At 42.4% G+C, this 144,179-nt stretch overlaps 1 protein-coding gene across 10 annotated transcripts; it reads left to right on the plus strand.

Annotated features, from left to right (window-relative positions):
- Positions 1–13,168: 13,168 nt before the first annotated feature.
- PAX3 (paired box 3) lies at positions 13,169–90,925 on the plus strand. Of its 10 annotated transcripts, none has more exons than XM_079315666.1 (9): positions 14,204–14,571; positions 15,479–15,714; positions 17,114–17,243; positions 17,900–18,034; positions 66,182–66,381; positions 76,407–76,572; positions 77,639–77,853; positions 88,513–88,759; positions 89,275–90,925. In XM_079315666.1, exons 1-9 carry the CDS (start codon positions 14,487–14,489, stop codon positions 89,307–89,309), a joined length of 1,449 nt encoding a protein of 482 aa, XP_079171792.1. In that variant the 5' UTR covers positions 14,204–14,486; the 3' UTR covers positions 89,310–90,925. The 10 variants fall into 10 exon arrangements, with proteins under 10 accessions (XP_079171794.1, XP_079171793.1, XP_079171796.1 ...); XM_079315664.1 differs by having other exon boundaries at positions 17,117–17,243; positions 89,275–90,862; XM_079315665.1 differs by having other exon boundaries at positions 14,205–14,571; positions 17,117–17,243; positions 66,176–66,381.
- The last annotated feature ends 53,254 nt before the right edge of the window (positions 90,926–144,179 follow it).

The raw sequence follows: 144,179 nt of genomic DNA on the forward strand, positions 1-144,179 counted from the left end.
GCAGAGGTGGCTCCCTGGGGAGCTGGAGCTCGGGATGTGCGCGGTCCCCGCCTCTGCGGGAGCGCATCCCGGGTGCTGAGCTCCTGATGCAGAAGGACACAATCGCGATTAAAGAAAACTGGCTTACTGTTGCCCCCACCTGGAAGATAATTGGAGAGGTTCGCTGTGGTTAGGAGCAGGACAGGAACACGATGCTAAATGCGCTTTGTTTTTTCCCTTTTATGACGTTAACAAGTTAACATATAGAAGAAGCTGTAACAGAAGTGTATTATCTTAAAAGAGACTGAGCCAAAGTTTCCTACAGTGTACTGAGTATGGTTTCATTATAATTTTATTAGAAGGCTGTTGAGCCCTCTGATGGTTGCTTAAAATAAGCTGTATTAATTAATTCTTTGAAATTCTAATTTAATGTGGGAGACTGAACCACTACATTAAACACTTAAAACAATTTATGGACGATTATTTAATTAATGGAGCTCTAAAATAGAGCTAAGAGACTCCTGTCATAGAGATTAATATTTCACTGGCCACCGATTTCAATTTTTACGCAGTGAGAGGAGCCCACATTAAAGTATGGACTTTCAGCATCACTGTAAAAGTGGAATGCGGTAGTGTAATTTGTGATTCAAAATTCGGTCCAGGTAGCTGTAGTAAGATGGTGGTTTTCCCTCTTGGTAAGTTTATCTTCTGTGTTGGGATTTTCTGTAACAGACAGTAGAAAACTGTTTTGTTCTGTGAGGCTGAAATATCAAAGGTGTCTTTGAAATGTGACAAGATGTTCATGATATGAAATGGAAAAACATTGCCATACAGCTGGTTTTGTAGTATATTAAGGAGAGCACTCTATATAGATACTGTTCTATGTTGCAGGATAATTCATTTGGTGCCTGAATTTTTTAAACTTAATTAGTTGTTATAATCTATTCTATTTGGAATAAGATAATGCTGCTTATTCCATGTTTCTACACAGTACTGTAATGGAATGAGGTAATTATTTTCGTGCTTAACAATTCAAGAATTTTAAAAGTGATCTTTTAGTATGTGTATTTTGCAAGCTGTCTGCATGATATTCTGACAAGTATCCTCTTAATAGACCTTTACTTGACCACTTCTGTTTATCACAAGTGCAAAGAAATTGACTCTGTAGAAATGTAAAGACAGCAGGTGAAGATGTGTGATGTGTTTTATGACTGCACAAGTGATGTGTGCTGTGCAATGTCTTGATTATCACAAATGTGTGAAAAACAAGCCCCTGACACCCAAGAAACCCCACAAACCGAGCGGTGTTTGTATAGACTCCAATGATGGACGCAGTTTGTGGAAACAGTAGATGATTTTTGTGTCACTTATGTCTATTGAAAAAAGATCTGCACCAGCCTTTTAAAGTTGTATATCATGATATAAAGGCCCTGAGGTGATAAATTACTGGGATCAACTCTGGTGGCTCTGACCGAGATTTGTGTATTTAGGCCAGTGTTTTCCAGCTTGGAGTTGCTTGTTAGCTGTCTAAAAGATTATGCCTCCTAAAATCAGGCCTGATCGTTAGCCCCTGTTGACTTCAGCAGTAGTTGTAGATGTTCTGCACCAAAGAAAATCACGAGACTTTTATTTAAGCATCTAAATGAGAATTTAGGTGCTTGACTTCAGGTACAAATATATGAAAATTTGGGCCTTAACCTCTCTGTTCTTCAGTTAATGCATCTGTAAAGTTTGATAATAGCATTGACCTACCTCACAGGCAAGATGTGAGGCTTTATTTATTAATGTTTTTAAGCAATTGGAGATCCTTGAAGAGGAGGTGCTATAGAAGTGAAAGTATTATTGTAAATGATACTGTAGTAGGAATAAATATATGTAAATTAATGGACATAAACAGCAGCAATGTTTTCTAAGAAAAATAAATATATAAAATATGTACATGTGTACATCATATGCACCAATACATGATTTACCTTTCTGTGCTTCTCCTGCAAATGCAGTGTGTGTATCTGCATTTCTGTTCAGCCAGGTGAGCTCCAGCACTGTGCAGTCCAGGTGAGCCCAGCCAGCTGTCACTGCTCCAGCTCCGTCTCATAGACATCCAGAGGTAGCTCTGAGTGCTCCTGGAGCTCAGCTGGAGCTCCCTGCACAGTTCTTTCCTTTACTTTGCCTTAGTCCTGCAGGCTTTGGCTGCAGGGAGCTGCTGAGGTGTGCCAGGGGTGCTGCCAGCCCTCTGGGCACACCAGTGAGCTCCTTCCCAGTTGGGAATGTGTGTAGGAGCTGCTGTCCCATGGAGCTGAAACACTGATTACAGTAAGAAGTGTATATTCCATCTTTTTTTACTTTCCACATCCAAGTTTTATTCTTGCCTTTTCTCTGTAAGCAGTATTTGCCATTTTGTCTAAACCAATGGTTTCAACTGGGATCCATGGACTACTAAAAGAGCTGCAAAAGGTAAGTAAGAAAAGCAAATCAATCATCAGAAACTTAAATCTGTTGCATGAGGGCCAAGTTTAAAGCATTTAGAGGTTGGCACATTACAAAATGTTGAAGATCACAGGCCTAAACAGCATTTTTCAGGCTTATTCACATTGAATTATCATGTTACATATCAGGTTCTTACCCATATATTTGAAAATATCAGAGCCAAATTAAATGGGCAGTCTGATCTTCTGCCAAGTCCTTCTCTCTGCTTACACAAATTTTGGGAAACTCCACTGGTTTCAGGAGTGTTAGTCTGGATCCACATCACAGTATCAGTCAGAAGAAATCATACATTGTATACATCTCTGACTACTGTAGAATCCCAGTATTATATTTGTATTTTGGGTTCCTTTGAGTGTACAGATTGCTTGTCCAAAGCCAAACTTTGCTCAAGTTTCAGTAAAAAAAAAATTTAAGTAAAAATACAGAAAGATAAAATCTATATGGCTGGTGGTGTTTTATTATTGTAGCTATTTCAGTCACAGCACTTGTGTGTTATGGTTGTTTAAAACCACACAGATATGCAGCAGAAGGGGTGTGTGTCACTCTCACAATCCACACATCTTGCACAAGAAGTGTCACTTTGGGGCACTCTGTGGGAAAGCAGGGAAGACAGGGTAATCCACAACACTGGGGGGGAATTAATGGGAAATATGAGCTGCTGGCTGGGGTTTTTTCTTGCACTCAGTTTTTTGGGTTTGGTGGGTTTTTTTTTTTTCTGCTGTGCAATATTTTCCTGTGTTAGCCAGTCTGGGACACAAGAAATGGAAACACCAAGAAAAGAAGCAAAGGCCTGATGCTTTATTAGAAATGTTTTCATCTCTCCATGATCACAGTCTGGGTGAGCTCTGAAACATCCGTAGTTCCCTGTTGTGCCTAAAGATCTTAACATTTTTGTGGCAATAATCCCCAGTTCCTCTGCCTAACTGGGGCATACTGGACTCCAAATGGGAAGATCAAATGTGGAGTTTGAGATTTCAAACAGGCTGCCAGATGTCAGTGATTCTAGACCAAGAGAAGGAAAGACAAACAGGAGGGCAGAACCCAGATAATCAACACACAACCTGGGTGAGTAGTGCTGCAAACTATCTTTTCTATCTCACCTGGCAGTGGGGCAACTTCTGCTGGAGGAAAGTTCTCACTGGACCAAACAGCTGCAGGAGAAAGATCAATATGTGCTATTTGTGGGCAGCTTTTGCCTTTGACACTATCTGGAGATGCATTAGGGCAATCACTGCCACAGCTTTCATGTTGCTCTTCTGTATAATTTTTGCTCAAGAATTCAATTTTTAAAAACAATTATGTTTTTAATATCAATTCCATGCCTTCAGTGACACTTCTGCTCTTTCCAATGAAACTGTCTCTAATAAATCCTGCAGTTGCAGAGAGGAAATTATGTTTCTTTTTTTCCCACTAGCCTACAAGTAGTGAAGGATCATACAGTGATCATTTATATAATGCAGGTTTGATAGAAATACATTTAAGTGTTTTATAAATGCATAGAAGGAATATTATCTAGCTGGTTTGTTAAAAGGCCTGCTTATGGATAGAATTTTATATTTTGTCAGAAAAAAAATAACATAGCAGTAACTCTCATGTTTATGATAATTTGAAATTTAGCACAAAGCCAAATAATAAAAAAGTAGCTAACAGCAGTGAGTACTGGGTTGTACATCCCTCCAGTTACAGCAATGACCTGCATTTCTTGAAGTGACTGGTAGTTTGCCTTTCATCTAATTTTTTCTGTGTTGAGACAGCATTTTAGAAGAATATTTTGACAATCATGATTAATCATAGTACTTTGGGCTGAGAACCTCCACTATCTTGCTCAAGTGAGTTTCTGTCTGCATTTGTGCTTCAAAGAACAGAAAAGAATAAATTTCTATTATTTTTTCCTTGTACTGTGAAAAGATATTTTTTTAAATGTGGTGAAGGAAAAGTGCAATGGAAGTATCGTTGCTTCTTACCTTATTGCTCTTTCTTTATATCTCAGATCATTCACAGGGTTTGTTTTCAAGGCTTGCATCCTAGGGTAGCTCACTGTCTAACACTTTATATAAAACTCCTTTTATGTATGGTGGGAGAGAGTTTCTGCACAGTTACTGCGGGCTGAGAGGTACTGCTATAATTACAGGGTTAATGTGGATTCCCTGTTTAAATCCTACCTTGCTGAACAATTTCACTGAAGTGGGAGAACTCATCCAGCTGGCTGTCCTGGTTGTGCAAACAGACAAAACCCCACCGAGTGGGCATTTGAAGTGTGTGTGAAGTGGTTTCTCTGTAGGTGAGCTGTGTGTTCACACCTGGGGCTGAACAGCTTTGCTTAGGGCAGTGGTCCTGGTGAATCCCACGGGAATGTGCTTTTGCAGTGGCCCTGCTCATGTTCACAAGTACAATCCCATCTCTCTCCCATATCAGTGTATTTTCTGCATCACCAAAAATTGTTACAGCTGCTTGAGAAGCCAATATTTGAACATGAATGTCTCCAGAGGAATAGTTTTTAACCATCTCTGACCTGCCAGCTTAAGCACAAGCACTGCAGGTGTTATTAATACAGTGTGGGATATGTTTATAGGCACAAAATTGAGAGCCTAAAATTCATTGAAACTAAATGTGTCTGAATTTGTCAGAGCTCCTTGTGTGGACTTAAACCCTCCTGAGCTCAATGGCCCTTTTCCCTGGGTTGTTTTGTAGCTATTCTGTCCTTGTCTGTTCTACCAGTCTAGAGAAGATTTTCTAAGTGGAGGTTAGTTGATTTTTTTATTATGTTATATTGCCGAAGAATCTAAAAACTAAAGTTTAAAGAAAAAAATGTAAGAAAAATATGAATGTTTACATTTGCTTGTGATCATCTCTTCTCATTTAAACCACATCAGAGGCAGCTCCCTGTCAGTTGTTCATTGGTGCAAAATCTTCACACAAACAGTACAAGTGTTCCCTTCGTGTTACAAATGAGTCAAGAAAACATTGGGTTTTTCATGGTAATAATTCCTAATGTTTCTGAAGGGTATTTAAATTTGGTGGCTCGCTTTTATTAAAGCTGGAAAACCCTGCAACTTAGCCTGTTTCACATTTTATCCAGGTGCATGTAGAAATGGAGATAGCTGGAAGAAATGCCTCAACTGCATTAACAAAATATGGTTTGTGTCGTGGGGGAGGCACACATTCATACTAGACACACTCAACTACGTTGATCTTTGATCAATGCAGCATAAAATACAAGTGTTGTGCTTGTGCTTGTGTTCAGGGAAGGAGCAGTGCTGGCCTTCTGCCTGTATCTGGCCTTAGTGAAAACACCTGGGTCTGAAACCGCCTTCACAGCTCAGCATCTGAGCTGTCCTGGGCGTGCTGTCCACATGTCATGCAGATTGAGAGATTTGGCATCAAGGTGGTCATAATCTCTTACAAGTCGTTTCAAATGAGAAATATTTCAGCTGCTTTAAGAAGATTTTTACAGTAATTAAATACCATGAGGTTGATTAGTCTCATTGGATTATGAAATTTGAGGGAAATAGCTGGAATTATTCTTACTGTTTTTTTCTCCCCCAAACCTTCTTCTGATTCGTCAGAAAATCTAAATTTTAGACTTCAGCACATTACAAGTCTAGATGTAAGCTGTGTTTCTCCATCCTACCTCTAAGTTGTTTAATCATTTAGTGGAATCTAACATATCTATTTTAGTTATTATTTTGTGATATTTGTATTAGTAATAAATAGCAACAACAGCATTTGGGTTTTGGTTGAGGTTGAGATTTTGTTTGTTTAACTGTGTTTTCATGAGTGAAATTTGAGGAATGAAGAGAGAGATAAAGATCAAAATTTGCTTTCCTTTAAAATGGGAAGAATGAAACTTTATGACTTAGGAAAAGTGATGGTGAACAATATTGCCAGCTTGGTTTCCATGTGGAAAGTAAGGACTTGTTAGTTGGACAGTTAATAGTAGGAAAAAGTGTTCCTCTGTGAAAAAAATAATAAAATCTGAAGCTGCTGAAAATTCTGAAGTATATTAAATAAAACCGTAAAATAGAAAACACACTTTCTTCTAGTTAGGTGGCAAACCTTTCTATGTGAGAATAAACTTAGGTCTCCCTGAATTACTTAAGTATTGCTTGGGAAAAGAGGTGGCATTCTAGTCTGGAATTTTCTTCTGCTTTCCTTCTGAAGGGGAAGGAAAAGTCTGTCTGTAATGATCACTAATACTATTAGTCGAGATAGTAATTGGGTCTGCAGCCCCACACCCCCAACCCCCAGAAAAACAAAACAAAACAAAACAAAACACAAAAAAAAAAAAAACCCAGCCAAGTCAAACCGACAAACGAACATTGTGGACAGTTGTTTAATTTTGGCCCGAGGCCGAGCACCAGCTCTCCCCTCGCTCGGGAGCTGTGACCGGGGAGCTGCCCCCGGAGGGTGCCCGCAGGCGGGCGCTGAGAGCGCCCCGAGCCCCCCATCTGTCCCGCTGGGTGTTGCTTAACCAGTGATGCTGTGGAGCGGGATCCCTGTATTCCAGCGTGGGATGGGTGGCGGGGAAGGAGACGGCAAAACAGCGGAATCAGCCGGCTCCCGGCCCCGCTCGGGGATGGCAGTGCCAGCTGCGGGGAGCGGGGATGGAGCCGGGGATGGAGCCGGGGATGGAGTCGGGGATGGAGATGGGGATGGAGCAGGGGATGGAGCAGGGGATAGAGCCGGGGATGAAGCCGGGGATGGAGCCAGGGGATGGAGCCAGGGGATGGAGCAGGGGATAGAGCCAGGGGATGGAGCCGGGGATGGAGCAGGGGATGGAGCCAGGGGATGGAGCTGGCCGCCTTCTGCCCGCTGCCGCAGCTCCGGGATTTGCCCGCTTGTGCGGCGGAGGGCACAGCCGCAGCCCCAGCACTAGCAAGACCCTTCTCCGGTCCTTTCCTCCTTCATGCTTTCTTTCTCTTTCCTCCTTTCCTCCTTTCCTCCTTTCCTTCTTTCCTTCTTTCCTTCTTCTTTCTTTTGCTCTTTCTCATTTTCTCTCTTTTTTCACTCCCTCTCTGCTTATCGTTCCTCAATTTTTAATTCAGTTCATCTTTAAAAGAATAAGCGATGAAATCATATAGCTGTGGGCGAAATACCGATTAATGAATTCAATGTCTGTGCTAGAAGGGCCGCTTCTCCCTTAGTATCGTTAATTCCAGGCTCCATCGTATAGGAGGGAGGGCGAAGAAGCGGGGAGGAAAGTAAGAGTGTTCCAGGAGACATTTGGGAGGTTGGATCGACTTCTGCATGCCTGACGGTGTCTACCTGTTGACAGATAGACCCGGAGTGGGACGCGCAGGGCCATGGGTGTTCCTCCAGGCGCCGTGCAAACCTCTTGTTCCTCAGCCAAATCTATCCGATGGTCCGAGCTTCGGGTTCCTAAAGCCTCACGATCTCTGCTGCAGTAAAACTCCTGGTGGAAGTCCATTGAGACACTGCTGGAATTAATAATCTCTGGTGTTTTTACTAGTAATTAAGGAGGATTAGTCGCTTCGTTTTGAAATGGGGCAGTTAACCACGGAGGAGGGGGGAAGGCGGACGCGCGTTTCTGGTCGGTGATCGCCGGTGTGCGGGGGGGACACGGCGGGGCATTGCCGCTGCTCCCTGACACGCACCCGAAACTCCATGGGAGTCTTTAAAGCCATAAAAAAGTGGGTAACGCCGCCTTTTCGTCCCGTCTCTTCGCAGTGAAGGACCATCCCTTCCCAGCCCCCGGGCTCTGGGTGCGGGGCCGGCAGCCCGCAGCCGCTGCAGCCCCAGCAGTGCGGATGTACCCTGCCCTGGCTCGGAGGGCACATGTCAGCGCGGAGTGGCAGATGTAGGATCGCTTACTGCAGGATCTGGTAGTAATCAGAAAGGTGAGGAGTTAGCGAAATACATGCTGTATTTATTGCCAGCTCGCAGCGAGGCAGAGGGCGGCCGGTGCCGCAAAGTGAGCCATTTGTAGGGTTAAGTGTTTCAGCTTTCGCCCACGGGCAGCCTCGCCGGTTACGGGGAGATGGATTTCGGCCCTTCCCGGGATCATCTCCCACCCCTGGATATTTGTTTGCCTCCTCTCTCGGCTCCCTTCGGGGCTCTACCTCGGATCTTCCCACCACGGAAATGCTTTGCGGTAACTCTCCAAATTTCTCTTCCGTCCGTGGTGCTGGCCCAGGCGATCCCCGAGGGTGCAACCCTCGGAGGGAACTCTTCCTCAGGAGTGGCAGAGGCAGGGTGCCCTCCTTTCCCCTCAGCCTGCTCAGCGGAGCTCGGGGGATCCCGGGACTCGGCTCGGGGGATCCGGGGTGTTCTGTCCCCTATTCCCGGCCTTCTGCAGAGCCTCCTCCCGTACTGAGCTGCCCCTTCTCCTACTGCCAGGCGCACTGTGGCTGTAAATTAATGAAAACGTAACAATTCAAAGAGGAAACAAAAAAAAGAGATGGTGCTGAAACGTGCGGATAGGACATAAAAGCGATGGAAAAAGGTTCAAAGCTTTCAGTGATGACTTTTCAACCTTTATTTATGTGCCTATTAATGCAGTATCCATCATGGAGATACACATCTTTATCCTTTCAACTGATATGCTGGGAATCAATTGGATATGCAGATTACATTTCATAAGTTTCCAAATGTTAATCTCCCCGGCCCTTTGCTGGTAATTTCTTTTTTTTTTTTTTTTTGCCAAATAGTATTATGTTTCTGCCACAAAAAAAAAAAAAAAAAAAAAAAAAAAAAAAAAAAAAAAAAAAAAAACGGCGGGGGGGGAACCGCACTAAAAATAATTAATCTTTAGGCTACTTTTCTCGATTTATTGCTAAGGCTAGGGCCCAGGTGCCAGCCCAGGAGCCAGCCCCTCCTGCTCGCTCCACCGCCAGCTCGGGCCTTCCACAGGCATCGGCCCCCGCTCCGGGCTTCTCCGGGGCGGAGGCGTCTGCGGGCTCGGGGCTCGCTGGCCCCCAGCGCGGTGCTCTGTGCGCCGGGGAAGGTGTCCGAGCAGGGACAGCACCATTCCCAACTCAGGCTGGTTCCCTCCCACCCTTACAGCCAGCGTCCCGCTGATCCCACTGCTACATCCCGCTGATCCTACTGCTACATCCCGCTGATCCCACGGCCGGGTCCCGCTGATCCCACTGCCAACATCCCGCTGATCCCACGGCCGGGTCCCGCTGATCCCACTGCCAACATCCCGCTGATCCCATGGCCGCGTCCCGCTGATCCCATGGCCGCGTCCCACTGATCCCACTGCCACATCCCGCTGATCCCACGGCCGGGTCCCGCTGATCCCACTGCCAACATTCCGCTGATCCCACGGCCGGGTCCCGCTGATCCCACTGCCACATCCTGCTGATCCCATTGCCATATCCCGCTGATCCCACTGCCACATCCCGCTGATCCCATTGCTACATCCCGCTGATCCCACTGCACATCCCACTGATCCCATGGCCACGTCCCGCTGATCCCACTGCCGCATCCCGCCGCTCTCCCCGGGTGGCTGCCGCAGAGCGCGGCGGCGGGGCTCCCTCCCTCACAGCCCCGGCTCGACAAGTAATGTCCCCGAACACCCCTGGGTCCATAAACAGGGAGGGGGTGTGCGAACATCGGGTGCGGAGCGGCTTTCCCCGGAGGGCTCTGTAGCGGAGCTGGTTTCTGAGAGTGGGGCTGGGCTGTACGGAGCTGCCTGTCGCTGTGGCCGCCGGCGGGGTGCCGCGGGATGCCACCACCTGCTGCCTCCCTACCTGCCCCGCTTTCACTCCCATCACCCCCGACACTCCCCATCGCGTCTCCTCTCTAGGCAGGGGATTCAATAACCGTTCCTACTACACTGGCGCCAAATTACCTTTTTATAAAATTACAAATCACAAAAGAGCATTGAAGTTTCTCTTCTGTGGCCTTTTACAGCTCACCGTCCTACACGGGTCACTCTCGCCCGAACTCTTCGATACCGGTCTGGCTTAGCGCGCCTCTGGTCCGTGGCATCCCCCCACGCGTGGCTTGTGGTGGGGAAGGATCCTCCTAACGCGGAGCATAGGCTCGGGCCGGCCAGCGGCTCCTGGGCGCCCGCAAGCCCAGCTCCCCCTCCCGCCAGGCGCACGCTCCTCTGCCCTCAGCTGCAGGCGGCGGCTCCCGGGCTCTGCCCTGTCCGGGACAGGGTCCCCCAAACGCACACAGGGAGGAAACAAACGTGTCACAAACGTGACAGGGGAGGAAAGAGGAAAACCTGTGCCAAAGGAAAGCCATGAGGCAGGGGATGGAGCTGAACTGGGCAGCCCCGAGGGTCTCCTCGGCCGGAGACCCAAACCCAGAGGTTTCTTTTTGAGATGTTTATGGTGAGGGCAGCGTGAAGTACGAAACAGCAGTTACAGACGTCCACATTTAATAGTTATGCCAGTCTTGACTTCCTTCGCTCTTTCTTAGGGTTTTTAGTGTCGGTGGCTTTCGTTTTTCTTTCTCTCCTAATCCCTCCTCCGCTTTCTGTCTTTTTCTCTCTCATCTGCCTTTCCTTTCCTTTCCTTTCCTTTCCTTTCCTTTCCTTTCCTTTCCTTTCCTTTCCTTTCCTTTCCTTTCCTTTCCTTTCCTTTCCTTTCCTTTCCTTTCCTTTCCTTTCCTTTCCTTTCCTTTCCTTTCCTTTCCTTCCTTTCCTTTCCTTTCCTTTCCTTTCCTTTCCTTTCCTTTCCTTTCCTTTCCTTTCCTTTCCTTTCCTTTCCTTTCCTTTCCTTTCCTTTCCTTTCCTTTCCTTTCCTTTCCTTTCCTTTCCTTTCCTTTCCTTTCCTTTCCTTTCCTCAAGCTGTACTCTCCTCTCCACGTCCCTTGGAAATAGCCGGTAACGTCTCTTCTAAACCAGTACAAGAAATAAATTTGTGAGCGCAAAACCGGAAACAGTGTAATTGATTTATTTCTAATAGAGGGGAGACCAACACTGTTTATCGTTCAGAAATGATTGCCTGTGTTCTTAATAGCTCTAATTTTCACTGTCCATTTGATGTGTTGCAGGTTTAATATAGAGCACTTACTAATCCAATTAAAAGTGCACCTGGCCTGGAAGAGCTCTGTAATTAGCAGGAACGTTTTTAGCTATTTCCACTGGAAAACCGTGAAATCATCTCTGCTGGCCTAAAGGACTGTAATATGGGGGTGGGGGCGAGGAGGGGAGGGAGGAGCGGGGCCAGGCATTCGTGCCTAATCTTTTTGCTCTGAATTTTTCACAGTTCCCGTGCGGGAAGATGAGGCTGTTTCATCGCGGGGCACTCGGTGTCTGGTAGCGCAGGACCACGAGGGCGAGACTAGGTGGGTTTCACACCGCTTTCCCCTGCTCGGTCCAAGCGAGCCCGGCCCGGGAGCTGTCCTGGGGAAGCGCGGCTCGGCTCTGGGGATGCGGGGAGGCGCTGGGGTGGAGGGGCCACGGCAGCCCCAGGGGGCCGGGCGCAGAACGGGGACCTGGAGCTGCGGGAGCCGCCAGCCCTGTCGGGGAAGCGTCCAGGCCCCGACCCCCGCCCCCGGCCGGCAGCGATCGCCGGGAGCAGCGAGCCGGGATCGTTCCAGAGCTCCCGAGATGGTTTCTGGCAGGGCCGGCACGGGCTCCACGCAAAACCACGGGGCGCGCACACGAAGGCGCATCGTTACAGGAGGGGGGGAAGCAGCTGGAAAACACCGTCCAGGCTGGCTCTCCTGTCGGGATGAAGGGCTCCGCTCCTCCTCCTTCGGGGGTGAGCGGTCGAGACAGTCCCAATTCGCAGCCCTCCTCGCGTGGACGGGGATTACTGCCCGCAGCATCACCGTGGCACCCGTCGCGATGGGCAGGAAGGGTTTCTGCTCCTATGCTCGGATCCTCAGTGGTACAGTGGGGAGCGAGGTGGCCACGGGGATGCTGTTAGCGCCGGGCGCGCTTCGTGCGGCCCTGCTCCCCGCCGCGGGGTTCCCGAGCGAGAATTAAATCCTAGGGAGTTACGTCTCTTTTCTAAATAACATATCTACGGAGTTCCTCTCTCCAGTAAAAGGCGCGTGGCGAGTGGCGCTGCGCGGTTTGTGGAGGGACAGCTCGGCCCGCACGGCTCCTGCCGCCCCGATCGGCCGGACCACGGGCCGGGCGCTCCTCGGCTGCCCCACGGCCCGGCTCGGCCCGGCTCTCTGGGGACTGGGTTACACAGGGCTTGCTAATGGGTTTCCCGAGCTCCGGCCACCGCGGGGATTGGTAGAACACAAACGCTTTGTGAAATACACGCTGACTTTCACTGAGTGAGAACTTTTTGTGACAGGCTTTTCGTTGGGGTACGGGAGTGTTCCCGGGAAGCACCCGGTATTTGGATCTAGTTGTGTGCGTTTGAAAGCGAGGGAAACCCCTCGGTTTGGTGGCCGGTGCGTGGGGCTAGAGAGAGAGGGACAACAGGTTAGAGCCACTCCGGCTGCAGTGGGTGCCGTTCTGCGGACCCCTCACTCCCCATTGCCGAGCGGAGCCCGACGCAAAGCCAGAGTTTTCCCGGGGCCGTGCCGTGCTGCTGCCGGTCCCTTGGCGGCCGGTTCGGTTGTACTTAAGGCTCCGGGTTTCTGCCTAAATAACGAGAACCCCCGCCCACCCTGAGGCCGGCCCCGCAACCATCGTCCGGCTCGTAAAGGGAACGCGGACCGGGAGCCCAGAAAACATTTTCCCCTTCATTTCAAAGGAGGAAACCTGAGCGATTCTCATCCTTTTGATTGATTAAGGTCTTGAATAACTTGAAGCTCGGGAGTGACAGTTCCTGAATAGACGATTGCAAATAAAGAGCCCTGTGGAAAGCCGGGCTGGCACTTCGGAGTGTAAAGGAGGCGAGTTTGCTGGCACTTACCAAGTTATAAATAAAAGGCCGTGCACAATGGTACCTTCTCTAAGGACAGACAGTCTTTACAACACTCCTGGCGTCATATCCTGCTGTGGGCACTCCAGCTCCGAGGCAGACTTTACCTCTTTTATTTTTCCAGCAGTTTAGTTTGAATACTACAATAAATTCCTGGGAACAAATGCTTGTTAGTAAGACTTTAACACGCACCGCCTCGCACCCATGCACATATAAACGCTCACGCACACGCGTGAAACGCAAGGACGCCCTTGTCCCATCGGCTTTTAAAAGCAGACATCCCCACGCAGATCTCACTCCAGCTCTTGCTTTCAAAGCCGTGAGAACCATTGGTTCCAGAGGTGTTTCTTCTGGACGGAGAGAGATTTCAGTTCAAAGTAAATAAGCAAAAGGAAAGAATGAAGGAAGAAGCATTTTTTCCTTAAAATAAAAAAGTTTTCTGCCCCCTCCCCACTGCTGGTGCTCGGGGAGCGAGCCAGGACAAAAAGCGCTTCATGGCAGCCGGGCGGGGGCTGTCCCGCGGAGTCCCGCAGTGACACGGGGTCCAGAGGGGTGCGATGTCCAAGCCGGCCCGGTCCGTGCTTCCCTCCCGGGATGGGCCGGCCGTCGGGGTACCGAGTAGATCCCCGTCGCCGGCCGCCCTCTGCTTGCGGGGCAAGGGCTCGGCACGGCTCTGTCGCGGGGTCAGTGCCGAGCCGAGCCGAGCCGAGCCGAGCCGAGCCGAGCCGAGCCGAGCCGAGCCGAGCCGAGCCGCTCGGTGCCGGTCCGGTCGCGCCGCCGTCGCGCGGGCCGGGGCGATGCGCGAGAGCCGCCCGCTCGCCCAATCAGCGGGGGCGGCGCGGCCGGGCCGGCCGGCGGTGGCCAATCGCGGCGGCGCCGCCGCCGAGCCGCGCCGGGCACGGAGCCGATAAATGCTCCCGGCCCCGCGGCCGCCGCTCCCCGCCGCACCGGGCACAGCGCCGCCGCCCCCCGCCCTCCCCGCGCCCCGCCGCGCCGCCCGCCGCGGCTCCGGCCCGGCCCCTGCCCTCCCGGTGCGGGGCAGCGCGGGTCACTGACAAAGGGGCAGCGGCGGAGCTGCCTCCTCCCCGCCCCTCGGCGGCATCCCCCACCCCCTCCGGGACCGCTCCTGATTCGGCGGGGCGCGCTGACAGCGCGGGTCTCCCCTAGATCAGCCCTCACCTGGATATAACCCTGCCGGCCGCTGCCGCCGCGATGACAACTCTGGCCGGAGCTGTCCCCAGGATGATGCGCCCCGGGGCCGGGCAGAACTATCCCCGCAGCGGGTTCCCGCTGGAAGGTAAGGCCGCGCCTGTGCTGCTCCCGGTCGGGGAAGGGATAATCATTCCGTGCCGGGACCCGAAACAAAGCGGCACCCCCGGGCCGCCAGAACTGGCGCACGGAGCAGTCCGGGACAGCCGCCCGGCTCCCCCCTGGGCTGTCAGAGCAGGTTCTGTCCCAGGACGGGCTCGGCTCGGACCACTGCAGCCGCTGGCTCCGGCTCGCACCCTGCGAGCGGGAGAACCGGCCGGGAAGTCGGCAACGCAGCCGAGCCCCGTTCTCTTAGCGGAGTGAAGGGTGGAGATTTCGGGGGCACAAAGTTCGGGGAAAAGTTAGGGAAAAAAAAATTAAACTCGAATAAAAGCTATGCGAATCGAAAGGAAGTTTAGAGCCCTGTGTCGGCACCGGGCCGCTGCGAGCGGCCGCTGTTAATCGAGGTAGCGGCGGTGCGAGGGCCCCGCAGGGCCGGGACTGCCGGGCCCTGCCCGAGGGAGCGCGGGCGGCTGCGGCCGCTCCCGCCCGCCGGGGCCACTGCGGCCTTCCCGCACCGCTTGCCCTCTCCCCGCAGCCAGGCGGGCTCTGAGAGCCGGCTCCGGCTGGGAGCAACAGGTGAAGCCCCGGCCGCCTCCCTGCCCTGCCCTGCCCGCCGCGCCGGCCGGGTCTCCGCGGGAGCTGCGGGCCACGGGAGCGCGGTGGGGCGGGCGGGGGCGAGTTACCTTATTGAAAAGCAACGACAAAAAGCCAGTAACAACAATAACAACAGTAAAACAGAAACAAAAAAATCCAAAACAAACAAAACAAAAAAAAAAAAAAAAAAAAAAAAAAAAAAAAAAAAAAAAAAAAAAAAGAAAGAAAAAAGACGCAGCAGGATCCGAAGGAGACGTTAACGCCATTTACCCCCCTGCCTCCCTTCCCTCCTTTTCTAGTCTCTACCCCTCTAGGCCAGGGCAGAGTCAATCAGCTCGGAGGAGTGTTTATCAATGGCAGGCCTTTACCCAACCATATCCGGCACAAGATAGTGGAGATGGCCCACCATGGCATAAGGCCCTGTGTCATCTCCCGCCAGCTGCGAGTGTCCCACGGCTGCGTCTCCAAAATTCTCTGCAGGTACCAGGAGACGGGCTCCATCAGGCCGGGGGCCATCGGCGGCAGCAAACCCAAGGTGAGCCCCTCCCGCCCGCCCGAAACAGGGCAAACTCCGGTGGCGGTGGCGGAGAGCGAGTTCCGACCGGGACACGGCCCAGGCTGGTCGGCAGTGGGGTTTAAAGTCGGGACGGGGGGACCGTGCGAGGCCGAGGGTGGGCGCAGACACTAATGGGGCACAGCACCACTGCCGTGTCCCCGCCTGTTGCTCTCAAACTTCCTGAGGTTTTATAAAATGTTGTTGGAGTTCTGGGCAATAATATTCTTTAAATTAAGGAAATGCTGTTAAAACTAAACAAAACAAACCTCAAACGAAAATAGGGAGAAAAGGGCGGTTTTTTGAGCGCTTGGCTTCCCAGAGCCCCGCATGCCCCACACTCATTTTTCCCGCAGGAGCGCAGGCGGGCTCAGGGCTGGGGACGGACCGGGACGCGATCGGTCCGGTGTGGAGCTGACCCAGCACGGCTGGATCGGGCCCTCCCCGATTTTGTTAAAAGCGTAACAAAACAACCTGTATTTCTGTCTCTTACTGCTCCTTCTCTTGCTCTGTTTACTTTTTCTCTCCGCTCTAGAGCTGCTTGTATTTATAGCTACGCCACCGAAAAGTTCGCGCTAACAATAACGGAGACGAAATTTGTCCCCAAGATTAGGCTTCTCCTTCTCTAGCTTATCTTTCCCACTAAAACGAAGTAATGGCTTGAGTTTTTATTGGAAGTTGTTGCTAGATTTCCCCCCACCCCCTCTTTGATTCTTCTAAAGTAGCGAAGCGAAGCCCGAACTTTTCCTTTCTGTGTTAGAAGGAGAGGTAATTTTTTGTAAGCGTGCTACTCAAACGAAAGTCTACTGCCAGCGTGGAAAACGTGTTTGTTTTTTGTTTTTTTGGTTTTTTTTTTGGGGGGGGGTTGTTTAATTTTTAGATTTATTTTAAAATCACGAGGCTACCGAAGAAAAATGCCAGTACTCGAACCTCTCCGCGTTTTTGTTACGCGGGTTTTTGTTCGGAGCTGCAAACTTTGTTCAGCCGAAACTTTACTGACCTGGAGCTTCGTTGCCCGGAGTCCTCCGCTGGTCGCGACCTGGTGTTTTCTTGGCCGCACAGAAGCCGGTGCTGCCTAATTCGGGTTTTTCCGTGCCGAGGGCTCTGTCCCACCTTCCCGCTAACCCCGGAGGATTTTCTGGGACGTTTCGTTTAACGCGGAGTGTGTTCGTCTTTTGTGGCCCTTTATTACCTTCTGTGTCCCCTCTTACTTTACCCTGGCCGCACTCGGGTGTTTTCCATCGGTGTTTCCAAGCGGGGCCGGTGTCGGCTCTCGCTGACCGCGGCGCGGGCGGCTCCGAGCGCCCCGGGGCTGTGGCGGCGGCAGTCCCGGCTCCCCCGGCCCTACAGACTGTGCCCGCTCGCCTTGTCTTTACTGAAGCAGGTGACGACGCCGGATGTTGAGAAGAAAATCGAGGAATACAAGCGGGAAAACGCGGGCATGTTCAGCTGGGAGATCCGGGACAAGCTGCTGAAGGACGGGGTGTGTGACCGCAACTCGGTGCCGTCAGGTACGGAGCAGGGGGTTCGGAGGGTCCCGGAGGGTCGGCGGCGGCCCGGGGAGGGCAGCGCGGTGCCCGGGTGAGCCTGGTCCCCTCGGGATAGGAGCCTCGGGCCGGACGGGTGTCCACGGAGCGACCGGCGTTAGCCCGCGGTGCCTCTGGCGCGTCCCGGGAGGGTTCCTGCTCTCGGCGGGATGTTTTCAATTAAATTGCAACTGCATCCCCCTCCCCTCCTCGTGCCGACGCTTCCCCTCCGGGCTGCTGCCGCAGGAGGGCTCGGGGCTTGCCGGGGAGCAGGAGCCGGGGAGCAGGAGGTGGGAGCATTTCCCTGCGCCGGTGGGTTGTTTGCGGGATGGGGCGGGGGACAATGGACATGGAGCAGTGTTTGTGAGATTTCCGAGGATCTTTATCACCCGCCGTACCGGCTCGGGGCAAAGAAAGATTCTCGGGAGCCGCCGTGCCCGTGCTGGAGTCCGGTGCGGGACGGTGCCCGTGAAGCCCCGCGGGGACGGGAGACGGCGGCTGCCTTCCCCATGTCCCGACCGGCAGCCGCCGAGGGACACAGGCAATAGCACTGATGGGGGACTCGGCTCCCCGGGCCGGCCCCAGAGCCGTGGGGGGCTGCTGGGGACCGCCGCTCACAGCTCTGCACTCCCTCCCTGAAGTGAGCTCCATCAGTCGCATCCTGCGGAGCAAGTTTGGGAAAGGCGAGGAAGAGGAGGCTGAGCTGGAAAGAAAAGAGGCGGAGGAAGGCGACAAGAAGGCCAAGCACAGCATTGATGGCATCCTCAGCGAAAGAGGTAAAGTCCCGTTTTCCCCTGCTCTCCGCGGAGCCCTGTGACGGGCCAGTGCCAGTCCCAGGTGCTGGTGGCGATCACTCCTCGTCCCCCAGAGGAGTCCTGGGGCCAGCACAGCGGGAGGTGTAGGGCAGGGAGTGAGCCCTGATAGCCCGGCTACCACATCCCATCGGGTCCCATTCCCCCGCTGGAACGACCCTGCAGTGTGCAGGAATGGTGCAGAGGTTGGAACAAAGATGGGAGTCACTGCTGGTTCAATAATCAGGGAGCAGGGACGGTAGGAGCCACCACAGAGCCCCCGATCACAGCCGTGCAGGGGCTCCTTCCCCGAGCCAAGTGACAGGCTGCAGCTGCATAGAAGGGGTAGTTGCAGCAAAACACTGCGGAGCCTCAAATCTCCGCAGTCTGAACAGGGCAGGGAGACACATGTTTTGTTTTTTCTGCTCTTAAAACTGCTGGGAAGAGCATGTGCTGGTGTTTGGCCCGGGACTGCGGGGAGGTTGCAACCTGAACAAGGCGGAGGTGAGGGGCTGTGCCGGGGCACAGCTGCTGCTCCCGTGGAAGCCGAGCCTGGCTCCCGGCTGGGCCAGGGTGCAGGGCAGGCGAGGGCCCGGCCAGGCTGCCTCTGTGTGCAAGTCGCTGCCCAGCACATGCACAGGCACTGGAGAAGGCGAGACAAAAGTACCAAATGAGCTGGTCAAACATTTGTACAACTTTTCCAGCTTTTACAAAGAAGGCCTTCTATACACAATCTACACTTGGAGATGAACTTGGAAAACAAAGAGGGGGGAGTCCATTGAAACTCACACTTTGGCTTTGCACAGACAAAGCTTCAGCTAGCAGCAGCTTGATGTGAACAAAAGAAGGCAACCTTTTTATAATTCAAGGAGAAAAGAAGAGAAAACAGCCCCACAAAAGACTGAGAAAAGACATTATGGGCTTGCAATGAGGGATGAATTATTCAATGAGCCCCTAATAGCTGATGCTCCACGAAGTTTTATGGACTCTCCATCGTGGAAAAAAATAGCTGTTTTTAGAAAGAAAATGTTTATAGCATTTCTAGGCATCAAGGAATGCTGGTGCCTTGCAAAGACAACAGAAATCCATTCTTTAACAGTAGGACTTGTTCTTGTTATGTTGAAACAAACCCCTAAACCCTCCTAAAATTTAGTTTTCAACTGTTATTAAAACTTTCAAGGAACCCTCATCTTCTGTCTGTTTGTGTTTCCAAGGAGATGTGTAATACAGACATACAGAAGATGCCAACAAAATTAGACATTTTAAGGCCAGAAGGCACAGTTTGATCACCTAGTCTAGTTGTCCCATATGATGGGTCGAGAGTTTTCTCCAGCATCTCCTTCAGCAGAGTGTTCTTCTGAGAGGGATGTGCACCAAGGGAAAATAGATAAATTCAGTGCCCTAGTTGTTCAATAACTAGCATTGCTTCCTTCTTGAATTTCTTGACAGAGATTAGAAACAGAAGATAGTAAGCCTTGATAATATCACTGCTTTATGGAACAAAGAGTGGTTAATAGAGACTGCAAGAGAAAAAATACTGTTATCAATATAGCTCATCCTTTTCAAAGAGAAACGGTCTTCGTGCCCTTTAACTGTCTGCCCTTTAAAGTGGAGGTCCTGATTTTATTATAAATAAGTGCCTGGGTGCGTGGCTGTCTCTCCAGACCTAGGGGAGCCCCAAAACACTTGCAGGAAAACCACTGGAGCTGGTGATGCCTTGCTGCAAGAGGGACACACTCGTGCCTCCCAGCACAGTTGTAGGAGGAGGCTGCATTCCACCTCCTGACGACGTTCCCTCTCTTTCACTTTCTGTGGATATGAGTGTCTAATTTTATTTGGTTTTAGTTCAATCAGTAGCAATTTCCCCTTGATTACATGGGGTAGTGTAGTCCTCTCCTGCCCTAGGCATGCAGGTTTTTGCTGGGTGAATGTGACTGGACAGTTCTGTGGAAACAGCAACTTTGGTAATCCCATCTGTTGTGTGGCAGTGGCTGGGAAGGCTTGGCAGTGTGAGGGAGAGTGTGCTCTTCCCACAGCAACGCCTGCTCCCCCTCCCTGACTAGCAAGCTGTTGCTTAATCTCATTACTAGAGTGGCTGAGATGCTGCAGTGTGAGTGTGCTGCTGTTCAGAAAACATTTGTTGCCATACTCCTGCCCTGCATGTGCAGGACTGTGATGCTGTAGGGGCAACACACCAGTGAGAACAGTACAAGAAAAGAATAACCATATAATAAGCCCACCACTACTTTCTGTATCTGGCCAACAAAAAAAAAAGTTCTGCTTCAACTCCCCTTGCCAGCCGAGGAGCTTTGATTTCACTCCATCTATAAAAACAATCCTGTTCTGTTACTAAAATAACTGGCAGTGCTTCTAAGGAGTTTGATGCCACAGGATCATGTTTGCCAGTACCCACCAGCTTGGCTCCAAGGCCTGGTGTGGCAGAGGGTGCCCGCTGGCAGTGCATCTCAGATGCCCCTTCTGACACTCGGGTTGCTTGTGGAATGTCCGAAGGGAGTCAGCAGCACCCTCGGGTGCCAGCTCAGCGCTGAGTGCTCTGTTACAGGGGGAAAGAAGTAGGGGGTTTTGTGCAAGATGAGGAGCTGTTGTAGCTCTTTTCTTGGGGGCTTGAGGTATCCTGGAGCGTGGGTGCCAGAGAAGGCTGTGGGATAGGTCAGAAAGCGACTGCAGAGGCTGATAATGAAGCAAAGTCTGGTTTTTCTGCTCGGGAGCACAGATTAGTGCTGGACATTCGTTGGCGCTGCTGAAATCCACCCCTCGCCATGGGCCTTTCAGTGCCTCAAGGAGTGGCATTTTTTACAAGGGCAAGGACAAGAGTTGTCATTTTAATGGTAGCTAATTCAGGATTTAGGGAGTATTTACAGCAGAGTGGGATTAGAGAGAATGGAAACATGATATTTTTAAAAAATGTGTGATAAAACCAGTGTATTATTGTGATCTCTCCCACCACATATATGGGTGTAGGTAAACTTTTGTATGCCTGGTGTGATTCTGTTTCAGCCTCTCTTCTGGGACACTTACACGTGATTCTCACACTGTTTACAGATGCCACATGTGCAGCCCTGTACGTGCTGTATTTCAGTGTTTCTGCCAGCATCGCCCTCAACTCTGATTGTGGGTATATATTTAAAGAAAACTTGGTTGTCCGAGTGTGTATCAGGAGGCTGACAGCTCTATAACAGCAAATCTGTACTTCTGCATGCGCGATAATTTCTTCTTAAAGGCACAAGCCATAAATAAAGAACACAAGAAAGTTTTGTGCCTTTATGTGGCACATCAGGGCTTATTTTTAGCATAGCCACTACAGAAGAGGGAGCTGCTTGTACCTTTGGTGGGAGTTATGTGTGGCATGGTTTGCTGACTAATCTGATAACTCCCCCTCCATCAAATAGCTGTTGTTTCCTGGCAGGAACCAGTGGCTTTCAGCACTGCAGTGCTGGGGCAGAGCTGCTCCCCGGGCTGGGCGGGGGCTGGGGCCGGGACCCCCCCGCTGGCCTCAAAGGGGGCTCTGTTCCCAGCCAGGGGAGTTGGGAATTGGCCCCCGGGCTCTGTCCCGGCCGATCCTCCCCCAGTCATGCGCACCCGTCCAAAAAGGGCCCTACTCATCCCAAGCCTCTACCCTTGGCTGTACTGAGAGCAATTCAGGCTACAGCAGACTAAATTGCCTCCTTTATTTTCTTCTTACTTTCATCTTGGACCAAACCCTTCCCCCTTTCCCTCCCCTTCCTCTTTTTTTTTTCTTCTGTGCGCCTGAGGCTCACATTAATACATTTTCAGCACCACCCCTATTTTAGTGTGTGTATGTGGGGAGTTTGAAGGGGTAGGAAAAAAAGGACCTTAGCACAAAAGCCCTGCTCAGCAGCTCGAAAGTTCAAGCTGCTGCTGCCTCTCTAGCTGTGTGATGCTTTTCCTGTTTGTGAGTTTTGGGAAACATTTTTGCTTTGTACTGTAATGGAATTAGAGGACAGATGCTGACTGTAAATGGGACACGCGACTACCAGCCCCTAGCTTAAATATTTAGATGCAATGTTACAATTACTGACTTGATGCAGGAGGCTTTGAAGTGATGGCACATGATCTAAAGGGTAGCTCGAGCTGGATGGGCTGGCAGATGTTTTGATTAGGGTTGGTCAGTATCATGCAGCCAGTTATTTTTAGATTGCTGAACTAATAAAGACACTTTATTAAGGGAGAAGATTAACAAGGAGGCACCAGATATCAGTTTGAGTCATTCATTTCTGCATAGTAGACTGTTGGATTAGTGGCTGGAGCATGGGATGAGTCAGATGCTGAGTTAGATTTTGGTTGCAGGGGTTGTCCTGGTTTTCCTCCAGTTTCCTGTCCCAAGGCACAGTGGTAGGATGACTTAGGTGCTGTGTGAAATGCTGAGAAGCACAGTTGTGGGCTGAGAAGCAAAGTTTATTCCCCTGCTCAGTGCTCATGGTAGAGATTCACTTATTGTGGCTGCAGGCAGTAATCTCCTTGAGCCTAAAATTTCATGCAGTACTCTGTATGTTTGGTCACTAAGAAATCAGCTTGTGTCACTTGAACAGTGTAGTTTCTGAGGCTCTTAGAGCTGACAAGAAACGGTACTTAATTAAGAAAAACTCCCTAGTGAGTCCAGAATTTGGCTCAAGGGAGACAGTGCCAACTATATTTTCTATCTGTCTTTTTCCCTTTCTCTTTCCTCATACCTTAGTAGTGAGAGTCCAAGCCTGGGTAGAAAAGCCAGGTGTTGCACTAATGCAAATTGGTGCAGGTGATTCCATGCAAACCCAGCACAGATTTGTTTCTTCTGCCTGACCATCATCACTGTGGGGCTTCTGCTTCCAAATCATTATTCTGATATAATAATAATAATAATAGTAGTAGCTGATGACCTCAGCAATGAATAATGACCTCACCATCAAGCGAGATGTGATATCTCAGCATGCTGAGCATTTTTAGAAAGGTGCTAAATGTTTGACTTTAGGGTGACTTCAAAGTGGAGTTTGCTCTTCCAGAGCTGCTGGGGGCAGCCAGTTCCCTCCTGTCTTGAAGTTGGGGATTTTGAGGAGAGTGCTAATTGTCAGTCTAACTGCAGGCTAATCGTCTGACAAAAGCACCAGTAATATTTCCAGCTGTGGGAAGAAAGGGTGTTAATCTAGCTGCGACTCTCTGAAGTAATATATATACACATCATACCCTTGGCTTGAAATCATGATTTTATTAATGGCTTTGAATGTTTTGCCATCTTAGGGACGCTTTCTTCAGCTTAAGAGACAGCGCCTGTTCAAGCAGAATTGCTGTGGGCATCCTTTCCAGTTTTTCTAATTAAATATGTCTAGAACAAAGATGAATGTTATTTTAGCAAATGTCAGGATTGTTTCACACACAGCAGTCGATTAACTTGATTTGTACCCAAGTCAGCACCTTATTTGGTTGCTTTGAAAATCTTCATCTATTAGACTTAGAGGGTGTCATTCTGGAAAAACAGAAGCAAGAAGCATTGGTTGATTTCGGTATGCTAGGACTTCCCTGAGAATGTGATTTATGTATTTGGCTTTCCAGATTCTCCTGTGATTACAGAATCTGTGATGTCAGTAGGAATTTACCATAATAGACATCAGGCTTTTCTTGGAACGAGCTCTGTAATGTGCTGGGGAACTTCATCCCTGGGGAGCATCCTGAGGTTTAGCGGGGCTTGCTCGGTTGAGCATCAGACCTGCAGCCCTGCAGATGTGGGACACGGTGACAAATCCCGAGGAGCCCCACTCAAAGAGCCTATTCATGTGTGCAGTGCTGCTCACGTGGGCTGGGGCACGCAGGAATGGTGCCCAAATTTGTTCTATTCTGTCTGCAAAAAGTACCCACAGCGCGAGAGTGTGACTTCAATCCCGAGCGCTGCTCCGGCAAAACTCTCACTGAGAGCAAGGATCCATATGTCTCAGTTCAAACGGAGCTAGCAGTGGAATCAGAAGGCAGACAGGGGTTTTAATTAGATAAAAAGCTAATTAGCAATTAGTGCTGTAAGTAAGAGCCAATACCTATACAATTTTTAAAACAAATAATTTTGCGTGTCTGATTTTGAATAGTGATTCTCTGCTATAATATGCAAAGACAACACTTTTATCTAACACTTATTTGGGGAACGTTTAGTTTGATTTGAGTCTGGGTTTACTTATTGATAAGGGTTGGAACAGGGTTTAGGAGAGGGAAGCCAATAAAGCTGATAGTGATAAATTATCATGAGTCCCCAGAGCTGTGTAATAAAACTGCATTGGGAAATGAAGCAGAACTACAAAGTGCTCTCTGGTTAATTTAAGAAGAAATTGAGTGAAACACAAAGCAATAAATCAGAGCGAGCCAGTCAATGTGAATTTCTCCACGTAAATGTCACTTTAAATCCTATGTAGCAAACATATGTGGCCAGAGAAACAACAAAATATAAAAATAAAAATGCAGGATACTTCCAAGTGGTCCCTGAACATGGAGTTCTCTGGCTAATAAAAATGATGTACAGTAATGTAATTCACCACAAGCCCTTGTTTCGCCTAGTGTGAGTGCAGCATTTCACTTTGCTTGCCCTGGAGTGCTCCTGCCCCATGCTGTTAAACTAATTGTTTAAATCACTCCGCCTAGAAAAAAAAAAGTGAAACGTAATGAAATTAAAACTCACTGAGGACACATTAGAGTTAAAGTGTGTCATGTGCTGAGATTATTTAGTTAGGGGAGTTTGATGCAATTGTTGACAGGTTGTTTATTCATCCTAGTAAATAAAGATTCACGAACTATTAAGAAGATGCATATATAACTAGTAAGACAGTAAAAGGCAATTAAGCAGTCAGTTTAATGTCTTATCTTGCTGGTTGCCCTACAGTTGTTTTACAACTAGGAATTAAAATTTGAAAAGAAAGTTTTCAGTGTCCCTGGCCAAATATTGATTAAGTAGTTGTTTGCTGATGCCATTGTGGCACATAAAAAGGCCAGTGGTTCTGCCCCTTGTTGTTCATCTTCCATTGTTGTTGATTCTTAACCTCGGAGATCAAAGGAGGATCATTTCAGTTTATCTGTCTTGGAAAATCCTTCTTTGCTCCTAAACCCGTTTGGATTAATGGCCAAATTGTCCTTAATAAGATGTGAAATTTGAATGGAATCCTTATTTTGCATGGTCTGTTGAATGTATACACTGTATTCTCTTACAGTTTTGTGTTTTTTTTTTTTTTTCTTTAGCATTACTGGAATTGATTTTATTTTAATAATTTTTATTTTTATTTTTATTATATAGTGCATTGAAATATTACTATTGTAGCAGGTAATATACAATGTATTTAACTGAATTTTACTAAAGTTGATTTTGTTTCATGCAACCTTTTTATGAGTGTAGCCTAAAGGGGGGGAAAAAAAAGTTGTTTCTGTAAAGCAAATCATACAAGAGATAAATAGTCCAAGGCTGCCAATAAAAGAAAGGGAGCTTGAGAAACCAGCCCATTTTTCAGACTGGGCTCTCAAAATATAGGGGAGACAAACAAGCTTTTTTGGTCATTTTCTTCAGTTTAAATTTTATAGATTCTACTTGCCACAGCTAGGATAGTTGTGCTGTCCCTTCTCCCAAGAAAAGGGAAGTTGGATCGACAAGGCTGTGCAGAAAAACAAGCAGGAGCCCTTGAGAACAATCAGTTCCTTGTTGCACAGCAGAAGGCTATATTTATTTCAGAGATAGTAGAATGTATCCCACCACATCCTCAGTAGAAGAGGCTGTGCAATCTGGATGTGTTTTCTTGTCATTATGATAGGAGTTTTCATCTGAGCTGGGAGGTATGGGAGTGTTAGCTCCAGGTCTCACTGCATCCACTGGACAGGGAAATTTACCTTCACAAACTGTAGTAAAACTGTTTGAAATCAGAAAGCCTCTCCTAGTGTTGCATGGATTTTTAGGTAGGTGGGTAGGTGGGTCTTCTCTGCTGTTGTGAAAAACAGCACAGTAAAGGATAAGAAAAAATGTTTGAATTGTCATTTTCTAATTCCCTTTCTTAAATACCCTTTGCTTCCTTTCTGTCTTGTTATTGCTGGTTAAAATATCAGTCTGTGTATGCTTTGCAAGTACTCAGCTACTTTTGGAGACATTTTGTCCCAGAGTAAAAGCTATCACTCTTTGAAAGCATTTTAGATACAAATTTCCTCAAAGTCCCTGAACTCAACCTTTTTTATCTACATAGAGCACGATATCCAGGATACCTTTTGATTTTATTTTTTTTTTTAATAGATATTTGGCTGGTTGAAGAATTTCTGCCAAACATGGTCAATGTTTATAGCATGCATGAGCCCATATAAGGACCAGTCTTAAGGATTTTTATATTTATGATATGCCTCACGTTGGATGTCTGATCTAAAAGTGACTGTCGTAATTTCTTTATCAGATATATTGTCACATAGATCGCTGTGGTTTGAATAGTATGAGGAATAAACTGTCTGTGGCTGACAATTCTGCAAGTAGACAGCTTATTCAACCCCTGTCAAATCTTATTCACCTTACTTAAATGAGCAGGACTGTTCATGCCAATATAATCACAGTCTCTTCCTTGTACTAGCCCAGAAAAGCAATAGCAACCACAGTTCTTTGGCAAAATTTGTTAAAAATGTAACCCATCTACCCCCTGCGAGGCAGTAGCACCAACCATACTCAGTGTAACCAAATTGTACTTAAACTGTTTTCCATCTCTGTTTTTAACTGTCCCAGCGAGTATGGAGATGAGTATGGACAGGCTTTATGGAAACCAGGCTAGCAGAGTAGCAGGGAATGCTCCCACAGAAAATCCGTTTTCACTGAAGATGGTGTGGCAGGACTTCCTTTTCATTTTGACCTCAGGGCTGGCTGTTTGATCTGGTGTGAAGTGCTGAAGGGTCAGAGTGTGAGGTGGGGGGATCTGTGCCCCAGTAAATACTCTGACACCTACCCAGCCCCTCCTGTCAGGCTGAGAAAGAAAAAACTTGCACAAACTAGCTGGAAGTTAGGACTCAGCTGGTTTCATGAACAGCAAAATAAGTTATTTTCAGAAGGAAGGTGTTCTAAAAGAAAAAAAAAAGGAATGGAAATGATTCAGCTAAAGAAAATGGGAAGTGAAATACACTGTTTCACAATGAAATCCTGAAAAGTACAGATTTTGAAAAAAACCCAAAAAATCTCTGGAATTCCATTTAGCCAGGGAAAAATCAAGTAACTCCACTGCAGATGGTGAACTGATGCTGTTGTGTGAGTGAACGCTGAATTAAATTATCAGTACTTATACAGAAGAAGAGAGACTTCTATACATCTATATATCTATTTTCTACAACTACTTTTAAGTGAGCAGTCATCAAATCTTAATGGTGGGATGTCTTAGATGGAGATCTACAGAAATTTTCTGTAGAATTTTAACACACGTGGCGCAGAGAAAGGCATCGTGTGTACCTCCCTTGCTGTGTGTGGTGGCTATTCCCTGTATGGTATATGACTTCACTGGGTTCTTTGTCTGTGGAACTGGAAAATAATAGAAGAAAACATTCAGGAATCTAATTAGAAGATTATACAATAGATGTCACAGTTAGGAAAAAGCCCTGTGGGTTCATCCCTACTTTAGCACAGTTGATTTGACCTGCTCTCTTTTAAATCAACAGGCTCAAGCAAAAATGCTCAAATATTTGGCAGCTACATAGAAAACCACACAAACCCCTGTTGCTTTAGTACCCACAACTTGTTTTCCAACAAATACAGTGTTGTCTTTTGAAAACCCCTTAAAACTAACTGCTTGTCCACCTCTTCTGAACAGCAGTGGGACTGGCTGGAGCTGCATGTTGTGTGCAGTGGGGCAGGGCTGGAAGCAGCCAGAAGCATTGCAGGGTCTCAGCATGCTCACATGTCCTGGTGAAAATGCAAAATGGCTGCATACAGCAGACATATTTTAAATCTTTTTTGTTATTGCAATCTCTATGTTTAAAAGTTTCTTGAGACTAAATTGTATTGGTATTTACATCAGAACTGTGCTCTCAGTAGGGCTGTGCAGGTTACTCAGCACTGAATTTGGTCCTGCAGGAAAGTTTAATTATATTCCAGATTTGAGGGAAAAACTCCTCTTTTTCATACTTAGCAAGACCTTATTGTGCTAAACATCTATTTTTGCTGGTAAAGAAGAGACCTGACATAGCCAGTGAGCATAGTTAAAATGCTGCAAGCAGAGCAAATTAAAAAAAGCTGCTTTAGAGAACGGCACTTAATTTTTCTAACATATGATTTAGGAAAAAAAAAAAAAAAAGCAAACAACCCCCCCAGCTCTCTGCTGTGAGGAGCTCTGTAACCAATCTGCTCCATCAGTCCTGGCAGGATGGGAGGCAGTGCTGCTCGTTCCCTCTGATTTCTGGCTCCTCCCTGGCTGAGGGGTATCAGGAGGGGAGGCACACTCTGTCCCCATATACAACATTGCTGTCCTCAACCTTTGGTCCTACAACGCAGCAAATGAAATTTTTGGAAGGACACCATGTAATTTGAATGGTTGTCAAAACTTATACCATGATGGGTGTAAAGGGAGTTTGTCCCCAGGCTGTAAGAGGTCACTTGGCCAAGGAAGAACTTAAATCAGAATTCAGTGTTTCTCCTGTATTGGCAGTCGAAAAGATGGAGTGATGATTGATGACATAAATATTTCTGTTAATCGGACATCAGAGACAGACTTGTCAGCCCTGGTAGAGTAAACCAGAGACAGAAATTTAAAGTGAATATTTAAAAAATTCCAACTCTAGCTAGTAGCTGAAAAAAAAGATCCTCCCAGTGGCCAAAAAGTGTAGGAGGGACTCACCTGCTCCTATTCTTGCAGGAAAGTGACCGCTATCAAAGCAATAGGCACCTGGAGCCGGGTGTTTGGCTGCTGGTTGGCACAGGGACCTGCGGAGCCGCGGGTTTGCAGGATGGCAAAGGGGGAACCCCTTTGGAGGCGCTTCTGTGCGGCTCCTCCTGCTTTAGCCCGGCGGTTTTTGTGGAGTGCCGTGCCCTCGGGGCGCCTCGGGCCCCTTCGAGGGCCGGATCCTTTGGGTGAAAGCCGCATTGTGCCGCTGTGAGTGCGGGCCGGGTGCGGGCAGCGCTGCTGCCGGCGCAGCCCGCTCCTCTCGCTGCCTGTCCTCTGCCAGCCCCGCAAGCGCTTTCTCGATGGTTGTGGTGAGCTTTGAGGCTCCCACGGAGCGCTGTGCTCTCGGGCTGCACACAGATGTGCCGTGTAGGTGGTGCTTGGCACCGGGTGACATTCAGCACTGCGGTGGGTGCCTCAGGTCCCGCTGATTTGGGCTTTCTGCCCCTCTTGCACAGACGGGGAAAAGGGGCTGCCCAGGGCATCTTTCCACAGGCTTTAATTTCCTTCTCACTGGGCTGTGGTGAGTGTGGTTCTGCATCTTTGAATTGGGCTAAGGGGTCTTTTTTAATTCCTCTTTCAGGTAGGAAAGAGGAGGGATCTTGGTGACTAATATGTTTATAAGTAAGTGATACCCCTATACAAACAAACAAGAAAAAAGTGGTTATGGCAAAATTGGTGCTGGAAGAGTTGGCTTTAGTTAGAAGGGGAACTGGTTGGAGTAGGTACAATTTGCTCTGTATTTCTTGCAGTGATTTCTGCATTGCTTGTGCCTGGAGCCAGCTGAGATAGGACTGCTTGCTCCTCCTTCCCAGTTACTGGTCTCTGCTGCTCCTCTGTGGTTAGATTTTCTCCTTGTTTCTGTGGCAGGGTTTTTTTTTTTTTTTTTTTTTATTTTTTTTTTATTTTTTTTTTTTTATTTTTTTCTGTGGCATTTTTTGTGTTTTGGTTTGCTTTTCTTTCTTTCTTTTTTTTTTTTTTTTTTAAAGAAATGGGACCAATGATATTTTCCTCCCTCAGTGGTATTTCTAAATGTCTGGTGTCCAGGAATCAAAAGTGTTCCATAGGTTCAGCTGTCATTGTTCATCTGCTGAAACTGCAAATCCAGATGGATTGATACTTCAGAATGAATGTTTGTGGCTAGATAGGATTGCAGCCTGTCCCTGGAAGAATACTTGGGCTTTCAGCTTTTGGGTTTGCAGAGCTGGGGAACACCAGGGTTGTTTGCAGAGGGGTCAGTGGGTACCCTCATGGTATGGACCATTTAACTGACCAGGTGCAGCAAGCCCTGACACAGAACAGCAGGGGTGTGCTGTGCTGAAGTGATAAAGACTCTGCACTTTTATTTTTCAGTAGTTTTACTAGTATTTTATTAAAGCTAAAGCAGATCAGTAGCTAGTGTGGTCTGGGATTAAGTCTGTGAATCTAGAGGCGTTACCTCAATTTACACTGAAGCTCTGAGCCACCATGTATTTACTGGAGTACAGCAGTAATTGATGCATATTTTTTGCTGGTTTTGCTGAGCCTCCTATGAATACCCTCCAATTCTCTCAAATATGTGGTGTGAAAAATCTATTCAACAATATATGCAAATAGTCATTGGTTCCAAGAAATTATTTAGTGTTTGAAATTTATGTGGTTGTGACTGGGCACCCAGGTCTTGCACTGGTTTATCTTCTACAGCTACTCTTATATTCACTAAAAATGTGTATTTCCTGGATAACTTTTAAAATATTTTTTCTTCTTTTAAAATTATATTTATTTTTTACTATTGTACTTATTAAAACAGAAACATGTACTGAGCAGGAAAAGAAGGCAAAAATCATGCTTTAAATATTCTTTTGTTGTACATTGCTAATGTTTATAGTTCAAAACTGTAGCTTTCCATACTTATGCAAAAGAATGCATTTCTCAGTGGTGGGATTTTGTTACACAGACTGACTAGAGATGAGCTACTTTGGTTTGATTTTAAACTTCTATTAAATGAAATCTGTAATTTATTTTATAAGCATTCTTCTTGACAAAGAGAAATAATCCAGCAACTTGGACATGAAGTTATAAGTTAAAAAACCGGGGAGGCAGTTGCAATTATTAGACTGGCTTAAACTTGTCAACAAGTCTTAAAAAAAAAAAAAGTTTTTAGATTTGAAACTGCAGTACAACTATTAGTAAGGCAAGTTTTGATTTTTAGAGTTGGCAAAACAAGTATTTTTCACTGATTTCTAAAATTTCAAGGAAAATTATATTGTTATTCCTTGAACAGTAAATTTATAGGTTTGGTTTTGTGTGTTTTTCTTCCTTCTTAGCACCACTAATTCCTCTAATTAATAGTGTCAAGCATGTGAGATTGCCCATAAATCTGAAAAAAGGCCTATTGAATTTAATAGTAAGACTTGCATTGTCTTTAATGAAATTTGGTCAGACCCTAAACAGAAAGGTTTTCTTCTCGTCTCTCTCTTTGTTTTTTCTTTTTTTTTTTCTTCCCCCCTCCTCTCTTTTCCTTGAGGCAGAAAAAGTTTTGAGTTTTTCTGAGGAAACTGAGGAATTCTAGCATTCCTGGGCATGAGAGGAGAATACTGATTAGAATCAGGCAGAGAGCAAGCAGGTGCTGAGCATGTTCATTGCTTAACCCCCTGCCCTGCTCCTGCATCCCTGCCTGACCCAGCGCTCAGACCCTGCAAATAGCAGCGAGTTGCCAGATGTTGGAGATGTTTTCAGCAGGGTGATTATTCACCAGGTCTCGTCTAAAATCAGGGAGCTCCTACAATGGCTGTGTTTCATGTTTAAATCTGGGCTGGTAAGCCATTGGAGACAGTACTGAGGGAAAATACTGTATTTCTGGGAATGAGGGCTGGCTGCTCTACACAAAAAGTAATGCAAAAAACTAACCAGCAGAGTAGATTGCTTGAGTGACAGAAAGCTGCTTTTTTTTTTTTTTTTTTTTTTAATGAACAAAAAAAAAAAAAGATTTTATGGGTTAGAAACATTGCACCCTAAAAGAGGTGTGTTTAAAAGTGAAGACTCGAAAGCTTTTGTCTGGAGAATAATGCACTTGGGGTAAAGAGCAGCACAATGGAAGCCTTTTCTTCCAGTTATGTATGGACGAGCATCAGTCAGCCAAGGAAGAACTTCAAAGGCCAATGTGAAAACTTGCTAGGCTCTTTCATTCCTGACAGGTTCTTCTTGAGGTAAGATGGGGAGAGTTGTTTGTGCTGGGAGCTGGAGCTTTCCTCCTGTAGCAGGGGATGTAAAAAATCATGTGCAAACTGAGGTATCCAGCCTCAACTATCTCTGTCTCCAGTTGATTTGCCTTTTTGGAAGTTACAAAACCATCCCACTTCATGAGTCTTTTATTGCTTATTCATAAAGAAGTCTCAAATTCCACCTCTGCCTTGCTGGAATGGCACCGTGCCAGATGGAGGAGGAAGATGATCCATTTCTCTGCCTCCAAAAAATGCTCATTATTCATAAGCTGTAACTTGCCTTTAAGGTGGAAAAACAGCCCCAGTGTGTTTTAATATGAGTGGTCCAAGTGTATAGCTGCTATGTATTGAAGCAGCAAGAGAACTTCATGCCTGCAAGTATGTATGGAGAGTGTCAGTGTCAGGGCTGGTAAAGGAGATGCTTCTCTGGTATAGGAATGAGAAATTCCAAATAGCATTCAGAGAAATCTCTTCAACTTGACCTTATATAATAATTTCATTTTATGAATTTTAAAATACTTTCTTTTGGTGACAAATTTACTTATGTTAAATACTAGTCTAGAGTAATATATTTAATTTTAAAAAGGAGTTTAAGGAGCAATTTTAGTGTTACCTGTGAGGCTGTGCTCTGGAGGCACTCCTGAGGTTCAGAGAATGGACACGTAGGATGTACTGAAAGTGTTTGTGGTGCAAGCCTGGATTTGGCACTTCACTGCTGCAAAGATGAGGCTGTGGGATCTGTGTGTGCTTTCTCTGTGTTCCTGCCCTGATCATCCAGCTCTGCCAGACTTAACATTTGAGTCCCTTTCCATGACAGCCCTCATTCATTTAGCTATGCATTAGGCAGGGAAGAAGAACCAGTAATTATGAGCAAGCTGGCAATGCTGTGTTCCAGTAACTGTTTCATGGTGTGTTTGAGCTGATGGCTGCAAGAATGGAAAATAAGTCTTTGGGATGATGTGGAAGATCCCTGTTTGCATGCTCTGTCTCTTGGCTCAAGCCTGCTGTACGTGCTCAGGCACCCTGGGCTTCAGTCAGTCAGGCAGTTTGAAGGAAATGGGGTTTCTCTGAGGGTTAGGTTCAAAATAAATGATTTGCCCACAGCAGCAGCAGCAGTTGTGATATTCACTGGGAGTGCATTGCATGACTTATCTAGACACAGTCTATGGGGCTGCTTTGAAGCTATCAGTGGAAGATGACAAAAAAAGCCAGATTAGTGTGGGCTGGCTTAAATTTTCTGACTGAGTGTTTGTACACATATCAAGGAAAAATTCTGTGAGTGAAAAAATAGATGGGTTACCACTGCGTGAATGATTTCAGGTGAGTTCAGCTTCACTGCTGAGAAAATTTCATTTAGAATTTTATTTTCTTTCAGTATAGCCCAATGCCATCTAATTCCCTGAAAATCAAGTCTGTGAACATTCACTTACAATGAATTTTATCTTTAATTTTAGGAAAAGAGTAAAAAGAAAAAATAGGATTTAGAGCTGTAAACAGGAGAAAAGTCTTGAATTTGGTAGAGTGCAGAAGTTTTCAGAAGGGAAAGAGGAGCATTTTGGATTTTTGTCATGCTGTGGGCTGACAGTGTTAGACCATTAGTAGAAATCAGGTTATTGCCCTTGTTTTGCATCAGCAGTACATAGCTTAAAACATTTGGGAAATGAAAGAATTTGATTCCCACTTTTCTAGAATGATTTTAAACTCTTGCAATGTGAATGGAACTATTTTGACCATGATAATGTCACTGTAGTTTCGTCTTCAAAGTTCTTGTTTTTATAAAATAATAAATGTCCTTTGACTTTCCTGCTGGAAAAATTCTAGAAAAATTCAGGGTGTAATTTTTACCCTTCCCCAAATTTAAAGCAGTCTCTGTGTGCTAGAGATTGAGATGAGGAAATTTAAGGACCAGGAAAGACTCCTATTTTATTGCCACTTTTCATCAGATTCATCAGTCATCGAGTGCCACAGGCACTTGTAGAATGAGTCTTCACAGGTATCAAAATAGAATACAAACTTGAAAATTTGTCTGACAAGTTTCTGTTACACAAATATTCAGATAAATTCATATTTATATGTCTCTGCCCTTGATTGCATGGGGAGGAGAGCTGTGTAAAGAGCTCACATCAGATTCAGTACACATAGACTCAGCCATTATCTGCTTTTTCCTATACATTTATGTAGTTGCTGTATATCTCTGATGTAAATTTTAATAAAAGAACAATTTTTAATCTCCTTTTGTTTATTTTGATGGGTTGCAAAGAGTAAACCAACACAATCTATTGTCTTAATGACCTGTGGAAGGAGCAATAATGGACTGAGGAATTACAAATTTGTACTTTCAGGTTTTCCAATAAACTCTCAGGAAATATTGCTACAGTATAGAATATGTTTTCAGATCAGATCCTGAACCTGGCATCAAATTAGAGTGGTTCCTTTGTTGAAGTTTCTTGATTTCCATGGATGTAAGAACAATCTCAACCTGGCTAATGCATAATTTTGTAGTTTGAATAACTGAGGACTCTTTCCTGAGCAAGGGCATGTAGGATGTACTGCCAGATATTGGATTATTTGTTATGTAAGGTCAGGTTATTTTTCTAATTTTTCTTTGGGGAAAATAGTTGCTCTTTATAGAGAATCTTGTTCTATTTTTAATAGAAAAACAAGTTATGGAATCAACAATAGTGTATTTTGGGAAAAATTTGGAAGATTTCTGGTCCCTTTTAATACTTCTGTAATAAGGTGGTAAAGAGCACTTCAGTGTGATGTATGTGCCTATTAATATCAGTCTCCTGAATATATTGTTAAGGAATATTGCAGATTTTGAGGAATGATGCTCAGTAACTTCTGCTCATTCTGTGTGTGTGTGATGTTTCACACACATTCTGCAGAGACACATAAACTAGGTCTGATCAGGCACATTGTTTGTGCAGCCAGAAGAAATTAATGCACTTGGTACAAAAGATGAGTTTGTAACTATTTAAGCAAAGCTGTACCTCTTTTTATTAGTAAAAGAATGCAAATGGAGGATTTTATGCATATTAAGAAACGTTTCTTTTACTGCTCAGAGGGCTTGCTGTCAGCACCCATTAAAGTTTCCAAATTAAAATAAAAATAAAACAAACAAGCAGAGCAACAAACAGCCACCTTCAACCCTTGAATTTCAAACAAAAGCAATCCTACAAATATGCTCTGTGTGGTAGATAATTTAGTAATGTAGGTTATATCCTCAAGACATTCCTTTGGCACCCCTCCATGTGAGCACTGCTAATATCCTCTGAGTTACTCTGTGCTCTTGTCTTTGTAAATACTCTGTGGAGGTTGTGCTGCTCTGGAGATCTCAGAACAGTTTTTTCTGCTGGGAAGATACGAGTCCATTGGTCATGAAACTCTGTCAAAACATGACAATTATGGAAACATTTTGTTCTAAAGAAAACAAATGGAAGAATTCAGGCTACATAAAATCATTCTTTCCAACATTTGGCAGAACTAAATATTTTTGTTTGTTAATTTTAAAATTTTGTTTGTAATTTTAAAATTTTTAAAATTTTTATTCTTAGAAAGTGAAGACTAAAGACCTGATAATTATTATTCTGGTTTGAGACAAAATTGATGTAATTAAAAAGAATTTTCCTCTGGAGTTTTCTACCTTTGAGAGATATTCGTATTTCTCTTAAGCAGAAGGGAAACAAATGCTGAGATACTCGAGTTCTTTGGGGACAGTTACTCTACAAAGTGTCCCTTTGAGGGCTGACTGAGCAGAGATGTCAGGAGCAATATTTTCACTTTCCTTTGCACACCAGGCAGGCAGTGGTTTGCACAGGTCAGGCATGTGGGATGTGCAGAAGTGGGCAGGGTCTCAGGGGGAAGCACAGGAGGGATTTTTGGGGGTGCTGAGCACAGGGAGAGCATCACCAGGGCAGGCAGGAAGGATCCAGAGCATCAGCTCTGACTGCCCCAGCTGGGATGGACCCTCGAGGAAAAAAGAGCCTGGCTCAGCAAGCTGTGAGGACTCATCTGCACCAGAGAAACAGATTTTCCCCACCCGTGCAGTGGTAGTATTGAGCAAATTTGGTTTGCACTTAGCTTAGAGAAGAGATTTGTGCAATAACTGTATTTTTTTTTTTTTTTGTTGGTTTTGCAGAGTTTTCTTAATTTAAAATTGCAGGAGCTGTTGAGGGAAATAGACAACTTAGCAGCAAAGCAGTTGATTAAAACTGTGCAGTGGTTAGAAATAGAGACATGAATATTAAATCTTTTAAAGCTGCTTGGTGTATAAGCTGAGCTTGATTTGGGCTGCTTCTTTCTCCCTTTAGCACTCTTTCATTTTTTCATTCTTTTGTCCACTTGACACACAGCCTCTCTAAAGTGGTTTTGCAGAAACTGTTGGCATGATCCCTGAGCAGTTTTTCCATGGAGCAAATTGCTCCCCCGATGTATAGCCTGGGTTTTAATTAAAAGATTTATCTACACTGTTTCAAACAGATGAAGAAATATCAGTTGGTGTGAAGGTGTGGGTGGAAAAATGGTCTGGAGCTGACAGTACTGAGCACCTCTGTGGCTTTTGAATGATATGAATAAAAAGGTTTGTGGGAAAAAGGATGTGGAGATTTTTTGCTTTTGGAAGATTTTTGGGGCTGCCAGAAGTTTTCAGTGGGGTTATATTCAGTGCCTTTGAAATTTAAATATAGGTTGAGAAAAGAGTTTTGTTGATTAACTCAAGTTATGGGGGCTGTCAGTCTTCTGCAGGGGGGAAAAAAAGGGAAAGAAAGGTGTAACTTTAAGCACACACTGATTTGTTCTTATTACATAACAAAAGTCTATTTCTTTATCATGTTATCATTCAGTTAATAAAAATTAGCTACAATAACAGCATCAACTTAGAAACCCCTCAAAGTCCAGGGGATTTTCTTTCACAATGAACATGAATACTGTTCAGAAATACAAACAGTCAAAGGATAACTTTAGGTCTGAAAGAGAAACCTGGCAAGGGTAATTGAATAAGCCTGGATCTCCTGAATATGTCATGGTGAGTGCAGTCAACATGTCATAATTAGGTTTATTGAGGGCCATTCCAACAATCTGCTTCTATTCTTCCTGCCTTATTGTCCACAGCTAGGCAAATAGCCAGGGGACAAAAGGAATCAAGTGCTGACAAAACATGAAAGAGGAAAAAGATTTAGCTGCTTTTATCAAAGAAACTGAGAAGGACTTTGTGTAAATAAAGTAAGTAACTGGCCATCCTGCATTTAGGCAATGCCGTTTTCATTAGAATTAATTCTTGACATATTGGAAGAGTTCCAAGGGAAGGATTTCTACTTCTGACAAGTTTAATTTGTAAATTAAAAACAGTTGGTTAAACATGAGCTGCCATCAACAAAACTTAACTAAAGCCATACATGGTCAAGTCCTAAGCAGGTGAAAAAGAGAATTACTTTGAAAACAAATATTTCCCAAAATTATGCAAATTCTTATTACTTCGTAACAAATGTTTTCTATTGAGACCTTCAGCAGATAGCTGTTTGGGAATCTTCTCTGGATCCTGCTTATTTTGCTATTTAAATCCTGTTACCTTGCACAGTACTTGCTGCTTTATGTTGGATAAGAAAAAGTGACCTCAAGGTTTTGGGATCTGCTGGGGTCTAATAGTGGAAAAAAGAGTGGGGCTTATATAAAATTCCTGTGCTTTGGGTAATAAGTAGAGAAGAGCTTTTCAGGTAAGTTTCTCCTGCCTGTCCTTTAACTCTTTGAATGGTGGTGATTCAAATGATGGTTTTGTTTGGGCTCAGGGTCAAATGAAGTATTCTCTGGCTTCACACATGGTAGTTTGATTAAGACCATCTCAGCACCACCATCCTTGTCTGGGAGCTGCTCCTGGTGAATCCTCCTCTTACTGAAGTTGCTGTGAGCTTCTTGTTGCCTTAGTGGGGTAGGATTTGTCCTTCTGGGTTGAGCACAGAACAGATGATATCAGAGCATGTGCTCTGTTGAGATTAAAGAATTAACATATGGTCACATTTTCATTCTTTTGTACAGCTTTTAATTTTCCTTTAGGAAAATTAGCTTGTGTTGTATGTGTGAAAACTAGACACTCCTGTTCTATAACGGTCTCAAGTGTTTGTTTTCTGAAAGATTTGTCAGTGAACATTTCCAGACTAAAAACCTCCAAACCCTTTTGCTAATTTAGCCTTAAGGTTAAGCAGATGTAGTATGAAACTTGTAGGGAAAAAAAAATTTAAACACACATAAATCCCTTTCTTCAGAACTTTAGAACGTCTTGATATTAAATAGGAAGACTGAAATTTATGAAATAAAAATTCAGTATAGAAAACTTCATAAAATGTGTCCAAAATCTTTTGGTGCTTCCAAGGACTCTGTGCAGTCAGAATTAGCAGCTGTGGGAGAGCAGCTGTCCTGCAGAGGAGCTGGAAAGTTTCAGTGATTTTTAAGATTTTTCTTTTTGTTTATTAAAAAAAAAAAAAAAAAAAGGCAAAGCCCCCCAGATTTGGTTTAATTGATCTTCTGTCCAGAAGCATCCTGGGTTCTTAAAGACAACTTAAAAGTTTTGATGAAATGTCTGGCAGCAGGTGGGGCTTGGGCAGAAGATGAAGGAGGTTGTGCCCATCTGCATCAGGCTCTGCATCATCCCCAGGAATGGTGGCACTCTGGGTAGCAAAGAGCAGATTGTCTGACTTTGGGGACTGTATTTCCACCCACAGGACATAGATGGTAGGGAATGCTGTTCTTTAAAGTCTAAGTTGGCTACTTTCAGTCAGTTCCCTGAAGATAAGATTAGATTGTGATTATTAACTTCTAAAGTATTTTGGTTTATTTTTTTTCCCCCCACCCTGCTTTTTTTTTATTTTAATATTGTTTTAATTATTTTTTCTTTTTAGTAGCAGTAATAGACCCACTGGCAGTATTAAATTACTTTGTATAGGATTTACTACTGAAGTTGCAGAAAATAAAAAAACTGGATAATCAGACTTCCAAGCATGGTGGTGAAGCTATTCAAATGAAAACAAAAAACAGAAATAATATTAAAAATGACAAAAAGCAGAGAATAGCTGAATTCAGTTATCACAAAACAGTCTTATGGTGTTTGTCATAAAATTTTCAGGACAATATTGTGCAGGAACATGCATGCCCCAGGCAGTGCTGGAAGGACAGCTAATTGTAGGGGAGTGGGGCTGGTGGTGTGCATGCCCCTGTCCAGTGTGAAGTGGTTTTTCTCTATGAATGCCTCTGTTCTGCTTTGTATCAGCCATGAACTGATGTAATACAAAACACTAAGAAATCCATTTGCTTATGTTTCAAATTTTATGGTGGTTCTTGATAATTCAATAATGATAATGACAGTAATAAATGGTCCCTTTGGTTCACAAAACATAGCGATTTATCTATGGTAGTGAATATGTGAGATGGCTTGACTAATATTTTTCTGGTTTGCCCAGCATTAGGCTATTCTAGAACCATTATTATCCTAATACTATGTATGTTTTATATACTGATAGAGGCTGGAGTGACAGATTGGACAAAACACAGAATAAATTTAATAATAGGGAAATCAATTTTTTCCCCATTTCAGGGTCGGAGGGCCTAATGTATAAGGGTAAAGCAATTTACCAAATTTTGAAAGATGGAAAGCATCTAAGCTATTTGTTTTGTTTTATTGGGTTGATTCTTAACGTGTTCCAAATGGAAAGTTTAGGTATTCTTGTTGGAGACTCGTGCTGTAGCTTTGCATGTGTAATTTATACATTGTAGTCAGGAATTATTGTGACAATTTGCTGTATTTCTATATTTGTGTATAATGAATAGGAGCAGTTTGTATCAAAGATCTCTACAGGCTGCAAACCCCACTGTACTGCCAGTCAAGAGAGGACAGTCTGTGTATGAGGCTTGTTTCAATAATGTAGTAATTGTGAAAATTGGTGTGTGTGTAGATTTGACCCTTTAGTTGTGACCTGATGGGGGTCCAAATGCAGGTGTCAGCTCCTGTACTGGCACTGTTTGCCATGGGTGAGATCCCTCATCCCTCCTGGTGAGGCTGGGGCTGTGCCAGCCTTGGCAGCCCCTGCTGTCTGTACCTGAGCCTCACCTGTGCCTTGTGGTGGCACCAGATCTGCTTCTCTGGCTTCTGTGGGGCTGTGCATGGAGGAGGCTGTGGGTGTGTGATGCAGTGCTGGGAGCAATGATGAGTGTATGGTGCAGTGCTGGGTGTGTGATGCAGTGCTGGGTGTGTGATGCAGTGCTGGGTGTGTGATGCAGTGCTGGGAGCAGTGCTGGGAGCAATGATGAGTGTATGGTGCAGTGCTGGGTGTGTGATGCAGTGCTGGGAGCAGTGCTGGGAGCAATGATGAGTGTATGGTGCAGTGCTGGGTGTGTGATGCAGTGCTGGGTGTGTGGTGCAGTGCTGGGTGTGTGATGCAGTGCTGGGAGCAATGATGAGTGTATGGTGCAGTGCTGGGTGTGTGATGCAGTGCTGGGAGCAATGATGAGTGTATGGTGCAGTGCTGGGTGTGTGATGCAGTGCTGGGTGTGTGATGCAGTGCTGGGTGTGTGGTGCAGTGCTGGGTGTGTGATGCAGTGCTGGGAGCAATGATGAGTGTATGGTGCAGTGCTGGGTGTGTGGTGCAGTGCTGGGAGCAGTGCTGGGAGCAATGATGAGTGTATGGTGCAGTGCTGGGTGTGTGATGCAGTGCTGGGAGCAGTGCTGGGAGCAATGATGAGTGTATGGTGCAGTGCTGGGTGTGTGATGCAGTGCTGGGTGTGTGGTGCAGTGCTGGGTGTGTGATGCAGTGCTGGGTGTGTGATGCAGTGCTGGGAGCAGTGCTGGGTGTGTGATGCAGTGCTGGCTGTGTGATGCAGTGCTGGGTGTGTGATGCAGTGCTGGGTGTGTGATGCAGTGCTGTGAGCAGTGCTGGGTGTGTGATGCAGTGCTGGGTGTGTGATGCAGTGCTGGGAGTCCCCCAGCCTGGAGCTGTCCCTTGGGAGCAATTCTCCCATCTCCAGCCTTGAGCTCCTGCCATGTGTCAGGCTGCTGCTCAGCCCCTGTCCCCACTGTCCCCACAGCCTTGCTCTGCATTGCACAGCAGCTGGGAGCCATTCCTGTTCTTCGAGTGGAGGTGGCATATAAATGATTATATCTACGTGCGCTGTGATGCAGTTTTGCTTCCAGTGCCCTCCCCAGGCTGTGATTTCTAGAAGAGGAATTCGAGTGGGGCAGAATGTTTTATGTCGACAGCTAAGAGTGTAATCTAGCCTAAGGGACAGAGCTGCCTGTGAATATATAAATTAGAGTGAAATTAATAATGTGAAGTATGGAAAATATAGGCAAAATAATTAGCTAATATTTTTTGAAAAATGTGTTAGAAACAGAAGAGCATCAGGTGTTAGAGAAGCACTGCAGTAGTGGTCTTTGACATTAAATGAAATAAATCTCAGAGTTAATCCAGAGTTTTGAGGGTCTTTACTAGTGTTAAAACAAGATTGCAAAGCAGGGTAGCTCAAAAAACCCCATCCAAATTTCAGTAGTACCGTTAATTTAATGCAGTACAGTTGAGCAGTTTTCTAGCAGGCTGCTTGACATATGGCTTTGTATACTGAATAAAAAAAACAATTTAACCATGCTGGTGCTGGCAACCTCCAAGTCTCTTCTGTCCCTCTTCTGCAGCTGAGACATTTTCTTCTGTTGCATGTTTTCATTTCTGTGCTGCTTCTCTTCGCTTCACAAATGCAAGATGTTTTTCCAGAGTTTGTCAGTACTGAATTTCCAGCTGGATGTTTAAGGTCAAAGTTCTGGTGAGTAACAAAGATTCTGATCCAGGACTGTGGTGATGAACACTCTTGCTAAGCAAGGCAGGGGTAGGGTAGCAGTGGAGGAGTGAGTGAAAAAAAATAAATCCCAGGAAGTGTTGGTGAGGGAAAGTCTTGTGACAGGTTGCACACAGAATTAGGCTCGAATGGATGCAATACTAATGAGAAACCCTTTTTGAAGAAGTAGGGCTAAAAATGTGGTCTGTGTTTTTCCAGGTTGTTTGTACTCCTACAGCCTTCTTAGTTATGGGAGATAGCTGCACAGTTCCTGGTGTGAATGCACTCATAAGTCACTTTTACACTCTTATGAGTATAGCTAATCCTCTTTCATGGGGGAGTAATTCCTCTGCAAGGAAACAACCTTGTATTTGTTAAGTAAATTATTTCTATGTAAAGAGAAGTCTGAGTCTATAAATAATAAGTCAGAATATATAAAGAGGACACTTGGGAACTTCTTGTTTCTGTGTACTGACATTGTGGCTGTAATTATATTACATTATATTTTATGTTGAAGCTTTGCATTTCAATTTTATATTCTTACTATTTTAAAGAGAAAATAGAAGACTTCTTAGGCAGAATTAAGAAATTCAATAAGCTTTCCTAGTGCAGCTTCCTAAGTCTCAAATAATCAAAACTAGCAAGTCAACATAACAAAGTCCTCAAGTATTGTAATTTAAAACAAAATATTAGAGACCTTTAGGCAATCAACAAAGTTGAACATCCACACATTTTAACACAGTACTGAATTAATTAGAAAATGTAAATCAATAATAATTTAAGTAAAGAATTTTTTATTCCCTAGGCACTAAAATGTAAACTACTGAATGTGATTTATTTCAGAAAAAAAAAAAGCAAAGTTAACTTGTCGATTCCTTTTCTTTATAACCCTGGAAAGAACAGTATTAAAACTATTTGTTTCTTTGGTCTGAGTCTAAGGGTGAAAGTTTAAACCTCAAAATGTTTTTTGTGGAGGGTAAGGGGAGCAAGCAGAGACTGAGCTTTTGCCAAGGGTTAATGCCTTATGAGCACAATGGGATGTTGATGCTTTTTTAACACATTCAGCCATATTAAGTTATTTTCTGTTGCGGGGATGTTTGCGTTGTTTTTTATTTGTTTACTCTTGTTTGTTTGAACTAATCACCACTTAAGTAAAAGCCTCTCTGCCTGCCCTGCCTCCTCTTCACCCAGCATTTAGCCATGGTGACCAGTCAGGCATAAAAACGTGCTTATCTGCAAATGAATGGCAGCTCTTTGCTTCATTAAAGCCTCTTTCTCTTCTGGCACTCGCATTGTGACCCTTTGATATTAATTCAAAGGGCAATTAAAGAATGCGGCCCATCTTTGAAGTAGAGCATTCAGGGCAAGGAATGGGATGAACCTGGGACTCTGATGGACTGTGCACATTCAACAGGCCTTTTCAAGGCAGTTTGAAGTGACTCAAAGAAAATGGGCAGGAGAAGGTCAAAGAGAAAAAAGGGGCTAAAGAAACAGTCTGTATTTGTTCGAAGTATTAGCCAAGCAAACTGCAAATAGCAACAAAATGAAACAGTTAATAGAGCAGCCAGACAGAGGCATGTCAATCACTTAACTTGAACAGCATTGGGCTAACCAAGGCTTCAGTCCACTGTGTTATCTAATTATCTTGGGAAAGCCAGTAGCTGGAAGTAATAGTATTGTATTTCTTTCTGCTTACTGCTCAGAAAAGGTGATAAATACTCACAGCTTCATAATTATTCAACATATATACATAAAGAGTGGTGGGTTGGTGGATTGTAGGCAAGCTGCTAGTAGAAAACCAACAAAAAACCCTTCTCGATTAACCTGAGATGCAGAATGTGAGCATTAGCATGCTAAAAAATCGTGTAAGGGTTTGCTTGTGGAGCGAGCTGCGACACGCATGGTTTGCTCTGGAACAAACCTTAAAGACAAACACATTTACAAACCTTGGAGCGCCGTTTTCGATCTTTCCTCCAAATACAGTTTTAAACCACATATAGTTTTAAGGGTCAGACTTTAAACCACAAGAAACAATGAGATTAAGAGCCAAGACTGCAACTCTCCTTACTTAGCACATGCTGTTGTACCTAAGCGATGTAGCACACATGGTATGAGATTCCTGACTTATTTTGCCCTAACAGGGTAAATTAAGGACAAAGTTTCACATTTGCCTCACAATTTTTTTTTTTTTTGTATTGTTGGTTAAATTATCCCCACGGGGCTTGATTTTCCACTGGCCTGAATTTGCACATGAAAAACAAATACATGATTTTATTTGCCCATAAACTGGATGTGCCCATAAACAGGCATATTTTAAAGGCCTGGCACAAGAAAATATTCCTGAACTTATCTTCATAGTTGCATTAAATTGTCAAATTATGGGAACAAGGAAATAATAATGAATTTGCAGTGTGAGAAAAGTGCTCTGGCCTTGATCCAAATGATGCAGAAGATTGTATAATAAGACATGAGCAGAAGTGTGTGGCAAGAACCCTCTTGAAATATGTGAAGTTTTGCAACATATTGAGCTACTTGCATCTTAAAGGTGCTTTTTCGGTCCTGATTTTTTTTTCTTTCTGTTTTTTTGTCTTTTCTGATGTGAATGGATTTTAATTGGAAAGAGTGGCTGTTGTTTTGTCCTGGTTAAATCTGCTGCACAGGTTTGCATCTGTCTGTGGGTGCTGCAGCGACCACCTTTGTGTAAGTGTGACTTCAGTCTCCAGTATGATCCTCTTTGGTGGGATCCCACTTGTGTGAACAAGCTGTGTAGCAAGATTGGGTGGTACACTTGGTTTAACATGGTAAAGAATTTGTAGCAAAAAATGCTCTACACACATGAAATGGACAATATACAATATGACTTAACGCATGTTAAAAAAATACTCCATCAACAGCTGGTAATGGTTTACTGTGGAGGAGAAGGAAGAAATAGTTTTTTGTTGCTGTTGTTGAGAAAACAAAAGCATTGGCACAGTCAAAAAAAATCACTTTTGTTGAGATCTTGCATGCTAAATTTTTACCAGAGGGACTGTTTTTTTTCCTGGCTACATTGCACCCTCCTTTGAACTTCAGTCTAACAAATAATCTAAAAGGCTATTCAGTGTGGTTGTGCTTGTATGAAGGGTTCTGCCATCATACAAGAAGAAATATCATATTTTCTTTTATAGTGGCCACTGCATTTTCTTTTTTAGGAGCAGAAAAAAGAGGAATTCTTGTATATGTTAGGCATAGCACTATTTTGAAGTTACACAGTAATAGAAAAATGGCACAGTGTGAATACTTCACTGTCTAAGAATTCCAGCTGGAATAACTGTACAGAACCAATGACCTTTGTTTTATATGTGTCCCTCCTGATGTCCATGGGGTCTTATCTGTAGTCTGTTTATGTTAAAGCCATAAATTCAATTAGTCTGGTTTTAAAAGGTTCTCCTCTTAACAGGAGGGATAAGAGTTTATAAGGATCCCTCTGAATATATCAAGACTGACAAAGTATCATTTCATCAGCTGAAAATAGAGAGGATTTCTACAAGAAGCACTGAGCCTTAGCTCGTGCAAGCTGCCTTGCCTGTATCTCCAGCTGGATTTGGACCAGGATCTGTGGCAGTCCTGTTTGGTGTAGTTGGCTAGCTGGGCTGTTTTCATCATCTCTCTCCTTTGATTTTAAGCTGTTTCCAATATTATCTAAACGTCTTTCTTCTGCTGCAAATGGAAAGTGCACTGTTCTCCGTGCCTGGGGTAGCTGTGTTTGCCTGGAGCAAGGAAAGGCAGTGCATGTCCCAGAGGGGTGGTTGCCTCTCCTGCTGGAGAGCACACTGGTTTAATAGGCTGTGCCAAGGTGAAACTGGGAGAGAATGACTGAAAAAGGAAGCAACAGTCTTTCTGTTGTGACCAGAGCAAAAGAAGTATGGCTGGAGTGAGTCAGCTGAGCTGACAAAAGAAAGGCGGAAAGCACTGAAGCCCCATGATGTGTGTTATCTATTATTTGAACATACAGCAAACCACTTGGGGTTTGAGAACCCTGTTCTGTGGAAACCTGGAGAGTTGGGGTATCTGACAAATCTCATTCACATGAGTTTTGGGGAGTTTTGTTTCCTCTTTGGATTTTGGTTTCAACCAAGTGAGCCCTGGCTGCAGCACGCATTGGTAGGACAGGTGCTGCAGCCAGGGCCTTGCTTGGAACAGGTTTTCTTCCTTTGTTGCAGTGGTCTCTACTTGTAGTTTTGTCCTACAGAAATCCATCCTGATCCAAGGAAGCCATCAAGCCCCAGACCCTGAAAAGGAACTTTGTTTAGGGTATGTTCTGTTTTGGAAGGAGGAATGAGCATTTTTGGTCTTCTCAGACATGCATAAGGATTTATTAAAAACCCCAATCCTTATCATTGCTGCTTGCCTGGTAGAGTTTCCTAGATGCTGTGTGTGTGACTGAGCCCCCTCTGTCCATGAGTGTGCTTTGAGCCTGGACACTGCCCTGGGCCACTCCTGATTGTCAGCCAGGGGACCTGACATGTGGGGTGGGTGCTTGGGATGCACCCCTCAGGGGTAGTGGGATGCTTGCAAGCACAAAATTTCCTATCTGGCTATTCCCTCACCCAACTAAACTGAATTCTGATTTAGCTGTGTGGCAAGAGGCAGAACCTGAGCATCTTTTCCATGAAACTGGCACCTATTTTTCCTCTTCAGTGCAAATGCCTGATGTGTCCATCATCTTTGATTTCCTCAGTGAGTGTTGGTTTGTGCTATGTGTATTTAACTTTATAAATGCAAAACTTAATTTTAAGCTGGTTTTCTCTCAGATCTTTTGGGAAATATTTTTGCCTAGCAAGAAAGCAGAGCCAGCTCTTAGAATATAACATCACGATTGCTGAGGCTATACTGTATTTTCTGAACAAAAATAGCGAGTAGCCTCTTTGCTTTGCTAAAAGCCCTCATTTGCTGTGTCCCAGTGCTTCTCCTTGGGACTGGAAGCCTTTTATTTGCTGGTGTTCCTTCCCAGACACTGATTGCTGTAGTGCTGTGTGTGCAGTGTGTGCTCGATACATCATCTAAGCACTGGAGAGTGTTCATTCCCTTTGTGCAGTCTCTCAGGCCTGATGCAAAACAGGCAGAAGTGCAGCAATTCCTGCCATAATGTAACATGATTCCAGGAATTAGAAATTCCCAACTCTGAATGTACCAGGAAGCAGCAGCACGCCCTGTGCCGGCGGGGATGGGCTGGCAGTGGGCTCCTCACCCTGTCCTTTCAGTGCAGAGTGTGTGTGTATGGCTGCAAGAACAGAGGGTACAGAGGGGAGGAATGGATGTCAGTAAAAATGGATCTGGTTTTTTTTTACTGTAAACTCAAACTTCTTCCAAGAATTAAGTCTAAAAACACCAAGTGCTGGCTAGAAAGTGTTTCTGAGTGCCTCAGCCGAAAGGCTGGATCCTGCTGACATGGGAATCAATGGAAGTTTTGCCTTTGGCTTTTATGGCTGTGGGACTGTGTCTGAAAAATGCCATAAAGTGATCTGAAAAAAGTTGTGAAAATGCAGAAATGCACAGGCAAATCCGAAAAGCACGAAAAGAGGCTTTTTAGAATATATTATCATTCATGGGGAGGGTTTTGTAATGTCAAAGCGCTTGAGTGTTACTGGGAGTTTTACAAAGCTTGGAAACAAAAGATTAAACTCTAAAGGAGTATCTTCAGGTTTGTTTTTTTTTTTTTTTTTTTTTTTAAATCTAGAAACCCACTAAATGAAGAAAATATAAATTGGGCTCAAATTAAAATGACAAATTAAAAAGATGTGAGAAATGCTTAATAAAGCATGTCTAAAATTAATTATTACTAGAAAATAAGTTTTTTCCACTTGCAAACAATTGACAGGGTTTAGGAATCAAGTCTGGGGTCAAAGGGTCTTGATGGCCAAGTCAAAGGGCACCCAGAGATGTATATTAATGTGTGTCAGCTTCTAGATCCTAGAGTCAAGCAGTAGTTCATAAAAGAAACAAGGCATCTTAAGAAGAAGTGTTATTAGCAAACATCAGGTCAAAGTTTATCTTTGGGTCAGTGTGTATGGGAGGGTCATCCATTCATGCTCCTAACACAGGCGTTATCCTTAAAGCTGCCTTGGCGCAAGGTGTAAAGGGAAAAGAGAAAAACAAAGTTTGAACTGTGAAAACTTGGCGATGAATCACAACGCTTTGCAATACTAAGACTTAAGTGGAGCATCCTTAATGGAACAAAGGAAAATAGGAATTTTATTTTGATTACTCTTGATAGTGTTCTTTGTTCGATTAGGTTTTAAATTCAGAGACAAAATTTGTTTTTGTAGGAACATGCAGAATTCTCAGCAATGTCTTTGCACTCTTGCCTGAGCCAGAGCTGATGCTATAGGGGACAGACATGTCTTTCTTTTGAAAGGACCAGTATAGCCAATGTCAAACCCTTTGATGTGGAGGTATTGTAAATCTTTCCACGTGATCCTTCCTGGAAGCCATGGATTTCCTAAGAAGCGTGTTGACCAGTTCATCCCATTTACAACGCTGCTTCTGCAGCTCTGCTCTCTCCTCTTCCCACCGCCTTGGGTGTGGGAACCCTGGCGCCCAGGGCAGCCGTGGCCGGGGGCGCTCCGCCACTCAGACCTGCAGGAATGCTCCTGCTGTGCCGGAGCACACAAAGGCTGCCTACTTGCTTTGACAAGCCCATGCTGCAGAAAATCCTTGCAATCTTTTGTGCTTCGTGGTGTTGACTTATTTTAGTTCCACGCTAAGATGCTCCCCATTGAAACAAGCAAAAGAAAAAAAAATGGAATACGGTCCTTTTAAAAACTGTTATTCTGATGCCTTTAGGAGGCACTTTGCCTGACTTTCTAAAGAGATGTGTTTGAACGGTGCAACTCTGCTTATGCTTTCTAGGGGAAGAGAAGGGCATAGTTGTAGGAATAATAAATATGAGTGTTCACTAAAGCCCATTATGTTTGCATTGAATAGCGATTAAAATATAATGTGCAATGATAACTGAGTATTTCTGGGAACCAGTGTGACAAGAGGTGACAGAAAAGAGATTATCTGTTGGACTTTTACTTGTGTAGTGTGAATATTGTAGACCTGAATTGTGCATTTAGTACATATGTTGTGCACTGGAAAGTCCTGAGCTCCAGAGACATCAGCATAATGGAAAGCCTTGGCGTGCTTGGGAAAACAGTCACGTGTTTGCTGCTCTTCAGTGCAGCTACAACAGAAGAGTTTCAGCCTCTTAATTAAGTTTTTCAGTAAATCTTTCTGAATTTTGTATTGCTAAAATATATGAGGAAAGTCCTAAGAAAAACCCTTGAGCTGTGACAGTCAAACTTTGATGTTACTTAGACAAAATGCTTTTCCTGTTGGGCCCTGACAGTTGGACAAAAGTAACTTTTCTGGGAGCACATCATATTTGCTAGGAGAAATTTCCTGACTCCAGATGGAATTCCTGGTTGGGAGTAGGGGAGAAAGTGCCTGTCCTGTCTGCTTTGAGCAGGGCATGTTCCTGAATTAGGAAGGGAATGTGTTTCCCTGGCACTGAGGTAAAAACTGTAACCAGACCTCTCTAGGTCCCCCGAGTTCCTCCACTTCATCTGTGTAACTGCCCTCTATTGGGTATTTGGAGTGTGGGACAGTCAAACTCAAATGCTTGGGGCTTATTATGGGGTGTGTGTTCGGTTTTTGTTTGGTTGGGTTTTGATCTGTCTTTTTTCAAGCGCTCGTTGGACCCTCTGAAGAGTGAAAACAGAGAAGGAGCTACTGGTCTCATAGACTGTTCAGTTGGTCTCCACTCTAAAGCATCCTGAGTGAATTCCACAACCACATGCCTCTCCCTCTAGAAGATGAATTATTCCTTCTCTCTTTCCATTTTTCACAAAAGACTTTAACTAGATTTTGGTTTTTTTTTCCGCTAGCACAGAATTGGGAAGGCGGGGGAGAAAGCTTGGAAGGAGAAATGTGAAATGAAGAGAAGGGCAAATATTCCCTTTCTCACCAAGTTGCAACCATGGTCTGAAAGCATGAAATGACATCAATTGGAAACATACCCAAAGAGCAGAGCAGCTGAACCTTTGCTGCTATAATCTGTCATGGCTCCGCCGAAGTTAATTTGAAAGTCTGCCTGTTCCTAAATAGGTGCAAAGGCCTTCCAGTGAATTGTGTGTTACCATAGGAAATCATATTAAAGGGAATGGCATTTTGGGAGTCTGTAAGTCTTCACTTTTAATGGTAGATGCATTGAGTTTGATGTAAGCTCTCAGGAAATTTGTGGTGTTGACTGTAACTTTGTGAGAATTTCTGTACTGCTAAACTGAGAGTTGAAACTCTGCTAAATACTTCATGTTAGAGCCTGGTCCTGACAGAACTCTGCAAAAAAACGTGAGCTGTGTCATGGGAACAGACTCCTGAAACCATGTTGTACGTGCAGAATTTGGAAAGCCAAAAGGTTGTTCAGTGTCTTTGTGAACTCCAGGGTAAGGAGGACTGTGGAATCTTGGTTCCTTCAGCAGCTCAGCAGGATCAAATTTACTTCTAATTCTTTCTCCCTAATTCTGGCTGCAAAAATTAACCAAATAACTTGAGTTTATCAGACAAAATTAGGAGTTTATCATGTTCCTAATGAAGCTTATGGGAGCATTAGTTTACTACAAGATGGTGCTCACCAAAATAATAAACAATTACTTTAAAAGAAGAAAACAACTGAATGCCAATTAAGACAAACATCAGAATGACAATGTTCCATTTTTCCACTGTACAGAAAATGATTTGTGGCCAAGGGATTACTTTTGAAATTCTTTTGAATTCTGCCCTTTAATTTATTAAATGAATCCTTCTTAGGAACTTGATTGCTAATTCACTTTAATTTAGAAAAACCCCACTGTCTTTGGATGTAGGCAGAGCCCTCAGGGGTCTATAAAACTGTCAATAGGGCTGTTAATTTGGCTTTTCTTTTTTTCTTATGGCTTAAAGCTTAATTGTGAGAGCTGGGAAGATGTCATGGTTTTGGTTTGCAGGGACTCAGTGTCTTATGGGTTTCAGATCCCATCAGAAGTCAGAGGAACCCTCCTGCTGCTGCTGACATGCCAAGCTGGAAAAGCTGCAAAAATGTGGGGAGGACCAGGGATTTGCTGAAAGTGAATCCCACCTGGTTTTCATGCTGGAATTGGAGATGGACAAGAACCAAGTCACTCAGCCTAAATGTCCCTCAGCTTTGGGCGGGTCTGGATCCTGATCAGGATCTGAACTTTTTGTGCCTCAGGCTTGTCTCTAATTGAATCCATGCAAAACCAAACATTTCACATGACTTTGATGCATAAAACCATAAATAGGCCCATTTTTTATTCAAAACGAACTCCAGGTTTGCTTAGAAAGATCAGAAACCTCCTACTGAACCTTGATGGTCCCAGATTATAATGAAAATTGAAGTCTCCAGTGCAATAACATTCCTGGAGGCAAAGATGCTCAGTATTTGTCTTTCTAGTTAGATGTGTTAACGTTCAGAGGCAGGCAAGGATGTCCCACTTGCTGCAAGTTGGACAGAAGATGGTCTAGACCCTTACTTACACAGACCTTGGTTGTCATTACGTTTATTGGATTACATCCTGATCAAAAAAAATCTTAGTGGCACTTCTAGTGGTTTTGTGTCTTATATAGAACAGCATAAGAATAATTCAAAGTGATATGGGATTAAAAATGCAAAACAAAGCACGGAAGCTTGGATGAGATTTTCTTTGGATTGAAACACTTTTTGCAAACTGTTTTCCTGAGCAGTCAGATTGGAAAAAAAAAGCAACCTCTGGATGTCTAAATTTCGCAAAACAATTTTGGAGTTGGAGACTTGCAAAAAGGATTTTGCCAATACAAATTCTGGTATCTGAGCAGAACAGCATGACTGTTATTTAATTTTAATTTCAGATGCAGGCTCTTCTTTGAAGATCCTAATCTGAGCATTCATTGTGAAGTTATCCAGTGCACATATTGGTTAATTCATTTCTATGTGATCATATAAGTTGGAGTTAAGTGAATGTTCATCAGAACACATCCTGGGTCAAAATTTGTTTGTAAAGTGTTGTTTGGCAACTGCCCTTAGACTGTGATTTGGAAAGTCTGACAGGAGTGTCTGAATAGGTAATTGTCACTGGAAACATCAGAAACGTTTCCAGGCCATCTGTCACTCAGCCACTTGTTATTTGTATTTCTGTGGTAAATAGGTGCCCTACTCATGGAGTGCCACTGTGCTGGGAGCTGTACCAATGCAGATTTTGGGATTTCTCTGTGAAAAGGACCTAATGATGAAGCACATGAAGGTGCACAGACATGTTTAGACTTCTGAGATGGAGGCTATTGAGCTCTATGATGAGCAGTGGTTGCAGCTCACTGTACCCAAACTGCAGCAGATGTTGGCAAGCTGTCACAGTAGCAGTGCCCTTCTGGAATTCCTGTCTCATTTGATGTCTACTGAGACAATGAATGTTCTAGGCTTCTGCTGTGAGCCCAAAGGCACAGCATTTATGTGCTACCAGGCAGAGGAGCACTGATTACTCAGCCAACAGTAGACGAAGGCAAAAGGTTCACTATCCTCACAGGGTAGCCCTCTTGCATTTGTTTCTGTGGTTTGTGATCCCCTTGGGCAGGATTAAACCTGGGACCCTGGATCTCCCTGTCCTGCTTGTCTAACAATAAAAAGGAAGCCACTTAGAAAAGCTGCCAAGAGCTGGTTTCTCTGTGGATCTTGGTTTTCCTTTGCGGACACAGGAGGCTGGCTAGCAGCGTGCAGCTTTTATTCTTTTCTGTCTCTCTGCTATTGTGCAGAGTTCACTCTGGCAGGCTCCCCTTGGATGCATCTGGGGCATCTGTCAGGCCCCTCCGTCGGGCTCTGTCCGGCTGGGTTGCAGGCCAAGTTTTGACTTCCTAATCTGTATTAACCACTTTGATGTGGCTCTCAGCAGGGTTTGACCTAAAGCAGGCAGAGAATCACATCTCACAATCCATAGGGTATGAATTGAAGGAAAAAATTAGCATTTTAAAAATTTGCTGTCAAATAAAAAGAAAGAGCATGATTTTTGCTGAAATTCAGTTGGGTTTGAATGCTTGTCTTTCCTAAGCTTCCTAGAAAAGCCCAGCAAAGGATGTGCTGCTTGTTTGCATAGGCTGGGGAGGAGGGCTGTGTGTTAGTGGTTGGTGCTCTTCCTGTACTCATCATGGAGGTATTTCTCTTTCAGTCTGGATTTACAACATGAGATGTCCAAGCTTCCATTTTAGGATCTGTTATGTTTTCATACGGTGGCAAGAAAATGCAAAGCACCGTTCAGAGTCTGCTTTTGAAAAGCCCTCTTAGTTTTGAATGTGCTGTAATAATAGGATGTTTTCAGGAGAAAATTAGAAACAAGGGGAACTACTTTTATTCCCACCTAAGAAAGATCTCTTGTTGCATGTTTTGTGATGGAGCTATTAGGACTCTCACTTGTGATGTTCCTGGGTACCCAGCAGTGCACTTATGAGTCTTTGCAGGCTGTGGTGCTCTTAGCTGAGTACAGGTAAAAGCAAAAAAGAACTCTGTTGAATGGTGCCAAGCACTGGAAGGCAAGATGAAGCAGGAGCCATGATTTTTATAGCTGACATAAAACTTCTCCCAGATCTTCTCCTGCTTCCCACTGAGATGTTGAAGACCTCTGGGGAAACAGACAGAACCTTTAAATAGATGCTATCATTTAACCCTACAGCCTAACAATTTAAGATAGCTGATTTTACAGAGATGAAAGACTGTAGCTAAGAAACTAGGCATTTCAACTTTTCTGGATTCATCTGTTTGCATTTTGGCAATTTTCCCCCCTAATTTTAAACATTGCAAATCTGATTTGGGGCCACTTTCACTGTTATCTTTGAGAATTTGCCCTATTTCTGGAGGGCAAAACCATCAGTTTTAATGAAACCATTGATTTTCAGTGTGTGGGAGATCATCTAAAAGTGAGCTCTTCTTCATGATCCATAAAAATCCACAGGAATTTTCACTGGGTTCCATGTTTGGGTAAAAGGAGCAAAAGTAAAAACCTTGTGTCTTCTGAGTGTGGATATTCCTGATGCCTGAGGGTAGGTGAGGGTTACATCTGAATCTAGAGGCTGGATCCAAAGACCACTGACACAACTGACTTACATTTAATACTGGGAATGTAGAACTAGATTCTTCAGAGTCTCTTTCCTTGGGAACAGCAAGAAGAAAATGAGTTGTATGTGTGGTTTTTGTACCTTATATATTACTTAATATTTTTAAATATTCTCTGTTAGATAATCACTTAATTTTAAGTCATTGAAATTCTGGATGCTTATGTTGTAGGGAGACTGTGGGAGGGGAAAAAAGGAAATGAGTGAAAATACATTTTTTAATATTAGTGTCCAAGCAAAGCCTACAGGACTCATCAACAGGCATCCTGCCACTTCTGCTGTACATGTATGGTGAATAGTTAAGAGAAGCCAGAGTGTTTGTTTCACTAAATTTGGTGCAGAGTTACTTTTTCAGTTTTTGGGACTGCTAATAATTCAGAGAGACAGTTATAAATTGGTTGATATATGTAGAGGTTTCAAAGCTGGTGATATTAAGGATGTGTATATTTAGTCCAATGATTTTTGACATCTCTACCGTTAGGCATTCACCAGCAACCATCGTTCCCGTAGGTTTTCGAGAACATTTATCAGCATCTGTCAGCAAGTAGTAAATGAGAGCAAATGTATGGGAATTACATATGTCTGTGGTGGAGAGACTGGATCCAGAGTGACTCCCAGCTGGCACATTTTCCATGCTAGAAAGGTGCTGTGGGGCTGGCTGCAGCCCAGCACAGCCCATCACTTCCTTTCATTGACTGCTGCGAGGTCAGCTGGTGTGGGGCTTTGTTCTGGCTTTTTTATTGGACTGAAAAATTGTGAGTTATATTTGGAAATGAAGCTCTCCCTGATTCTTTGGAATATTTAGCAAGCTGTATACCTTGCTTCATTATTAGCAAGCCAGGGTCCATGCCCTCAGAGCACTGTTTGTGTGCTTTATTCTTTCATGTTGGTTTAGATTCTGTATTATGGTCAGGTGACATCTGTGAGTTCCAATAGCTTTTGTGAGGCTGGTAGGAGACAGTCCCTGGGAAGTGTAATTAAAGGATGATGCCAGGAGCTCATGGGCGTGCAAACCTCACAGGGTGAGGAACAAGGAGCATCTGCAGGTGACCAGTTCTTGGATGGACTGAAGGTAATTACTGTAACAGCATCACAGGCACTGTAATGAATGAAACAGCATTGTGTGCTTCAGGGAGTCTTGGGCAGAGTCCTGCACCCCTCTGTGCTGGCACCCAAGGCAAGGGCTGGAATGAGAAACCCCACAGGAAGTAACACAAAGAGGTACTGGGCACCCTGCTGCTACCCTGTTGTAGGGTCCTTTTATCCCAAACACTGGAACAACCATAAAGGCAGAGGCTGTCTTTGACCAGTGGGACTGCAGGGCTCAATACCCAGTAGGACCAGGTTTCATGACAGAAGATGATGGATTTTGAGGTCAGCACCCCAATTCTTATGTAGTTGTGATGCAAGTGACCTAGAGTTACTAACAGCTTAGGCTGGAAAAGAAGTATTGAGCAGGACTAGGTAGTGTCTTCGAAAATCAATCATAGGAAAAATATCAGCTATTTTTATTGACTGAAATCTGAAAAACAGAGAAAAAGAAGTCAATATTTAATTTTCTTTCACAAAAGTCTCCTGCAAAGTTAAGTAATTTTTAGAGTTGTATTCAATGACAAAATCCAATATTCTATTTAAGGAAAAAATATGTTTTGGCCATTCCAAGTCCTGAAAGCAATTATTAGAGGTGATCATACATCTCAGTGTACCTCTGCAGTGGGTAAAAGTGGTTAGAGGGGTGGTCTGGCTGCAGCTGTGGGTTTAAGAAGAGGTGATAAACTTGATCTCCCACTGAGACTTTGAGGACTGTAATCACGACATGGAGATGAAGTTATCTACAACAGCTTGCTATGCTAGTGTTTGTTTGGAATAAAAAATGTTATTAATTCAGGTGCTAGAACTAGTTGAGACAAATAGGAAGTTTATTAAAATAGTCTTTTTTTATTATTATTTTTTTATTTTTACTTTAGCTATCTGTATAGTTTCTGTTTTCTTCAAAAATATTTTAGCAGTACTACAAGTGGAATTGGTGAAGAAATACAGAGCTGTTGTTGAAAAATGCTTTTCTGTCTTGATGTTCCCAGTAATTTGATCTGCTCATATAACTTTAGGAGTTCTGTTTTCATGGTGTTGTTTCAAAGGATTGAGGCAAATATAATTTATAGATGTTTTTTCTCTTCTGAAAAATCCACACTGCCTCAACGCAATTGAGAGATTGCTGACAACTCAATTATTTGCAGCATTTTAACTCACTAATACAGTCTCATTATTTATCTAGAGACTCCTTCATTTGCTTTATTTAATTTCTCAGCCAACAAATTCCATCTCCCAGGATACTCAATGTTTTCAGTCTTAATTGGTTATCAATCAGCTCTTCCATCAGCTGATACTGGCTTGAAGACACGATGCCAATCCTTTTTTAATACGTTCTGGAATTTCTGCAAGAGAGGTTTCACTTTCCTTCTAAGTCTCCCTGTCTTATATTAAAATATCACCTAAAATATCAATTTCCTAAAGTTTCTTGGGAGAAAACCTCATTTGGATTTGTGTATTTAGTTTCTTCCACTTCTTTAAATTTAGGAGACAAAGTTCTTTAATCCTCTGGAAGTTTTTCCTCGGAATATCCTAGTATTTGTAAGTGAACAGACAAGATGTTGCAATACTTAAATAGTCGTGTTCGCAGCGTTTCCAGTGGGAAGGGCTGGAAAAACCCCCAGATGTGGGCACTCGTGAGCTCCCGGAGAAAAACAACGAGCTGTGCTTTTGCTTGGTCTTGCAGCTTTTGCAGAGCTGCTCGGGGCGGTCGGACTGTGCTGGGAGGGACAGTCCGGGTGAGGACAGGACAGTCCGGCTGTGCTGGGAGGGACAGTCCGGGTGAGGTTAGGACAGTCCGGCTGTGCTGGGAGGGACAGTCCGGGTGAGGACAGGACAGTCCGACTGTGCTGGGAGGGACAGTCCGGGTGAGGTTAGGACAGTCCGGCTGTGCTGGGAGGGACAGTCCGGGTGAGGTTAGGACAGTTCGACTGTGCTGGCACTCCCAGCCCGGGTGAATCCCAGCCCGGGTGAGGAGTGTTCAGCCGGGCTGTGCCGGCACTCCCAGCCCGGGTGAGGAGTGTTCAGCCCGGCTGTGCTGGCACTCCCAGCCCGGTGAGGAGTGTTCAGCCCGGCTGTGCGCTCCGCTCCGCTCCGGCGCGCCCGGCTCATCGCGGTGCCGGTTCCCGCTCGCTGCGCTCTGCCTGGATCTGCTGGGAGAGGAGGGAGCAAGGGCCAGAGCTTGCCTGGATCCAGCTCTGCTCCTGTACTAGGAGAAACAGCAGAGCAATCTTCTTCTGAGGCCAGTGAATGGGCACAGTCAACGAGGAAGTCTTGGCTTCTTGGGGAAAACTGTAGCAACTTAAATTTTATTTAGTCATTAAACCTGAGCTAACCCTTATGTAAATATTAACTTCGGAAACCACGGGGAAACCTCTCACAGGCTACATGACTTTTACCGAATCTCATTATTTACTTGGCGCTTTTTTTTTTCTTTTTTTCTTTTTTTTTTTTCTTTTTTAATAATACACAAGACATGTGAATGTTCTCCCTGGACCATAGGATCTAAGCGCTAACTGCAGTTCCTTTATATTTAGTTTTTAGTGTAAATAGTAATTAATAATAATAATGTTAATAATGATAATATTCATAGCATAATAATAGTAATAGTCGACTATAATAGCAATAATAATAGTAATCCCTCAGTGCAAATTTACAGCAGTGAAAGTTGGGATCAGACCCACATGCAAAGCTGTTAAGTACTTTAGCGTTACTTGTATCAACAAAGCAAATCTCTTTTTGGCAAAGGAGGCGAGGGAATAAGAAGAGATTTTTGTAGTTGTATTTGCAGTTTCCTTTTCCCTTCCTTTCACTCTAGAAATTCTTTATCCTTTCATGCACAGTTGAGAATTAGCCATTTATTCTTAGCGCTGGCGATGCAGTCTTTGATATTTAAAATGGAATGTGTTCCTTTTTGATGCTCTGTGATTTTGAATGAAGTACATGCTAGCAGATTAATGGTGCAGAACAGTTAGGCACTGGGCATTTTTTTTCCTTTCCATATTATTTCATCATTGCAAAAACAATTTTAATATATTTTTAAAAAAGAAGAGCCTGTGAATTGTCTATTGTTTATGCGGTGAAATTGTTTTCACAGTGTTGTCATTCTCTTCTAAGTTGAAATCATTGAATAGCTATGAGCTGTCACATTTTTTGTCACTTATAACTGCATCAAGCTGTGCTGACAAAATGTCCCTGCATAACTGTTAATATGCATTGTCATTTTAAGCATGAAACAGTTTAGCTAATGATTTATCTCTTATAATGCAGCACTTGGGGCAGCTGTATGATTTGTCTCTTTAGCAAGTCAAGTAATTTCTTTAACAAAATGTTAAGCACAGATGGGCCATAGGCTGTCAGTTAACCATTATTGTGCATGCATCTGCTTGCCTTCAATGCACTGTTTTATGTATTCAGCCACTTACTTAGGCACAGTTCTCTGAAAAGCGGAACCTACTCTGATTGGCAAATAAAATGTTCATTTGTCTCTTCTTCCTATTGTTTTGTTTTGGTAACACATGTCAGCAGCTCAATTACCCAGTTCATTAACAGCTCCCAGTGGACATGATGGCCAACCCATGATAAGGAGGGCGATTGTGGCACATATGGTCAATAATAGCCTGTCTCTTGGTAATTGTAAATAAAAGTCACTGTTGGCCATTTCCTTTTACTGCAGCTACTGTTTTCCTTTTCACTTTGCCGCACAAAGCACATTTCTCTATGTGAATCAGCCCAAACAAAATAAAAATACCATCCACTTCTCTCAAGAAGATCACTTTTATCACTGCTGTGGTGGTTGTTTCTGTGCTGACTTTCCAACTTAGAGCTCACAGGATATGGTCGTGCTCTTTTCCAATTCCAGCAACGGATTAATTGCTCTTACTAGTTTACCTAAGTAACAATATATTTTCTCAACGTTTCTCTTATTCTCTCACTGCAGACTTTTTAAAATGTGCCTGTGGAGTTAGAAAAAGTAATTTAGTATTTTTTTTGCAAGCATGCCCTTTACAAATAATAGCGGTTTTCAAAGGAGTAATTGAAGTGTGACTTAATCCTTGTTAGATGAGCTATATTCCTGTCTAGAACGGAGGCTTTCTTTTGGTTTCGTTTCTCCTTCTTTGATATATCATAGTCAAAATGCCAGCAGAACTGTTTAAAGGCAATTCTACTACTTGTGGGTATTTCATATTGCATCAAGTTCTCTGCCTGTTTTCTAGCAAGGTTCTATTTCTTTATATATTTGCTAATTCCTAAATTTTCACTTTTAATAGAAAACAAGAGGCATGTAGCAGTATTAGCATGTTTTATCATTACCCATCTGGGAAATCTTTTGTGGCTCCTTGTTTAATTCTTTGTTTTTTTAAATTTGATTTTGTTTTTCCTCTTAAAGAAAAGGAGTCCAGTTGATAACAAGTTTTGGACTGTGCCTTGATAGGCTGAAACTTGGGATGTCCTCTTACCCCGTGGATATTGAAGCACAGAAAATGAATGTTGAATTGGGCAAAATTGCAGCTCTGAGTATCATTAACTTTATCCAAAAGTGCTTTGGTGGGAGAACCTAAACTTTAGGGGTGTTCTTCTGTTCCTTGAAGCATTTTATCTTAGGTAAACATGGCATTCAGTGGCTCTAAAGAGCTCACAGGTGGCTGTGGGGGGACTCGGGACCCCTGAGCTCGTCCCCTGCTGCCTGCCATATTCATAACTAATCTGTAGTCTCCTCCCCGGGCTGCAGGCACTCGGGGAGTTGTTGAGTGTCAGAGTTTATTTGTCCTGGTTTGATTAGCACAGACCTGGCAGGGTGTATTTTCTTTTTAATGGCTCCTTGCTGTGACAGTGAGGTTTTGGGAGGAGGAGGAGGAGAGGGGGGAGCCTGGCGTCATGTTTCCCCAGGCAAACATAGAAAAATGAAGGGCTGATGTGCTGGGAGGGAGAGGTGCTCTAGAGCCTTCATTATATTTTGTATGGATATAAAAGCCTGCTTCTAAACAGGACTGATGAGAGGGAAGGAGAGAGGGTTACCATGAAATAAGGATGCTGTTTTATCTTGCTGTGGACTTTATTTTGCGGAAGAAAAGGATGCTCGGTGCGTTTCTATCTTGTTGGCTGTTAAAGGCCAGCTGCTGAAAGCCTGCCCCACACAAACGATGCTTGGGGCAGGATTGTCCCTCTGGCCGCCCGCTGCCGCCGCTGGCTGTGCAGAGGCGCGCTCGGGGGGCGCTCGGCCCCTGCCGCCCCACCCGGGGCAGTTCTGCCGCTGCCCTGCCCCTCCGCCGCCGCTGGAGCCCTCACCTCTGGCGGGGAGAGGCGGTGCTGAGGGACGCCTCCAGGTGCGGAGCTTGGGGAGGGGGAGCTGGATTAACCCCTGCTGTGCATCCCCCTCGCCCGGCTGCCCTCCGCAGCCCCCCGGCCCGCCGCCCCCGCCCCCGCCGCAGCCGCCTTTGTGCCGCCCGCATCCTGCCAGGCAGGTGTCACAGCCCTGAATGCGGGCAAAGGCCCCGCTGATGGATACCACAGATGGAGCGTGGAAATCGGCCCAATAGGCCTCAGCCACAGGCCATTTCTTAGGAACCAACAAAAGCCTCCAAATAAGTCAACAAAAATCCCAAAGATCACAAAGAGAAAGTGTCATTTGTCATTTGCTGTGGGTTTGTGTGGGGGAGGCGGCCCTGCTGCACTCCCCTTGCCTGCACCCGAGCAAACACGAGGAGGTCACTCGGCTCGCCTGGGCCTGCATGGCTGCGGGATCAGACGGGACCGGCAGCCACGCTGCCTGGGGAGCCACAGGGCCAGCAGAGTGAATAACCAGAGCCACAGGGCCAGCAGAGTGAATAACCAGAGAGCCACAGGGCCAGGAGAGTGTATAACCAGAGAGCCACAGGGCCAGCAGAGTGAATAACCAGAGAGCCACAGGGAGAGCAGAGTGAGAGCCCAGAGCCACAGGGCCAGCAGAGTGAGAGCCCAGAGCCACAGGGCCAGCAGAGTGAATAACCAGAGAGCCACAGGGCCAGCAGAGTGTATAACCAGAGAGCCACAGGGCCAGCAGAGTGTATAACCAGAGAGCCACAGGGCCAGCAGAGTGAATAACCAGAGTCACAGGGCCAGCAGAGTGAATAACCAGAGCCACAAGGCCAGCAGAGTGAATAACCAGAGAGCCACAGGGAGAGCAGAGTGAATAACTAGAGAGCCACAGGGCCAGCAGAGTGTATAACCAGAGAGCCACAGGGCCAGCAGAGTGAATAACCAGAGAGCCACAGGGCCAGCAGAGTGAATAACCAGAGAGCCACAGGGAGAGCAGAGTGTATAACCAGAGCCACAGGGCCAGCAGAGTGAATAACCAGAGAGCCACAGGGCCAGCAGAGTGAATAACCAGAGCCACAGGGCCAGCAGAGTGAATAACCAGAGAGCCACAGGGCCAGCAGAGTGTATAACCAGAGAGCCACAGGGCCAGCAGAGTGAATAACCAGAGCCACAGGGCCAGCAGAGTGAATAACCAGAGAGCCACAGGGAGAGCAGAGTGAACAACCAGAGCCACAGGGCCAGCAGAGTGAATAACCAGAGAGCCACAGGGCCAGCAGAGTGAATAACCAGAGCCACAGGGCCAGCAGAGTGTATAACCAGAGAGCCACAGGGCCAGCAGAGTGTATAACCAGAGAGCCACAGGGCCAGCAGAGTGTATAACCAGAGAGCCACAGGGCCAGCAGAGTGAATAACCAGAGTCACAGGGCCAGCAGAGTGAATAACCAGAGCCACAAGGCCAGCAGAGTGAATAACCAGAGAGCCACAGGGAGAGCAGAGTGAATAACTAGAGAGCCACAGGGCCAGCAGAGTGTATAACCAGAGAGCCACAGGGCCAGCAGAGTGAATAACCAGAGAGCCACAGGGCCAGCAGAGTGAATAACCAGAGAGCCACAGGGAGAGCAGAGTGTATAACCAGAGCCACAGGGCCAGCAGAGTGAATAACCAGAGAGCCACAGGGCCAGCAGAGTGAATAACCAGAGCCACAGGGCCAGCAGAGTGAATAACCAGAGAGCCACAGGGCCAGCAGAGTGTATAACCAGAGAGCCACAGGGCCAGCAGAGTGAATAACCAGAGCCACAGGGCCAGCAGAGTGAATAACCAGAGAGCCACAGGGAGAGCAGAGTGAACAACCAGAGCCACAGGGCCAGCAGAGTGAATAACCAGAGAGCCACAGGGCCAGCAGAGTGAATAACCAGAGCCACAGGGCCAGCAGAGTGTATAACCAGAGAGCCACAGGGCCAGCAGAGTGTATAACCAGAGAGCCACAGGGCCAGCAGAGTGAATAACCAGAGCCACAGGGCCAGCAGAGTGAATAACCAGAGCCACAGAGCCAGCAGAGTGAAAAACAGAGAGCCACAGGGAGAGCAGAGTGAATAATCAAAGAGCCACAGGGCCAGCAGAGTGAGAGCCCAGAGCCACAGGGCCAGACAGAATGAGCACCCAGTGAGGCACAAGGCCAGCACAATGAACAGCCCTGGTGAGCTCCAGATCTGCAGTGGTGTGAAGGAGAGATTCTGTGAAATTAACCTTGCTTAAATAAAGGACTGAGAAGATGGATGTGTGGAGGGTAGCTAGCTAATAAACTGCTACCAGAACCCTCCCTGGCCTTTGCTATTCTTAATTATTTTTTTCCATTGGCCTTATTTCAGTGAGATTCATGGTTATACAGAATTCATTCTGGCTGTTACACTAGTAGGAAGAGATTTTGCAACATGTTATTAAAAAATGTTACAGCGTGTGAAGAGCCGCAAGAGAAGCTCTGCTTCCTCAGGTCGAAGGATGATAACCTCTCCGTGATAACCTCTCCCCTGCCTCTGTCAGGTGCACTGTGTTGCAGCCCTAATGCATGGGCTTTAAATGGTTGTCATGTTATTGTTATTTAATTATTCAAATGAAATGTCTTGCTGAGAGGAAGAACAGCCCGCAGAATGACCTCTTGTGTGTCATTTTGTTACTTGGATTTTGCCCCGATGTGTCTATTTACAGTGTTTGCAAAAGGGATGGTTGCAGAACTCCAGGTGACCAAATGCCTGTGACATTGGGCAGTGGGGTTTTGCATTTGTGGTGATAATCGGCATGCAGCGTTTCCTTAGGCCACCAGATAGGTCATGAGCAGTTAAGGGACAAATCATTTCTCTTTAATTCTGTTTTTAATTACTCTTTGTGACTCAGCAACTGGTAGTGCTGTTGCCTGCCTCTCCCATTTTGAGCTGTATAGTAAGAGGGGTTCCAGTGACCCCAAGAAACCCAGTCAGGGAATCTCCCAGGGCAGTGAATCTCCTTCTGTTTATTACTTGAGGAGTTGGAAAATTAGGAGCATTAGGACATGTGTAAAGGTCAGTGATATGCATGTTTTGTGTCTGTGGAGGTGATGCATGTAAAAATAACCCACCTAAAATCTCACCAGCTTTGCTGGTGCTGAACAATATTTTTGAATATCATGGAAATCAGCAGACCTGTTAGTGAGATACTGCTTAGAGAGAGGGCAATGCACTCTTGACTATTGAACGTATATAAAGTATATATTTCTTGGATATATATACAATTTTTGTGCTTAGCCAGTACTCTGACTGCCTTCTCACCTGAACAAAAGTCTAATAATGGTATTTTAATAGGAAAAAAATAAGAATAAAGGCTTCCTTGATGATACCGATATTTAAGAATACTTTGTAAGAAATAAAAACAGTACAGTTTGTAGTACAGACATGTAGCTATCCTTTGAGGTTACATTTGTCTGACTTTAATATCACAGGACAAATTAAAAAAAAGAAGCCAATGTTTTCAATAAAGCTGCACATAGCAGCCAGGCCTGGCAAAAGGTAAAGCCAAGGAAAGCAGATAGGTATGAAAGTTGTTTCATGTGATATACAATTTTCTCCCTACTTTAATTTTATTACTTTCTCTTTAAATTCTTGCCCTTGATTACACATATTGTTCTGGACTCTTAAATGCTATAGCTTTTTTTTTTTTTTTGATTGGTTTACCTTTGTGCCTTACATGCACTGCTTAATGAAATATAAAGTGAAAATGAAATGAAGTCAAGGTTTTAGTTCTACATTCTTTTGCAGAAAGGAATGAGAACATAGGAAAACCTGTCAAGATTTTGCAGGTCTTTATAAAACATTTAAAAAAAAATGATATGTCTCCTGATGCTTCCCATTCATTTGGCGAGGGAGTTCACTTGAGAAATTCAGCAATAAATATCTCCTTTAAGTTGCACATTTTAAGCCGGCTTTTCATAGGCATATACATAGATGTTTGAAGAAGTTGTACACATAGATGTGGACTCTGAAAGAGCATTGAAAGAGTTCCTGACATCTTGGGGTTTGACTTCCTTTTCTTTTAAACTCATTGCACACAATTAAGGCAGCTATGGTCAGAGAAGTTGTCTCCCAAAGGGAAATTCCTGTACTCTGTTTCAGATCTCACCACACCAGGTAAGGGCAGAGTGCAGTGGTAGCCAGTGTGACCCTGCTAGTGTGGCTGGTGTGCTCTCCTCCAGCCTAGCTGGGCAGTGAGAGCTGCTCTGCTTAAGGTGGGTGATTTGTATCTGAGACTGACATTGGGGAACTATGTTTAAAATATCCTAGATTTCTTTTTGCTCTTGAATGACAGCATGGAGCCATCCTGCAGGGTTGTAACTTGGCAGCTGCTGAGGAAGGCAGGTGTGACTTGGGATCCTGGATGAGAAGGCTTGGGATTTGTCACTAATTCAGACATCATATTATGTTAATTTTGGGATAGTCTAGATTGCCTGTTTAATAATGACTGGGCTTGAACTGTTTAGGAAGGATATTTGTGCTGATTCTCCTTTGTTCTAGAGAGCAATATTCTCAAGAATGAGAACCTCTTAGTCCAGTCTTACTTGGGACAAACCTTCACTGCAAGTAAGAGACTCTGGGAGCTGATGTTTGTTCACTATATTGATGCTGAGATCCACAAGAGTTTCTCCTTATGTTGGGTATGCTGGGTCCAAGATATTGATGCTGTCTGGAAAATGAAGATATCTTTTGCTAAAGAGCCACTGGTCTAGATGTAATAGATGTAATTGGTCTCTTTTCTTTTTTTTTTTTTTTTTTTTTTTTTTTTTTTTTTTTTTTTTTTTTTTTTGTGTGTGTGCAGAAATTAATAAACTTTTTAGCTGAATTGTCTGAAAAAGCACTTTGTGTTTCTCATGCTCTAAGTAAACAGATTAGCTGTATTTATTAGCTCAAACAGCTTGAGTGAAATTGGAAAGGTAAGATAGCTAGAAATGAACCTGGTAGGGGGTTTTAGCTGGAGCTTGAGAAACAGTTTGCTTCCAAGTAAATGACATTAAAAGGATTATATTAAATCAATGCCTATATCAATAATTTCTTTGGCATTGTTGAAACAGTAGCAGCAGCAATGCTTGTATTTCCATTGAGCAAACAGCTTCAGCATCGCTGGGGAGTGTCTGCCCTCTTTAGGTGGTTTCCCTTGAAGACTCAGGCAAGAAGGAATGCTGGTTGCCTGGACAGCAGCTGATGCAAGTGAAGACTGGCTTTGAAAGTCTACTCTCTTGGTTCATTATTACTGTTTGCTGGAGAAAGTGAGTGTGGTTGGGTACTGAAGAGGTTCTGCTGCCTTCACTTATAGATCTGGATTCAGTTGTAGCTGGAGTTCACTCTATGGCCAGGGGAAACAATGCTGCTGGGGTCTGGCTGGCCCTCTCTGTGACCTCACTATCTCCATGTCTGTGAAGTCCAGAAGGAATTTCTGTATTGATTTCTCTGTAAACTGCTGATTGCAAGAGTTGGTATCCCCATCCTGGGTCATGGTGATGCTGTATGTGGTTTGTTTCTTGCTGGCTTTTCTCAAGTACTTATTCAGTGTTTGTGAGGGGCCTTTGGTCCAATACAGCCTTCATATGAAAGAATGTTATTGATTCAATATTTTGCTGTTCTTTCTCCTTAATTAAAGCTAATATTTGCCTTTTTTTTTTCTTTTTTGAGCATCAGCACCTCAGTCTGATGAAGGCTCTGACATTGATTCTGAACCAGATTTGCCTTTAAAAAGAAAGCAGCGTCGCAGCAGGACAACCTTCACAGCAGAACAACTGGAAGAGCTGGAAAGAGCTTTTGAGAGGACACACTACCCTGACATTTACACCAGGGAAGAACTTGCACAAAGAGCCAAACTCACAGAGGCTCGTGTTCAGGTATGTATAATATAAGCTGCCTGATGAAAGGAGTTTCCTTTTCTGTTAGCATGTGAGTCCTTTTATATTCTTATATGATCCTGCTCTGGAATAGAAGGAAAATGTGAAACAACATTGTTTACAGCTGTGGAGTTTTTACATCTGTACGTGGATATTGGTTTTACAACCGTTTAAGAGAACTGCTTTGAAAAACCTTTTGTGTCTTCCCCATTAATTGTTCCATACCTCCATAAATATAATACAGAGTCTTTAAAGAAGAAGAAAGTCTGATATCTCCATTTGTTTGCTTTATGCATTTGACAGCACTCTGCATGTAATCAGGTCAGCTGTTGGGCCCATTTATGGTTGCTTAACTGATTTCATCTGTTGTTGTCTGGGTCTTCCAGGCATTAAAAAAGGAGAGAAAAACATTTTTAAAGGACAATGTGTCTACAGAGCCATGCAAGTGAGCAAGGTGGCTGGTGCAGTATCTACAGTTCACTTTTAGGTTAGATTTTGAAGTTGACTTGGTATAAACCCTGTAATATCTCTTTTATCCCCGTTCTCAGTTTAATTCAAAAGAAAATAAGCACTCAAATAACTTCTAAGTCTTCACAGCCTCACGTAGATCTTGGCTGTCTAAAACAAGTTAATGTACCAGAGCAGTAACATGGAGTTGATTTAATTTTTTTTCAAAAGCACGAGCCTGAATTTTTAGCTGTTTAAACCCAGGAAAATAGCAGCCAAATTATCCTGGAATAAACTGCATCCTATAGTTCAAATTTCAATTAGGACTTATTCTGTTTAATATTAAAGAAACACATGCTGTGAAAAGTTTAATACAGCAGGCAGAATCTTCTGCTGCTCTTTCACCACTTGACATCTATGAATTGCTGGGAAAAGTACAGTCCATTTAAATCAGTCTGAGTTGCAAGTGTTACTAAGCAAATGTGTGGTTGGGTGACAAGCAAAATGTTGAAGCTTGTGGTCTAACAAAGGAAGAAAAATGAGTGGTGACTTGTGGTCTGAGCAAGGATACAGGTGAATTTGGTTTCTTTGGTGAGACTATTATGTTTTGACCTTTGAAACTCAGCCTGAGGCATTCACACTGTGCAAACTGAAATAAGCAATACAAAACACCTCTCTGACTTTTTAAGACAATCATGCCTATTGGGACATGGTTGTATTATTAAGCATCTGTCTTGAAAGGCTCAGATTTTTACCTGCTAAATGTTTTTGGAGAAAACTTCACGCCACATTTCTTGTAAGTGTTTGTTATGACTGTGGGAGAAAATCAGATGTGTGGATGAATTTGTCTGGAAGGCAAACTCAGCTGTGCATGACTTTTCTTAACATGTTTACTAAGTGAAATGCTTGCAAAACAGCTCCATAGATAGACTTGGGCCAGGTAAGACCAAATCCAGCCCCAGGAATCATTTGCACACAAACATAACAAAGATAACTTGCTTCACAAGTGTTGTTAGCAAGTCGAATGGGATCTAGGAGATGATGTTTTGGTCTATGTTAGCTTCAGTGGAAAAATACGATAAAAAGAAAAAGACCTTGTTCATGTTTTTTTAAATCAATGACCCACAGCTAGAAGAAAAGCAGGACTCTCATTAACATAACAGCTGTCTTAATGTGGCTTTAACCCTGTGACTTTTTACATTCCTCATGGCTTCCTTGGTTCCCTCGAGACACATCCTGTCTCACACAACTCGTATGATCTACAGCCTCACAAATTCCCCAGTACCTCTGACATGGATATTTTACCTAACCCAGCATGGAAGAGAGTTCCCAGTCAATCAATGATTAAAATACCAGAACAAAACCTTTCTGGATTAAAGATGAGCTGGAGTTGAAGTAACCAGCCTGTGGGCAGTTTCCTAGTGCACTCCATCTGTCTGGTACACTTGAAGGCTGGCAGAATGATTTAGCAGTGGATTAAGGGATACAGGATTTGCCTTATCAGCATTCAGCACCTCTCTATAGCCCCTTAAAATAGCCACGTATGATGGGCATGAAATAAAAGACGACCTGTGAAAAGAAAATAACCCTAAGAGACTCGAGGCTGAGAAGGCTGGATAGCCATACTGAAGTAGCATTCAAACTTTCTTAGTCACACTTCTTTTTTGGTAACATTATGACAGAGACCAGAGATACCAAATTTTATATGGATATATACACAAAGATCTCTTTGACTGCTTCCCAATAAAGCATTATCTAAAAAGCTGGCTCTTGCAGCCTGAATCCAACCAAGCACAGATTTTTTTTTTTTCCTTTAGAGCTGTAAAGTCCAATTTTGTACAGTTGTTTTATATTGTCTAGGTAGTTATTTAGTTGATTACAACTAGATCAACCTTGCTATTTCCTCAGCCCCTCTGTAGTCCTTGCCTCTCATGTTTTGTTTTCTCTACCCTGCCACTCCTGTGCTTCCCCTTTCCATCTGTTCCCTGAGGCCATCTATTACTCTTGTGAAAGGAAGAATCTTACACCACTGAACCATGCTTTTTCTCACTTTCCCACTGCTGAAGAGTAACCAAATGCATGTTTCTTACCTGGTTTCTTGGAAGCGGGGAAAAAAATTTGCCTCTGGTGTGGGATCAAGTGTAGAACATATCAGCCCCTAAGGGGAATTTTTTGAGAGCTACAAGCAACTGAAAACAGACTTTACACTGTGAATGTTATTTGTGTACCTAATCATGGGAACAGGAAAGGCTTTTGGGGAAAGGAGTGTTCCAACAAACTCCACATTGTAAGAGTCACGAGATGTGTAACTATAATCATGGCAAATATTTCAACACTGGGTGCAATAAAGAGTTAAAATGCTCCCTGCAATTCCTCCTGCAGCACTTTTCCACTCAAGTACTGTTGAGTCCTTTCCCCCAGTGTTTGATCCTAGATGTGGTGTGGAGCCAGGATAACCTCTTCTGCTGCCTCTTCCAAAGGCACTTGCTCTTCTCTGTACATTAGATGCAGAAGAAACAGAAGAGCTCTTTGGTCTTGTGAGTTTATGAGATAAAATTCAGATAGATAAACACAGTTCCAAAGGAGGATCCTTCCTTTAAAAATTAAAAAAAAAGTAATGATACTCTGGGCATGTGAATATTTGCATATTTTGAGTAAAAATTGCAACCCTGCAGTGCTTTACCTGTCCAGTTTAAAATCTCATTAAAACCATCATTATGTTGCAATGCAGTCCTTTATGTCTGTGGCCTGTTTTTACTGACAATCTGAAGGCATGTTTGAAAAATGAATTTATCTCCAGTGTAGATCAAAGACTCTTTCTGCGCTTTTTAACAGTGGAGTTATGGTTTCTGTAACAAATGCTGCATCAGGAATGAAGTGGGTAGTATCTTTTCTGGCCACTTTGATTCCCACATCAGGCTCGTTTTTAGACCTGGATGAAGTGGGCAAGCTTTGGCAGCAGCTTGGGGCCTGTTTCAGGTAGATGCTGGGGAGTGTTTACATCAATCTTTTGGCAAAGGATTTTTAAATAAGGTTCAGGTTTGTCCTGTGGCTGGGCAGGAACCTGCCTTGGCCAACAGGGGCTGGCCATGCAGGCAAATCTTTTGGGGCTATGTGTTGATGGCAGCATCCCAAATTTCCAGAAATGTGTTGCATGAGACTTGTGTATTGGACCATGTTAAGGAGTGCCCCAGCTGTAGGGATCCTTGGGGCAGGAGGCCCTGCTGTGAGAAGCAGCTGGCACATGGTCTGCCTGTTTAATTCCAAATGCAATGGGAAAAATTTGTTTGGATTCTTTTTCATCCATGAATAATGGTGAAAAAGAAGGGCACGTCAGGAAGAATTCTGAATCATTACTATTTCCCACCCTGAAGAGTTTCTTCTCAGCCAAATCCCAGTTTTAAACTGATTTGCTTGAAGACATTATGAAAAAAAAAAAAAAAGAAGTTGTTTATCAACAAAGCATGTCTGAAAATTTAGGCAGATCTCTCCAGGCTACTAGCATGGAATTGAATGTTCCCATGTCAAACTTGTAATCATCTTGTAAGCTATTGTAAAAACCTTATTATAACCTCAACAAATAAGTCCCAAGAGCTCTAATGTCTCAAATAGCTAGAAGAAAAAATATTAAAAATATATATTTTCAATGTTGTGCTTGCATATTATTTTCTTTGTTGAACTGTTGTACAGTGGGAGGGAAAGAGTTTGGAGAGGAGTGAGGGGAGAGGTGAGAGAAGTTATGACTCTTGAGTTAGTAGTAAAGTTTAAAGGCTCTGAAATCCAACTTCTCAGCTTTAATAGTCTGTTCTCAGTGGAAAACAGTGAAGAGCACTCCCTGAGAAATCATTGGAGAGGGGGAATCTGTGCCAAAAAAAAGTCTTGCTTTCAGCTCCTCTGAAATTGTTTGAGCATACACACTGAACTGCCCAGTCTTATGGGATGAGGCAAAGGAATGTAGGATGGGTTCAAGAACACTCAAGACCTTTCATCAGATCTTTGCAGTTATTCCTGATGTGGTTTATGGATAATTTCTGATGCCTTTTCTTGAGACTGGACTTCTTGCATCATAAAAAGGCTAAAGAAAGAAAATGCTGTGTGCATCTTTGCAGCAGATAACCCTGTAATTGCAGGTCCCCCTCCCCTGTAAAGGGGAAATTCTTATGGGTAAGTTAACCAACTGCATTCATATGCAGGCCCAAGAGGACATTTTTAAATATAAAGGAAAAGAGGGATGTGATTTTGATTGTCTCTTTCTGGTCCCTGCTGCCTAAGGGTAATAATTAGTGTCACTTTAACTTATAAATGCACAGTTCAATTTGCTTATTACTCAATAATTTTCAGAACTATTCAGCCGCAGTTTTTTAGAAGAATTTTTGTAGGACTGAGTCAAAGTTTTCTCAAAGAAATCTAAGAGATCGGAGTACGTTGGATCACACTGGGAGGTGGTTGGAAGTCCCTATTCCCTTTGGCACAGTCTAGTGGCTTTTTGGCCTTGTTGTTTTTTTGTTTTATTTTGTGTGTGGTGTGTTGGGTTTCATTTTGACTTTCTTTGCTTTTTTTTATTTTTTTTTTTTTTTTGGGGTTTTTTTTTTGGTTTCTTTGTGTTGTTTTTTTTTTTGTTTTGGAGTTTTGTTTGGTATGTTTTCCCCTTTTATTCCCAGCCCCCAGTATGTTTTCAAAGAACTCTGGTTTCTAGCACACTGATAACTTGTAGTATCCTAAACAGTATCACTTCCCATCCCCATAAAGAGCAGGATTCAGCAGGCAGGGAGTCCTCAGTATTGTGACATTCCCATGGGTGGCCATGGCAGGTTGCTCTCAGCAGGCTTGGGCACAGCTTTGGGATGCTGTGAGGGGACATGGTGTGCATCTGTATGCAGTGGACCTTATTCCTATGTAGCTGGGGGTGTGCAGATGTCACAGTCAAGCTGATTTTTCACCTAGTTGTGCTAGAAAGCAGTTCTGTTTCTAATCTCTTTCTTCATCCTATGGCTGCTCCCTGGCAGTGCTCTTCCTGCAGCTCATCATACTGATACCACGGTGAGCCAGGATGGAAACTTGTCCTACTGCATAAAAAAAAAAAAAAAAAAAAAAAAAAAAAGAAAAATAGAAAATGGAGGATAAAAAACTTATTTCCTGTGCATGCCCTCAGAAGGATGCTGAAATAAGGGAGTTCTGGCATCTGCAGGGACTGCAGGAGCAGACACTGAGGGTGTTTTTAGAAGTCATACTGCCATGTTTTGCAAAGGGAATAGAGTCAGCTCTGCCTGGGCTGGTGGAGCTCAGCTTTGTTTGCAGTTTCCTTCTTCAATCACCCCTCTTTCCAAGGCACCCCTGCTGCTTCTGGCACAGCCCACATTCTTTCCCTGGTGGAATATCCACTGAGGACTCTGGCTTCCAGGATGGTCAGACTTTGTTTTGAACATGGGAATTTTGTGGAAAAGGAGAGGTGGGGAATAGTGGGGTGGGGGGGGGGGAGGCAGTTACCATGAAAAATATAATGAGGAAAAACTGAACCAACCCCTCCTTCCCCCATCTAAAATCCATCTAAAATTAGAAGTGCCATTAATAATACATCAGTCTTTTGACTTTTGTGTTTCTGGCACTCACGCTTGCAATGGTCAGGACTTTGTATAACAAAATATACACGGGTTTTTTGAAACATTCACATCTTGAATGTTTTGCCCTGTTGAATCAGAAATCTTTTTGCCTTAAAAGCACATAGAGCGCTCTGTGTTTATGATCAGACTGTTGAAATGTCAAGGCTAATTACACTAGTGTATTCCCAAGTGAATAAATGCATCTTCTAAGGAATATCCTGTTGAGACCAACAAAATAAAATATTGGCATGATCACTTGCAAACTAGTTTAAGAAAAAATGATAATAAGAGCCAGGATCCAAATATCAGGAAATAGAGATAGAAGAAACCTATTAGTTCACCTTATCCATCTACATTGGTGCAAAATGCAGTCTTTATGTTCTGTAGGAGAGTGATTTCTTTTTTGATCAATCCAGTCCCTGGTGCTTGAAAAACTGGAACTCTGGTACTTTGTTCTACAATTCATCCACTTCAGTTCTGTTTTTGAGACATAAATGTTGACCAGACATTGGGATTCAAGTTTGTTTCCAAATCATCTGGATCATTTATATTCCATCTTTGAAAGTAACACAGGAATCGAGGAGTCCAAGCCTCACTACGGTGAGTGTGACTTGGCTCCTGTGCAGACATGGTTTTTGAATGCTTGGGTCCCTCAGCCAAGTCATGTTTCCTCTGTCCATTTTTAGATATTTAGAGTTTGATTTCTGTTGTGCCCACTGCAGGGTGACACTTTCTCACAGTGTAACACTTGGCATCTCCTCCAGGGACTGCTCAGTACTGCAAGCATCCCTGCAGCCAGGTGATGATTGTACCTCTGAAAAGGAGGTTGTGGGAGAACAGGAGCATCCTATGGGAACCTGCTAGATTTGAAAAGGTCACTCATAAAATGAGGATTTTGTCATGTTGGTGGAAGCTGAAATCCACTGCACATAAGGGGACATTGCATTTAGATCATGTTGGAAATGTGCAAACAAAAGAAATTACTTCCCCAGGTGTTTGCAATATGTTTCTAAGCAGACACACAGGCTTGTGGTGACTGAATTTATTTTTAAGTCTTGTCTTGAGATTAGCAAAGTTTTTCAAGATTTCAAGTGTACATGGATTTTTCATGATACATGAGGATTTAAGAAATGAAAAAAATTCTGGACTCTTGAAATAGATCACGGCAACTGACTGTAGTCTAAGGGAAATATTATTACTAAGATCTCCAATAATGTAATTTAAAATAACATATAACTACTTCTGATTAAACTTGAGATTTGACTAATTTTAATAAGCATTACATAAAATGGAAATGAAATACTTAGGTTTGAGTTATTTAGGTTTCAGTTATTTAGTTTTTAGTAAATTTTTCTTGATTTGGTGGCTTTTTAAATTTTTGTTTTCTTATGTGCCTGCACCATTCCATAGTGAGGAACTTGTATGGTATTAGTGGCATAAGTCTTCCTCTGCAGTCTTGAACTGGTTCAAGGGGTTTTGGTGAGTTAATTTGGGACTAACTCTGGTGCTAGTCAGGTGCCACCTGCCTTCCTGCCACCAGGGAAGGCAAGAGGCCAGTGCCAGAGGACTGTGCCAGTGCCATGTGACATGGGTGCCCATCAAGTAGCACCCATTTAGCACATCCCAATCACACAGGACTGAAATGGCAACACACAGCCTTGTTTCTGCACAGCCCAGCCTGGTTTCTGCACCCTGCAGAGTCCCACTTAATATAATGGGGCTCCAGATAGCAACACAGCTCTGTGCAAGGATGTCCATTGTGTGGCTGCTGCAGACTTTTTGGTACTGTTGAGGGTGTCTCTTTCAGGGATGTCTAATACATATCTGCAGTTGTGGAAAAAAATGCAAGTATACAAAATGAGCCAGAAATCTGACTGCAAATAAAAGTATAAAACTTGGCATTTATGTAAATCGCTTACTACTGAATTAAAGTTTAGGATCTGACTCATTTTAATAATGATCTGGATTTTGAAGGCAAATGCTTATCTGTAGAAAAAACAAAATCTTGTTTCATCACTTTTCTGAGTGAAATCCATTCACATAGCATAGTTCAGTTCATGTTCCCAAAGCACTTGGAGATCACAAGATAACCCTCTTGACCTGAAGAAGAGAGAGTGTCAAGGAAAAAAGCCATAGTTAATGACCCGGGTCAGCTAATTACAACAAGGTTTGCTGTTTCTGATCACTCTTTGACCTCCATTATCCTTCCTAAGTGTTCTTTGGATCTTTAGCAAGGTCTGTTTCTTGCTCTACAGACTGAATCTAGACCCATCCTCGACTACTGCTCACTGCAGGTTTTGCATCTCCACCCTGGTGCCTTGTCCCTGCCAGCTGCTTTCAGAAATGGTTCATGTGGAGACAGAGAGGGGGGTAGTATGTACAGCAAAACAACAAGAGAGGGATTTGTGACAGAGAACAGAGGCTCCACCTATCCCTCTGTCCTAGATCTTAAACTGGAGTGGGAGTGTATAATTGAGGAGTAGGTGTTGCGGCCAAAGGAGGAGGCAGCTGTGCGAACTGAGCATCTCATTCTGAAAAGAGGATGAAGTCAGAACAAACTACATGGTGACAGATGGCCTATGTCAGGAACCAGATGGCCCACTGAGTCCCACCACTCCTGTCATGAAATAGCAAGCGGGGAGAAGCCCACAGTGTAGCCCAAAATGTGATTGCCCTCTTGTGTGAGGGCCACTCATGGTTTATAAATGGTGTTCCACTTAGAATCTTAGTCTGTGATGCCTGATTCATATGCCAGCAAGGGCTGCTTGCTGGAAGGGTCACAGATCTAAGCCCCATCTTACTTACACAAATACATCTATGTGTGGCTCATCAGCTAACATGCCTCAGCCAGGCTGCATTGCAGGCTGTGCAGATCTACTTTATCAGATCTTAACACTCAGTTCAGGTCTTATCTAATTAATTGTATCTGTTGATGAGCACTGCAGCTGCTCCAGGGTGTAGGATTATGAACAACTGGCTTCTTGCTTACAAATTTGTGCAGTCTCTGTTAGCTTAACCAGCCATTCTTCCCCTCAGTGCTCCACCATGGAGCTGAGAGCTGTACTCAGGAGCTTGCTCTGAGCCCAAAACAAGGCAATGTGCCTGCACCCTGTTCCTGACTCCTTTCCCTTTCAATTTGTGATGTGTGGAATTGTTATAATATCAAAATTAACAAATATGTTTTGCAACTCCTATTATGTTTGCATTTGTGATTCTTTCCTCTTCATACCTTGGATGTAGTATGAACCATCCAAGACTTGGAAAACTTAAAACACAAACTGAGAATGAGGTGAAGAAAAGCAGATTTATAGCTAAAATGTCCCACAAATCCAAACCCCATCTGGTTGGTGTTCTGTCCTGGGAACGGATTTCAAAGTGGTTCTGAAATGCTAATCTAGTACTGAAGTTCTGACCTACTGTTGTAAGTTTATTAAGACTTGTTTCGTACATATGTGGACACATGAAAACTTGCTGGGTGGGATTTGTGTATTTTGTACATGGGGCTTGTATTTTTCTAATTAAAAGCTTAAGGTTCAATTGGCCATTAGGGCAATATAGTATCTAACAGGGCATTAAGGTATGCCAGTAACTTGCCAGGAATTTAAAGACAATACAGTACATACTAAATAGCTTTGGCTGGCACTTAGATTAAATGGAGAGCTTTCCCCTTTCTCATTAAATCTGGCACAGTAATGGCAGTGATTAAAAAAACTAAAGCTTGAAAGAGTTGCCAGCTTTTTTCTCAGGAGAGGCTGAATTTGAGAGGAAACTAGGGATCAGAGTTCCTGTGTTGAATCTGTTGGACCATGGAAATGTGTGCCAAGGGCACCTTTCTTGTCTAGAAGCACTGAGTTCAGTGTGCATCTTTTGCATCTCTCATCTCAGACACCGAGCGCGTTTGAAACACAAAGCCACTATTTCTGATACATCTGTATTAAATGTGCAAAAATCAAACGTTCATATTTAAAACATTTGCAGGTCTGGTTTAGTAATCGTCGTGCCAGATGGAGGAAACAGGCAGGAGCCAACCAGCTGATGGCTTTCAACCATCTGATCCCTGGAGGGTTCCCCCCCAGCGCCATGCCCACTCTGCCGACGTACCAGCTCTCTGAGCCCTCCTACCAACCCACCTCCATACCGCAAGGTACAGTAGCCCACAGGTACTTGGTTCAGACATGTCCCTGGGGGGTTTCCTGTGCTCAGCCAAGAAATATTTTCTTTTCTAATGTGTTGGCTCATTTAGGGTCTGACTCAGGGAGGACCCTGCATGCCTGCTTGTTTTAAGCATGTAAGGACTCATATTTTTGCTGCAAGAAAGGGGTAGTTCCATGTGAGGGGTGCTCTCCAGAGAAAAAATCACCTTCTGCCCAGCAGATATGCAGCTTTGGTAAAGTGATGGATACTCTTCCCTGTCACTGCATTGGTCTGCTTTGCTGGAAGTGTCTGGTGTGATGTAGGAGATGAGTGCGCTCTGTCTTTGTTGTGACTATCAGTGATGGAACATTGGAACTTCTGTAAATACTCTGAATATTTATCTGATGGTAAAAAAACCAGCTACTCAGACTGCCTTGTTTCACATCAGACAGTAGCCAGTCTCAGTAGGGTAAATTTTTTTCTTAATGTTATCAGAAATTCTGTGAGCTTTGATGGATTTGAATGGGAAGGAACAGACCCTCAAATCCAGGCTTTGTAATATATTACTATTAAATAAAGATCTTATGAGTGAGATTTTATAAAATAAGTTATGTGTTCTTAATGCTTCCTCCTTGAGATTTGGATCCTTGGTTGAGGTTCTAATTGAGGGAATTTTTCAAAGCCCAGGGCTTCTCCCATCCATTGCTTGACTTGATACAAACCACGGTGGGATTTCTGAGCTGTGACCAGAAGGGTAAAGCCAATCTTATAACTAAATAAATATTTTCCTTTATTTTTATATATAGACATATATACTGCTGACAATATGTGCTCACTAAGGGTTGCCTGAAAACCACATGTCTGCTGTTATGATATTTACAGTCTGTTTAAGAATTTTTTTGTGTAAACTCTTAGGCTGGTTAAATATACAGTAATATTATAGATTTACTTTTCTTCTTAGCCAGTATTTAGATGCAGGTTCTGATGCAGTTCTCTTAAGCTGAGCTACACATAATGAACTTATTATGTCAGAAGTAAAGGAGGAAAACATATCAACATGTTTCTTCTGCTTCCAGCCGTGTCTGATCCAAGCAGTACCGTCCATAGACCTCAGCCTCTCCCTCCAAGCACTGTACACCAAAGCAGCCTCCCTTCCAACCCAGAGAGCAGCTCTGCCTATTGCCTGCCCAGCACCAGGCATGGATTTTCCAGCTATACAGACAGCTTTGTGCCTCCGTCCGGGCCCTCCAATCCCATGAACCCTGCCATTGGCAATGGCCTCTCACCTCAGGTCAGTCCTGTGTTTTCAGACAGAGGATTTGCTGTATACCAGAACCAAAGAGTCTATTCCCTCAGGCCACAGTATAATGAATTGCCAAATTTAAACCATAATGTATTCTTTATATAAGCCACATGATTTCAGTTTGCTAGTTTCCTTTTTTTTTTTTTCTTTTTAATTTTTTTTTCTCCTACTGGCTGAATGAAGAGTCATAGCTTATATTTAATTTCAACTGATTTATAATGGAATCATGCAGGCTTCATGCTTGCATTCAGTTTTCAAGCATTTGTAATGTTGCAATGTACAGCTCTTCTCCTGAAGATCCATGGCTAGATACAGAAAACAGATCTTGTATTTTTCTGTGAATAAAATATCTCATAAAAATAACCTCATCAAGATTTTACCAAGTGGTCCAGGAAAATTATGGGCAAGTTGTATGATGAGAGTTCCAAGGACTGAGAAATGTGTACTGAGATGAGCTATAATCGAGTTATAAATACACAAATTAGGAGTGTTACTGCTCTTTGGCAATATATAAATGCATGAATACCATAATTGTTTTTCTAATTTGCGTGAGCTCTTTTAAGGAAATCAGGTTAATAAATTGCCTTGATAATTGAGTGTCAAAAGATTGGTTAAATTTTCCTACACATGGCATCTGTCTGAAGCTGACATTATTAGTTAAAGCTTGAATAGATGGTAGTTTATTTTATTAGCAAGAGCTTTGCCCAGGTGCTTGGAAAGAGATGTCCACTAAATTCTGAGGAGCCACAAAGAGGATGTAATCTATAATTACAATCAGGAATCTCTTCAGGGCTGAAAGTGAGAGTTTTAACAGCTTTATCTGCTTTCTACCCTTTTTTCCTCTCAGTGGTTAGAAAAACAGAGAGAAGCTCAGAATGACACAAATGAAAAGTGAAAAGACAATTATACTCAATTACACACTAATCACTGACTATCACCACTGCCTAAGCAGGGAGAGGGCATTCTAATAGGCAGAAAATGAGATTTTAATGGCACAAAGGGTGGCCAAAATAACGACTCGTATATCTTTGCCTCCTTCGTTTTCTTCAACTTGTGGTTTGCATCTCGGGAGTGCAGTTCCTGGTTCCTGTGCAACGGTGATAACTCTGTGCAGCTGAAAAGTTCAAAGGCACTGGAGTTGAAAAGAATGAATAACAAAGGCAATGAAATAAACATTTTTGCCCAAAGGCAAAAGTTCATAAACCCTTTTTTGTAACGGTAAATGTAATTAAGATTCACAGATTCCTATAGCATAGAGTGGGGTACAAAACTTTATGGCTTGAAACCTCAGGAAAAAAATACCAACAGAAAAACAAATGGATGTACTTCCAACAAGACTTGAATAGATTTTGTTTGAAAGAATTCAGATTTCTAAATGCAAACTTCAACAAAATCCACAACATTATAGTAGTTGTTTCTTCTTTTCTTTTTTATGGCTAGCTTCATAGTGTGCAAGGCTTCCACATTTTTGACATAATTATCTATCTGTTTTTCAATGTTAATCCATAAAAAGTAGTTGTTAGTGTCAGTTTAAATGTGTGTTGGTTCTGGTTATGGAAAATGTGATCTTTTTTTTTCCTGTTTCACAAAGCTTTTATTGTCTGTAACACAGAAGTGGAGCACAACAGTAAAGAAATCTTGTGATGGCTGGGCAAAATGGGACAAAAATGTGAGGGCAGGTCTCCTCCTGCCAAGGTCATGCTGATTTGAGGTTTGATGTAATCAAAAGGAGATTCTGTGCTTTTGTACACCCAGTCTTTACACTAGGGGACCACTGTTGTTTTGTTGTTTGTTTGTTTGTTTTCCTTAGACTTCTGAAACCTTTCTCTAACCCAGTGTTTAGCACTTCTGACTGTGCCCAGCAGCTCTGCCAATAGCTTTAGGGGGATGCTGATCCCTCTAAAGCTGACACCATGCTTTCATTGCTCAGTGCATAGAGGATATTACTTATACCCATTTAGAGTTGAAACAATTTTTTGGCAACTAAGTGATTGCCTTCAACAGAAGTTAAAATCTTGCCACCAAACAAACAAATGAAAAACGCAGACCTAAATTCATGTCGCATTACCAACAGCTCCTCTCTTTCAGTTTTGGTGCCTAAACAATGAGTTAGAGACATGCATAAAATGTAGAGATGTTTAAAATCACACACTCAGACTTTCTGTATATGTAATGCAGTCATACAACCTCAAAAATGTAAATTTTGTGCAACAAATTGCGGGACTGTAGCAAACCAGTGAAAGTCTTGATGCCTAAAGAAGCCTCAGCTGCTGGTCACAATGTTGGTGTGTGAAATGTCCCTTAGTTGTGGGGTGTGTCACTGTGCATCCCCTCTCCATGCTTCCTCAGGGCTCTTCCTGAGGTAAGGTAAAGTTGAAAGCCAGCTCTGTATTTGGAGTTTCATGAAAAAGTGAAACAGGAGTTTTCCTGCTGAGTGGGCACGTTGCACTGCCCTGCCTATGTGCGTGGAATTTAGATGAGAAAGAAAGAGGGTCTGTTTACTAGCCAGTGCATTTTTGACCACAATAAATCTGGGTTGTGAGCAATTAACATAATGTTTCCACCCATCCATGTGTCTCTTGCAGGCAAGTGCTCCTGACAAACTGAGTCTAAAGCTGAATTTGTGGTCACTGTAGCAGGGAGGGGGAAGGGGGGCCTTTGTCTGAAGCCCAGATAATATTTCGTGATTTAAAAAAAAACCCCTTAGAACATACAGAACAAAATCCAATACTAAGATACACAGGCCTATATTCTTAGCAGACTTAAACCTCTTTCTCTTTTGTTATTGGTTTATTACAAATGAGGGTCTGACACAAAGATGCCAGAGAAGTGTCATTTTCTATGTAGAATGGTTCCATTCTAACATTTTTCTTGAATATGATGGACAAATACGGTGTTTAAATCAAGCACTGGTGAAGGCAGAAGACAAGCAGAGACACCTAGGGTGATGTGATTTTTTTTTTTTTGTGTCAGCCTAGAATTTTGGGGTGAGAGGGGACTGTATTTCTCAGTTCTGGGAAGCAGAGTGCTCCATGACATACCTGTCTTACAAGCTGGGTGTTGAAAAGTTGTTGATCTTGTTTAAAGATGTAAGAGAACAGAAAGAGTTTCACCTTATTTAATACTTTTTAGCATCAAGACAAGATTTGCAGATATCCTTCAGATGACTGATTATTCTCCTTGCTCATCTGGTTTATTCATTACTACCTGGATGTAGTGAGAGAACCTCTGTCATGCAGGCATGCAACGGGTTGACTTTTGCTGGAAAAAGTCAGGGATTAATGTCTTGGGGAGCTGGCAGCCTGGAGTGTTTGTATTTCATGAAAAAGCTACTCAGCTGCAACCATGCCATCTCAGCCAGGGCTCTTTAAATATAATGTCAGAAAAGAGATTATTGGTGTGTAATATATGTAAATTGCATATTTTTATGTTTTCTATGCCTATTATGCAGCTTCTTGCCTGTCATGCATACATTTATGGGAATATTGTATTTCCTTTTCAAATTAGGTTTTAGTTGCTCAGTGAATTTTCTTTTGACAAATGTTTTTAAACTCAGAATTATGAGGGGATAGCATATCTGGACATTAATGTATGTATACAGGACTTAGGCATGCCTTTGGATTGGCATGGCACTTTATGATTAGTGGCCATTGCTGGCTTTTTGCTGTAAAGCAGAACAGTGATTGCAGAAACACTTGTCTCAAAACTGCAGGTGTATGTTCTTAGTAAAGGGCAGATTGTTTTAAAGACAGGATATCAGTATTTTGAAGTGCTTCATTTAAGATAAGGAAAAAAGGCTTTTCCGGTGTACACTGGCATCCCCTGACCTCCTCATGTGCTTTTTATTAGTGTCAGAGCAGCAGCTTTCCCTACACCAGGTCAGGCAGTTTGCTGCTTTGGAGAGTGCTGCTCTGGCTGCTGTGGATTCAGGTGGAGCAGCAATATTCTGCTAGGATTGCTGCCCATGAGGCCGTGTGCTTCCTTACTTAACCTGTAGGATATTTAACCTGCAGGATAATCCAGGCTTAAACAGTACTTCAATTTCAAGATTTTACTGGGAGAAGAACAAATGTGTGGAACTTGTCTCCTGCTAGGTATAATTTTTTTTCTTCCTTCTGAGATCTACTCTTTCCTCTTTTTTGCCTTCTCCCCTCATAATTGAATCAAACCCGTAGCTTTAAATGCTGCAGTTTTAAAATGGGAAGTGGATTGAATTTTGAATGGGCTGTGTAGGAGATCATAACAGTCTTTAACAAAGTTTGCAGTTTCATGCCATTACCTGGAGCTCAGGAATAATCTTGATAAGAAAGTCCCAAACTTTTCTGTGAACAGTAGTAATGATGCAAGCTGTTTCAAGGTTTCTTTCTTCTACTGTCAAAACATTTCACTGCCTGAGTTTAGGAGTTACCCTGTAACTCCTTTTGGTGAGATAGATCTTAGGCAGTGGGCTTCTCTTAAGTCTTGGAGAGCACTTGGTTTTCATTAACCTCACGTATGGAACTGATGGCTGCTGTCGAATCAGATATGTTCATATTGTCTTGTTAACTCTGTTTTTAAGGGAGGCACAGGAACTAGGGCTAAAATTTTAATTCCCTCATTAAGAGGGACAAGAGCAGTGAAAAAAAGCAGCTATTAATTCATTATACTTTCCCCTATGCCTTCTGTTGGATTACCTTGAACTGGTTGCCCACAGAAACATTTCATTTGGGTTCAAGTCCCAGAGCAATGAGAAGCTCATGATCTTTGGCACAATGCACTTGGCTTTGAGAGCTCTTTGCTTAATGACTCAAGAACATGAGACAGGGCATGGATTTCTTTGTAAGTAAGAAAATTAATTCACATGATATAATCTTCATGAAGACAAGTTTTTGTTCTTTTTTTTTTTTTAATTTAAAAACAGAAGTTCAGACAATGAGCTTGCTTATTTTTTGTTTCTGTGAGTAAAGTAGAGGAGATTCAATAATAATTTTGTAATTGCTACTGTGTAAAAATATATCATTTAGTTTGTAAATACACTAATATTTTATATAAAATATTTTATATTTTATGTAAGTATACATTTATGGGTGATATAACATATGTACTAAATACATTAATATAGCAGAAAACATAAACAGGTGACTATGTTTTTGAATTTCCACCTCAACTTTTCTCTTTTGGTTTGTTTTGCTTTCAGCCATAACAAATCCATACATCCCAATTGTTGAGGGAAGGTGTGTGAGAGCTGAGCTAGTGACAGCTGGGCTGGTGTTTATAATGGCCAGAATCTTTCTTTTGTGTTTGGGGCTGAATAGAAGGTAGGAGGAGGAGAGTTCACAGGCAAGGAGCAATATAATAACAATTTTTGGCTTGTTATGAACTCTTTTGAGTAATATTGCCATAGCTGAGCATTTAAAGTCATGAGTCTTCAGTCTCTGAGGCTGTCTGAAAAAGTTGTGAGATGTTTAATTGCATAGATATGATTATATATTCATAAATTATGAGCATATGTTCATCTTTGAGCTTTGTTTTACCTTTTCAGTCATCTTTGGTTGCTTTTCATACAAAGGTCTCAATAATTAGCTGATCTTAGAATTATTTTGGTGATGTTACCAAGTTCTGGGATTCTGTGATATAGCACTTTAAGAAAGACATGAATTTTGTGGCAGACTAATAACATTTTGAAAATTGGTAATTCTCTATAGAAAAAAATGTATTTAATGAAAGAATCAAATTATGCTCCTAATTACCCTCAATGTGCACCAGTGCACCTCCTTTAATTCCAGTGTATGTACCAGTGATACCTAGTGGTGTGAAATCAATGTGAGGTCTCATTTGATATGATTATGCAGAGGGTCAGATCATCAACGTCCAAAGTCAGTACATTTGCTCTTATTTTCATCAACCAATTATGTGGTTGCCTGCTCTTGCTGTTGGGCAAAAAAATTCTTTCTGTCAAGTTTCTTGTATTCAATAGAAATATTCATATATATATATATAAATATAGTTCTAGGATTGTATAGATATAGATCCATATAGTTAATTAACGTTTATCCTCTAAAATCTCTCATTAGAGTGCATGATAACACTCTTCTTTGTGTTCTTTCTTGTGCAATATTTCGTTTCCTGAAAGATTTCTCTACAGTGAAGAGTTAACAGCAGGTAATGCCATTCATCTCGGAAGGAGTTTGAAATTTTCAGTGTTAGTGATGAATGAGGGTATCTGACCCACATCTGTTTTACATTAGAATGGAACATTGCCCTGACATCGTTAGGAGCATTTGTCAAGATTCCCTGGACAGAGCTTCTGTAAATTACATGCTGCAAATGTGTCAGGGTCAGATAAGAGGATATCATTAACTGTGCTAAAGTTTACTCATGGTTCTGTCAGTTCAACTTAATATGTTAACTGCCAACCACTTTCCTTGAGCTGTTTCATTAAATCTTTCATTCACAGGAGGGGAAAAATAGTATCACTGTACCCAAAAAAATATTGCACATGTTCTTTTCTCATAAATCATATTAATTGCAGGCAGAGTCACAAAGCATATTAAACACAAGCATGCGTAAATGAATTAAAACATATGAGAATTTTATTGTGCCTATGGAGGGTCCTACATCCTCAAATACTAACCATGTTAACAGCCAGAATGTTTCATTTCAATAAATGAAGCTTTTTTTTTTTTTTTTTTTTTTTTAGTTTAGTTCACTGGCCTTTATTTTGGTGATAATACAAGTATTTTCCAACAGCTGATAATGGACCAGACATTGTGTTCATGCCTTTAAGGCTTTTGTCACTCGTTCTCTTTCTAGATCATATCCTCAACTGGTGATTCTGTGCTGACTCCGCCAGCCAGGGATTTGTCCTAATGGATATTTTGGATTGCTTCAAATGTGTTCTCTAAAACCTTTAGACTTTGGTTGTTACAGCCCACTGTGTTCTGTTTACTTATTCCTAATTTCACCTTAGTTTTCTAATAGAATGATTTTATCAATTATATATTGTATTTCATTGTATAAGCACAAAGGCTGTGCATCAACATTCCTCTGTGTGTTTTGTAAAAGGTGAGAACAAAATATATGTAGCTAAAATATTTAAATCTGATTTTTTTGTTTTCTGCATTTACAGGAGTTATATTCTAAAATTAATTGAATAGTTATTGTATCACTTTAATGTGGTGTTAGCTCAGCCCTTGGATTCTGGGTCAGTGAGGCTGGTAATTACTAATTTAGCTTTCCAAAAGTGATTTAGAAGGAAGCACATATTTTCCAGTAATTTGGATGCTATAGAAATTGAATACATTTATTTTCTACCTTAATTATTATAAGGCAATCATATCTGTTTGCTTCCTTAGAACTATGGTGCTTCATACTCACAGAGGATCTGAGCTGCAAATCCAGACCCTTGAGTGTCTCCTGTGCAGCGCTAAGCTGAGGGTGCTGAGCATCTCGCAGACATGGCCCGTTAATGGATTTCTAATTGATTAGGTGAAAGTTAGCCATGCCCTTCCTGTAACTCCTTGTATGGGTGAGAAGGTCATGGCACATACCGTAGCAAAGACTCCTGCCCTGAGGCTACTTCCCTTAGAGCTTTCAAAACAGACATGACCAAAAATCGAATTATTTAGATACTAATCAACTGCAGGATGATTCTGAAAGCCTCTGAGGAAGATATTTCTGCGAAGTTGGTTACTGTTCAGACTTCAGTTTTCTCCAGCTCAGAGACAGATGGCTCAGTCAGTTCTGCTCCAGAATATTTACTAGGTGCATGTCCATTAATAAAATGATGCCTAATTATTTTCAAATTTTAAAAAGTTAATCTCATCAAACACTAATTTTAGTTTGTCAAAGAAAATAAATATCTATCAAAATAGAGTTGCTACTGATGTTTGAGTGGTGTTTGAGACTCTGTCTGGATCCAGGTTTAAATTTCAAGACAATCTTCAATCTAAAATAATTTCCAATCTGAAAGGTTTTGGGCTCTTTTTGCTAGCAAAATCCAAATAATTTTGTCTCGGGTTTTATTCTATTGAAAATGCTAAATAAAAAAAAAACCAAAAAACCAACAACTAAACAACACAACCCTCTAGTTGAAATACAGTTGGTAAAATAGTTATTTACCCAAATTAGCAATTGGTCCTAAAAATGCTGTCAGACACTGCACGTGAAGTGAGAGCCCTGAGGCAGAGAAGAGTTCCCCTGTGACATGAGCCCAGCCCAGCCCCTTCTCCCTGCTCTTGAACTTGGAACTAAACATGGGGGAAGTCCTGTGAATATTGGTGTATAGAAAGGGTTGTGCACTTGAGATTTCTGATCAACCCCTGTGCATTTAAACCGTAGTCAAAACCATGATATTCCTGCCAACATAAATATTTCCCAAAGTAGTAATTTTCAATGTAAATGTTTAAGTTATCCCTTTTTTTTTTTTCGTAGTTCTTTCTCTTCTTTTAACTCTGTTAGTGTTAATTTCAAAGGGCAAGGATTAATATAACCCAAATGAACACAGGTTCTAATACTGTGTCCTGCTGATGCAGTGTCAGGTCATTAAGCATGCTACATTTTGGACAATATCAAATTCCAAAGTTACAAGGAAAATATCTGGAATTTCTGAAACAGAAAAGCTTGCTAAAGTAATAGACATTGTAATAGTTTTCAGAACTAATTTTTAGAACAAAATCTTGAGAGCCCAGTATTTTCAACTTTTGGGGAATTTTGGCACAAAATGATGTAACATCATCTTTCAGTGTCTGGTGATTTCAGAGTTGTTTTTTTATTATTAACCACAAGTTCTTTTAACAGGCTTTGGGCATTGAATGTATTTGTTGAATTAAATAGAAAATATCTTACATCCTGAATCCCAATTCATCTTGTTTTTATAACCTAAAAGTAGTAAGATTTCAATATCAGAATGCAGTCTTTGCATATATTTTGGAATTTCTTTTTGCATGACTGCTTCAGTTTGTGAAACATTCAGCATATATCACCAGTTACACTCATGTTTTTCTGCTTAGTGAATCAGAAATGAACATTCCAGTGCAATATGTAGTAACTGAACTTTTTTTTCAGCATTTTTTTTTCAGTGAGATATTTCGAGTGCATTTGATGCAACCATATTTTGTGTTCTCAATGCAGGGAGCTGAGTTTCTCTTTCTGAACTACTCTGTTTCTATCTCTAGCTCTTTTTCTAATCAGACATGTAAAAACTGGGTAGATCTTCTTTCCTTCCTAAATCACTACCCCTGGATCTCGTTTCATCTATTTATTAAAAAAAAAAAAAAAAAAAAAACAACAAAAACACAATAAACCCAAACCAACAAAAAAAACAAAAGACTCCAAGTGGAAACACAAGCTCCCTGCAATATTAATACCTCTTAGTTTGTGATGGAAAATAAGTACAATTCCAGGAGGAGCATCAGAACTTTAGGAAACAGATATATTCTTGTCAGGTTTAATTTAGTGTTTAAAAAATAGACTCCAATTTTAAAAACCTTTTACTAGTTTATGGCAAGAATTACTGCAAAACAAAATGATTATCAAATAGCATGTGTCAGATAATTGTAATGCCTTTTTGGAGCAAGAACAGCCTGTAAATTATCACAATATGCAGTTTTGGCAGAAGCTGTGTGTCACCCATCCGTTAGAAGCTGCAGAATGTTTGTCAGGCTCTGAAGTGCAATTTATTTCAGCAAAAGTAAGCAAATCTCAGTCATACACTTTTTTCAAAGTGTTCTATAGTGGTGTGCCTGGAAATGAAATTTTCCCCAACCTGTAGTGGAAGAGATTTTTGAACAACAACTTTTCACTGTAGTTTCATGCTTGAAAATGCAGATGCTTTTGAATTTTTTTCTTGCTCTTCTACTGGAAATATGGCCTAGGGGGCTGGGCTTTTATAGGGACAAGCATGTATTTTCCAGTAAACTCTTTTCAGCTACTGATTTCGTAACTGTCCCTGTAGAAACAGCTTAATAAAGGAGTCACAGCTGACTTGAAGTTACTCTGGAGTGCCTGACCCTTTCTGTTGTGTCTTCAGATGATGGAATCAATAACTGGTGTTATGAGCAGCACTTTATTCTCCCACATTTGTCTCTTTACAGCCCACAGGCCATGCAGCAGTGGGGCTACAGCTGCTCTGCCACTTTCCCAGCATGAGGAATATCAGGATCCAGTGGGGTTCTTTGTTACTTCCATCAGTAGTGCTACTGGGATCTGCTCCAAACTGATTTCATTGTAATGGTTGCAGATCTTAGAAAAGAGAATTGTGTGAGCTTCTTCACAGCTTTTTGTGTTTGTAGATCATGCAGGACATCATGGTTAAAGAGCCTCTACTTCCTTTTTGTTCTCTTATAATTTAGTCCTCAAGGAATAAACATCTACAGAACTCCCAGCTGGGGCTGGGATCAGGCACTCTAAAACCATAAAGGTTTTAAAAAGAGTTATTCCTTATTTGCCCCAATATCACTTCTTATTGCTTGTTAGCCATCACATTTTATTTTGGTGGATGATGCAACCAAATTCTATTTCCTCTTGGGATTAGCTACTGAAAGCACTATTCAAGTATCTAGTCTACCTGGTTTAGGAAATCAAATTATAGATTTGAGAACTTCTGTGGTTCTGTAAGCAATGGAGTTCTTCATATATTTTAACTCTTTCTATTATTCTATCTCTCAGGTAATGGGACTCTTGACTAACCACGGTGGCGTGCCTCACCAGCCCCAAACTGATTATGCCCTGTCCCCTCTAACTGGGGGCCTGGAGCCCACCACCACCGTGTCAGCCAGCTGCAGCCAGAGGTTAGACCACATGAAGAGCCTAGACAGCCTGCCTACATCCCAGTCCTACTGCCCACCGACCTACAGCACCACGGGATACAGCATGGACCCCGTCACGGGCTACCAGTACGGCCAGTATGGCCAAAGTGAGTAGGGCACATGGGCACTGGGAAGGGCGCCCTGCTGCCAGCAGCCTGTGCTGCCTGGCTCTGGGGAAGGCAGCTCTGAGCACAGATCCTCAGGGCTCACTGCTACTTCTCCTCAAAGCCGTGCACTGGTGAGATAGCTGATTGTTCGAGCAGGATTTCTGCTGCATAATTATTTTCTTAAGTGATGTCAACAACATCTTGATGTTATTAATTGTTGAGACATGAAACCTGATTGCCATTAGGTAAAACATAAGGGTTGTCCAAAATGAAATAACCGCTGGCATTCCACTATTAGAAACACATGTTCTTAATGAGGTCAGCTCAAGAATCATTACAGTATATAATCCCAGATACGTAGAGTTTTGTCAAACTTGTCCTAGGAATAAAAATATTAGTCCCTTTCCTTTGATATATCAGTATTAAATATGACATTGTCAACCTGTAGTTGGCATGGCCCCATGCTGTGAGGTTGTCACAGCATGACTTAAAAAGCTTCTTTTGCTTTTTTGCAGGTGCCTTTCATTATCTGAAGCCAGATATTGCATAAATGAACTGTCCACTTCAAGCTAAAGCTGGTCTTGTTTTCCGGTCTCACTCCAAGGCTTGGATATGAGGGATCTTCTCAACACAGTGCAGCCTAAACTGGGGCAATCCCACTGAGAGAAACAAGCTTGTTATGTTCTCTCCAGTCATAGCTTTTAGTAGACTTTTGAAGGCTGGACAAAGCTATACAGAAGACAAAGGCCAAAAGCAATAATGAATAAATGTGACATGCTTCATTATGAGTGGGTATACAAAACACAGCAGTATTTAACATCACAGCCTGGCAAACATTCCATTTTTTTGTTGTTGTTGAAATTAATGTGCATTGATTGGGACAAATGGAACATTTTGAAACTAAACTTAGAGCAGTTCAGCTCTGTGTACTCTTACTCATCTGGCATCCAGTGCTGACTTTAGTCTAACTTTAAAACAGCTCAGTTTCTGAAGCAAGGTTGGGAGAGCCTCTCACTGGACACACTGGAAATTGTCATCAAGAGGAAACGTCACCATCCCTAGAAAGCTGGATAAGTGTGAAAGACTTCCCGAGCAACTCATTGGTTACCTTACCACGCTTTTGTAATCACCCTGTCAATAAACGTCACTCACAGGTTTTGCTTTGCCAAGAGAGGAGATCTTGTGTAACATGAAACCCAGATTTTACCTTTTTGTATGTATTTTCCCAGTGTGTTTTGCTCTTTAAAACAAACATGGGAGACAAAAAACAAACCCTGCCAACAACGCGGCTGATTTTCATAACTGCCTAGCAATGTGCAATACCGTGTACCTCACACAAACTTTGGGATCATCCAAAGTCATAGATATAGAATCAGAACTATATTTTTGCAGGTACTTTTATTTTTGCAGTGCATAATTCCTGATGATAAAATACAGAAATGTTGCAGTCTGCTGGATTACTGAAATCCACCTTGTTAATCATGATTTAAAGGTCATCTTCAGGAGACAATACAAAGAAATGATTACGTTTACATGTTTTTTAGTGATGTACAGGACATAGACAGAGATGGGCCTGTGCTTGACACATCTGTTTAAATTATACAGTGATATCCAATATAGAAAGTACAATTATAGGAACCAAGGTTTACAAGAAGTTTGCATTGTGACATTTTAGAATGTCAATAAATTTGTGTTTTGTGATGTTGAGAGGAAGAGGATGATGGAAGGTGGGATTATTTATTTCTCTCTATTCTTGGAACAAAGAGGGAGGCAGAACACAAATACATTCCTTTTAGAGTTAAGGACTATGAAGTAGTGAGTTAGACTAGGTTCAGTACAGAGGTTAGTTCACACAATGGTCTTAAGGGTGATGGAAAAATGAAATATTATCTTTGTGTTGCAGCCTCTACAACAAAATGTGTTGTAAAAAAAAAAGAAAAACCCAAGCAAACAAAAAGAAAAAAAACACAACAAAAAAAAGAAAACAAAAAAACAAATGTCTTTCATGTAAAAAGTTCAGTAAATATTTACTATTTATAATGAATAAACATTATGAAGACTTTCAAAGCACTGATGATTTTGTCCTAAAATGTAGTATTGTGACAAATACATTGATACATTTTAATCTGAGTATCATGAAGAAATAAACCATGTTATCTTCAATGCAGACTGTATTCATTACATGAGTGTATTCTGCACACACCCTTGGTTGTGGGAGCATTGGGCAGCCTCTGTGCCCAGGTAGTGCTTGTGTGCCATGGGGAACTCTGTGTGTGTCTGGGTGTGTGTGAGATAATGAACTTTGCATTTTCTGAGCACTGTGGGTACAGGCAGTACATCTTCCCAACCAGGGAAAAGCCCTTGCTATGCATTCAAAAGAAAACAGCATAGGTGTAAACCCAGCACAAGCAGGGTAACTGGGATGGCTTCAGAAAATGCAGGGATTTTGTAATCAGTTATGGGCAGCTTTGGTCCTGAATTTTTTTTTTTTTTTTCCTCAGAAACCTCAAGATTTTTTTAATAGGCCTACACACAAGCTGCTTGTAATGTGGGGAAGAGCCTTCAAAATGGGTGGAGTAAATTTGAATGCCATATCAGTGTGCAAGGGAATTTTACTTCACCCTAAGCTTGGTGAACATTTAATTTCCTCACTTTTAAACTTCTGAGACAATTAAAATTTAAAACTCTATTGTTAACAACTATTCCCTCCTCTAAACTGCTATCTTTTTTGATTTTTTCAACATTGCTTCCAAGGACTTGGCCCTTTGGCAATTGTCTCCTGTTCTAGGCTTGCTGCAGAAGACACATAAACTTCTGTTTCCTCTTTTCTGTAAACTACTGGATAGAATCCTGCTTGCTTACACAGTTTGGAACTGGGTGATGAATGCTCCTTCCCAGGAGGAGTGTACCCTTGTCACAGGGTAGTTGAGAAATGTCACCTTCCTTTTCTGTTCCAGCAGCTGCAGGGGTGGGAGAGCTGTGATTTCTCCCCATGCCCTCGATCCCACGGGGGTGGTTTACTGGTCTCATGTAGGATATGGGCACCTTGGCTGCTCCTTCCTCTTTTCAAGGGTGTCCCCAGCACTTGTGTGAGAGCCTGATCCAGAGCAGGAGACTGCAAACAAGACAGACAGGGAGAAATGGCCCTGTCTCTGTCCATGGTGGAGAGTTGGAACTGGATGATCCTGAAGGTCCCTTCCAACCTCAACCATTCTATGATTCTTTGAGAATCACCCATTCTTCTCATAGTCAAGCCATGCAGTGGAGAACTGGGATCAGCTCTTGTCATTGGAAGGGAAGAGCCTGGGGCAGAGAGACTAAGCAGTATCTTGATTTATTATGTGCTGCAGAAATCTTTGACTGGGCTATAAGAATAAGTCGGGATATTGTTGATCCCTTCTTATTATCACTGTCAAGACTTGAGAGGTTCTTGGGAAGCACATGTGTTCCTGGGATATGAATCATGGATGCTCAGAAAGCCAAAGAGGAATGAGACTGACATGAATATTGCATTTGACAGAAAAGCCATACAAGACCTGGAAAGAATGTGCTCACAGCAATGAGTCCAAACCCTACTCATGTGAGAGCAGAAAGGGCAGGTCTCAGGGTCTCTCCTCTTATTTTCCTTTTTTCTGTGTGTGAGTGTGCATATTTTACAAGATGGAAAAAAATCACCACAGCTGCTTAACCAACTGCCTGCCATCTCATTAGAATTGGAAGGTTCTGAGAGACAGGTTTTCATAAATTTTTTTTTCTTTGTGTCACAACCATGATTTTTAATTTATTATTAAGTCTTCCTTTATTTAGAAATGACTCCTACTCCCATCACAATATCCAGTATATATTTGCCATACTTTAGTATGTATTGCTATTCCTTTACCTGGACATTAATGAATGATGGTAAGGATGTGTACTTGGCTCTGTTATGCCATCGTGGTTCCCACAAACAATACTTTGCAGTGTTCACACACAGTTTAAGTCTTTCCTTAGTGCATTTACATTGCCTCAGAACCAGTGACTGATTAACCCAGGGTGTCTGTGGACAGCTTGGGCACTGCAGCATTTCTACATGCACTGTTTACTATTCAGCTACTCAGGCAATGTCATGAAAAATCATAATAAAACTAGGAAGACACATCACATTTGACCTTTGCTGAATAATTTAATAAAGCCAGCTTGATACACAAATATGAGAGAGCAGTTGCTGGTAAGAACGGAACTATTGCTTCCTTGTCTGAGAATTGGAAACAGCTCAGAAGCTTTATTAACCTTTTGGTGTCTTCATCTTCAGCAAAGTTTGTCCCTTAGGCCATAACCAAATGTTAAGCTACTTGTTTCTCCCCACACTCCCCTCCTTTCAGTGCTCACACGGGTATCTTTGCTTATGCTGTGCACAATTATGGTCTCAGTTCCTCTCATATCTCTGCACAATTATCCATTTCTTTCCCTTCACAAAGTCAGTTTTATTTACACAAACATTTTGCTCCCCATATATATGCATTTATTCATAATGATCTCAAATGTACATACCTCTAAAATTTTAGCTTTGAAAGGGTGATTGATACAGGTACTCTGCACACTCAAACCATGATATTTTATAATTCAGAGATTCAGAGATGAAAAAATTGTCTTTGGACCCACTGTCGTGTACGTGTCCCCACAGTCAGTATGAGAATAAATAATTAAGGGTACAAATCTCCTGAGATTTTTGAAATGCTGTTTTGGTTGCAGTTGTTCTGGGGAAGGGTCTGTGGGGGCTGAGGGATGCTGTGGCTTGCAGGGACCATCTGGTTCTGCATTACAGGAGCCATAGAGCATCACTGGGGTCTTGCCCCTCTGTGCAGTTCACGACACAGTGTCTGATTGTCAAACCCTTCTCCACGGTCCCCATCTGAAACCTCCAGGTGGTGGAGCACACACTTTGCCCTCAATGCCATGTCTTTTCCTCATTGCCTCCCTTTCCCTTGTGGCTCTCCAACAAACTTGAGTCCTGCCACTCTGCAGGTGTCCAATAGCCACACCTTTTATCCCAATGCCCTCATCAGCTCAATAGAATTTATCCTTCACTTGCTCTTCCTGAAGACTCTGACTGGCAGCACCAGCCCCAACTGCAGTGCTCCCAAAGTGTGCTCACATCACTGTTCCTCCTGGCACTGAAACCTGAGGGAAATATTTGCACAGTCAGGGCTGCCTGGTTTGAAAAGGGGATAACGAAGGTGTGTGAAAAGGTAAACTGGAGTTCATCTTTTCCTGTAGAGCCCAGAAGGGTTTCTGTGTGCAGTGCAGTGTAGCCATGCCCGGCATGGGTGGGGATGGTGGGGAGTCAAGGGGGGCAAGTGCAGGGTGTGTGGGGAGCAGCCAAAACATGGCCCTCACCAGCTGAGAGGCACAGCCCTGAGGAGAGCACAGAGCCACTGCCAGGAGCAGCTTCTGACCTGCTGGGACTGGGGAACATCAAGGGGACAGCACTTGGATGGGAGGTGCTGGGCTCAGGGCTCAGGGCTCAGGGCTGTGTGAGGCTGGGCTCAGGGCTCAGGGCTCAGGGCTCAGGGCTCAGGGCTGTGTGAGGCAGGGCTCAGGGCTCAGGGCTCAGGGCTCAGGGCTCAGGGCTCAGGGCTGTGTGAGGCAGGGCTCAGGGCTCAGGGCTCAGGGCTCAGGGCTCAGGGCTCAGGGCTCAGGGCTGTGTGAGGCAGGGCTCAGGGCTCAGGGCTCAGGGCTCAGGGCTCAGGGCTCAGGGCTGTGTGAGGCTGGGCTCAGGGCTCAGGGCTCAGGGCTCAGGGCTCAGGGCTGTGTGAGGCTGGGCTCAGGGCTCAGGGCTCAGGGCTCAGGGCTCAGGGCTCAGGGCTCAGGGCTCAGGGCTGTGTGAGGCTGGGCTCAGGGCTCAGGGCTCAGGGCTCAGGGCTCAGGGCTCAGGGCTGTGTGAGGCAGGGCTCAGGGCTGTGTGAGGCTGGGCTCAGGGCTCAGGGCTCAGGGCTCAGGGCTCAGGGCTCAGGGCTCAGGGCTGTGTGAGGCTGGACTCAGGGCTCAGGGCTCAGGGCTCAGGGCTGTGTGAGGCTGGGCTCAGGGCTCAGGGCTCAGGGCTCAGGGCTCAGGGCTCAGGGCTCAGGGCTGTGTGAGGCAGGGCTCAGGGCTCAGGGCTCAGGGCTCAGGGCTCAGGGCTGTGTGAGGCAGGGCTCAGGGCTCAGGGCTCAGGGCTCAGGGCTCAGGGCTCAGGGCTGTGTGAGGCTGGGCTCAGGGCTCAGGGCTCAGGGCTCAGGGCTCAGGGCTGTGTGAGGCTGGGCTCAGGGCTCAGGGCTCAGGGCTCAGGGGTGTGTGAGGCTGGGCTCAGGGCTCAGGGCTCAGAGCTCAGTGCTCAGGGGTGTGTGAGCCATCTGGTCTCTGGTGCCACCATGTCCAGATGCCACATGCAGCGGAAACAGCACAGCTTTCCCTGTGGGTGGCTGCAGAGACAGCAGGAACCATGCTGGGAATCCCCTGAGAAACCTGAAGGATTCCTGCTGCTGAGGGTTAGACCCAAACACAGTTTTCCACATGGGTGTTGCTGTCTCAGGGAAGCAGTACAGTGGGTGGGAGGAGAGATGGTGCTGTGGCCCCTCAGTACCCCTAAAAGTGCATTTTTCTCGTGTGTGTGGGCTCAGCAAGGGCAGAGGTGCTCCCAGAGGTGCTGCATTTAGGTAGAGCTTAGTCTGTCCTTTGAGAACGTTTAGGAACAGCATGTGCCTTTTCTGGAGTTGGCTTCTGGTGCATGGAGCACTGTGCACCCTCCCTGTAAGGTGCACCTGGGACACGACAGGACTATGCTGGTGCTGCAGAGGTGCCAGGTGATCCAGGTGAGCAGCAGTGGGATATGGCTGGGAGCAGGATCTCCCAGGGATTTGCTTGGTCAGTGCACTTCCCAGGGCAGACAGCTCCTGTGAGCCTTTGCCTTAGCCTGACTTTGGTTTCAGAGCATTTTGTGGGGCCCAGCCAGGACCCAGGCTGTGCCTGCCAGTGCTGAGACAGGGATGGAGCCCAGGAGGGAGGTGTCTGCCAGCCCTGCCAGCTGCCAGGCTGTCCCAGCCAGCTCTGACCCCGGGGCCAGGGACAGAGTGCAGAGCCCAGCACAGCAAAAACACCTGGGACACTCAGTAAGGATACTTGGTTTGGCTCAAATAACCCTGGTTGAGAATTTCTGGGGTTTAGACATGCATCAAACTTGTGGCAGAAATACTTACCTACCTCTTTTTGTAATCCTTATTCATAAAGGGCTACATAAGTGTCTGATATTTGAAGGATCTGGAAGGAAGCATTTTCTCCACCTCCCCATCTAGAGGAAAATATAATTCTCTACTGGTGTTCATAATATTACAAGTGCTCTTGCCAAAGAGGAACTTCCAGAATTTAATTTTTTACTGCTTAATATGAAAATATCCTCCTGAAAAGAATACACAGAATAGGTAAGGAGCTCAATCTTCTGCCCATGTGCATCCATTTTCCCTTGATTTTTAGGGTAAATTTTAGGTGTGTGAGGACCCAGAGATAGCACAGATGAGTGATCAATGAAATTTTGATCTGTGAAACTACAGTTCTGTTACTTCTATTCTGACTCTGCTCAAGTTCATCAGGAAAGATTAACTTTGGCAGCTTGTTCAGTGACTAAATCTTGATATTTTTGTGGCTTAATTCATAACATAACTGTAAGCTATTGCCCTGTGTTTATATTTCCCATCCATTTCTCACATTTCCAAAGCATACTGATATGTGATCCTGGCAATTTAGCTACCATAATTGGCATTTTTCTAGGGCCAAAAGGAAACAAATTCCTTATCCTCCATACTTCTTTAATTTCTGAAAAACAACAAGTAACATGGTTAATCCTCTTTTTTGATCTTTCCCCCCCACTTTGAGTTTTTCTTATGGTCTTTTCCTTTTAATCTTTTACTTTCTTTTTAATCTTCACTCATTGTCCCCCTGCATTTGAAGAATTTCATGTACTTACATCTCTAAAAAGAATTGGACCACTTTATGGAAATAGCTCTTTAGGATCTTGTTCAAAGCACCATTATGTACTTTTAACTGTTTGGGGGAGGGTGAAAAAAGGAGAGAAAAAGCAACTTTAAAAGCAATGTTTGTTTGTGTAACCTAGCAGAACATTGATGCATTCAACAAGATGCAGAAATGGTGTCTGGAAATGGCCCAAGTTAAATAAGATCAGACTACTTCAGATGAGCAGGAGGGTGAATAAGCATCTGCCTTTGATAAGGGTTGGATCACATCATCTGGCTCCTGGTAGGAGGTGTGTTTGGGCCAGGACATTTCAGGAGGGGACAAGCAGAGCAGCACAGGTGAGCTCTGTAGTTCACCCCTGAGCAGCTCCTCCCAAACTGGAGAGAATGAGCTGGGCTGTGTGGATGCAAATCCCTTAAACCTTTCCTGCAGAGAACACCATTACAAGTAAGTCTTCCTCTGTAGATCAGCCTTTCTCAGGTGGTGTGGAGACAGCTCTGTGAGCAGCCATGTGGGAGCTGGTGAAATGCAGTCTCAGTTTTGCTAGGGATGGTGTGCCCTGGCCTCAGGTGGCCTCTCCTCTGTGTGGGCTGGGCACATCACAGTGTGTTTGAAAGGGAACACATCGTGTTGAGTTTGTTGGGCCAGGATTCTGGGTTTGGGAGGTACCTGTGGGATGAAGCCCATGTATTGACAAGCATGGCCCAGTGTTAATACAGTAATTTATCTTCCAGGCTTAGGCTGATGTGGCTCTGACTGAATGCTGCAGAAAGAAAGTTTTATTGTACCTTTCGTTGAGCACTAAAAAACTGCTTAGATGTGTGAGGATGCCAGTACACTTCATAGCATAAGGTAAGACACTTGTTTCTAAGAAATAATGAATATGCATCTCAAGAACCAGGCTGAAGCTGTGTTTTAAGAGGCAAGGTGAAGCACAGCATTCCTTGTTCATTGCATACCCAAAACTGCCACTGTGAATTCACCGCTGTGATTTTTGTCACTCAGTTCTTAACTCGGTTATGGTGTCCTACCCCTCAAAACCTCCCTTTTTTTCTTTTTCTTTTTTAATTTTTAAAATTTTATTTTGCCAATTTCAAAATCCCCAGAAACTGGCCAACAGAGGTCATGTGTTTCTCAAGCAGGCAAGAAATTTACAGGGATTAACATGTGTCCAACTTAATTTATGCAGAATTGCAGGCTTCTTTTACTGAAGCAAATTCTTTAAAAAACAAACAAACAGTAAGAATTTACAGAGTTCTGGAAAAGTTGCAAAACCTAAATGAAATCCTTTTCCAGTTATGTGACTATAAATTGGGCATAGTTCCCCTGAAGATTTTATACTAGTTTAATGCATGTGTTTTATTTGTAGTTAGACTACTGATAAAACTTTTCTTCTGTTACCTCAAAACAAGATTAGGTCACCTGAATCTCTTTTTTACCCACAAGAATAGGTGAATTAGATCTCTATAACTTGGCCCCAACCAAGAAAGGGATTTGGCATTGCTCTTTATGGAAATTTTAAGTCTTTTTTTTCCTATTCTTTTCTAAGCCTGATTTTAAAACAAATAGTTAAAACGCAGAGCTATTTCTTCTAGAAGTTGCATATTCTAAATGTACTTATACCATACTCTGCTGCTCATATAAAATTACAGACTTCACTTTCATCTTTCTTTTTACAAGAAACCCTTAATGACAAATGCAGGCTGTTTAGTGATACCGATATACTGCAATCTTAGCATGTGAATTAGTCATCATACAATCAGTTCAGGGGGTCAGGCCTAAAGAAACAGTGCAGAGTTGGCAAACTGCTAGTCTGGTGATGTGCTCTCCACTTCAAAGTCATGGTGCTTATTCCTCAGAATTCAGATCACAGAAAGAAACAGCTGTTATTGTCGTTTGTGGCAGTAAGGACTTTTTTTTTGTAGCAAGATAAGGTTTCACTACTTTGTAAAACAACAATTTACTTTAGAGTGACCCAGCCTGTAAAACACAATAGGAAGCAGGAATCCACGGAGCAGTGCTCTGCTATTATTATGCAAGTAGACATGACCTGTGACAAACCACACTGGAGAAGACTTAACCTCCTTGCTCCTGGTCTGAAAATATTCAGTGTAGTCCACTTGTCAGTGGCAGTCAAAGGTTTCATATTCCAGAATGACTTTATAAGCAGTTGTTTTCTGTTTGGATATTGCTGTCTTGCATATTGCTCTCGTGCAGTGTGGCACGTATTTTAGGCAGCACACAGCTACAGACTACCAGTCCTAATGCTTAATGAAAGCACATTAAAAGTTTCAACTTTATGCCTAAGCTCCAAGGCTGTCAAATTTGAGTACAAATTTAAGTTTTCATGTTCAGCTTGTACATAGCAGCTGACTGAAACACCATATTTTATTTTCTTCTTCCCCTAAACACCCATCACTCACACTGGTGCTTTTTAAAGTCATTTCACCTAGTAACCTGAGTAGATTTGTTGCCCAAATATTGTGGGGGTAGGAGAATAAAAAATTAAATCACACATTTTGAACTTCCTTGCAGATGTGTGTCTCAGGGATTTGTTATTTTTCTATTATTTTTATTATTCATAGGCTTCACAGACAAGGCAGGCTTATCGGCCAAATGCCTCATTATCAAAGGACTGAGACCCAATAAGTGCTTAACAGCATTCCTTACCAAAAGAGGAAATGGTTCCAGGCCAGATCCAACTCTGCCAGAGCTGGTGGACAGAGTCCCACTTCAATGAAGCATCACTTGGGGCCCCTCGATGCTCACTCCCCTCTAATTTCTGACATGCTTTTTAATTCCCCAAAATGAACCAAACAGCTTTAGCTTCTCTCATCTCGCAATGTGTTCTGCAACTTCTGGAAAGGAACCTGGACACAAGGAAAAATGCTACAGAACAAAAAGAGCCACAATACAAACCATATGACAACGCCTATTTCTTCATCCTCTTTGTCATGTTGTTTTACTCTTTCCTGGCATTAACTGTCTTTTTTGGTTATGTACGCTCGAAGAAAGCGGTTTCAAAGCAAGATCCTTACCAGGAGTTCATCGAGGATAGAAATCGAAATAAGAAGTGGAACATGACCCGGCCAGCGGTGATGAAATTTGACTTTGAAGAAGAAAGTATTCTTTGAACTCCTTAAACCAAAATACTCTGCAAAATGCACCGGACTGTCTCTGCTGCCAAGATCTCAAGTGAAGATCTACACATTTATCTTCGTCAACCATCACCCTCGCAATAAATCAGAGTATTGCTTAAATAGGTAAAGGAAAAAGAATTCTCTTTTTTTTTTTCTTGCAATCCATTTGTTGCTGGAATATATATTTTCTAAATTTTGGAAAAATCCTATAAACTTTTAAATGAGAGTGAAAAGTGGATGTTTCTGGCTTTTGCTTCTGGTTTGGTGCTACAAGAATGGGAATCCACACAGAGACCCTGAATTTAAGACAAAGGACTAGTTTGTGTATGCATATACCCAGTCCAGTGGAATGCTGTTGCTTCTGAGTCCTTCAGACCTGGGAACTGGAGTGTAGTATCCCTGGGAAGTGCCTCCCTGGAATAGCAGAATGCATTTTGCCTAGACCAGCAAATACTATTTAACATGTAAATATAGAAAAGCTCCTCTTGCATTCCCTCCCCTCAAAAATTAATTTCATATGCTATGGCAAAAGATTGAAAAAAAACATCTGCGAAATGTAATTAAAATGCATCTAGTGGAAAAACAGGTTGTGTGTTCAGTAAGTTTAGTCCTTGCCTTGTCCATGTTTTGTATGTATTTATTCTTCACCAGTTTCTAATTGAAGTGTACGTTTCATTTATAGAGAATGGTAAATACAGCTGATCACAAACCTAACATGGGAAGAGCTTCTCTGTGTCTGCAGTAAATATTTGCTAAAATATTGCACAAGCTTTGCTCAGAGTTGTACTGAGCACATTAGTCTAGCATCTGATTTATTAATTTTTCTCTTGCTTAATAGGTATTCGCATTTTGCAAAAATAAGAGTTCTGACAAAGAACATATTGCTGTGTTTAATCTAAAAGAGCAGTGCTTAGGTGCTCAGTGATATCCTGCATGTGCTGTGACACACTGCTCTGTGATAGCACACGTGTTCATCTTCTGAGCCTTTAACTTGCGTCCTGCCCTAGCCAAGGTCTCCCATTAATGGTCCCCACTTGTCTCCTGTGTGTAACTGCTTGGATACATTACACCCAGGGCTGCATGACAGAGCCCCTGGCTGCTCACAGGGCTCTCTGAGCACGGTAATCATTCTCAGGCAGTAGGTAGGCTCTGATTTTCCTTACTCTGCATACAAAGCCAAAGCGAGGCAAATAAATTTCCATGTATGTATTAACTTTTCCTGCTAGTGGAATTATTAAGTTAAGGATTTGGTTTGTCTGAAGTGTGCAGCTTTCATGATTATGTACGGATTGTTTTAGGGATGTGTAGATTTTTAATTCTGTCAATATTCAGAGAAAGATTTTATATCTATTCAGTCTGGGCTAAATGCTCAGATGTTGTTTCTGTTTCCTGGTGGGATGTGTTCTGGTGTGTGTGCAAGCAGGGAGGTTGATGCTGTACATGACCCCTTCTCATAAAACTAATGTTTGCTTCCTGCTTACCAGCATGAATATTTGTAGAAGTAGGTGTTTACTCAGCTCAAAGTACTCTGTCTCTGATAGCTGTGCCAAAGCAAGATAATAAGGTGATACTTTCTCAGTTGTACTTGTTCAGCCTTCAAGGATTTGTTGGTCAAACAGGGACCATCTGAGGCAGAGGCCATTCCTGTGCCTAAACGCGGGGGTGGGATATATGCAGAACACTGATGTGGAAGGGATGAGCACAAGTTTTTCAACAGGCCAGAAAATGTTCACAGATGTACTTTTGCTCGATTCATCCAACTCCAATTTAAATGGTTTTGACTATATTAACAAGACCAGAGCTGCAGTTCTTGCACAAATCAGTGTTTCGTCTATGTTATGCGTGTCCTGGCTGCTTCATCTACAGAGTTTGGAGTGGAAAAACGAAAGTTCAAGTTATCTGTGTTCACATCATGCTCCTGACTTTGGAGTATGTGAAACTGAAATCATTCTGAGTTGAGTGGCTTGTTAGGGCTTGGAGCAAATGGGCAGACTGACTTTTCCAAACAGAATTCTGGCTTCTTTCTGTGCTCTGAAAGGCTCTGTAAATGTGCTCTCCTGACAAAAGATCTTTTACTGTTTTTATCTTGTAGTCATTGCTTTTTTTATTTTTTGCGGTGTATGGTATATCATCTTAAAAATTAAAGATAATTCTTTGAAACTTCCTTTGAACCCACGTCCTTTATTTCTGTAAGATATTTCTGCTTTTGTCTTACCAAGCAATTATCAGATCAACCTAAATCCCTTAAGCATTCTTCAGCAATGTGCTGCCATTGTCTGAAGTTTAGACTTTTTGGAAACATTCACAGCTCGCTTAACAATAAGACCGCAAGTTCTTCAAACAATTTTACATCGTTCGTGCCTGCACACATTTGTGTGTGTTTGTGTGAGTGTGTGCCAACAAGATGAGGCTTTTTCCTGTCCTGTCTCTGTGCAGTAGTAAAAATGTCTCTTTGTCAGTGTTAGCCACAGCACACGTTGGTGGCATTATTAGCCTATTTTCTTCCATGTGTCAAAGCCTGTTCATCCCTACCCAGGTGCTCTTATGAGTAACAAATGTGAGAGGACCATTCCCTGTTTCAGCTCCGTGGGCAGATCCTCAGCCACAACAGTGTTTCTGAACCTTCAGTGCAGCCACATCCCTCTGCCCTCCCGACTATTCAGTGAATCAGTTGGAGTTGGAGAAGTTTTAGGTTTGGAAGTGTTTGGACTGTAGGTGTAAAAGGGATTACAGGCACCCTCACCCCTGATAAGTCACAGTTGTACTAATTACCAAAAAAGAGGAACAGCTAAGTCACAGTTGTACTAATTACCAAAAAAGAGGAACAGCTTTGCCCTTAATGGGTCACAGCTGTGACTAATAAAGATAAGTGATAAAAGAGATGGGGTTGGCTGGTTAGGGGGTCTTTGAGGAAGAGGACCTTGGGGAGGTAGAGGAGCCCCGAGGAAGAGGGAATGCTGCAGAGAGATGCAAAGAAGAATGAGGTAAGGAGCACTGCTGTTGCAGTAAAAGATGTGCTGTGAGGTCAGTCTGGGTCTGATGGAGTCAGAGCCTGCAGCCATGGCTGGGCTGTAGGACAAGCAGCACCCCTGCCTGACCAGTGGTGTGCATAGGGAAGGAGGGTTAAAAGGTGCGTGTCCTTCCCTCGGCAGAAGGAAACACGACAAAGAACTGCATTTTGGTGCTTCCCTCCATAGAGTGTTGTGTTGGTTGCCTGATCTGGGAACTGAGGGTGGCAGGGGTGGGGATAAGTGACACACGTATCATGATGTAAAATTTCTGAGGCAATTAATGTACTACCTATAACGTGAGAATTTTTCATCTCATTTTGTCGTCTGTGTATGAAACCAGTGCAGTGCTTCCAGAGCTCACAGAAGCCTGCGATCTGTAACCTTGTCAGTCCCCTTTACAGCCACCTCGGGTTTTCTGTGTGTGGGGTGTGAAACAGGACTAGGAGAGCCAAAATTACTCCATTCATGGTGAGCCCCGGGCTGTGAACTATGATTTGCACCTCTGAGATAACCAGAATGCTCCAGGCTAAGCACTGGAGAAGGAAGGGAGGTAGGGAAAGGAGAGCATTACAAAGCACCATGATGAGGGCTTAGCCCAGGCAAGGGACTGTGATGCAGTAGGAAATGGAGTTGGACAGGCTGTTTGTGGCAGCAAGACTCAGTTCTACACGCTAATAAGTGCCTTGAACTTTAAAAGTTTTAGCATTGCAAGAAGAGAGGGATTCATTAATTGTTTTTGGTTTGTATTTTTTCTCTCTGCTTACTGGTGTTCTGAATTAACATCACTCATCTGGTGATCTCACCAAGAACCTTCTTGTTCCTTCTTCCTTGCTAGTAAGAAACATGTTAGAACCAATTAGGTCATAAGTCTTGCTTTAGTTCCCCTACTTTTTGCTATTTCTTGTGGCCCTCTGTAACACGTTGCAGCTGATGTGTGTGGGCTGCTTTTGGGGAGGCGTCCACTTTGAATTTAGTTTGAGCATTTTGAGATTCTCTATGAAAGGCTTCACTGAAATGAAGGCATGTTGCAGTTTCCACTCATCCTTTGTGAATTAGTACTGTAGCCATCTGACTGGTTTGCAAGAAGGTCTTCTGATTAAACTGCTGAGAAATATTAGGTTCTTCTCTAATTTTATGTGCCTATGCATATACCCATGTGGCACATGTGTTTTAGTGTATTAGGGTTGGTCTTCCTCTGGATGCCAAAATTATGACAAATAAGCAGGATCAGCTATAATGGCAGATATTTTGTACTGCCCTCATACTGGTGTAAATCTGGACTAAGTTGATTTGGGTGTGTAAATTCTGGTGTTTGTGAGTTATATCTAGAACTGAATCTTATAGGTATATTTTGACTACTTACAGCTCTGAACTCCACAAATAAAGCTCTCTGCACCCATGGGAAGCCTAAAATATATATTGGGTGACAAGGTGTTCCTGCAGCCTGTAGGCAGCTGTAGACATTGAGCATTCCTTTGCAGTAGTTACTAATGCATGGAAAACTTAATGGCAATGACTGCTGTTGCATTCCAGAAAAAGTTAAATATGCCTAAATTAAAGCAAGCCTGGCACTAGCACTACATATGTCTCTACCTTGTTTAGTTAGCACGGCAGATCCTGCAAACTTTTGTCACCTGTGCCATACCTGTTTGCATAGACAAAAAGAGTCTTTTATTCAGTAAGGAAATACTTTTCTCATCACAGGAACACATAAAATGACTTTATGGAGTTGTTCAAGTACCTCTGGCCTGGATTCAGAGGAGCACACACGTCTACACTGAAACAGTCTGTCAGTCATGTGTATGAGTGCAGTGGGACTTGGAGAGCACATGCTTAAAATTAAACCCATGCTGCCATGTTCTCCTGAGCAAGCCTGCTTACCCAGCTTGGAAACTCAATAAGTGCAGCAATCTGTACTACAAACTTAAGCAGCTGAAATGAGCTGGTTTTTTGTGCTTTCCCCCCCCCTCTTTTTGTGTGGGATGTGTAATAGCAAATCCTTTGCCATGTAAGTAAGCATAGTAAATTAACAGAGCTTATACTTCTGGGAATAAGTAAATTCTGGGGGCTTGTTTGAATCAAATTAATATGAACTCTGCAAAGACTCTTTTCCTCCATAGCAGAATGACACGTTGGAGACCTTCCAGCTTTTTTTGGCTATTCTAAAAAAAAATAAGATTGGAAGGCACAGTAAGCCTTGACTGACAACTTCTTCTAGTATAACTGCATACTACCTTCACTTGTTTTTATAATCCTCGGCAAAGAGCCTTCTTTTCAGCCTGGGAGTGCTATGTGACCTAGCACATGAAACTGCAGTAAATATAGATGGCAGTGGCCCTCCCTGCCATATATTTGCTTTCCATCCCCAAGGCAAAGAACAACCAAAGGTGTCATGAAATTAACACCAAGATAAAATGCTCTGCCAGTTGAGGTTATACTGACTGGGTATCCTTGTGTGTACAGGAAAATACTCCATGTATATTAAAAAAGTCAAAAGAAAATTGAAATTGTCTCATTTAGAAGCCTGTGGTCAGGCCCAATATGTTTGCTGGGGTAGCTGTCCTTGTTTTCTACCCTTATCTTCTAGTTGCAGGCTGGTGACATAAATCCTACCTCTGTGTCTGAAGAGTACTAAACTTGGATACAGGTTTGTTGGCATAAGTGTCAAAAGCTTACAGTGATCACTTTGTCCTTTCCCTTGAGTCACTGAGGTGTCTTAGTGTGGTAGCAGAGTCAAACCTGTGTTGAGTTCATGGTGTGGCTACCCAGGTGCACAGTGAGGTGATTGGACGCTGAGGGTTTTACAGCCAGATACAAATCTGTGATTTGGAAAGGGCATCCTGAGAGGGACAATGTGCTCCTGGTCTCCTCACACTGAACATGGCCTTTGCTTCAGCAAAAAATGTAAGTGCTGTGTAGTCCACAGTGACCTTGATGAACCAATGAATTCTACAGTATTTTTTCAGGGGAAGGGGGGAAAATAAATCTGTTTGACATGTTCTCAAGACTAGCTTTTTTTCCCCCCCCTCTAAATAAAATAGCTTGAAGTAAAGCTGTATTAGTTTTGTTTTCAGCAGAGCATTTTTATAGAAGAAGTCTTTGAAACTTTTTGATGCACAGAATCATTAAATAATCACATAAATAGCTTGGTCATGCAGTGTCATGTGGTTTTACTTATATACAGAAGTTCTGTTGAAACATTTTCTGTCTCTTCTTTCTTCCATCTCCATGGTATTTGCTGATTCATCCAAACTGCTGTGTATTGAGGGAAGGAGTTAATTGCAGTGGAGTGGTTCTGTCAGAGCCTCCATGGGTCCTCTCATGTTTGCTTATCAGTGCTGATCCTGATGGGCTGGAGGGGAGGGAGTGTAATCTGTCCTCAGCACTGAGCACTATCAGCCTGGCAGGGCTCCTGGCATCCACAGGAGCTCTCTAGAAAGTGACAGGTCTCATTTTGTGCTCATTTGAAGAAAATTCCCCTCCTGAATGGTGAAGTTTGGTTCCAGTCTTGGAATTGTGAGCAAAATGGGAACTGTTTTGCCCCTAATTCTCTTCTCAAGTCACTTAAGTATCGAGGTCTTTTTTATATTTTAGGAAAGGAGGGGAAAAAGAAAAATGTGTGTTTTCTAACTTCCAGCTGTATGCTTTGATCCTGTATCCTTCTGTGTGTGTTTCATTGCTGCAAGATCAGGATGTGGGGGATATAAACCAGCTTTTTTTCCTCCAGCTTTATATTGGTGCCAGCTCAGATGCCCAGCTCATCTGGGGAGGGTGAAAATAATTTAAACTTGGGAGGTTACTCACAGCAACCAACTTTAGGCCCTGAGCAAAGTGAGCTGGTGAGGGGCAATGCTGCAGCTCTCACCTGCTCTTAATTATTGGTGGCCTTATAGGATAAACACACTAAATCCAAATTCACATGTCTAGGTAGGACCTAAACTTTAATGTATCCCTCTTGGAAGATAGGTAGAGCTTTTCTTTCAATTTCTTTATTTATATCAGCATTTTAATCATTATTTGTATTTAATATAATGCTTTAAAAATTATATGTATCCTGCAGCATGTGACATGCTTTTAGCTGCTTTGTTATATACAGTTACTATACAACTATATAGAAAGCTATAGATCAATGAGTTCAATAATGAAGGCAAACAAGCAGCTCTGCATTAAAGGAATTTTGGGGAATACAAATTTTCCGGCTGATCATTCTTGAAACTGACTGCAGTCAAAACCAAATGCTCCTCATCTCAGAAGAGCCTGTTTGAAACACTGATGTGGTAATTGGAGTGTGTTTGGTATTTTCATCTTATCAGGCAAAAACTGTAGTCAGAATGTTGTGCCAGCTCTGAATTACACCGTTGTGCCATGCAGAAAACTAATTTCCTTGAGCTGAAGAGAATGAGGATGAATGGGAGGTGTCACACAGGTGTATTACCCATGATTTGTGTCTGACTGCACAATTACACTGGAGGAAAGCATAAACATCCCAACACTTCTAATCATAGTCTCAACCACTTTCACAAGCTGTTTAAACAACAGATTTCTTTCAGTTGTGTGTTTGTCCTGGCATGACTTGTGACTAAATACACTCTGTAAAGAGGAGGTGTTTGGCTGGATGGGACTTTTGCCTCTGTGTGTGACCATGGGATTTCAGTTTTGTCCTTCCACAGTTCTACTGGTTAGTTCTTATCTCAGATTTGAATAGCTTCAGGTCCTCTCCTGGAACCAAGAGATCTTTGGAAACATTGGTTATTTATGCCAGAGCTGGTTGTGTTGCTGTTTTGGCTTTGCTGTGCATGTTTAAGACTCTGTCCTGCTCGTGCACTGAGCAGCTTGTGGGAAAGAACTCTGGGCCCTCACTGCCACCTCTTCACCAGGTGCTGTGATGAGGCTTGTGCTGGTTGTCTTGATTATCCAGTCAAATAACTGGATTTGATTACCCTGATTTCTTATTGTCACTTGATTACTTGCCAGATTCACTGCACACAATGGAGCCATGTGAAAATCAAGAGGCAATTGGGCCCAGTTAGTTTGCTTCTTTTGGTCTGATAAAGCACTTTTTATTTTTTTCCTCACTTTTGATTTAAACTTTGAAAATTTCTATTGGAATGAACAGTGTGATCTCAGGAGAGGTCAACTGTCTTACCCTTATGCTGTATTTAGCAGAAATTTGGTCTTTATTTGGTACATTTTTCTGAAATATTTGGTACTTTTTCAGAGGGACAATAAGAAGGATTAAGTGTGCCAGACAGCATGAGGATTTCAAATCCAGAACATTTGTCATTTCAGTTAATGGAGTGTGACTGAGGGAGGAATTTGATCTGTGAGTTTTAGTTTTGAATCTATCAGTTCTGTTGCTGACCATTAATTTTGCTTCAGCATAGACAAAAAATGCCATCCTTTATAAATACCTGCTGGGGAGTAGTAAAAAACCCAGATATTTTAGAGGTCCGTGTACATTATTTCAGTTGTGATCTCCCTCTTGCACACACTCACATCTCTCTTGAAGCCAGCATTGCATCCTCAATCCATATCAGCTGAGGATGTGTCCAGTATTTCTTATTTTTATAAGCATTTCCTTCACTTTCATTTAATTCAATTTAATTCAATTAACATCGAATGTAAAATTTTGTGCATAGTTGAGTACTCTAAACTGTATGTGGCCTTTGTGAAAGGAAAACATGGGACATTTTTTTATTACTTCTATTTTTCCATAAATTCCTGCAAAACCAACTTATTTGCTTATTTATTTTATTTTTAATCTGAGTCTCAACTCTTCATTTTCTTCATCTCTAATTCATTTTTCAGTCAGAAAATAGGACACCTGTCAGCCAAGTGTGAGCTGAATTTCTATAATTTACAGAAAGACTGGTCTTAAAGTGCTTAAGCTCTGGGGACTTGGGTACCACCCAGTGCAGAACAGATTAATTTCACGGTGTTTTTCTGCATTTGCACAAATTAAAAATATGAGAATCTGTACTTTGTTTGTTTGAACTTCTTGAATTAAATGTCTTCAATTCATTTTGGGCTTGGATTCGGACACTCAGCATTTTCAAAAGTCTCCAGATTCCAAGTTCAATGTCTGTTGGATGTGCAGGCCTCTTTCTCTGCCTCTATCCCATTAATTTCTGATGCAAAAATATTTTGTAACCTTTGTTCCTCACAAGTTTTCTCCACTTGAACATTGCCCTTGTTTGCATGTTTCAGACCTAGCATTTCTGTATTACATGCTATTGCTGGATGAAATGCTGCTCTTGGGGACTTTAAACTTGTGTTCACTCCTGTCTCAGACAGTGCTGGTGCCTCGTGTTGGGATTGGTGTTTAAAGAGACAGAACTGTGGCTTCAGGGATCTCTGGGTTGTCTGGGGGAACTGTGCCTTGATTAACAATTCCCAGTGATTCAGGATGCAATATAATTCAGCATGCTTACTTTTAGCTAAACCAGTCCAGCTCTTTTGGTTTTTTTTTTTTTTAATTCTCTTTTCTCTTTCTTGTAGTGAGAGCAGATAGAGGTGTTCCCCTCCTTGGTCTTTGTAGAATGTTGCCATGAAAACAATACCTTTCAAACCTGCTGAAACATGGAAAACCCACAAATGGAAATATTTTGGGCCGTGAAGAATAGCTGTAACAATAGTTTGGTGGCTCAAATTATTGAATCCCATATTCCTCTAGGGTTTAGATGTCCTGGGATGGGGTCAGGCTGCCAATTGATGACTTTGCCTGTAGCAAGTTTTGCCATTTATAAAATGTTTCATTGCAGTTCCCATGATATTTGCACATGCAGGAAACTATTCTGAGTTAAAGCATCTCTTAATTTGACACTGTACAGGAGTTAACCTGATAATCATCTTGATGACTGAACTATAGCTTTTGGGTTTTCCACAAAATTCTGCCACTAAGTGGTTTTGTTGGAGCTTTGGGATTTTTTTCCTTGCTAATTATTATTGGTTTTTTTTAAATTTTGGTAAATTTATATGGGTTTTCTACTCTGCACTTAGCAGTTCACTCAAAACCGCTCAGGTTAGGCACCCTCTGTGGTTAATGGAGTGAAATAGGAGCCTTCCTGAATGCATTACTACTCAATTATATAAAAATTTATTTTAAGATTAGTGTATCTCTGCCCACTGACCAGGTAGGATGACTTTTATTTGATGTACTTTATAATTTTAACAGGAAGGAACTTTACATATGAAAGAGCAAGCAGTAGTATCTACCACTTAGAAGACCAGGTTATTTTTGTCTAAGATTTCTTCATAATTTCTTTATATACTCAACTATATATACATATAATAATATATACAGCAAGATATGGTAGATACAGCAATTACTTGGGGAATTAGTCTGGTTTTCTGTCTGAAATATGTATCATTGGTTTGTAGGTACTTAGTTCTTGAGGGCTGACAATGCATCTTTACCACAGGTGGATAATTTACTAAATATCTTGTAGCTATTTCCTAGTTTCATGCCTCTTCATTCCACCATAATTTGGCAAACTGCAAAATATCTTGAACTTATTAAGTGTTTTGTGGAAATAGAACTGAGTCAATAGTGTGATAAAGGGCAAAGCAGGTAACAGTCTGAATTTGCTGTTGCTACCTGTTGGCATAAATCACTTGAATAGATCAGCTCTGTGGTGCCTAAATAAAGACAAGTTGGAAATTACCTACGTTTCAAAGGCTGTTCTCAAATTAGGAAGTAATTATTTTGGTCTTGCTACCTGCCTTTTAAAAAAATTACTGCAATTACACTGCTTTCCTTGTATTAATGAAGAATACCAAGGTAAAGGCACAGTAGTACCTGGCTGGGTTTTGTAGGCTCCAGAAACAGACTATTTGCCTTTTCTGCATTTATTCCATAGAGGAGGGCTAATCTACAACAGTGCTTTTTCCAGAGCCTGTGCCTAACTCACATGTAGGATTTTTCCATTCTAGAACTAATTAGTTTTGGTTGAGTAACTCATCAACATTAAGAAACAATAAGAATCATATTTCCAGGAACACTTTCCTTGTCACAGAAAATTGGAATCAACTGTGGAAGTGTGGTTACTGAATCTAGTCACTTTTTACAGTGTATTTTTTTTAAAGACAGAGCTTCTTCCTGTAATACAAAGTCTTTTAAATACAGCTGATTGGATTGTAGTTCTAAAATTTTAGACTTCTTTGCATGTAAAGTTTCATTGCTCTCTAATAGATTTATTTGCATGTTCTGAAAACCTTCCCAATATGAGGGGCAGTTCTGCTAATGGAGAAAATTTTAAGGAAACTCTTCCCTGGAATCTTTCAAGAACAGATTAGATAAGTGTTGGCTCTGGGTGGAGCTCTGAAAATCCCTCCAGTTTCACACTTGCTGTGAGCCATGCAATCTGTTTAGTCCATTTGTGTTACACAGGACTGCAGCTGGTTTCAGTTATAAAAGTTGTTTACTCTGACTGGGCTTCCATCTTCAATTTAGGGGCAGATTTTGTCACTGAAGAACCATATACAGAGCCCCTCTCCCTGCAAATCAGCCTGGACTTACTTTTTCATCATCTAAGCATCTGGCTAGTGTCTACCACCTGCTATTCCTTCTATACCACAGAGAAATTTTAGCCCTTCCCTTTTTGTGCCTATTTCACTCTTTGTGCCAGAGGATACACCTTCTGCTGGTTTTTACCTGCCTGAAGTCTGCTTACCTCAGTCTCTTCCTTTCCTCAGTTATTGCTGCCCTGTCTCTGAGGAGGATGTATGTTTTGAGGTCTGAATTTTGGGGTGCTTGCACACTCTTGGGTAAATGATTTCTGCATATCCTTCATTTTTGGTCTCTGAGAATCTTCTGCTGCAGTTCTGCTTTGATTTCACACTCTGTCCACTTACAGTCAGGCAAGATTCCAGTAAAACAAATGAATTCCCCAATGCACTGTGGGACATCATTCTTTTGAATGGTGTCATGTTCTTTTCGACTTTTTTTTTCATTACTCAGAAAAGAGGGAGAAAGGTGAAGACCTCAGGCTTTTACATTTCTCAGTTGTCTCCTTGCTTTTCATTTTAACTTTCACTTCTTGTCTTTCATCATTATACCACCCAAATGTGCTTAGATCAAAACTAAATGCTTCAGTGTTTCACATTTGGGCTTTGCTGCAGAATCCACAGTTCAGCACATCAACCTCATGGAAGGGAAAGCAGGTATTGAGGAACAAAAGAGCCTATCACATTTTTTACCCCCTGTTTTGACTGTCTAATGTTGTTAGTTTACTTACCACTAGAATATACAAGTGAGAAGCTTATTGACCCATTGTGGCCTGCCCTTATTAACCCAGAAAAAATCTAATCAGCCAATCCATCACCACTGTGAACTAACAAGTTCAATTGGTGGCTGCAGTTTCTGGTTTCTTCCACAAACAGGGATCCAAGTCTCCTTTGAACTGACCATCATTGTTTACCTTCCTTGCTGAGTGTGTTCATTTGTTTCTAAAGTCAGCTGTGTGATGGGTGGATAAATTTTGTCTGATCCTTGCTACAGCCTCATGTTTAACTTTGTGTTGCCTTCTTTTTGGCACCAACTTAATTTAAATAGCTCAGTGATATCAACTTGTCCACTTCCTTTAATGCGCATGTACCACATTGCTCACACAGAGGAACAGTGTTCATTTCTTGAGCTGGCTTGGGTACGTGCAGGTATAAAAACCTCCCTACCTGAGTTACCCTGAGTACTCATGAATGCACATTCAGCCTGGCAGCTGAGAGCAGCTGCAGTGGTAGGCAGCACAGAAAAGGGGCACAGTGACTTTGTAGCAGCTCTTGTCTCTGGCTCAGTGCTAATCCAGTCAAATCAGGCTTGAACATTCACATTTGTCTGAGACAGTCACCTATGTTGTGCTCAGTCCATCAGCCACAATTTCAGGGAAGCAGCAGTTGGAAAAAATACTGTGATTTTTCCTGTTTTCCTTCTGTTCATTCCACAATGCCCAACACCTTTATTTACAGAGTTTAAAGGAATTGTATTTACTGGGGGAGTTTTCCACCAAGATGATAGTGTTAAATCCTAAGGAATGGTACATGGTAGAGAGAAGGGTTGTGTAGCTTTATGCACAGCTCTGTTTTCATGTGCAGATTTTTCAGGAGAACAGGAATGTCACTAGCCTGAAGCTGGGGTTAATGCAATGATAGCAGGTCCTGTTGTTCTGACTGTATGGATGCACTGTGGCTCTTAGTCTGCAGCTGGAGTCAAGGGAATCTTGGGCAGAGAAGAAATCATAATTAAGGAAAAGTAAAAAAAAAAAAAAAAAGGCAAGACTGAAACAGCAAATGTAGACCAGCAGTTTTCCTGGGCACTGTAGGTTTCCAAAACTGCCCAAGAACAGTCACACCTTATCAGTTCTCACATCTGGGCCAAACCTTTAGTTCATGTGGAAAGGGTACAGCTGTGTGATGCCAAAGCAGCTAGTGAGGATCCAACTCCCCAGTTTTCCTTTTGCTGGTTACTGTGCATTGCACGTCATGTATTCCAGGCAATGTGTTTCCTATTTGCATTGCTGTTTATATTTTAAACAATCCTATCTCAGAGCAACAATGTGTATTTGCTTTTTAAATATTTGTTTTGATATGTTTCCCAATTTCTGGTCCTGGCACATCAAACTCAATAGAATACACTCTGGTTTTGGGAAGACTAAATCAGCCAGTGATGTAATCTTTGTAGCTGATGTCTCTTTGCTTCATGGCTTGACTGAGTTTGCTTTTTTTTATTTTATCTCTCATAAATTCATCAACAAAGGATAGACAATTAAAGTTTGAGATTTCAGGCACTCCCTGTGTTTTAAATTTGTAAGAAAATTATCTAAGTGACTGAACTAGAATATAAGTCAATAAGAAACAGAGAAAAGACAACCACTGGACTGAATGCTGTCAGTCAGCAGAGATATAAGTATCTTTAATGTGGAAAGGAATTGTTCCTTTAAATTCACTGCAAATATTCTCCATGTTAGCAGGAATACCTCTTATCCTGGTGCTGAAAATCATGGTTGGTATCCAGGATAAGGTAAAATGAGGAAACTGTCCTCACTGTTGGATGAATGGTTTGAATTTGATGTGTCACATGTTACTGTGACAATGAAGCTTTGATGCTGGCAGATCAAATCCCGGGTAGTTATTCTGTATTGTTGCCATTGACTTTACAGCTGACTCTAGTCAAATTTTTGGTGAGCCTCAGAACTTGAGGGAAAACAGTCAAGAAATTTGACAGCTGTACTAAAAGAAAATTTTTTTTTAATTAAGTTTTGTTAATTTGCCTATTTTTAATAAATCAATTTAGGGAACTCACTTTAATTTATTTTCAATCCTCTCCCACTGCTAACATACTGTAACAGAGGAATCTTAGTATCAGTCAGGATCCATCCTAAGACAGCAAGATCCTCCTGACTGTTGAACCATTTATTTATGTAAGAATACTCTACTATGTGGGTTTAACCTTGTTCTGGTTTCAGAAAACAGACCCAGATCAAGAGAGTGAAGGCAATCAAACATTTTCCTACTCTAAATATTTCCTTTGAAATATCACCTCATTCAATTTATTTATTTGTACTTATGCCTATACACATGTGAGAAGCAGAATAATTTTTTTTTTCCTGCAAAGAGAAAATACCATCATTTTTAGCAGCATGCAAATTTTGTGATGTTTGAGTGGTATTTTGGCCTAGGATTTTATGGGAAGTGATGGAAAATAGCTAAAAATATTTAAGTAAAAACAACAGCGGACACATAACACTCAACAATACAGCTTTTCTAATTATTTGAAATTCAAAAGAACAGATGTTAAAAAGAATACTTTTTTCCTTTGTTCTTTCCATTATAAACCCCTCAATTTCTAACTGTTTTCAAAAACCTAAATTAAACAAAAGTAGTACTGAGGCCAGGAATCAACCAAACCTGTTTGTTTAAATGTCCTCTTAAGTTTAATGGAAATGAGACACTGTGAAACTGAATTGTGGGAGCATATTAAGGGTGGAGGAGCAGTAATGGGGTGCAGTGACTGTTTAGTGGTACCTGAACAGACACCAAGATGTCATTGTCACACACTCACACTTTGCTTTGTGCTGCTGGAAGCTCATCTATGAAAAATGCAAGCCCTTTGTGTTGCTTTGACCCCAATAATGATTTAGGTAAACACTTTCAAAGTCATAGGTGAATGGCCACATGTGGCTTCTGTTGACTTAAGTGGAGCCTCTGCATGAGCTTCTGTGTGCAGTGTTTGGTTTGCCCGTGGGAGGATGGAATCTTGCTTCATCCTGGTATGGAGACCACAAAAAAAAAATTTTTGAAGTAGTGGCCTAAAAAAAAACCCACAGAAACTTTGTAATACAAAGTTGCAACAATATTCAAGGACAAGAGATATGACAGATGGAAATGAAAGCAGGAAAAGGAATGTGGTCTGGAGACCAAGTATGTTGTATAAATTTAGCCCACAATGGAAATTTTAAGTTCAAGCAATCACACCAATCCCATCATCTGCAAAGCTTGGTTAAAACTTTTGATATAATTCCAGTGGTATTTGTAGCAAAAGGTTGATTTTAGTCCTAGCGGCATTTTTTCCATAATGAAACAGGAAAACAAAATATAGAAAATAAAATGAGATTTATACTTATGTTTGACATTGACAAAAAACCCCAGCACAGATTTGCTGATCCTTGCCCTGGAAAGCCATGAAGTTTGTGAGTTCTTGTTAACTGGAACCCACAGCAGCTCACATTCTCTCCCCTGTACCCCCCTTCCCCCCCTTTTGTTGTTGCTGGCTTTGAAAACAAATTCCTGAGCTATGTGGCCAAAAATCTTTTGAGTAGCCCATATACCACAGGTGTAACTCAAGAGTGACTTTAGTGTGCTTCCTAACCCTTCATCTGCTCCTGGCACCTGATTTATTACAGCACACAGGTCAAACTTGTCTCTGCTGCTTGACTGGTCATAAACTCCTTTTTGTCTGAGGAAGAGAGGATAGTATTAGCACTCAGTAAATCATAAAATGAAAGAGGAGTAGGAGTAACAATATCACAGGTTTTAGTCTGGCTTTGAAACCCCACATCAGGCAGTAGAATTACAAGCATTTTGGCCAGAGGAATCTTGGACCCTGAGGGTTCCTGAGCCTTGGTTAGCTTCTCTTGGATGTGGGATGCACACTCCAGTGGTGTTCTCAGAGCAGGGGCAGACTGGAGTGGCTGGAAATTTCATCTCCTCCAACAAGAGCAGCTGCTGTTGCAGTGTTTAGATAGTGAGGTTGGCTTTGCCACAAATGGCCTTCAAGCTTCTGGTGACCTAAGCTGTCAGCACTTCTCTGGGAGTCTGGGATGGAATTTTCTGAAGAGCCCTGTGTAGGTGCAACTCTGCTCCCCCAAAGATTGGTTGGTGATACTTCTGTTGATTTTTACTGGAAGTGCTGATTCAGAGGCAGAAAAGTCTTAGTGCCTTTGTGGTTTTAGTGGACAAAATAGAGGTGTAAAATGCTGGTGTTTCATCTCATGTTTCCTTTTGCTTTAGTGCTCTGGTGAGCTGTTTATTTTCAACCTTTTCCTTGCTGGTGGAGTAACTTGGAATTTTTTCTCAAGCTGTCATGACACAAGCTGAATAAATAAAGCAGAAGAGAGCTTTATCCTGAGCCTGTGTTTTCACAGTGCAGAAGAAAACTGCAGACCTAGGATCAGTTCCAAAGTGGAGGGAAGTCAATGATAGTATTTTTGTTGTTTTCACCAAATTTGGAATGGGATGGCTCTCATAAAAAGTGAAAAGCTTCCTGTACAAGATTTCCACCAAAATAACTAGTTTTGCTCAGTATACCACTTTCCTGTAGTGTAGTAAAATCAGAAAATTACAGTGATTTTTTTTGGATCATGGAAAGGTGTTAAGTCCAGAAAATTTTTGCTCCATCCTTATTCCTACTAAAGACTGGACAAATTGCACTACTGTTCAATGTGAAGTGTAAAAACTTGAGGGGTGGGTAAGAGGACCAAGATGATGATACATAACAATACTGAGATGTGACTGAATGCTATTAATTCTACTTGTAGGGCTGGATGGTTACATTGTGCTCGAATAGCTAAATCGACTGGCTATATTCTTAAAACAGACATAAACAGCCAAAAACACAAGTTCTGAAATGTAGTTGAGAAAGGAATTGATATATCTGTTTAATATTGTGTTCTCTAGAGATATTTAGTAGCATTTTCAGATAGATATTTTATATCATGCTAAATTGTAATGATGAGCAGTATTGCCCTTCAACGCTGAAAAACAAACTTGCAAATGTCATCCTGTGGTTCTGTGTGCACTGAGGATCTGCCTTGGGAGGCAGGACAGTAAGTTCTTCTGGTATTTGGGTAGCCTTACCATAGCTTGAAAGCATTTGTTCCAGATTTTGTACTTGTGCACAGATTTTATTCTGTCAATTTTGATGATTGAACAGGAAACTGAATTTTGTTTCAATGGCTTGTAGATGTGTTGAGTATTAATGGAAAGTGGAGAAAAAATTTACAACACCCCCCCCCATTTGTAGTAGGATTCAGAGCTTTCCTGTATTAGAGATTAAACCATTTTCCAAACCAGCAGTAGGATTTTAGGTATCTCACTTGTTTGTCAAGGTCTATCAGCAAAGAACTGTTTTCTCTGAACTGTGCTGAATGGTACAGCTGTGTCTTCTGAAGAGAGGATGTGAAAGTCAGGGGCCCATCTGCACCAGTGAGGTGCAGGGTGTGAGAGCCCATGTTTTGAACTGGTGCCATCATGTTGTGGTGAAGGCTGTTCTCTTGTAAGCCTGGGTGCTTTGGGATTTTCTTGGTGTCATACACAGAACCAAACCTGATGTAGTAATAGCCACTAAGGAAATACCACCACTCAACCCTCTTGTAACTGCCCATCATATTCTGTTTCCTTAAGCATGAGGTGAAGTAGAACAGGTTCATTTTGTTCCACAACTGGAATTTAGACATTTGCTTCTCTGGCAAGAGAACTTGTGAAGGTACCAGAACTGAGCTGCTTTTAGATTATAGTGTATGCTCTCACATAATGGAATTAAGACTCTTGAAGCTGCTGCAACACAGTTATGAGGTTTAGTATGGATTTAAACACAGATGTAATTTAAATCAATATATCAGATCCCTCTGGAAATGTTTTGGAAATTTTGTTAACATTTCCAAGGGAAGTGTCCCCATGATCACTTTGCTACTTGCTGGAAATTACTGGCAGTTGCACCTCAAAAAAAGTGAGGTGAGTGCTGCAAGATCCTGTGGAAGGGCAGGCAAAATATATGAACCAATCAGGCTTTACAATTCAGATGATAGAAAAATCTTTTTCACAGCAAATATCCATTTGGACAACATAATCTAATTTTTGCCAAACTCAAATGTTTGGATTTTTTAAGTGATCAAAAATATGTATCATAAAACCCCAACCAAACAAAACCCCCAAACCATCCAGAGTACTTTAACTCACTCTCCTGACTCTCCTGTTATACATAAAGCTTCTGTGTGTACTTCCATGGCTGATGGGAATTAACTCCTCTGAGGAGGGAAGAGGAAACTTTCAGAGGCATGTGGATGCTGATTGTCTTAAACTTGAGTAGCTCTGTAAAAGGTATGCTAAGACAACTTTATAAACCATCTATTCAAGGGAATTGCAACATATCATGAATTTAGATAATGTAGTGTGGCCATAGATTACAGTGTTAAGTGTCTGGGAAAAGTGGAAAAAAGGCAGCAGGGGAAAAGGAAAAAAAGCTGTGTTCTGACTAATCAGTTCATCAGCAGTTGCACTTCTGTGGTGTGCCATACAACCAGGCTCTTCCCAGGCAGAGAGACTCTCACATGACATGAGATATGCCCAGGGCCATAAATCCTAGCAGTCACACTATACACCAAAACAGGAGATAAATGCATGTTTTATTTATCTTGCTGTACCCTGTAGCTTACAGTTGTTCTGTCTTTCACTGCAGAGCTTCTCACTTCAGCCTTTCTCAGCCCCATCTCCCAGATGACTGATTGGTACAGATTTGGAGTGGTAATGAATACCTTCTTAGGTAAATGGTGAGATCTAGTCAGGCTGCCAGAGAAACTGTACTCATACACCCATGGAATAAATGGGTTGGCATATAGATTTCTGTGGCTATAAAGAAATATTCAATATCTTTTTGCCCTTTCCCTGTCATCTCACTTAGACACACAGTTCTGTGATTTTATTTTTTTTCCTCAGGGATAGTGGTCCCATGGCTCAGTCTGGCCATGAACAATATCTGTGAAAGCTGTAGCTTTTTACTCACACTGAGGGGAACTTGGAAACAAGTCCACAGATACTATGAAAGTGTGTAATCACAAGGTTTCCCTGAAAAACCTTCTGTGCAGCTTCCCTAAACACTTGTTGGAGAGACAAGAGTATGAGGTCTCAGTTGTTCTGCTTTTTGGAAGAATGAGGTACATTTATTCTTAGGCTGGAGTTCAGCAAATATCTTCTCTGTGCTGTGGAGCAGTAACACAGGAGGAGCTTTTCTGCTGTGAGCAGTTTCATCAGCTTTTCCAATGGCTGTCCTGACTCCTTGTGGCCACTGAAGACACTTGTCATGCATAAGCTAATTTTTCAGGCCACAGGTTTTTTCCAATTTTTAACGTTGTATGAGTCAATGCTTGTTGTACTTAATTGAAATATGTCACTACTTATTCTTCAATTCTGTGGAAATCTCCATCTACCTGACTAGAGGGCTCTGTGAGTTAGAAGGTGACTCGTGGATCTTTATTAATGCTGAACTCTTGCTCACTGTGAAAGCATTCAGGGCAAAGTAGCAAATGCTCTAAGTGTTCTTTACTGTTAGTCTTGCCTGTCCTGTGTGGTGAGTACACCTCCCACAGCTACAGTGGCAGCAGATAGAAAAGAATGGAGATAAAGTCAGTTTTTTGTTTGAAGAGCTCTGTGATACAAGAATGAAGTGAAAACCACACAATTTTTGTTCTTGAGTCTTCGTCTTTGTGTTAGTTTTAATTTGTTTTATTGTGTAGCAGGACTGAAATTTGACAGAAAGGAAATAATCCAAGTAATGCTGACAACAGTTCTTCCTTTGTTTTATGGGATTAGTTTGTGGTGGTAGGAGGGTTGTTTGCTTTTCTTTTGGATTTTTGCCTGTGTAAGAATAAATTACAAATATCCTGGCTGATGTAGTTACCCAAAGGTAGCATCAATAGCAGGCACTGCCCAACAGTATTTGAAAATTGTTAGTGTAGCTACAAAGAGAATATCTGAGTACTTCCAATATCTGAAAACTGCCTATACTTCTTTGGATGTGATTAGGACATCTTTTGGGAGGAGCTGGAAACAAAACAAAACAAATGAGATCTTGCTCAGGTTCATTAAATTAAATCCTAGATTTAGCAATGTAGGAAGCTCAGCACAGCTTTGTTCCTACAGTAATGTGGGTGTTTTCTTCCTGGTGTTGACTATTGTAACTAGTTCTAGATAAAATGTAATAATCAAAAGCTGCTGATGGTTGTAAGTGGCTTGTGTGGAGAATTTGCTGTTATTTTCACTTTCCAAGGTTCATTTACATAAAATGTGACAGTATTTTAATGTATATTCACCTGTGCATTTCTCTTCCCTCAGAAGCTGATTATAGCAATTCACAAGGTAAAAATATAGAATTCAGCTAAAATGTAACATTTCATTTCCCACTCTTCCTGGCTTTTGCATGTGATTTGTAAACTCAGTAGCAAGATCTCAGCTGTTTTTTTTTTTTAATGCATGCTTTCTGAATGTGACATTTTAATTGCCACAAGTGAATACTTACTAGCTCACTTCTACTGCATTCTGATGAGCTTCTACTTCATAGGTATAAAACTATGAACAATTATAATGAACATGGTGCAGTAAAAACTATCCCATTGGCATTAATGCTTTAAATTTGCAGCTCAAAATCCAGTTTTTGTAACAACCAAATGAATGCCTTGTGCTTCTTTCTGTAATAAGACAAAAGAATTGCTGACTGTTACTCCCAAAGCCTTTTTTATGATAGATCCTCTAAATTATTGCTGGGAATAGTATATGTGGGGGATCTGTCATAAATACCTGTACACTTTATGGAAGCATAAATTCTTCCTTTATTGTCATCTCTGTAGTCCTCTGAGAAAGTTGTGGAAATGAGTTGATTACTGACTACAGAGTTCATAGTTAGCCTTTGCTGAAGGACTTGGTAGAGAACATGTCGTATAGAATAGCCTAATATCCTCAATATGTCCTGGACACTTCAAATGTCTGCCTAGAATCAGATTAAAGTTTTGCTTAATAAGAAGTTTGCCCTTTTCTTTTGCTGGCTGCCATCCTGCCAGCTGCCACATCCCATCAGCATGCTTTCACTCTAGCATCTCACATTGCAGGTGCTGGAGTGCCTTGTGCAGTCCAAAGTGCTCCATACCACAGGCAGTCCCCAAACTGTGCTGGGCAAAGCCAGGGGATGCAGAATTCCAGAATTCCCCTGCGGGTTCCCCAGCCCTACAGCTGGCAGGGAGCTTACAGGACATCCCCAGACTGACACTTGGTCTGTTTGAGGGGAACTCCACCAAATGGTCTGTGCAGCTGTACTGTTCCTGAATGAGATGGAGTACAGGGGGCTGATGACAGCACAAGGCATTGATGCCTTAGGATTTAGGTTTTGTGATTTTCAGATCCTATACTGTTTTAGTGTGTAACTTCATAGCCTGTCAGTTGCTGCTTTTCCACCTTATTCAGGCAAAACAATGTCTCTAGGAGGACAATGGACTCAGGGGCACCTTGCTGTCTCAGGTCCTGAAGAGTATAAACAAAAGTGAGTTGTGGGTGGGAGCAACTGGGGGAACATGACTTCATTACCTGAAGCTGTCATTGGAAGATTAACCCCTGATATGTAAATGGACTAAACTTATAGCTGTATGAAAAACTCATGGCTATCATCCCTCTGAAGTGTAGCCCCTTGGAGGCTTGGACTGCCCAAGGTGTACCTAGTGAAGGCCTTTAATGAATACCCTCTTTTATTCTCTTGTCTAGCCTCTGTTTCAGGTAGCCATTCCAAGGCATCAGCCTTCATCATCCTGCCTAAAGAAGGGGTGCAATTGACAGAAAATGAAAGGTTGGCAGCAATGCAAATTTTACACTGCATCTCTTATCTTCCTTATGAAAATCTAATATCAGCTACTTCAATGGCTTTTTGGGGAGAACTCAAAGGCATTTAATAAGAATCAGGTGTACAAGAAGTTACCACTCATTAACTGCATTAAAAAATTGTGGAGCTTTATTTTGCTTATACTGGCCATTTTGAACAAGCCAGGAATTGTCTTCTTCCATTGGACAGCAAAAATCTGAGGTGAGCAGGAATCATGGACAGGTAGGGGAACACTCAGGAACTGCAGCAGGGCTAGGAAGCTAAAGGTGAATTTTACTAAGTGTGAGTTTGTAATATGTGAATGTACCTTTGGGTTGCTTGGATTTGTCCATTTGGATTTGAAAGAGTTTGAACCAAGGAGTTTCAGCCAGCACCAAGAGATCTGTCTGCCAGGGGGACAGAGCTGTTCTTCCCTCCAGCCTGTGCCTCCTGTTGGCTCCTCTCTGCTCTCCCTCCCTGGCACAGCCTTTCAGGCACTGCACGGGAAGGGGGAATGATCTGGTTAAAATGTGGCAGAGTTGCACATCCAGCTTCCCAAGCCTGTGTTTCACAGGAACTGTGGGAGTTGTGTTTGTGCCTGGTGGTGAGTAGGCAAGCCTGGTGTGACACAAACTTTAGAAATCTACCCAGATCATTAAAGGGTGTGTGAAGGTGGTGCAGAACAAAAGAAATATGCTAAAGCCTTCTCTGAAGAGTAGGAAGTGGAGTGGCAAATGGGATAAGCATTTGGCAGAGGAGTCTGAAGAAGGGGTTTGAGAAACAAGGAAGTTTGGGAGAAGAAAAAAGGAGTGGCACATACTTAAGGAAGAGGGGATTGTTCTTGCTGGAGCAGGTTTTGATGAAAGGAGGGGAGTCTGGCCAGGTCTGTGACAGAAAGGGAGGTCCCAAGTGCCTGACAGAACTCTAACCAAATCCTAGTAACTTCTCCATAGTGAGAGTGTCAGTATGGGACTGTGTATATATTTGGACATAAATTTAAAAAAATGAACCTGTGTGCATATGCTCAGGGGTTGAAATTTTGCAAGGCAGCAGACAAATGAGGAATTTGCATGGACAGCCAGGAAAAGTGATGGCAAAACATGAATATGTCCAAAATGATGATGATGAACATGGGATGCTTCAATTAAAAAAGCAGCCCATGTTTTTTTAGTTTTCCAAAGAGATATCAGCTGCTGTTTAATTGCTTGCAGTGGCTGCAACCCACATAACTATAGAAAAAAGGTGGTTTAATTCAGGATGCCTGCAGTGCTAAATGTGTTGGGCTGCTGAGGGGAGACTGGAGTGGTCTCAGGCCTTGCCTCCTAATTCAGAGCCCTGGCTTAACTTTAAATTGATCTTCCTTGTGTGGAAAGAGCCATTTCCTAGAATTCTTCACAGCTGCTGCTGAGTTGAAATGTGTGCCCCATCTCAGAGATTATATCCCCTCTTATAAATAAGGCATGAGAAACTCGGGGGTGGAAATTTTGTTTTAAAAAGCTAGATGTATTCAATGCTTAAGACCACTGTGCAGCATGTGTGGAGTCCTGGCTGGTGGTGCAGGAGGATGAGGAGCCATTCTCAGCTGTGGTTCACAGGGGCTTGCAGGGACATGCTTGGGGGCTGTGCTGTGCCTATATGGCAGCCACCCCCATCCAGCAGGCAAGTCACAATTGTCCATTTTTTTTTCTATCACTCCTTTCCTTACAGTGCAGCTCCTCCTGCTCTTCTTGCTGTTTCTGTTTATGCAATTAAATCTCTTTTAAGACTCTGCTATAAGAAAATTTCTCCAAAACCAGATGTCTCATGTGAATTCAGGAATTAACATGCCTTGTTTCACATCACAAACTGAGACAAATAAGACAGTCCTTCCCCTCTGCTGGCAGGCCCCTGCTCTTCCTTCCTAGAGGAGCTCTGATATCAGTCCTCTAAGTCTTGGCAGTTTTTGCTGAGTGCCTGTCACAGTGCTGGGGCTGCCCAGGCTGTGTGGAGCCCTTCAGGGATCCCCACCTCAGCTGCTGCATTTGCTGTTGGTTTGGGACAGCACTGGAAGTAGTGGGAAGGTCACTGCCCCCAGCAGCAGTGCTGCTCCTCCTTTTCCTAGGCTTGGAGGACTTGTGCAAACCCCAGGAGCAGCTTTTACAAATGTGCCAGTCTCTTAAGTGCAGCTGGATGATGGGGAGTGGGGTGGTCTTATTCTGAGTGTCTCCATTCCCTGCTCTGAAGGAAAGGGGTTGTATTCCTTGGTCTGACACTAATGCTTCCCAGGGCTTTCACAGCTGAAAAGTTGAATAGTGATAGAGAGAAGGAAAACAGTGGTGAAGAGAATGAAAAGTGTCCATTTTCTTGGGTAGGAAAATAAAACATGAAATATTTTTGTGGAAGAACACATTTTATAAGAGAGCCTTGCTGTGTTTTGGAGCAAGTTGCATGCAAGTCATGGTCTTTATTTGCTTGTTGCCTTGTACAAGATGGTTGATTTTTTTATTTTATTTTTTTTTTAATTTTTTTTTATTTGACCAGACAAACTTTCTGTTGGGGATTTTTGTTGCCTGTGCTGACAGGCAGAAACATCTTGCAACTAAACCTGCAGGTGCTTTTGATGACTTGAGCTGCTGTTGTGCTTTGGAAGCACAGGTAGCATGCAATATGCAGTTGGTCCTAAAGAATTTTGTAAATGCAGGTGGATGATTCTTCTGAAGTGTTAGCCTTTGTATATAATTGTGCATATTTGTGTCTTGAACTCACAGTATTTTTATGTAAGTATTCTAGACATGCAAATGCCCTCAGTTTAAAAAGACATATTTCACCTGCACTTCATTTGTTTGCAAATTATCAGTCAGGGAGGAAAAACTGAAAATGTGTGAGAGACTGGAGTGTTCTAAGCAGTGTTGGATCCTGCAGACAGTGCAGAGTGGGGTGGGTGTAGACAGACATGTCCATTAAGGTAACATAAGTGGTGAATCATTAAGGTCAGGGAATTAGTTATAAATAGAAGTGGCAGCAGAAGGTTATTTCTGTGCTGGACTTCAAAGTGAGGGCAAGAAATTTGAATGTGATGTTGAGCAAGTCAGTCAACAGAGTGACAGGAATGGAGCAGGGTGTCCTGCAGCCAAGAGATTGGAACTGTATTTTTAACAACAGGAAGAGAAACTGTGGCACTTGATTATAAATTAACTTGTTGAAACTGGCATCATTAAATCTGCTTAGGTTTGGGGGTTTGTTTGTTTGTTGAGAAAGAAACTAATTTCTCAGGTTTATAACTGATTTAATTTTCCTTAGGGCTCATGTTCTGAGTTCTCCAAACTGACGGAAGTTTTAAAAATGTCCACATATTATTGCTAATTATGCTTGCTGACCCCTTCTATGGCTTCAGCCCCACCAATTAATTAGTTTGGGGAGCATTTGTCCCTCTCACAAGTTGTGACAGAATGGTTCTGTCATGCACCTGATGACCTCCTGACAGGTGAATGAACCACCCTCACTTTCTGAGGAGGTAAGAGATGTTAAGAAATATGCCTTCAAATGAAGTTTGGAAAGCAATAAGGAAATATCAGTACAGAATAAACATTTAATAATTATTAGATGGGGTGATGTAACAGGTCCCTGTATGAAATTTCCCTAATATACACTATAAAAATGCATTATGAATAGTGTGATATTTCCAGCAATAATAAAATGTGAGGGGAGAAGACATCATCAAACAGCACCATCTGCTGTTCCCACTTGCATTGTGGGGACTGCAGTAAGATGGGGAGTGTTTGTTCCAAGACGAAGATTCTCACAAAGTGGTTTTTCATATGAAAACTCTTATCAGTCCTACTGACTTGTGCAGAAGTGTGGGCATGCCATGATTTTGATTTTTGTAATTTTGATAAAACCCTGTTTCCATAAAGCCTGAAAAGTTTTGATTGTATCTGCTTATATGACAGTCAGAAATTTGGTCATGGGACAATCAGTACTTCCCTTCAGATAAATATTTGAGTTTATATAGACTTATTTGTTCCTAGATTAACACTTGCTTTAGCCTATAAACCAAAGCAGTAACGCATACAATAAAATACATACCAATGCATGCAATAATTGATACAATAAAGCTTGGTTAGTCTTCCTTGTGTCAGTTTACACAACCTGAAACTAATGGTCTGCACTGAGGCTTATCATCTATAATTTTGGTAGTATCCAGCATTTGAAACCATTGTAAATGATCTGAGTAAATGGGAGTGGCTAATAGAGGTCTGTGGGAGAAGGGATTCCTTCAGCCCCCAGTTATAGCAGCTTGTGCACCCCTAAAGGGAATATAAATAAAAATGGGATAATAAATGGCATGTGAGAATAGAAAAAATGTCTATAAGAGTCAATAACTAGAAGAAGCTGTGTGAACTCCATTGTTAGTCATGCTTGCAGTGAGTAGAGGATAAAGACACAATGGAACAATAGCCATCTACAAGTCAGGCTCCCAGCCCTGACAGGCTCCTGCCTGCTGTCTTTTCTGGGATTGCTGCCTCCCTGGAAGCAGTGAGGAGGAGAGAGGCAGGTTTAGAGCCTGTGGATGCTCTGCACCAGGAGTGCTGCTCTTGGCTCAGAAGTGCCTGGAGCTGGGAGCCAAGGCTGGGTTCAAGCAGGAGGTTTTGCAAGCACAGGGCGTTTGCAGGAGTGCTGAGGCAGGGCTGCAGGCAATGTGCAAACAGGCACTCAGAGGGCTCAGCCATGTGTGCACAGCTCCTGGAGCAGAAACTGGGCTGCCACGGCTGTCACAGGGCACTGTGCAGGTGAGAGCTGCTCAAGGGCAAGGAGTTGCCACTGGCACTGCATCCTGCTTATGTCAGAAGAGCAGGGTGGAAGCTGCCTGCAGCAAAGGCAGAGCTTGTCCATACAGAAGGCTCTGTACACATACCCTCAGTCTGGCTTGCTAGAGAGAGGCTTGCTGGGAAGTGCAAAACTGGGTCAAAACACTTCCAGACTGGTTAGATGATGGGATCTGGTTTTGATTGTGCTCCTATTCAAAAAGCACATTTACTCCAGATACTTATTTTATGGATGAGATGATAGAATATCTTATTTTTGAAGACTGCACAAATGCACTTAATTGCTTTAAGATGTATTTCCTACTATGGTGTGATGATTTTGAGAGCAGACATATAACTTCAGGGAAATCCTGCAGTATATTATAATACTTTAATGAACCTAGAACATCATACAATAGATTAAACAGCTGTTATCAGTGTCTTGTGCTGCTCTGGAGTGTCCTATGGCTTAATATGATGTAACATTATCAGAAGCATTGAACTGACAGAGGATGAAGGGAAGTGGTGATTTGTGCCTTCTCCATATGCAGCTTCTTGCTGTGGTTGTTATCCCCTCAATTTGGCTCTAAATTAACACATTTGATTAGGGAAACCCATTGATTGTGATTACTATTACTTGTTTTCAATACTGCTACTGTGAAATTCAAAACAGAGCTTAAAGGTTATGTCTTGCTGGCATTATCACATTATTGTCAAGAATTATTACCATTATCAAGAATTAATATATGATAGTAGCAACAAATGATAATTTTGATTTAGTGGTAAAAAAGTACTTAAAAATATTTTTGTCCAGAATATATGGAATGGATTTGTTGAAATATTTTAACTATTCATTTTTTCAATCAAATGTGTGGGAGAAAATAGAAATTTTTAAATTCAATCTTTAAGCTCCTATTAATCTAGCTGGATAGCACATGAAGTTTTAATTTGTCTCAAATGTAACACTTGGTTTTACCCTCAAAAGCATTGCTGAGAGTGAGGAGTGAGAAGATTAATTTAAATGTAAAGGTAGAACATTGGCAGTTTAGATTCTTATATTTATGTCCAAGCTCATAATTAGAACTGTGCAAATACTAGATTTTTCAAACCAGATTCTGTGCACTGCTTTTCAAGAGGAATAAGTAGCTTGTTTTAAGAGGACTTTGTCTCTGAACAATCTGGCCCTCAAACTTGAAGTTCACACATAATTTCCAGTAATATGCTGTGAGAATAATTATGGAATCTCTTAAGTGTGTGCAAGGAAGGAACAGCAGTAAACAAGTTCTTAGCATGTACTTTTAAGAGCAGGTGGCTTAATCTTCCTTTAAATAAAGCAATAATTTCAGCATATTCTGGTGATTACAGATAATAGTTATTCAGGTAATATTAGCTTTTTCAGGTGTGGCATCTTGTTCTAGGTGTTGTAACCTGTCGTTTACTCCTTCAGTGTGTTCAAGTTTACTTAGTAATTGCTTTGCTGAAAAACAGATTATGTATTATTTAGCTGTCAGTTGTGTTGGAGCAGTGCCAAATAACTCTTAAACAACCAGATATTAGCCAATAAACATCAGTGAGAACACTCATGCATGAAATAAGGATCCAACTTATTTTCTTGTTGGATGGTTATTACTGGAGAGAAGTTCTGAATCAGGTCTTTTCTGCCTTTGCCTCATTGTCCATGTCAGTCATCTGATGGGCTTGAAAATATTTAACACTGAAACAACAGACAGATGTACCTAGGCTGTCTCAAAAAGACCCTCAAGCAATTTGATGCAAGGGAAAAGTGCAAACACCCCTCAGATCAGCAAGGTGCTGTTAGATTAAGTGTTCCTGTAGTAGAATTTCACTGTAAGCTGTAATTTCACTGTTACACTGTGATAAAACTGCTTGGGGAAAGGTAGTGGTCAGTGTTTGAATGTGAGTCAGACCAGAAACCCTGTTCAAGCTTCCCTTACAGCAAAGCAGAGGAACTGTCTGACCCCAGCTTAACAAATATCTGCTTTACCTCTTATTTTTGTAGTAATCCAGCAAAGACAACCTCTTCTGGGTATGGTGGCCAAAACCATGACTGCACATGTGTTCACACTTAGAGGAAAAAGTTCTCAACCCAAATTGATTATAAGCTACTGAGGTTTAAATTTGGCTTAGCAGGAATGTGGCATGGTACAGGTGTCAGTGTGTATCCCTGACTAGCAAACCACCCATGATTTGGAATACCTGTGTTGTATCAGCTCTTTGTGATAGGGAAATTCTGTCAATGCTCTGACACATCTGGGCAACAGAGACAAGCCCACAAAGGAAGTGAGGGGCAAGGTAAAGACTGGGAATAGGTGTCCAGCCCTAAAGCCCAATCCTGACACTTCTGAGAACCTTCAGGAGCCTTGGTTGAGCACTTCCACAGAAGGTCCCTTGTAGGGATGAGGCTATTTTGGGTGAAACAACAGAGCACCTGTGCTGTCAGGCTGTCTCTTTTGCTGCTGCTCCTGCCCTGGAGGGCAGCTGGCAGCAAGGAGCCCGTGGCAGGATGGCTCCTGATGGCTCATGCCTGGTGCAGCAGCTCCTTGCAGCCCCTTGTGAGGTTCATGTTGCACCAGCTTGAGGTCAGGGAGCTGAAAGCAGGGGTGGAAACTATTTGAAGAGTGTGCTTCCCACCCTTCCCTCCTGCTCTGCCCTGCCTGGAGCGAGCTGTTTGATTCCATATATATTATTTTCCCTGCTGGAAAATAACTCCCACTCAAAACAGGATTAGGGAGCTTGGCAAGGGGAGGGTGAATTTAATTATAGGACAAACCAACATTCCCTCTCCCAGGAGTCTTGGCTTCAGTTGTCACTTCTGGTGCTTGTTCTCTATAAATGGTATCTCCTTGGCCCGTGTTCCTTTTCATCTGATAAGATGACATCTTTTTTACTCCTGTGCTGTTGCCCTGGTGTACAGATTTCAGATACTGATGGATTAACATAGGTTGTCAGCAGAACAGTGACTGATGCTTCTATCTGGACTGAGATTGAGATCACATCTGAGTTTAGACACTGTGAAGCACTAAAGTATGGGGGAAGTCTCTCCAGGCTTTTCCCATTTGATGAAGCAAGACAACATCTCCATTCAGGCATAAGGAGGATTGAATAACTTTCTGCACATAAGCTTTTTTCTGTCTGTGGAAAGAACTGTGGAAAGGTCTAAAGACTACTGAAACAAACCTAGATGTTAAATAGAAATACTTAACATTTTGTCCTTGTGACAGTTTTACATGTCCTTAGCACTGTGCACAGCAAAGTATGCAAAGTGTTTGAAACATTAGAATTGTTCTGTGATGATTTTGATAATTAAGTCATGAAGAAAAGAGCACCACAGGATGCAGAGCATGCTTGTAGCTGACAGAGTTCTTCCTTGCCTTCAGGTAGCCTGGGTTGAAAGCTGCATTATCTTGGCTTTTTCTCATAAATAGAAGAGACCTGTGGAATAGTTTTCATGCTGTCTCTGCAAAGAAGTTGTCTTCATTAAACAGACATAGTCTTGCCAGATTGCACAGCTTGATAGATCTTATTGCCACCTTCAGTAAAGCTTACTACTGAAAAGTAGTCCAAGTTAACAATTGTTTACCTGTACTACAAAGCAATAACAAGCTAGGAAAAAAGGGAACATGGGCAATGAATGACATATAAAGGAGTAAAAGAAGGTCAAGAAGAAATTAGGACAGGGATTTAAACATTGCCTGATGGATCTTGAATGGTTTTCCATTTCAGTGTACTGCTAGTGAAAGATCATGATCTTACCCATCAGTTGCTATTTGCCCTGTGATGTTTTTGGTGCAAACCCCACCTGTGTAAGAAAGATCAGTCCTTGTGCCAATTTTAGAACTGAGCTGGCAGCAGAACTGCAGAAGAATGACCTGTACCTTTATAGTCCTGGGTAGGAACAGATAGCAGGGGATTTAGCTCTGGAGAAGTTTTAAGCCTGAGACACACTTCACATGTTTTTGTTCCCTTGGCCTGCTCTAGGGCTGCCTGAACTAATGAAGGACTCTTCTCAAATTACAGCAGAATTTAGCAGAGTTGTTGCTAACAGCTGACTAGGAAGCAGAATTTGTCTGCTGGTTTCATCCTGAAAGCAAAAGGAATTTTAACCTAAACAAGTAATCAGACATTTTTCATCCTTATCAGAATATTTGGTAAGGTTTCTATGGTTATTTCTTCTAACACAAATTTAAAAAGTGACATGGTTCAATATTTAAAGTGTGAAAAGACATTTCTTGTGGAATATTTTAATTGAATCAAATCTGCATTTTGTTGGAGGAGCTGTTGTGTACAGTCTTTTTTGATTATTGTAAACTAAGATATTTGAAAATGCTGCTGTAATTTAAGAAAATACTTTGGATTAGTGGTGTTCTGGTTCGGAGTCTCTGCTATCCAGCACCAAATGTGCTGAGTAGGAAAAAGAAAATAACAAAAGTAACTTTGGGGTTTTTAATGTAAACAAAAGAACTCACAAACCAAACAATTCCAGAATACTTTAAAAAGAAGAAACTGTTTTTTGCTATCTTCATTTGCCACAAGAGGACTTAGTACTTACAGGGCAATTTCCTATCAGCTTGGTTGGGTTCTTTGTATTTTACAATTGTAGAATTAATTTGAAGTTTTAATTTGAATTTGAAACTTGACTAATTTGAGAGTGTTTAACATTCTTGTCTCAACGAATGAGTACTTGAGACAAAACTTTTTGTTAAACCTAATTTTATTTCTTCTTTGTACCCCATTTTTTATCTTCTGTTTCCATATTTCAAACCAAATAGCCATGCTTCTTCATATTTACAGTAGTAAATGTTTCCTCATATATAGTAATGACTGTAGAACTAAAATTATGCAAATTGGAAGGAAATATCTACTGTTTCTTTGTGTGGTGAGGGGATGAAAAATGTGGATGAGTTTTGTTAGTTTTGTTACCCAGGAGGGTATTGGGAACTCTGAATTAAAGAATGCTGCTCACTGGGACATACAGTGTATTTTGCATTTTCTTTCAGGTGTTTGAGACAAGAGGAAGCTGAGTCTTAAATATTATCCATCTTACTGGCCCATGGATACTGATCCTTCAGAGGCCATGTGATAAAATCAGGGTTATAAGATGTCTAGGATGTCTTGGTTCTAGTCTTGGCATCCCCCAGGTTTCATCCATCAGTTCATCTTTCATTTTTTTCATCTTTGCTTGTGTTTCATTTATGAACCTCCAATACTTTTGCCTCAGATATTTTTCTTTTGGCATCTTCATATATGCTGCTCTTCACATGTAATGAGGAATTCTTCTGTTGGCTGGCCAAGGGTAGAGACCTTTCTGGGGCTAGTTCTGGTTAATTCCTTTCCTCCCATCTGATGTTTGCCTGGAGTGAGATTGGTTTAGCAGGACTTGTCTTCTGGGGAAGAAAGGAACTGAATGACAAAACACAGAAATTATTTTTATTTCCAAGAGATAAGCTCCTAAACACATTTCTTATTTGAGCTGTCATTGGCCAAGAAGGCCAGACACAATCTGTAATGAATCCTTTCTGGCTTATTACATACCTTTTCAAATGGGCAAAATCTGGCCTTGTGTGACTGAAGTGCTCATGATGAAGTGGTGCTCATGGGGGTAAAAATTTTTGCTTAAATATGGATAAGTTAACCTAAAATGTGTCATAGGAAACTTGTGGAGCAGGCCAATCCAACAATTTATTTCTATATAATCTAAGGATTTGTATGGCAGCTGAAAGGGGGGACCCCTGAGGCTCCTGTTCTGGGAAACATAGATGCACTCAGCAAAAATACCATGCCCTGGACAGAAAATTGCAATTCAGAATAAGGGAAGAAATAGAAATAAGTGTGATGGGAGGGCAGAGGTCCAAGGAATTACTGTTGCTATTTAATGCCAAAGAGTAATAACCCTAAATCCCTATTTGATAACCCCCCATTTGAACAGAAGTAATAGACACCTAAGGTTTGGCTATTGAAAATATTTGTTTCTGTCTTTGCTGCTGCCTGAATGTAGGTTATCTCATGGTCATGGTGATGAATTGTGGACTATGATCATGATTCAAAAGCCACTAAGTATTCTTATCAACACTGGGACTTCCTTTAAGTGTCAAAGTGTAAAGCATTCTAAAAAGTACAACTTTGAATACATAGGTATAGCTATAGTGTACAAGTGTACACTACATCTTTGTTCAGTGGGATCTTGTATTAGATATGTAAAAAAAAAATTATCTGGGGACAGGCTAAGTCTGTTACAATAAGTGAGAGATGTCTTTCTCTTCTCTGCCTTTTAAAGTATGTCCTCAACTGAATATTTACTATTCTAAATGCAATGAAGCTGCCAGCAGATTTTTAGCAGCAGAACTGCTGGTGTTTCACTCTGGTGACTCAGGGCTCCAGCAGATGAGCTGAAAGCCATGCTGCATTGCTCAGGGGACAGCTTTTGTCACAGACTGCTGTCATGAGCAGCACTAATGGGTACCCTATTCATCCAGCCCTGCAGAAGCACAACACAGCATTCTCTCTCCAGTCCTACAAAAGGCTTTGTCAGATGTGCCCAAGCAGAGGAAACCTTAGGGATCTGTCAGTCCTGATGAATAGATAACCTGCAGGTAGGAAAGGGATTTGAGATTCCAGTGCTGTTAGTTCAGTGCAAAGCCTAAGCACTCCAGAGGCCTAAATTTGGGATTAATGCAGACAGTGCTGAGAAGAATTACCACTAAAGACACTTTAGTCTAATCCCAGTGTTGCTGTAAATTCATCATATTCTTTAACCCTTTTAAATTGAGGTTGCAGGCTGTAAACAGACACGAACACTTCCTTACCAATTTCAAGTTCCCTTTGGAGCAGTGTCTGGCTGTTTTGGATATTTTTTTTAGTGCAGCAGTAACACAAATAACCCAGATGAGAAAATAAAGTTTGCAATAAAAATGTGTGACTCTCTGAAGGCTGGGTGTAAACTATCAACAGCTGCTCTCCATAAAATATGCCATGATTATGCTATCTAGAAGATTTATGGTTCTGCCTGCTATGATCAGGCATCTGATTTTTTTTTTTCTCTGTGGAGAGCACTGAATTCTTGGAAAAAGGGTCAATTATTTTCCAGAAAGCAGTGGGAGAAGCACTGTGCCATTCTTAATATGCTGGAGAAAGGCTGCTCTCTAGTGTTCAGTGATGGGGTGATTCAGGGAAATGCTGGATTTTGAATGCTGGAAATTCAAACACATTGCAGCAGGCAGTGCTCAGGTTTGATTTAGGCTTGTTTGACTTGCAGAGGCAGTAACAATTTGATTAAGAACATTCAGAGGATATATTTTTCTGAGAATCTGAGACACTTTGCTATTTCTTTGATTTATTTTTTTTTTTTTTTTTTGCCATATACTTGATGGTAATCTGTCTGAGTGATTAGCACAGGTCAAATCCTCCTGCCAGTCTCAACTGGTTGCTGGAATGTGATGGGTAGGTGTGGGCTATGCCAAGATTTTATTTTATGTTTTAAATAGGAACAAGCAAAAAGAAAAGCAAAAAACATCACATCATTCCTGGAAGTGTTGACAGGGATTATAAATTCTCTGGGTGAGCAATTGTTTGTGTCAAGGCAGAGCTCCAGGAGAATCAGAAGTTAAGCAATTCTAGAAGAAAGGGAACCTGTCACATTCAAAGAGCTAAATAAATTTTCACCTACTTTCTGCATTGCCCTCTGCTGCTCCAAGCATTCTACTCTTTGCTGTATTGATGGCTATAAATGGATATGAATAAATGAATTAAGGAAAAAAATGAGAGATTTATTAAATAATAGCCTGTAACTGGAACATGAGTTTTGTATCACTCTCTCCCTACCCTACTGTGAGGCCAGGGGCATTTAGAGGCCTAAAAAGAAATTAAACTGAGTTTAGTGGAGTAATAAATTGTGCACAAAGGGTACATTTACCTTGTGCTCAATTGCAGTGCATCAGTCTGCTTCTCCTATGACTTCTCATTACTAATGAATTACCATGCATTAACTAATCTGGTGGTGTTTTACATCATACTCATGGATAAACAGAGGAAATTGCTGTGGCTTCTGCATCCAAGCATAGACACACAGAATTGTGGAAGTGTGATTGCTGGCAGCAATTCATCCCTGATGTTGCCTAAACTGTAATGGAAAACCTCCAAGGACTGAAACACCACAATCTCTTTTCTCTTATGATCTATTAATTTTCCCCACCATTGTAAAGCCTTCCCTAATGGCTAACTGAAGTCATCTTTGCTATACATTAAGCTCACTACTGCTTGCAGATGTAAAGATGGATTTGTTTTCTCTCTTCTACCAGCAGTCTCAGCAGCAACCTCTTTGAGAATACCTGAGCCATTGTCCCATGTGTGAGTGGGCTTTATCAAGGCAAACAGCCAGGATGAACAGTTATGCTGGTCATGTCAGACAGTCAGGTCTGTGTGTACCTCAGAGTCCTACTTGTGCAATTAGGGTAGTGTTTAAAACTTTCCTTATAGAGAAAATTTGTGTAGTTTAATGCAAAATACACATCCTTTGTAACTGGCTGCATTTTGTTTTTCACCTCCTTTTTTCCCTGATTTTTCTTCTTTTTTCCTCTTAATTTTATTATTTTTTTCTTAGTAGCATGTACCAAAATGGTAAGAGTGGCTAAAATGATCACTGTATTTACTTACCTAGTGCTAAAGCCAGCACTTGGAAAGCTGTGCTTGTTGGAAGGATGCTAGCTGACCTTACACACTAACATCCCAGACAGAAGAGCATTACTCTTTCAGCTAAGTTACAGAGATTGGAGGTCTGAGGTGAAACTGTAAATATGGGTGTGATTGTCTGTAGAGGGGAATATAAGAGTGGGCTAACATTTAGGACAAGCCGAGGAAACCTGCAAATTGATCTAGAAACAAATGTTTGCTGTCAGCTCATTTGTTGTCTGGAACAGGCTAAAGCCAGCAAATCTCTCCTTTTGAGGGAACTGATCTAGTCAAACTGCAGCTTGGCTCAAGTGAAGCAAAGGATCCACATGGAGCTGGTGTATTCCTGGCTCCCAGCCACGCAGAGAATTGAGGAATCACTTTCTGATCATTTCAGTTGTTGCCCTGCAGGCTCTGATGGCATTGAGATGTAACTAAAAAATGCAAGTGTCTTTGAGAGAAGAATTCACAGGGAAAAGCTGTTTCCCCCTGCTTTCCTCCCTGCTTAGAGTGGTGCTGGATGTCCCTGGGAGTCAGCCAGGTGCAAAATCCCAGTCTGCAGAGTTATTCCTGCTGCTCCTGACAGCTGGAAAAGCAAAAGGCAGCAAAGGCTGCTAAGGCTGGCCCTCCTACTGGAGGGAGCCTGAGGAGTTTGAACTTGTTGGATAAGTAATGCAGAAGCAGAGCTCAGGGAGAGCATGCCAGAGCAGCTGCAGGGAGTATAGAGTATCTTTACCAAAACACAGCAAATGTTCTGCAGAAATGAGTTGACTAATAATTTCCCCCTGCCCTGGTTTCCCACACACATAGTCAGCCTTCTCTCTGAGTTTTCATGGCCTGGCTGATGTTGGTGCCATCCCTCAGCAAGGATGAGTCTTCCTCTTTCTGCTTTTGGAGGAAAAAAGTTTTTTGTTCACTTGCCTTTGGGAGGTGGAGGGTGAATCTGATGTTCCTCAAGCAGCCTAGTCAAACTCAGAGGGGGGAAAAAAGGCCACTGACCCTGCTGGTGCTGTGTGTGGCAGGTGGCAAAGCTGCTGTCATTGCTGGCTTTGGAGGCAATTGGGTTTTCATACACAATTTCAGTGATACCTTATAATCAGGGAAGCCACTGAGCAAAGACATGTCATATCAGAAGGAGCAAAAGTCTGGCTTATCCTAAGTAGGATACGTGATAATTTTCTTTTCCATTTCAAGGATGAGAGAGTATGTGGAATTAGTGGATGGTGCCATTAGAATTAGCAGTTCTATGTCTCAGTGAGTGTTTGGTGGGGAATGTGCCAGGAAATAAATGTTGATTTCTGCTGTAATTAGAAAAGCAATCTGCAGAAAATCTGAGGATATCTGGCTTCAGATTAGTTCCAGACTCTTTTGCTGCCTCTTGAAACCATTATCTGTCCATGGAATGGAGTCCAAGCACTGTATTTGATTCACCATGTGTCAGAAGTGTGGACAAGAAGAAAACAATGCAGAAAGCATAGCAGGTGTGTAGCAGGAGTGTCTTGGCTTGCAGTCAGTTTAACCTAGGAACCTTCTGCAGCCTATGGAGAGAAGTGTGGGCCAAAGTGCATTCACCACAGAGTGAATATGGACTACAGGGAATTCTGCTTTTTTAGACAAACTAGTAAACACATCTGCCAAGTCCTGACTGGCCTCGTTTTGTTTCACTAGTGTGAAAAGGTGAATTCCCCTGCAAGGATTTCTGAAACAGCTTATAAGGATGCTCTAGGCCAATTTAGTCAAGAGTCAGGGTATGGCTCTCTGTTGGGGAGCAGAGGTCAGTGGGTAGCACCACACCACCATGGAATTTGAGAAGGATGTGATCTCCAAAACTGCTCTCTGCATTGTGCAGGCTCTGGGGACACCTCATTGTGATGAACTCCAAGGGATCCAACAACTCCTCAGTAAGAACATTTTACTTAAATAAATCAACAGTCAACATGGTGATGTATGTTTTACCCCTTTTTTTTTTTTTTTTTTTTTTTACCTTATATATAGATTGAGGGGGGCAGCTTGCTCTGTTTGCTATATACATAAAACACCTGTTTTTCTCTCTATTTGGGAAAAAATATTCATAATTTAATCTTGATTTATGTTGAGATCAAATCCCTCTGCAGAAGTGGTCTGTAATGATTGGACTTGATAATACCTCAGTATTATCAGAGTAATTTGTGTTGTGAAGTCAAAACTCCACTGAAGTCCAGCTTAGCTTTTAATTTGAAGGCACATAGAGAATATGAGCACTGTGCAGGACTTGCATTCAGCCTGTCAATAAAGCATAAAAAAATACTTTCATCTGATCCTTCTAAAGACTGGTTTTTCACCTCCATAGCTAAATAAGAAACAATAATTAGAATTTAATATTTAATTACTGAACAAATACATATAAATGTTTCTTTCTGTTGCTTGTAGTTCTAAACATAATGCTTGTGATTACACAGGCCATCAGAGCTCTGCTCTGATATTTATTATTATATTTGATATTTTCTGTTTTAATCAAGCATAAAGGTCAATTGATTTAATTTTTGTTGACAGTAGAGATATGATTCAATTTGCTGTTCAGTAAGGTATTAAAACATAATGCCATTTTGAGGAGTACCTACATCAACAAAATTCCAAGTGAAAGGACATAGTCTTGATATTTTTTCATACTTAGACTTCCTCATTTTGATCATCTTACATAGTTAAATGCACAGAAACTTTGTGATGATTAATACTGCTCTGTTAATAAGAAGCAAAATGTAGATGCATTTTGGTTTTCTAAGTAATTGGAGCAAAAAAAGAACTAAATTCTCCAGTGATTCAAATACTTTTTGTAATTCAAAACATATTTATCTGGGGAATGTGTTATTGGCACATTTATAATAAATCTATTGTTATTGAGGCAAGTTTTTGGATCAATTTATATTAGAAATTTAGGACCTAACAATGTTTATGATCTGGGGTATTTTTCTTCTATACTAGGCATCTTAAATTTCTTTTTAACCTTATCGTTATGGAGAAGTCTTCCTTCCTACTTTTTCCAATTAAAACTTGGATTGCTTTAAATGGATTTGGAGTTAATATAATTTTGGAGAAGCAAAACCAATATGCACATTTTTAAGTTGGAAAAGATGTGAGCACTGATGCAGCAAAGAGCTGCTCAAATATTTTTCTGCTGGATCAGAGATTTTTGGCTTAACATCAGGAATCCTGATACTTTTCTGCACTTTTGCAGCCTGAAAAATTGGGAAGAAAATTTAAAAGAGCAACTTCTGTGAACTAGCTCTGTTGTGAAAGAAAATTTTGTACTTCTGCCCTGGCTGAAATGATGGTTTCATACTCTTATTTCAGTAATTGGATTGAGTAGAGAAAAGCAGAAACACTGAGGAGTGCAGTACAAGAGAATGACCTTGTTAGGACAGTTCTGAATACACAAAAGCCTCTGCATGGCTGTTCTGTAAGCTGTTGGATGGCAGGTCCAGGTGAGCACTTGATGCTGGAAAGATGTCACTGCACAAATCAATATTTTCTCTATGTTTATTGCCAGAAATACTGGCAATAGGAAAAATAAGTATTTGCCTTGGGTTGTTTTCATACAGGTTGTGGTAGTTTGTTAGCTCTTCTATTTTTGAGTTAATCTGATCCAATTCAAAAGGTTTTATTGACTGTATCTACAATTAAGTTTTTAGCTTTTAGACCATTGCCTTCTGGAAATTAGTTTTTCAGTGCATGGGAGAAAATGGAGACTGACAACAAATGCACTGATTTCTCTGAAGTTTTTTGAAAGGAGTTTAGCAGGTGTACTGGGAAAGAGGAAGTTTGCTTTGGGAAGCTGATGATTGGGAAGAAAATAGTCTGTTTATTTATGGAACTTGAAGTTCAGGAGTCATGACTCAGTCTGAGGTTAAGTCAGTTCATCAAAATGTCAATGAAATACATGGGTTTAAGAAATGTCAATTGCTTGTTTTTCATGAAATATCAGAGCATGGCACTGCTTCAAAAACAGGACACTCACATTTTCTTGACAAGCAGGATTATGCAACATGTAGACAAAATGGACCTTTTGGTCTCCAGTTTTGGGACTGCAACAAGATAGCAAAACCTTTAGCATGTCCATAGAATTGGAAATTCCAATCCATGTGTGAATTTTGTAGCATTACACAATGGTTGCCCACATATTTTACACATATGTAAAGGACTACAGTGCAGAACAGAACAAGCTACAATCCCAGTTCAATAGTTGCACAGAAAAGTTGGCTGGAGTTGCACAAAATCACAAGGAAGAGCCGGGTGACATCAGTGAAATTACTCCGACAGGAATTGTCCATGTGTCTGAATTTCCTGTTCATTTGCCCAAGCAGCACTTCCATGAGTTTATTTCATGTTTGGCAGTGGCCACACCAGGAAAAACCATGTTTGAAGGACCAGGTTTCAGCATGTCTGCTGCAAGGTAGCCCAACTGTTGCAGTGCCAAATTCCAGATGTTGTTCTTTTGGGCTTTTCAGTTGCCACAGAGTCAGAGCAGGTTAGAAGTACAATGCCTTTTGCACAGGGTTGGAGCAGGTCCCTACCTAGGCAGGGCAGGTGATGCAGGGATTGCTTAGTCTTATTAGTGTGGCTTTATGTAATCTGCATGAATATCCTTTGATCAGACAGTTGCCCTGTTCCAGTTTGGAGTGCTTAGGTGATGACTGTGGGTGTCTGAGCTCTCTTTTTACCTGAATGTTTGATAGGACAGCATTGTTCCATAAAGTTAGGGGATATCAATCAGGATTCTTATTACTTTTTAGGTTTTTTTTCTCTCTCCTACTAATATCATGCAGCACTTAGTCTCTGCCTTTGTCTCTCTATTGGTTGAGGGTATTTTAATATTCTCCCTGGATAAGAGAAGCATATTTAATATTTGTTAAAGGCTTTGAAATCTTTAAAGAAGGGTATGAAAGGAGCCTGAAATTATACAAATTAAGTTTTAAAGGGACACAGCATTTTCTGGGTACTATAAAGGGTTTTTTTGGAAGCTGGTGGGGGGATGACTCCTGCCTCTGCCTACAGGGAATGCGTTCAACTAAGGTCTATGAATGGTTATTGAATTATAAAGTGAATTTGCAGTGCAAAACTCCATTGGCACATACAGCAGATGCCCCCTGCCACGTTTCAGGTTGCCAACCAAAGCCAACTGGCACATGCAGGAGGTATTTGAACTGTTACAAAAAAAGGGAAACTTTCACAAGACTTGTCTGTCTTTCCATCCATTTCTGTCGATGAAGATGCTGTATAACAAAACCTTGTAGTGTCTGAGGAAAACTGGTAAGAGGCAATCCTTGCTTTTTAATTTTGGGTGCTGCTGGTAATGACTGTTCTAGGAGAGTGCATTCACTGACTGGGCTCCCAGTGGAGGCCTCAGTTCCTCCCACCTGAAAGTTTTCAAGCCTTTTAGGTAAAGCTGCATCTGAAGGTCAGCACAGTTTGAGCTCAGGCTTGGAACCTCTGGGTGACTCTTGTCAGAACAGCCAAGGGGAAAACTGCCAGAATGCAATTTTTGTGTTGCTTGTTGCCTCTTGAGAGAAGAACTGAGAGGTGAAAGCATCAACCCACATATACACTGAGGGGCATTTAGTCCAGGGAGGCAAATCTGAAATATGCAGAGTAGAGATGAGGGGTGGAGCACCAGCCACATTCACCTGGTGATTCATTGCCAAAATACTTGCTGATATGGACCTGGCCTAGTGGCACTTAATCTGGACAAAATCTAGGACAGTTTGGGGAGGGTGATGTGTGAGAAACTACCTTCTTGTAAGTGCTGTGTGAATGTCTTGCAAAGGGTACAGAGGAAAGCATCTGAGGAGCTGGTTATTTATTCAGCCTGTCTCCTCCATGACGTCAGCTTTTCAGTAAACAAGATGCTGAGAAAATCACCTCTATTATTTATAGGGTGGTGGGTTTTCCACCTGGTGTGCTCTCAGCAGCAAAGGGAGATATACAGATTGACTGTGTTCTGCTGTGGCTCTTCTTTGTAAATGTCAAAGATAAAATGGCTTTTTAAAAACTGGTTAGTAAGTAGGTCAGTATTTGTTTCAGGAGGAATACGTGTCGTCTTTAAGACAGTGATTTTTCCTTTTGAAAATTTCTATTTTTCAGTACTGAAGAGTTCAGCAATGCTGGTTTGTATTGGGTGCTTTTTAAAAGCTGCATACTTCAGTGCTAAGGGGATTAGAGTTGAGCACACTTTAATGAACACCTGTGAAGAGAGTGAACCTGTTCAAAAGAATAGACATGTTGTGCTTCAAAGTAATCCACAGAGAGAAGTATCGAGAGCCATTTGAAAAGAATACTGTGCATTTTAACTAACTAATCCAGTTAAAAGAATAAATTTTCAATGCACAGAAAGGCAAAATAGAAGAGGGAGCAGAGGAGAAGGGCTGTGTTATACAGTTATATCTTTCCCTGCTACATTTTTTGTTCTTAATCCTAATAAAAGAATACTTTAAGCCACCTACCAGAAACAGATATTCAGGGTGCAATTTCTGTGGGGTTTCTCTATGGCAATGAGATTATATGCATTTAATGGGTGTCAGTTGTACCTTCTGTGTGCTTTTTAGCTAATAGTTGTTCTGATCCCTCAGGAAATGAGGAACTTTTGAGTGAGGATGTAATAATCACATTTGCTAGGGGAGAAGTAATATAATTTTTGCTGACCGATTCTTTTATCACCATTAATGCTTCCTTATGATGGCAATGAACACGTTAAAATATTCAACTGATGAAATGCTTTATGATAAAGGCTGAGCCATTCTTTTGAAGAACTGAATTTGTGACCAGGCAATGGCTTTAGAAAGCTCTCCAGGATGGCAACAGTGACATACTCAATGACTAGCAACAAATACTGAAGAGAAGGTTTTTAGCCACTTTTTCAGAGTAGTATGTTGTGCTCAATGTCTTTTGTGTGAGACAGAAACAGAACCTCGTGTGCCTGGAAAGGATGAAAAGGACAATGTTCCTGGACAGGACCCATCTGCTGTGGGAGAAAGACCAATAATAAGAGTTTGATTTTTCAAGATTTTTGTTTTTAATTGCATGTCCTGAAACAGCTCTGTTCTTCAACCAGCCATTCTTTTTTTTAGCTTTTCCTGGAATGGAACTTCTTCCCAGATATTTTGATTAAAATCATACATCATCTTGGCCTCCTCAAATAACTTTTTGTATGGAAGGTATTCTGTGTCCTTGAGCATAAGAATGTACACAGATCAAATCAATGCAAATATAACAAAATGAAATTTTGCCCTTTCAGCCTCATGAAACATTGTGAGGCTTGAGCCTCACTGGCCTGAGCCACGTCCCTGCCATCCCCTTCAGCCCTGGGGACAAAACAAGGAGGCTCCTTGGGTTAGTGCTCCAGGGCTGTGAGTTTGAAAGAAGAGTTTTGAAGGAGTTTAGCTGTTTTGCCTTTTAATGGCACAGAGTGAAAACATTGATGCACCTCTTGAGTCTGGAGACCTCTGTGTCTCCTAGTACCCTTCTTAAAGGGAATTTCTGCTGTGAGCAGAACTCATTGAAAAGTACATTTAGACCAATTTGAGGTCAGATTTTCTTATTGTCAGGTTTCTAAGCTGTTCTGATGAGACACAGTTCCCTAGACACAGAAACAAAAGAACAGTGTAATCAAAAAATGTGTAAAATGAGGGGAATGGGAGTCTTTTCTTAGATTGTGTGGAATCGGCTTAAAATGGGCCTAAAATAAGTGGGATTTAAGTGAAGTACAAAAGATGAAACCTCAGAATGAATTGTCAGGTAATTTTAAGAAATCCTCTTTGCTCCTTGTGTTGATAACGAGACTACTCTGGAAACTCAGATCAGTGCTGTTTAGGACCAAACATCTCTTTATCTGATATAGCTGATCTTCCTCTCAGAAAATCAGAGCTGAGCAACCTGTAGTGGCTTGTGCTTGGTGCAGCAGCAAAGCAGAGATGTGTGTGCTCATTTATTCAAGGGTTTATTTTGTGTGAACCTGTGAGGTGGTGAGGCAGTGGACTTTATAAACTGTGTATTTGGGCAGTACAACAGGTAATACTGTTGCAGAGAGGCTGTTCTGGAGTACACACAGGAAAAATCCCAAAGGGTTCTTTTGTCTTTCCTGCTGGATGTGTCATTCCTGGAAAACTACTTTGTATTTAAGTTAGTGCTCCCAGTTAAAAAAAAAAAATTGTCTTAATCAAAGTACTGTTAAATTCAATACATGCTAATCAAATCTTCTAAGACTTCAGCTAATGGGCATTAGTTAATTGGCAAATGGGAGAAGAGGCCACTTGATGTAGATTTTGGGGATGTTTTTGGTGCAGAAGAGTGCACAGCAGCCAAGGTGTTTTCTGGCTGTGGCTGAGAACATTTGGAGCTGTTGCATGGTGGGGAGGTAAGCTTCTCAAAAGTTTTGCTTTCCCACCTAGTTCTGCAAGTCAATCTCTAAATGAGCAGGTACAGGGGATAGAGATGAGTCAGAGGGTTTTTGAGCTGCTGTTGCTGCTCTCCCTGGTTTGGGGAAGCCCGTAGCCGGGGGCGGTGATGGGGTGGGGGGGCGGCCCCGGGGGCGGTGATGGGTGCGGGGGCGGTGATGGGTGCGGGGGCGGCCCCGGGGGCGGTGATGGGTGCGGGAGCGGCCCCGGGGGCGGTGATGGGTGCGGGGGCGGCCCCGGGGGCGGTGATGGGTGCGGGGGCGGCCCCGGGGGCGGT

This window comes from Erithacus rubecula (assembly GCF_903797595.1).
Source record: "Erithacus rubecula genome assembly, chromosome: 11".
In the NCBI taxonomy this organism is placed as follows: Eukaryota; Metazoa; Chordata; class Aves; order Passeriformes; family Muscicapidae; genus Erithacus; species Erithacus rubecula.

Coding starts and splice junctions, on each gene's coding strand:
- PAX3 (XM_079315663.1), top strand. CDS start 14,487: ATGACAACTCTGGCCGGAGCTGTCCCCAGGATGATGCGCCCCGGGGCC. Junction 15,715..17,113: donor TCGGCGGCAGCAAACCCAAG/GTGAGCCCCTCC, acceptor TCTTTACTGAAG/CAGGTGACGACGCCGGATGT. Junction 17,244..17,899: donor CCGCAACTCGGTGCCGTCAG/GTACGGAGCAGG, acceptor CCCTCCCTGAAG/TGAGCTCCATCAGTCGCATC.